This window comes from Trifolium pratense, linkage group LG5 (genome assembly GCF_020283565.1).
Source record: "Trifolium pratense cultivar HEN17-A07 linkage group LG5, ARS_RC_1.1, whole genome shotgun sequence".
NCBI lineage: Eukaryota > Viridiplantae > Streptophyta > Magnoliopsida > Fabales > Fabaceae > Trifolium > Trifolium pratense.
In genome coordinates this window covers 52700424-52842959 of record NC_060063.1, presented here as the reverse complement: position 1 = coordinate 52842959, position 142536 = coordinate 52700424, and the positions used below count along the sequence as shown (strand labels likewise).

Below are 142536 nucleotides of genomic sequence, written 5' to 3'. Positions count from 1 at the left end.
TTTATCTAAATTAATGAAAGAAGTGTTACTATTTCCTTCTTCTCCATTTCTATTCATCCAAACAAAACAAGATTTCTACTCAAGTTCTTTCTTATTTCTCTTCTCTCATATTTCTCTCTTTACTATTTCTCTTGACATCCAAACAGTGTAAGAGTAGCTGAAGGTCCCTCTTAGGTTTATCATTGCCTCTAATTGGTAGTTCATCAGTGCTGTCAAATAGTGACCATGGCAGAATGTGGTGGTGGATTTTTAGCCATTCGCTATGGCCAATTTGTGAAGGTGGTACCATGGTGTTTTATGGTGGAAATGGCGGCTTAAAATGGCAGATTTTTGGCCCTCTACCATCCGCAATTGATAATACTGCTTGGTTTATCAGAGTATGACAGAACTGGGATACTGTCAATGAATGAAAATAAAGATAACCTCATAACCAAGAGAAACATATACCAAGCACATGTTATGGTGCAAAATATTTATTTGTTTCTTATCACCTATAATTGTTTTTCTCTTCAACATAATTAAGAAACTTCTTTTTATCACGTATAGAGTGATTGTGCTAATTAAATGATTCTGAAAACCAGTTGTAACAAGCACCTTGGTTGATGTACCATTCTTCTCCGTAGGCATGTTCCACTAACAGTAGCTGAAGGGACCTTTTGAGTTTATCACAATCTGTAAGTGGTAGTGTTGTTGATATTTTCTTGGCCCAATGTAAAAGGTTGTTCGTTTGTAGTCTTAGTCTGTATTGCGTTTCTACCGAAACAAACTTGTAATGGGTTGCTGTTAATTTTGACTTCAGACAGACCCATGTAGTTTTTTTGGTGTATGTTTAAGTCTTGATTGGTAAAAGGAAAAAACCAGAACTTTATGGAAATGGAGTATTCATGATCCGAGTTTGATATTGCTTTAGTAGCTGATGCTGCCTGTGTTGTGTATTTATATTTTTGTTTAGCAGAGGCTGCAGAATTCATCATATGAATTTGAACACTGCAGTCAACTGTATGCATGATTATATTAAATAGATTCTGTTGATGATCTAAATCTGATATCTTTTGGACAGGAATACGAAGAGAAAATGCGTGAGAAGGGTGAGGTCCCTGTTATGTTCAGGTAAAAAATTTAGTGCTATCTTCAAATACAAATTTATGCTCAATTTGTTTTTGTGTAGTTTACAAATCCTTGGATGTCTTTTGAGCAGTCATTTGGGGCCTCCTCGAAGGAGAACAAGTGCAGAAGAAGAAGAGAGAGTTAATCACCCACTACCAGAGGTATGATTGTTCTTGTGTGTGCCTGTTTACGTTTTCCGTTTCTTCTAATTCTTCTAAACTTACAAAACTAGATTTGTTTAGGTGATGTAAATTGTTTAAGAGTTACTGTTTTTTTTCCAGGACTCTGTTTATTACCATCCTACCTTAAATCCTACCGGGGCTCCACCGCCAGGGAAACCTCCTATGTTCAAATCGTCTATAGGTATGCTGAGCTTCTTTTTCAATTTGAATCGTAAAATAATGTATTTGAAAATGATATTGTTTTGACATCTCCTTTATTTAATCAGTTTTCATGCTGAACTGCAGGACCTAGAATTCCCTTGGTTGGTTCGTCAAGTACTGGTGGATCATCCTTGGCAACAGTGTCCGAGGATGGTGTATTAGCTGTACCTCCACCTCCCCCACCACCACCACTGCCTGATGCCAGTTCAGCTGACGGTACTGTTTTACCCGCATCATTGCCACTGCCTCCCCCACCTCCCATGCCTCCAAAGCCCGCTGATGCAGTGCCTGCGTCATTACCACCACCTCCTTTGCCACCTCCACCTCCTGGTCCTCCACCGAAAGAGCAAGCTGTAAATCGGCCTTTACCCCCTCCTCCTCCACCCCTGCAACAGTCTCAGCCACCTCCACCTGGCACCAGTGAAGGTGAAGAGAGAAACCAGTCTGCATTGCCAGATAATCTATCTTCCAAGGGGCCTGGTCAGGTAGGCTTACTATTAGTTAAATGACTTAGTCTTATCTTTCAAGACATGATCTAATTGTACAAGTATGAATGACCGGAAATTATTATATATTGAAAGTTTAGAAGCATTGGTGCTGTTGTGGAGATATTTTTTCATCCAAAATGATTCAGTGTGGGGATGCTGATATTTTTCAAAATTTAGGATGCGAGTATGGCAGGGAATATTTAATAAATTAATACTAAATAATAGTAAATAGTATCAGTATGTTATCATTTATTTAGTAGTACTAAAGACATTTAAATGTCCTATAGGGCTGTGCTGTGGACAATTTTTAGTCTATTTCTTTATGTGTTGGTCTGTTTCAGAACCAATTTTCAGTTTTTTAAAACATTTCAAAGCATGTTCAAACTGAAAAAGGAAGGATATATATATATATGACTAGTGATGTCAGGTAGTATACCATATGCCACAGGTTTTTGTCTATTCATGCTTCATAGATGGCTACTAGACACTTGTCATGGTTGACAAATGCCCTAATGGGAACATATCTTTTTTTTTTTTTGAAACGGGGAACACATCACATTTTGATTGCTCTTCGTTTGAAACTCAGTCTTGTTATGATTGCACTTAAGAGAAACTTATTTGGAAATAATTATTTTTTTGCCTCTTTATGAAATGTAGGTGCAGCTTCCTCCGCCGCCTCCTCCACCAAGTCGCATGCCACCAAATTCTGGGACCAATCAGTCTGATGGTGCCGTGGTTTTTACTGACAATAAGAATTCTCTGTCAAACCAGGAGATCCAAAAAATGGTTCCTGGGCCTCCTCCTCCAAGGCAACAACCTCCTGGTCCAGGACCCACTTTAATCCCAAGCTTACAGCCTGATGTATTGCCTCCTGGAATATCTCGGTTCCCACCACCCCCACCCCCACCTGATATGAGACCTCCCTTACCTGTGGCTGGACTTCCTGGTCAGGCACCACCTCCTGGAATGATGGTCCCCATAATCCCAAGGCCCCCATATGGTCCTCCACCTGGTCCTCCTCCAATGATGAGACCACCACTTCCACCTGGTCCTCCTCCAAACTTTCACGAAGAGGATTATATGGCAAGTAAGCCAGCTCCTCCTCAGAAACCATCATATGTTAAATCTGCTGCTTCTACTGTTGTTAAAAGACCATTAGCTCAGCACACTCCAGAACTAACATCAATGGTGAGTCAATTCAATTTCATTTTTTTTAGCTTTGTTTTCATTTTAGCTCTTGAATTTCATTCTTTTTCATACATCTATAATTTAGTTCAACTTAGTTTTAAAGCAATAACCCCTTTTCAAGTAAAGTTTCTTGCAGTAGTATATTAATATTTTTCACGCTGCTCAATAAGCTAATGTCAACATACTGTATATTATTATGATGCTAATATTTGAGTCCAGACCAAAATAAATAATTGTTTCAATTTTGTACTTGATCTATCTAAAAGAGTCTGCTCTTGCCACAGTTAGGAGACTATTAAATTATTAATATGCTTCTATTTATAATGATGCTTTATCAATCATGAAACAACCCTATTATAAATTATAGAAACAATCACAATAATATTGAAATGTAGCTTCCACGTAAGATTTTGAGTATTTTTAACTCCAGATATGTTATCAAGCACAAATGGTTTACATGGGTAATTACTTTGTTTGCTGCTAGCGAGCGGAAGTGTTTCATTAATGGGAAAGAAAAGTGGATAAACTAAACAATGGCTTATGAACTTTACAGTTGTTAGGGTCTGTGTGAGCTAATGGACCCAAAAGAGCAGCTGGAGCATTTTGGTAATCATGTATCACGTAGGCCTAAGATTTGGAAATTTATCCTAAAAAAAAATGAGTGAGGTGCTATGTTGGCAGTGAGAGAAGAAAAGTGAGGTGGGTTGTTACATGATTTTGTGGGTTACGGGATTGAAGAGTCTGAGTGCAGAATATGAAATATGCTTTCGAGAATTGTTATTTTATTATGAACAGAGATCAGTAGCTGTCTGTAAAATGTAAAAGCTTAGCTCTATGGCAGTAGGAGTCTCATTTCTTCTTTAATTACGTTTATTGAAGCTAATTGTTTAATGCTCCGTAATGTCTCTGTGGTTCTGTTTTGTAACAGCAGTTCACAATATATATTTAGTCATGTCTCATTTTAACAAGTAAACAAACTAGGACAAAATAGTCGTTGCAAAACTGTTTTAACTACTGAAACTACATTGACACTTAGATTAATATGACAATTTATTTCTCATGATGATGCAATCATATAGTTAATTGACTTCACTGCTACTGAAGTCAATTAATTGACCATGGTCATAAGCTCAAGTAGCTAGAAAAGTTGGCTTTAAGTAGTGGTAAAAAAAATTTGGTAAAAAATAAAGTTGTGATCAATATTTGAATACCGTAGAGGGTAAATTATCGTAATGAGATGTTCTTCGAGTAATGTCTATCAATTAAATAAATTAACAGATCTCATAAATTGTTCACGACAACTTAAATTGGCAGCATTTGTTAATTATTGGTCTTCTTGTGTATGTAATTCATGTAATTCTTCTAATAGAGTCTGGATCATGGTTTTTTTTTTATTAGGTTCCTGCGTCTGTGCGGGTGAGAAGGGAGACTGCAATGACCAAAACAAAACCAAAACCACCAGTGTCAACATCAACATCCAGGACAGTCTCTGTGACACTAGGGCCAAGACCGACTATTGTAAAACCAAAGCCAGTGAGCTCGTCATCTGCTCCAAAAGCACCCAGCATTGATGACTCGTACACAGCTTTCTTAGAGGACATGAAAGCCCTTGGTGCCCTTGATGGTTGAGATTACTATGAATGGCAGAGTCATAAAATGGCGAGGATGTGCACAGTTTGTATTCAATGAACCACTCATAGTTTTTTTTTTTTTTGAACGGCTGACGATAAAGTATTTAATACCTTGAAAGCTAATGTGATTCTAATTCATATCCTCTCTCCCTTAGTTTAAATTGGTGAACCGTGTTTTTTTTTTTACAACAAATTGGTGCACTGTTGTTATTTTATAGTTTTATAATTGACATTTCATTTTAAAAAAGTACTTTGTTTTGATTATATCGGTTGTGATTGTTGAATTTTTTAATGGTTTGTTTGCCACTGTAAATGGAAACATTGTTTTTAGAATTTCTGGTTTATGGTTTTGAAGTTTTGGCTTATAAATTTTTAGGGTATTAGATGTTATTTGGACATAATTTTTAGGTCATTGATTACAATTAAAAAATAAAAGGTATTCATTCATACACAATTTATAAAGTTTTTAATATATTGGGATCTTCACTTTTCTCTCCATATATCACTATTGCTTCAACTGTCTCAAGCTTGTACTTAAAAATTGAGTGTGGCAAACTAGTCATTTGGGTATTCTGAAATAGAAAATTGTACTTAGACACTTTTTGGTAAGTCCAATAAGCTAACTTATAGCTTATTGACCTAGCTTATAAGTTTGTTTGAAAAAAAATGTGAAGTGTTTGGTAACGAGCTTCTCTAACTAGCTTATAGCATTTTTTGAGATGTTATTTCAGAGTTTATAGTTTATAGTTTATAGCTTTTTCATTTTATTCCATATTTACCCTCATTAATTTTATTTATTTATTTTTAAAAAATTATAATAACTACCCACTAACACTTACCTAAAACAAAAAAACTATCCACTAACCATATATTTTTATGTCATTTTGTACTTACAAGTTACAACAGGTAAATTTGCCAAATATTTTAATTTTATTCTACTAACTTTTCAGCTATAAGCTACCAGCCATCAGCTATCAGCTAGTTTTATTTTTACCAAACAAAGCCTTATACTTTTAAATATTAACTCATGAATTCACTTTTTTCTTTCAACAATTATACTATGGATATTTGATGAGTCTACATTAGTATAACATGTGAAACAATTTCACTTGCACTCATATTAGCATTGTATTTGTTAATCAACTTAAATGATTAAGTGCTTTTCCCAATCACTTCAATTTATAAAATGATATAGCTTGATGGAAATGCTGAGATTCTAAGTCTGGAGTGTGCTGAAGAATCAATTGGAATTTGATTATTTGTGTTGGGGGCCGTTTAGATTTGCGGCTTTCAATATTTGTAAGCATTGGCATCATTGTTTATCCACCAAAAGGAACATTGGAGAAGTGCTTATCCATTCTTCTATAATTGACAAATTAATATGGCTAAACATTTTTGACTTCCAGCATTGCCAGACCAATATCCTCTAATAATTCAATACACATGCCATTGCTAACGTAGGGCATGACCTAACACTACCCCCATAATGCAATACATAATGTTCTTAATAACTAAGAGGACATGTGACAATGAAACTGTGTTTTTTTTTATCCAAATGAAATGATGAACTCAACTTCTTATTTAAACTTACATATCACTCATCATATCTTTGTCTGTTTAGTAAAAAAAAAAAAAATCATATACTACTTGTTTGTCCTCCCTCTTTTGATATTTTATTATTTATTTGACTGATGGTAATTTGACTTTATGGCAATCTCAAGTGGATTCTATCAGTTGAATATTGAATATGAACACGAATATGCCTTTTTAGTGCTTGGTTAGAAGTTCAGCTAAAACAGTTCAATAAATACATACAGACATATATAATATTTAATTGTACCTAACTTGGCTGACAATTAATTAATCAAAACTGTTTTATGGACGCCCACTTCTTCATACACTCAAGATATCCGATTAATCACATACAAAAATATAGTTAATTCAGTAGTATAAATTTAATTTACGTTAAAAATTGTGATTAATTCATCTGGTTGAATTAACCACAATTTTAGACGAAATTAATCAACTGAATTAACCATATTTTTTCGACACGATTAATCTCGAGTGTACAAAAAGTGAGTGTCCATAGTTACTTAATGATGCTTAAAAGTCCCAAAGTTAACCAACAACCATCACATGTATTCCTCCATTCACCCACTTGATTTCTTAGAAGCTGAGTTTCTCTTACCATTGGCCATCTTATCTTATACTTAATATTTTAAGATCAACAATAAGTCAACTAGGGAAGGTAAGGACAGGCCTGTGGGGCACAGCACTCATATCATGATATCAAGAGGGTTGAATCAAAATTATAAAACTCTTAGGAATTGATAAATATAGAAATTTTCTATTTGAACAAAAGAAGAAGGAGACAAGTTGAAAGTGACTAGTACTATTTTATTACAACAACTGAAAATTGTTTTTTGGAACATGTTCTGAGATTTATGTGAAAATGAAGCATAGAACATGATGATTCTTTGTCTGTTAGCACAGTAGCCTTGTCTTTCCATTCTTTCAACTTGTTTGGCGCCAGCCATGAAGACTGTTCTTTCTATAAGTTTCTTGTTTTGTTGCTCTCTTCTGTTCCTTCTTTTGGATTCTTCAACTTCACTTCCTCTATGTATTGATTCAAGTATGTCTATATTTTCTTTTGTTTTTTGGGTTTTATTTACTTGATTTTTCAATATAGATGTGTATTTATTTGTTTGTATTAATTATTTTGTTGTAGGGGCACCCTTTACCCTTAATACTACACTCAAGTTTTGTCCTTACAATGGAAGTACATGTTGCAACTCAATACAAGATGCACAAATACAGAAGCAGTTTCAACAGATGAATGTATCTGATAGTGCATGTTCCTCACTTTTGAAATCAATACTTTGTGCGGTAAGGTCTTGTTTATCCTTAAATGTTTATTTTATCGATAATATGATGAACATGGAAATGTATTCATGGTTTTTATATGATCTATCAAGGTCTGGTAGGTTGACTAATTCTATTACTAGTCAACTTTGATCCATAATTTTTATGTGTGATGATAGACTTTATGTATGAATTGACGGTGAATTTGGCAAAATCACGGTAGCACACTGTGATTTTACCAAACTTACTATGAACATTCGCGGAGTATGATGGAAGAATTTTCTTGTCGTGCAGTAATGAGAACCAACGTGTTGGGTTAGATCTTGATATATTGAAACATATACTAGTAAGCAAGGTTTTAAGTGTTTTTTTGGTTCTGCAATGATGAAAATTGATTTTAGATAAAAGTGATTTGAAATTGAATGCGAAATGATTTATGTCTGGACACGTAAAATTGAGCTGAAAATAATTGAGTTTAAAAAACACATTTGGAGTCAAATGCTACAAATCCTAACTTCAAGCTAAAATCAATAAATTTGACTCTTTCTACCCGGAAACCAAACACACTAAATCGCAGTTGCGGTCATGGTCTTGACTCTTGAATATCCTAAACATTGTGAAGAACCGTAGTCAAATGCAATCGAAACAACTTCAATTACAGTTGTTGAGACATAAAAAACGTTGATGTCGTGACTTAGATTGCTGTCACGGACCTTTTTTTAAAAACCTGCTAATAATTGCTGTTTTTCAATTCAACCCTTAACTTCTGCCTTTCACATACTATGTTTTTTTTTGTAGAGGTGTGACCCTTATTCAGGAGAACTGTTTACAATTCAGTCCACAGCTAGATCAGTTCCTGTGCTTTGCAATTCTGCCATTCCATCAAATTCTTCTCAGTCAAAGGCATCACTACATGACTTCTGCTCTCAAGTATGGGATACATGTCGAACCGTGTCAATAATAAACTCACCATTTTCCCCTTCCTTACAAGGTGGAGGAGGATTACCAGCTAATAAAAATTCAACTAAACTGAATGAACTATGGCAGTCAAAAACCGATTTTTGTAATGCTTTTGGAGGAGCCTCCAGTAATGGATCGGTGTGCTTCGAGGGTGAACCTGTTGCATTAAATAACACTGATGCTCCAGTTATCCCTCCTCATGGCTTGTGCCTTGAGAAAATTGGGAATGGATCTTATATCAATATGGTTGCTCATCCCGATGGATCAAGCCGTGCGTTTTTCTCAAGTCAAATGGGAAAAGTTTGGTTAGCAACTATTCCGGAAGAGGGATCAGGAGGACAGTTGGAGCTTGATGAATCAAGTCCTTTTGTTGATCTAACTGATCAAGTTTATTTTGATACTCAATTCGGAATGATGGGAATGACATTTCATCCAAATTTCGCAAACAATGGTCGATTCTTTGCTTCGTTTAACTGTGATAAAGATAAATGGTCTGGATGCAATGGAATATGTTCTTGTAATTCAAACGTTAACTGTGATCCGTCAAAGATAGGTACTAGTAACGGCGCTCAACCATGTCAATATCAAACTGTTATTGCAGAATATACTGCTAATGGCACTGCATCTAATCCATCCTCGGTACGCATTTCTACGCTACACATGAAATTATAGTTTCTATAAGGAGTTCAGTTCAGTAGATAAAATAGAACTATCTAATCATTATTGATTTTTCAGGCTGAAAGTGCTAAACCAACTGAGGTGAGAAGGATATTTACTATGGGCCTCCCATTTACATCTGACCATGCCGGTCAAATACTCTTCGGACCCGATGATGGTTATTTATACTTCATGATGGGTGATGGAGGAGGTGGTTCAGGTGATCCATACAATTTTGCTCAAAACAAGAAATCATTGCTCGGAAAGATTATGCGGCTTGATGTAGACAACATTCCAAGTGAGTAATATATGTCATAATGTATAGTAACTCTATATTCGTAGTTTGATCACTTCTTTTTATAAAACATTCGATCAATTAATTGATTAAAAGCTAGCCATATCGATGAATAGAATCAGGCTGCTGTGTTTCTACTAGCATTGTAAATGGTTATCAGTATCTTACTATACATGCAAGTCGTATCATATCTCAATTTGGTAACCATATTAATTTATTGAGTACTAATGATAATATTTTGTAATTCATAACTCTTGACAATTAAATCTATCATGAATCTTCAGGTGCATCAGAAGTTAGTAAACTTGGACTTTGGGGTAGCTACTCTATTCCTAAGGATAATCCATTCAGAGAAGATAAAGATTTAGAGCCTGAAATATGGGCCTTGGGATTAAGAAATCCTTGGCGATGCAGTTTTGATTCAGAAAAGCCTTCCTACTTTTTTTGTGCTGATACTGGACAGGTTTGTGAATGGTTATCATAAATTAAATTTCAGAAATGGTATTTGTACATACGAAAATTTTGAAACCCAATTTTGAAACCTACAATGCAATGCTAGTTAATGACATTCAAAACTAGGGTTAGTAACAAATGGAGTTTTGTTAATGAGTACGCCAATATTGGATAACTCATTAATAATCCGCCGAGTTTCATTAATGCAATGCTAGTTAACAGACAAATTCGTTAACATTATTAACTAAGTTGTCTGTTAATGAAGTTCAATGAATGTATATCTGTTCGAGAGAACAAAAGAATGCATGCGTCTTTCTGCATTTAAGAGTTTACACAAAAATTATTTGCAGGATCTTTATGAAGAGGTGGATCTCATCACAAAAGGTGGAAACTATGGCTGGCGTGTTAACGAGGGACCGTATCCATTCACTGCTACAGAATCACCTGGAGGCAATACCTCCCTTAAATCCATAAATGCAATTCTCCCCATAGCAGGATACAACCATTCCCAAATAAACAAGAATGAAGGTTCAGCTTCGATTACCGGGGGATATGTTTACCGATCCACGACTGATCCTTGCATGTTTGGAAGGTACACAAGCTTTTTCTTTTCTTTTAAGGCCTTCAACTAGTTTTCATATTATGTAGTTGAAAGTCTCGCATAGGATAAGATATAGTCTAAAAAAGTGTTTACAAGTCTGAGACATCCTCCACCTTATAGGCTGCATTTGTAAGCACGAGTTAGACCTAACCCAAATTTTTATGGCTGCGGCTCAGATATTTTCTGTGAAACTTCTTTAAAAATCCTTTGGTGCTTTTCAGGTACCTGTATGCTGATCTTTACGCGGGTGCAATTTGGGCCGCCACAGAAGACCCTGAAAACAGTGGAAATTTCACAACTAGCAAAATCCCTTTCGGCTGTGCACACGATTCTCCTATACCATGTGACTCAGGACCTGGTAGCCTTCCAGCTCTAGGATACATCTTTTCATTTGGGCAGGACAACAAGAAAGATGTTTATATTCTTGCAAGTACTGGCGTTTACCGAGTTGTTCCTCCAAGTCGCTGCAATTACACTTGCTCACTGGAAAAGGCGTCAACAGCTGTTCCTCCTTCTCCCTCTCCGTCTCACGCAAGCCATTTGAGTAACTTCAATGGATATCTGTTTCTGCAGCTTTCATCTTTGTTGTTGCTTTTGATGAGTTTCATATAGTATATGCTAATTATGATCACTGTAAATTTCGGATAGATAAGAGAATGTTTTACTCACATGCTCTTTCTTGCTTTCTACTCTTTTCCTCTTCTTTTGTGTAAGTCTAATAATTATAAAAATATAAGTGATGAAGATTCTAATGCTAATTGTGATTATGTTTATAGTAAAAGAGTTTGATTGTTCATGATCACACATGAAACAAATTTACACTCTTGATAAAAGTTAACGATTGATACAACACAAAAATAAGTTAATGATTGAAGGAGTTAGGAGTGGTTTTACCTTTCTCTGAAAGAAGTATAACAAAAATGATGGACCCTCCAATTTCAGTCTCCACTATAGTTCAAAAGTCTTTCATTAAAGTAAATGAAGAGAGAACTGAAGCTGCTGCAGTAACTGAAGGATAGACTTTGTAGCTGACCACCCATTTTTGTTTTTCATCAGAGAAGATTTATCTGGTACGATACTCTTTGTCGGACAAATGCTCGATCCTCTTTTCAAAGGTCGTATATGTTCTTACTTTTAATTGTTTATGAGATTGAATTTCTTTAATTTATTTGAATATGAAAATATGACATATGTTTAAGGATGTTATAGGGGCATAGTGGGGTGGGAAGGACTTCCCTCGTTCTCCGTTCAACAACATGGAGACATTCCGTTCTTTTTTCTTTTGAAGATTGTTTATGTCATTTTATATTTTATATTAAGGACCAAAAAATTGGGATGTAGGAACTAGGAAGTATTATTTTGTGTAATTACTAAAGTTGACACCCTTTATTATTTTGTGTCAAATCTACTCATAACAATTGACACTCTACATATAAATATAACTTTAGAGTTTTCTACAAAACTAGTGTAAAGACCCGTGCATACGGGTCTATCGACTTTTATTCGATATTTAAGTTTGTCATTATATTAAGGTAAAAAATTTATTTAGAATTAAATAAGTTTGATACTAATTAACTTTATTATAGTATTATTAGTGGGTTTTTTTTTTAATGGATAGTATTATTAGTGGTTAATTAGTGGTTTTTTTTAATGGAGTAGTAAATTTGGTAGTAATTGTTTATGTCTCTTTTGTTGTTTAATTTGTTCGTATTAATATGTTTTGTTGCTATTTTAATGTATATAAAAAAAAGCAACAACATTTTTTTTATTTTTTATTTTGTAGAGAAAGCAACAACAATTTCTATTCAATAATGTAAATCTATAATTGATCATCATGCTTATCATTTAACTTGCATATAAGTGTATAATTATTTGTTCTACCAAAATAGCTATCCTAATTGAATGTGGCCTAAGCAATAATATAAAAATATAAATATATAATATTAGGGTGCGTTTGATCCCCTAAAAAATAGAGACATGACAATTTTTATTGTACCCTAATTGATTTGAAACTGGTTATGAGACTGGACAAATTAGGTAGCAAGGGAAAGGACAAAAACAAAATTTTTTGTCCATCACTGAACCACGGGACAACTTTTTGTCCACAGTACAACTATAAAAAATACGAAAATAACCATTTTATTTTCGAATATAAATATATTATCATCCTATATCTCTCCGGTACAGTTTTGTCATGTATTATCTTGTTCCGTACTATTCTGTCCAGTCATTGCTGTTTTACGGAAAAAATATCATATTAAAGTTTCTAAAAAAAATATAATAATAATAATATTAGATTTTCAACAAAAAAAAAAGAAGAAAATATTAGAGTTTCTACCAAAAAATATAATATTAGAGTTTCTGAAAAAAAAATACTATATATAATATTAAAGTTTCTACAAAAAAAAATATTATAGAAGCTCTAATTGAATGTCAACATAAGCAATTTATATTGAAAATATTTATTTATTATTCTTTACAAAATCACTATATCAAAACACATAGTATTGTTTTAGAAAACTCACTCAACTTATTTTGCATTACCCAAAAAATAATTGCATTTAAAAATTGGAGAAATATAATGAAAAGTCTCAAAAGGGAACAAAATAAAGATATTTAAAAAGTGATGATTCACAAAAACAGTCTTTGTTTAGTAGTATGTGGGCATAGCATAGCATAACATAGGAGATTGGACATGGGGTAAAAAACATTAAACTGCAAAAAAAAAAAAAAAAATTGTTTATGTAATTCAATTTTAAATAAATACACGACTCTTGTTATGAAATATAAGTAATAGTAATAATATATAAGTATAGAGGAGAGAAGAAGATAAGAGAGAAAGAATAGAGATTGTATTATTCTCATCAAGGTGTATCTTTACATGACAATACAAGTCCTATTTATAGGACAATATAATGGGCCAGTGGAATGGGTCAATGCTTAATGGACATCCACCAAATTATTCATAACACTCCCCCTTGGATGTCCATTGAGGATATGCCTCGTTAAAACCTTACTAGAGAAAACCCATTGGGAAAAAATCCTAGTGAAGGAAAAAGAGTACATCATCCTTTGTGTGTGAACTGCCTCATTAAAAACCTTACCAGGAAAAACCCAGTGGGACAAAACCATGGTTAAGGGAAAAAGAGTGCAAAACATATTTATATCTCCCCCTCATAAAGACAATTATATATGAGACGAAGAAAATCAAATAATCTTATGTAGTTGTAGTAGTTGCTCAAAAGTTTTACTTGAAGCTGACTTTATAGAAAGACATGTCTTATCTTCTTTATCATATAATCTTCTCCAAATATGTAGTTTGTGCGATTATCTTCATGTTGAATCGTTGCAAGAACCCTTTAGAAGAAAACTCACAAATTCTTGTATCTGATGAATGATACACTTCAACCAAATCACATTCTTGATTTATCTTCTATACTCCTCAACTTTCCTCGTCATTTTTTTTCTTCATGATATTGTTATTGTTGTTTGTTTCATAGATCTCCATGAGTAATTACTTCTTCATGTGAACATATAGTTTGTTTGTGATCTATACCTTTACGAGGATTAAACAAATTACCTGCATATCTAAAATAACAAAATATATACTTGATGATATATTGACAACAAATAATAGGTCCATAATGTATTTGGCCCCAATTGAACTAAAATGTGGTACTTCAGGACCAATTAGTTCTTCATCATTTACTCGAACTCTAAAATATTCTTCAAATACTTATTTTTGTAAGAAATGACAATATTTCAAGCTCTTAAGGAGTCTCTTGATGATATTTTTATCATCAACATAGATAGATAAAAAAATTCATTGCCAAATATTTTCTTAAAATGAACAAATTGTCATTTTCATATTTCTCACTTGGAAATATTCAACAAGAATATTATACAACATGCATATATATTGCTCGAGTATTTAAGGAGACTTATTCATGTTTATTAAGTCACCTTTCCAATAGTTTGATATATGTGTCTCACGAAAATTAAATCCTTTTGGGATTTTCATATAATTATCAAGTGAGATGATTTTCATGTAATCATCATTATTAAGTGAGCCATTCAAATACATATACTAAACTTAATCAATTATAAAGAAGTTCTGAATTCACTTCAGGTGAATATGCCTCTTGAAGATTAATGATAGACGTTTATCATTATTCTTTAATAATGAGTCAAACTTTAAATATTTGTATATTTTCTTTTCTCAAATAGTTTGAAATGTATGTCTCGTGGAAAATAAATTCTTCAAGGAGTTTTATATAATTCACACTAACAAGTGAGCCATACAAATATATCGTGACACATTTTTCAAATAAATTGAATTTTCCATGTGTTAATAAACTTAATCAAGTAAGACTTAATTAAGTAAGAGAAGGATTTTGATTTCACTTCAGGTGAATATTTCTCTTCACATTCAATGGCAAACTTTTACCAATATGCTTGAATAAAAAAATCAAGCTTTTAATGTTTGTATGTCAACATTTTCTATTCACACGAAAATTAATTCGTATCTATCATGTTTTACATCTTCAGGTGTATGGACTGCTGGTCCAAAAATCTCCACTTTGCAAAGTGACTTTAATTACGTAGCAATTGCGTTTTCATTTAGACAATCATTGTCTATAATTCTCAATAGAATTTATTTCATGATCCTCATTAACTCATTTCACAAATAGCGCTATATTATATATAAAATATCGTCAGCGTTGACTTCCTTTCGGTTCCATCATATTCCATTCGTGACATAATTTTCATTCATGACATAATTCGTCGAGATCTCTTTATTATTATAAATTTTAGGTACCTGAGAAGTTCTTCTGGAACTTATAACTCAATTATGTCAAATACTCTTTTGACAGTTTCATATCCTCACTTGGGTCATCTTTCTTTTTAGCTCCTTTTCTTATTTGAGGATTTTTTTTTCCATTGGAACCGACTGATCTACCACGCTTCAGGGTGGTTAAAATTCATTTGCAATATAAGACTGTCCATCAGGGACATCCATTTTGATTTGGAGCATTAACAGCTAATAGTTGATTTCATAAATTTTGCAAATGATTTATCTTTTGAACATTTGATTTAAACTATGAGGATCAATGTGAGATAATAACATTAATTTATTTCAAGCGATTCATTTGAACTTCTGGTTCATATTTTTCAGCTGCTTATTCTCCCCCCTAATATCGGGAAAATTAATTCATCACTTGAAAATCAGCCTACAGGGCTGTAAATAATTCTTCAATTTTTGGCTCAAGATGATTTATAATAGATGAAGATTCATATCAAATACATTTTCCCAATATTCTTTAAAAACCGTTTAAATGCATTCTATTAGAGCAATTGCACATACACAACACATCCAAAAATGCTTATATGGGAATCATGTTTATAAACAAAGTTCAAATTGTAAATTAGGGGAGAACTTATAATAACTAGTTGGCTTGATGCGAATTAGTATCTGAATATACATGTTTGAATGTTCCCAAAATATAAATTAGAAGTTATGATCTCATAAGTATCAGTCATGTGCTTACTTTAGACGTCTAAAGAATGGATCTTCTAGTCCATTTTTGTATGATCATATTCTATTCGATATCGATTTCAATTGACATACGATACTTATCAAATATTTTCTAAGAATTTAGAAAATGAGATCTTAGCAAAACTATTTAAGAAAACAAACTCACAAACTTCTGGTTGTGAGTAAACATGCATGTGACCAATTTAGTTGATGCATCAATTCAAGTCACAAAATATCTAAATGGTCAAAAATCTCAAATTATCAATTTCTTTTGGGAATTAGTAACCGACAAAAAATTATTAGAATGAAGGAACTTCAGGCCCTTCACTATATATTTATAGTTTTTTTTTTTCGCATCATAATAAATCCGGGATGACCCAACCGGTATTGCCAACAATAAATTTAATATGATTTGTAAACTTCTGGTTTACAATAATTTGTGCTTCAATTGCATTATTATATATAAAAGTGTAGTATAAACTTCTGGTTTATAACTTTTTCATTACACTTAGTTTATCCAAAATATGTGTAGTAAATTAGTAATATATAGAGATATTCAACATCTCTTCATTTCTTGTTTCCATATTGATATTCATATATGAATGAAAGAAGATTATACTTATGCAATCAATTGATCTGCAAATCAACATCTCCCTTATTATTGGGCTGAATTGTTACTATTGTCATTTATGTCCGTTTAAAAACGTTTCATCATATTAGCGAGTGAGTGCCTTTACCAATCATTGGTACATTTATATAAATGAGCTCCAAGCAAACTTCAGGTTGCCACTCGAATTTTTCCTTACAAATGGAGCCAATAAATTTTGATGACTTTACAAGTCATCTCAAATAGCCACAAATCAACGGCAAACCAATGTATAATAATAAAAAAACTCTTATAATAAATCAATGTAAGGATAATTTAATACTCAATTGTCTTAATAGTTCCTCAAAATAATAATTTCAATAACAATTTGCAAGTGAATATTCAAGTAACAAGACAATATAAAATTTACAAAATATTTACAAATATTCATATAAATAACATTTGGTGTAATAATTATCGGAAAAAAAAATTTGGTGTAATAATTAACAAAATTGAGCCTAAAATAAATTTCCAAATAGAACACTTTAACAAAATAATTAACATTAGTGTTACAACTTTTAAAGTAAAAAAGAGTTTATCATATAATATTTTAGGCTCAAATCGTGAGATTATATAGTTTAAAATTATATATGATTCTCAATTCTCACATTCAATCAACACCAAATATTTAAAAATTTCACAAAATAAATTCAAATTCCATAAATCAAGGATATGATATTAATATCAAACAAATATTCTTGAATTCTTGAATTGAATATATAAAAAAAAATATTTCGGGTATAAATTATAATTAAATTTATTTCCAAAAGAAAAAAGATATGATTAAGGTATGAATTATAATTTTATTTCCAAAAGAAAAAAATATCAATTAAATTGATTTATTATGGAAGAAAAATATTTTCTTTTTTTTTTTGGATACAAAAGGGGCCAAAGCCCAAAAGAAAAGTAACTATAGAGAGATGACTCTAGGGGTAGTTATCCCCATAACATCAGCTAACAACAATGAGCTCAGACTCATAGGACATTGTTCATACACACGCATCCCCGGCTCATGATCACACCCCAAATTAGCAAGAGCATCAGCACAAGCATTTGATTCACGATAAGAGTGACAAATCTTAACTTCCCAATCCATACCAAGTAACCGTCTAATTTCTTGAATAATTCTCCATCCAACAACACTTCCATTCTTGTCGCTTTGAAGAGTGTGTACCACAACATTAGAGTCGATATGTTGCGCAATCTTTTTGAAACCTCTATCATATGCAAACGTGAGACCATCAAAGACCCCCCACAACTCTGCAATGTATGCATTACACCGACCCAAATGATGAATTAAGCATTGTAGTAGCTGAATTAATAAGACACAATTCATACCTTAAGCATTGTAGTAGCTGAATTAATTCATAATAACACATAGTACAAAGTTATCGTATAAAATAAAATGAATAAAGTATTAAGTCATGCACACATTTTATTTTAGTAACATTCAAACTTAGTATATGAAAATAACAGGAAACATCACAATTGTCAAAAATAATGTAAATAAATAATCACTTAATTCATCATTTAAAAGGTCAAGTTGATTTCATCTTGCAAAAATCCCAGAAGTAATAGGTAGTATCACAATTACAAAAATTTGGCTAATAGAAATCACAAAAGAAATTAAAGGATATGATATTTCAATTGATATTTGAAAATTTGTCAAATCAACTAGTTTTATTTTTAAAACAAATCATTTAATTTCAAATAAATCAATCATAATACTTCCTTAATCGATAATGTAATAAATTGAAAACAATAAAAGAAAGAAATAAAAGGCATTCAATTGTTTTCAATGAGATTGATTGATCAAATTAACATATGAATGACATTGTTTTTTTTGACGGTACATATGAATGACATATGAATGTATTAGTATTGTACTAAATTATTGAATTCTTCTAGAATTCGCATGGAATAATCTTGAGTTCTTCATGAACTACTCTTTTGAATTCTTCAGGAATTCATAGAGAATAATATGAGTTCTTCAGGAACTATGTAATAAATCACTATCAATTTACAATCCTTCAAGGATGTAGGAATATTGAATTCATCTAGAATTCATTGAAGAGAAAAAGAAGTTGTTTTATTAGTTCTTCAGGAACTATATAACACATAAAAGTATTTTGATGTGCAAACCATTAGGGATGCATGGTGATAAATGGTGATATTTCGTAAGTTCTTCAGGAACAAAATTAATTTTTCTAAGTTCTTCGGGAACTAAGATTATGAATTCTTCGGGAATTCATGTATTAAATGTCTAAGTTCTTCGGGAACTAAGAATAGGTTCTTTAGGAACCAAGATTATGAATTCTTCGGGAATTCATGTATTAACTTTCTAGGTTCTTCAGGAACCAAGATTATGAATTCTTAAACATGTTTATGTTCTTTTGGATGATCGAAGTGTCGATGTTTCACCATACATGTGTCGGTCACGAAGCATAATGATGCTTCACCAGACTATTGTCGGTCACGAAACTCAAACAATATCAAACATCCAAAATATATATTATAAATAAATAAATAATTGATCAACATTTTATGTAATATTAATGATCAAAGTGTTATGCTTCACCATACAAATGTCGGATATCACGAAGCGTAAACAACATTGAATCAATTAAATACATAAAGAAATGATGCTTATTTATTTATTTAATTTTAATTATTATTATTTGATCTTTATAAGTATACAAGGTTCAAACGATTCATAATCATATAATAATCAAAAAATAAAAACTACTTGTGATTTCATAAAAATAGAATAAGAATTGTGTACCTCAGTTGGTAAGCTCGTGCTGATAACGTGTTATGAAATATAAGTAATAGTAATAATATATAAGTATAGAGGAGAGAAGAAGATAAGAGAGAAAGAATAGAGATTGTATTATTCTCATCAAGGTGTATCTTTACATGACAATACAAGTCCTATTTATAGGACAATATAATGGGCCAGTGGAATGGGTCAATGCTTAATGGACATCCACCAAATTATTCATAACAACTCTTTCAATATCTCAAATTAATCTTTATCTTTATTAAAAGTTTCTAGATTTGGTTTATCTATTGATATTGATTTTCTAACACTGTTAAATACGTTAATGTGAAATGTTAAATGTTACGTGGACAATGACATCACACAATTTAAATGTCACGTAATTAACAACTAACCGTAACCATTTGAGTAAACAATTGGTAAACAAAGACATAAACATAGTAGTTAATAGTAAATGAAACTCATATTCACGAAATGGTCAAATTACAAAACATTTGACAAAGATACAAACTAATTTGATATATTAAAAGATTCAAATTCAAATAATTATTTAAAAACCAGTTAGAAAAACTATATATTCAATAAAAAAAATTGTAAACCCTCTGGTTTATAAGGAAATGGATCTAGTAGTCCAAAGTTCGGCCGCGAGGTAAGTAAAGTTTGGCCAATAAATTATTTCACTCAAGAATCAAACCCGAATTATCCCAAAATTCGTCTTTTTTAGTGAAGTTCATTCAATAACTTGATTATCTATCCAATAATTTTGTTTATTCAAAAAGTACAGCTATGCGAGTCAAAAAAAAAAGTACAGCTTTTTTTTTTGGTAAACAGCTAGTATTTGTTTTTGGTCGATAAAAATAGTACGACTATTTATTGCTTCTCATTAAATGAACTTTAAATGCATGTTTATGAAGACAAATACACGGATTAGGGTAGTACTACCAAACACAAACCTTAATTATGCTTCATCTATATCAAACCCATAATAACCTCAACACACATAGCACATTCATTCCAACAAGATTACAAATGGTTGTTCTTGTTTTTGTTCTTTATTTATTTGTTTGCTTTCTCTAAATAAGTTTTGTTGCAAAGTACTAGTGAGTAGTAATGATCAACACATATGAGAATGTAGCTAGCTTATGTTGAGCTAGTAATTCAAATGATAAGTTTGTTTTAGTTTGTTTGATTAAGATAGAGTTAGTTTGTTATTCAATTGGTTAGTTAGTTACGAAGGGTTAACCAAAGTTAGTTATGGTTAACCATAGTTGCTTGAGATTCAAGTAATCATATAAATACATTGTAAATACTCACTTGTTCATAGTCAATAAAAATTTTACTTTCTTCCTTACTCTATTCTCTCTTTAGTTCATACAAAATTCAATTCATAATCTTCATCGAGTATATATATGCGCACGATGATGAGTGAAGTATGAAGTAAATGTAATGCAATGCCCCAGCCCCACATACACACAACAAAACCTAGTACTACTTGTTGTTTTATGAGGTCCCTTTTTGTATCTCTACCTCACCAATTATTAAAGCCATGTTTCTACAAAACATCTTTCTTGCGGGGAAAAACTTCCTCACATAGTCGCATGCTTAAGCTTAAAGCTCCTAGTTTTTCTTTTCTTTTCAATAATAATAAAAAAAAACACATTTAGATGAACTAACTTTATTGATCATATGTGTTCTAGCAATTATTTGCATGAATATCCACATCCACATACGTAATAGTAGGATTTTACAATTATTATGTAATATGTACTATACTTTTTTTTTTTTGAAGGAATGTAATATGTACTATACTTCGTTTCAACGAAATTATGGGACTTTAATTTATTTTCTTTCTCAACAAGATTTTAGACATATTGATTACAATAATGAATTTAAGTTTTATGACAAACCAAGTTAAATTGAAGTTAGATATTAGTACCATTAAGATCTTCATTAGTTTTATTTTTGCCTCTTCTATTTTCCTCAATCCTCCTTAGTAATAAGATGAAATGAAAATAATAAAAGAAAATAAAGAGAATCCTACTCCTTGTAATTTACTATATTATTATGCAGCCACACATTCCATCCAATATCATTTTTTTTTTACCAAAACACCAATCTTGTATATGTATATATTCACTCAAGTCTTAAATATAAGAAAAAATCAAAGTACATTTAATTTATGCTCCATCCGATCTTAAATATAAACAAAAGTTAAAATGTATTTAGTCTAAATTTGTGCCAAATACATTTTGGTCTCGTTTGGCCCTACTTATTTTCTACTTTTCTACTTCTCCTTAAAAGAAATAGAGAAGTAGAAAATTGTATTTGACCCTATTTCTCCTTAAAATAATTAGAGAAATAAAGTAAAGAAGTATAAAACAATGAGAAGTTGGGTAAAACATAATTTTTTACATATTTACTACTTTTAAGGAGAAGAAAAAAATGAAAAATAAGTAGGGTCAAACGAAGCCTTTGACTTCTGCTTATATTTAAGACCGAAGGGAGTATATAGATCAAATATATTTTGACTTTTATTTATATTTAAGATGAGATAAATTAAGTACTACAATTTTTAGACTTTTATATTATTTTTCTCCACACATTCCAATGTCAACTCATATTAGTGTCCAGATATCATGTCAATTTGTGTATCAAAATCGCATAACTTCATAATTTAGATGGCTCATTAGAGTGATATACTTTGTGTTATTCCAAGAAAGAAGTGTATTCATCTCATTATTTTCAATCCTCACAAATTTTATCATGCACTTTTTAAGTTGGATTTGATCATATTTATTTTATAAGCTTGAAGGTAAATGTTGTTAATCTTTTGAAAAGAGTTTAAAAGATCATGCATAATAATATTGTCTCTTCAAAAAAATTGATTTTGCTATTTAAAAATAATTAGCGCCGCAACTTGTTTATTTGTCTTTCACGCCAAAAAAATAAAGTATTTCATGTATTAAGACAATATCAACTAAAACATTTTTTGATCAAATATTTTGTTTAGTTTTCACGACCAATATCTGATCTACAGGACCGTCTAATCTGATTAATGGATTAGCTCTGATATCAAGTGATTTCAGCACATTTTTTATTGCATATATATATTTTTTTTTTTTTTGGTACATATTGCACATTTTTTATTGCATATTTTTTTTAATCACATATTTTTCTAACAAATATTAAGACACAAACAATACTAACCTAACAAAGGTCAATGTTCATGGTTAAAAAGAACATGGTAAAACCTAGAAAAACTCAAAGGATAAAGACATGAAAAGATTTACCGACATCAAAGGAAAAAATCTAACTCAACATCACACCAAATTTCAGGTAGCAGTAGTACTGTCTCTCTTCCTTCAACAATCATCACTCTCAATTTTCTCTCTCTATATCTTTTTTCCCCAGATTTTTTATTCTATTTTTCTCTCTGTTTCTCACTTTCATTATTATTACTAAAATTAAAATTAACATAAACAGTTTCATAGATAGGGTTTTATTTTTTCCCTTTGTATTTCACATTCAAGGGTTTGAAATTGGACCCTTTGGTCCTTTCTTTTCCAATCTTCATCTTTCTTTCTCTCTCTTTTCTCTCTCTCTCTCTAATCCAATGCTTAATCCCGTGATCCTCTACATGTAATCTCACCATAACTTCCCTAAACCCTATTTTATCTCTAATCTCTAATCATGTCTCACGGATCTTCATCTCCGCTTCCCGCCGACCGATCATCGCCGTCGCCGGAACAACTTTCTCAAAAAGTGGAACAACAACCACCACCCGCCGCCGCTGCTCCTCTTCCTCCGACCACAAGAAGCAACCGTCCTTCCCGCGCGTGCACGATTCGTGCTGCTTCACGTCTTTATACCTCCTCGCAACCGGTAATTGAACGGAAACCGAAGAAGGACCAACGAAGGGAGAGGAGGAGGGAGGAGCAGGAGCAGGAGGAGGAGGAGGAGCCGGAAGAGTCTCCGCTGACGCAATGTAGTAAGATCGTTACGCCGTTGGTTGAACCGCCGTCTGAATCGCAGTTGCCACGGTGGAATCTTCGGTCTATGTGGGAGTTAGCTTCCGTGCTCAATTTTTTGAATGTGAGCTTCAAAGATTTGATTTTTTCTATCTGGGTGGTGTTTTTTGGTACTTGTTTTGAAAAAGGTTGCTTTTTTGTTTGTTGCAGTTATTTAGGCCTTTGTTGAATATCTCACTTGAATTCTCTGCTGAAGAGTTTGAGACTGCACTTCTTAACCCCAATGACACTTTGTTTTACATTCACATGCCTTTGTTAAAGGTTGGTGTTTTTTCTTTTGTGACTCTTCATGTTTATGGCATTTCTTGTTTATTTATGAATGTTGCTTCTACACTTTGTAAATTTAGTTTGTTTACTATTACTTATTGATAATATTCTATTCTATCATGATGGTCCTTCTTTGCTTTATGGGTTGGATGTTGATGATTTTGCAATGTTTAAGGTTTCTAAATTTTGTCACATTGAATTGGAAATTGTAGTTTTTTAAGATGGTTTAGTTGTATCCTTGACTGACTAATAAGGGAAATTCAGAGTTGTTAAGTGGTTAGTTTTGTAGTTATAACTTATATGCGCGTTGGAGGTTGCTGAAATTGAAAGAGTAGAGTGAATTAGACATACATTTTGCATTGCTCTTGGTTATTCTTGTTCCAAGCATAAATGAAGCTGTATATTGTGGGATTTCTTTGTGACAAGGTCGTAAGCTTGTCTAAATTTTCTACGGGAATGAATTAAACACAAGTGATAAATCTGAGGATGCACAATGGCTGAGACTTGTAATGAAACTTGATTTGATTACTCCCTCTGGTCTCATGCTTATATATGAGACCGGAGGGAGTAATCAGATAAAGTTCATCACAAGTCTCGGTCGTTGCCCATCCCTCAAGTTTATCACCTGCGTTTAACCCACTCATGTAAAAAATTTAGACAAGCTGTCAACTTTGTCATAAAGAAATCCCAAAACATACAGTTTCATTTATGCCGGACAAGATACATTAATAATTGAATGAACCTAAAAAGTAAAAATTTGCTCATATATGAGACCGGAGGGAGTACATTACTAACTGATGATATAACGTTGAAATTGACCAATATAATATTCTGAGATGGTAATAATCGCTTGTGATTGAATTGCATGCTTTACAGAGTTTGGTAAGGAGAGAGAAGGTACTTGATTGCGAGGTTTTTATTGTTTAATTATATGTGAACCCCTTTGTTTACTTGCTAAAAGTGATAAGTATGAACTTGCACTGTTCTTTTTATCCACGCAAGTGTTAAAATGGGGACTTGTTTGTTTGTGATACTCTGATCTGAAGGCCCAATTCACCTCTGAAGAGTAGAATGCAATCATGTTTATTGTACTTTCATATCCCGCAAGTGGTGTCTGATGTTGTTTCAGCCATCTTGTGTTTGTGAAGCTGCTACTGGTTTGATTTTGATATTAACATTTTTTTATACCTTTTGATAGGCAATCCCTCCTATTACACGAATGGCACTCACACGTGATACTTGGATAACCGTATTATGCAGAAAATTGAGAGATTGGTGGCATTGGGTAATAAGATACTTATATTTAGTAAGGTATATTTTATTTAAAATTTTCTAGAGCTTATAAGAGGATGGAATTCAAATGCAGGTTGCTGAGGGGGATCTTCCAATTGTTGCTTCACATGGGTAAATATCATTGCAATATTTAAAATCCTATGATATTTATTTTTTGACAATATAAAATCCTATAATGTTAATCTGTATAATTCCCAAGTCTCAAGTGATGCTTAACTTGACAGGACGGAGATTGAAGTATATAAATCACTTGATCCAGCCGTCCGTGTTATCATTTTAAAAGCATTATGTGACATTCGTGTTGAGGTACTATTAATGTTGATTTATCTGTATATTACATATTTTTATCTTAAATGAGTCCATTCATGCCATACCCTGAATTAACTTCTTTTATTTTTGTGCATGACATTATCTCTTTTTTCTTCTCTTTTTGTTTTGTTCTATTACAGTGACTCTGTTTTGGCATATTTTCCATACCTCTTATCTTTGACATAAAGCATTTCTTTATACTTGTGTAGTTAACAAGGTTGAACAGCATCAATATATTGTCATGTCATGTATTACACAATTCACATATATTTGTGGCCATGTGGCATTTTCTTTTTCAAGGGCCAAAGACTTTTCTGTTTGATTAGCCCTTATTCTCCAAGGATCCACATATATTTGTGACCATTGATGTAATGATCAAATTTGAGTAATATCTTGCAGCAAGAAGATATCCGAAATTATATTGACAACTCAATCAAACATGGTGCTCAACTTTCAACATTTCGTAAAGAGCGTATCGGAGGTGATTCAAATGGAATCTCTTATTGGTAATATACTTTCGTTTTCCCTTCATCATGGTCAAAATTTGGAATTTTATATTAGAAAGTTATTGTACTTGTAAGTCTGTTTGTAGTTTTATTAATTTGAAATTTGATTAGTTCAGGTATGAAGATGACCCCATGATTGGCCATAGGTTGTATCGAGAAATAAGAAAAACTGAAGTGACTCAACCAAGGAAAGGGAAACCAAGAGGTTCACAGGTTCTTTCTAGTACATCATACCAGTGGGAAGCAGTTGCTACCAATTTTGATGAGTTTCAAGACGTTTCTGTAAGTTTCTGCTTTAGATGGTTGATCTATGTTCTTGGTAGTTATGGCTTTCCGTGGAAGAGTGAACATGTAGTAATTATTGGCTTGATTGCTTGGAGTTGGGGTTATAGATTGTTGAGTCCGATAATGAATCACTTAAGTTTAATGCTAAATACATAATAGTGTCATTTTATTAATAGAAATCCCAACTTACACTCAAAGCAAGTTACCTATTTTCCACGAATTGCAAAATCTTTTGATGTCTTGGGATGGATTGCTCTCAAAAACTCAAGAAATCGTTACAGCTTTGTCCTTCATGTTTCATAATGAAAACCTAACTCCGAACGAATCATAAAGTTCTTTTCATTTTGAACTTGGAAGCAATCATTATAATTGTTTGTAGCCTGACCGTTGTTGATTTAGACTGCAGTCTATAATGTAAACCACACAGGTCAAAGTTTGTTGTCATGTTCAGTTGTTTAATATTCTACTCTTGATCAGTGTTGTTCTATTTTATACATAAAACTTCATCAATGCTGATATTTGTTTACATCCAGATAATAGTTTCACCCTAACTTTTCATTTTTAGTTATCTTACGATATAAAAAACTAAAGAATAGAATTGGGTACCCTTTCCGCCGCTTTTATTTCAAATTGCATATTCTTTTTCTATATGCTTTAATCAACTCTTTCATCTGTTTACGCAGGAGAAGCTTTTCTCAAGTAAAAACAGAACAGAGACTTCTGTGGGGAAAAAGCTGAAGATAGACATGCTTCCTGAAATTGAGAAAGTTCACAAGGTACTCTACAGTTGTGAAATTTTATTAGAATTGGTACTCCAAGGATTGAACTCAAAAGTGTGTTTTTTAAGACAAGAAAAAAAATCTTGATATGTGCTCCTTTTTAAGGATCTTAGTTACATTTTTAACTGATACAAAATTATGTTGGCTCAGAAAAAGGAGCGGTTGCTGAAAAAGCAACACAGAGAAGCTCTTCTTCTTGATAATTACATGATTGCTGACGGGATTTCTGCTGGGCGTGCACTTCGTGACAGGAAACCTGTAACCTACACTTTTGGTAAGCAAAAAGTTCTATTATAACTCAAAACCAACATTTTAATGGTATTGGTAGTTGATGCCGTCCTTTTATTCTCAATGTTCTTTTTGCCAGTTTTACCATTTTATCTAATTCTTGTGTATTAGTCTGCATTCGTCCTCTTAAAATGTTATGATGTTTGTAAATATTTCATAATATCTTAATTATATCTTTGGATGTTTTAGGTTTGTTCTAGAAATGCTAGACTTTGGCCTCTCATTGTTTGGATAATAGGACCATTGAGTCATTATTTTTAATGCATTATCATAAGTCATAGAATAATAGAATAAGAGTCATGAGACCCTTTCCTCTTTTTCAAACCTAAAAGTTGGATTTTGTTGATTGTTCTTGACTCCATGTTCTTTCTATTGTTTGAAGCACCTAGGCTGGACCCATTAACCTATGCGTACATCATGTTTCTAGGGGAATGTCTGGTTTTAGTAGTACTACTCTTTAGCCAAAGTGAGGGGCTGCTAGTGCTATAGGGATAATGTACTGAAACTTTCTGATTATGCCTACATCCATGATCTGATAAATGTCATTTTTTTTTTCCTATCTAGGATAGTTAGGCCTTTTATACAATGTAGATTTTTTAAAATAAATAAAAATCGTAGTTTTTATTTCATACATAATTTTTGGTAATATAAGGTGAGACTTGGCACAATTGTAAGGTTGCTACATGATACCCTATGACATGGTGCTCACTAATTTTAGCTGTAGATATTAGAAACAACTTCTCCAATGCACTGTCCCTCATTATCACAATGGTCGTGGACTTGAGGGTTGGGCCGCCTTTTGTTTTTTAAATCAAGTTGGTTCAAGATAGATACAACAAACAAAAGTAACATTGGTTGCATCTTACCATTTGGTGTGGCGATGCAATTTGGAAATGAATAATTCAATGTCAATTTTAATTTTGGTTGGATAGGAATCATCTCAGAGTATCCACCATGTGCTTGTTTACACTAATTTTACTTTTACCTTTATTGTTGTTGCAGATGATTACGATCGATCCATCAATGAGGCAATTAAAGTAACCAAGTATGTGCTAATACCCTTTCCATCTGGATTCTTGTGTCTATGGGGAGGAAGATGAGTCAATCATACTCATTCACTGATTTTGTGTACTCATGGCATATGTATTTGTTTCTCCATTGACAGGCGGAATAAGTCATCCCCAGAACATATGCCTAGGAGAGAACCAGTAGCAAGACCTGAAGCTCTGACTAATGGTAACCATGGTCCTTCACATGCTGCAGAACAACAGAATTTTGGTATCTCATCTCCAGAATCATTCGACTCTGATGACGACGATGATGAATATGATAATACTGACAATTTGGACCGAAGGTGTGTAATATTTGTTTCTTCCAAATATGTTCATATGCTTCCTATCTAAATTTTGACTAATAATTTAGTTTTAACATCAGTGGTCGTCGGAGAAGGAAACCTAAGCGGTATTCAGGGAATGAGTTTGTTGAAGAAGTATCAGATTATGAGGCAGAATTTGACAGTGATGATGATATTGTTGGAGAAGTTGTATATGATGAAGAATATCTCAAGAAACGTAAGCAGAGAAGGAAGCATTCTAGTAGCTCCGAAGGAGATGAAGAATATCAATGGGATGATGATAATGTAGAAGAGGAAGAAGAGGAGGAGGAGGAGGAGGAGGAGGATGAAGACTCGGCAAGCATGAGTGAGGATAGTGACAAACCCCGCAAAGTCAAACGATTGCCAGGCCGAACTAGGAGGGAAACTAAACTCAGGTCTGTGGGTGATATTCAATCAAGTCCAAGACGCAGTAAGAGGGCTACTAGAAATCGTATAAATTACAAACAATATGAGATGTCGGATTCAGAAACCGAGTTTACCAAACCTGGGAAGTCTAATGCATCAGCTGATCACTCAGATGCCAGCGAGAATGAGAATGAAAAACAGAATGAGAATGAGAATGGGGAATATGTGATGGAAAGTGAGGAATCAGATAGCATTGAAGATGAAGATCAGACAATGAAAGTAGAAGAGCCCGTTAGTGTTCCTTACCCTGTAGTAGAAGAAGAGAATGAAGATCAGAAAATGAAAGTAGAAGAGCCTGTTAGTCCTCCTGGTCAAGATGAAGTCGAGGGCACAGGAAAAAGACGTTTCCTTGATTTGAATGAACTTGCTCCTAGCCCTGGTTTTGACGATGGTCCAAATACAATAGTAAAAGATGAAGACAACGATTACTGAAGCTTCTTCTGTATGAATGCAGGGATTGTAGTTTTCTATCAGTGAAGAAGCCTATGTGTGTGATAATAGAATTATAAATTTTGTTATAAGCCCCCAGAGGAAGTTATTATCAGGTCTCCTCCTATGGCATAATCTGAGCAGTTGCCCTTGGTGCATGATTTACTACCAGAAACAGGAAGCATGATGATAAGTTATGTAGATTAGTTAGTTAGTTATTTTTTTTCTCCAAAGGGTCCACCACCAAAATGAATGAGAAATTGTTATCTTAGCTCATCCAATCAATGTACAATAGTTGTTAACAGGTACTGTAACATTAAAAAGAAGTGGCTTTCAGATTATAAAACCCTGTAGCTCTCTTTCTTGAACTGTGATCAGCATGAACATTAGAGCATTTCGGTCGACATTTCTCTTTCAAGTTCCGATCTGTTTGAAAACTAGTCCTTTTAGCAGTAATGAAACTGACTGGGGAAGACCAAGTATTTTCGTAGTAAATCAAGTTAGTTTCTATTATAAACCCAACATATAGTGATATAGATTTGGTATTGTTTGGAAAAAAAAGAAAGGAAAGATTTGATTTGGTATTGTTTATAACCTCCGCTACTTAACTAGCGGATGAGTAAAAATATGGCGCCAAAATAGTGTTGGAAACTTGAGAAAAGAAAGTAGTTGGAATTTTCTTTTTCCTCCAAACTGATACCACTTGCCTCCAATAGTTTCATCAAATAAAATGAGTTGCTACATACACCTTTTTTTCCTACTCACACCCTTCTTCTTACAAGATGGGGTTTCTGGATGGGAAGAATGAGTATTTTAGGAAAGAAGCACAGTGTGTAATTCATATGTACTCTAACAAGTGTATTAATTTAATCGACCAAATCTAAATGTCATTTTAAATTCTAACAATAGAGATTATTATTTTTATTATTACTAATAAACACTTAACTTTGTTGAGTGACAATGAAAGGATATTTCATATTTGACTATGAAATAGTAAAATGTGATATCTCACTAATCATTTTAATTAAGATTGAATGGTTCAAATAATCTCAAAGTTCGATCTCTTATTAAAACAATCTATTTTACATATTTTATGATCAAATATGGAATTATGACAGTATATCAAAGGGTTGCTAAAAAAAATTATAAAGGGGCATATACTATTTTTTATTTTTATTTTTTTTTTTTTGAAACAAGGGGCATATACTACTTAATCACCTAAACACAGAAATCACTTAAACAAAAAATATGAGTTTGTTAATCCACGCATGCAACACTCACTCATGTCTATATCTAGTACACATTATACTATAAAGCCTATAGAAAGAACATTCATATATGCTCCATGACATTCTTAACATCATTTTATTTTGTTGATAAAATTAACATTTATCTGTTTTTTTGACAAGATTAACATTGCATATCTATTTATGTAACAAAAATGGAATCACTATAACCAAATGTTGTTTTAAGAAAATAAAAAATAACAAGTTACTTACTCATACCATTAACAATAAAGTTTAAAATTAGTCCCATAAATAACTAGTAGGAAATCATCAAAGATTTCAGATACTAAAACATATTATACTACTTACAATGATAAGAAATGTGCCTAACATTTTGCCATTAACTATAACAAATTAGCTATCTCTGAATTTGCTTCATTTCTTGATCAATTTCTTTGTCATCATCAGCATCATCATCAACAAACTCACCATTTTCCTTAATAGCACCAATGTGTTCAACTTCATCATCTTGTTCCTTAATTTTACTACTTTGTTTCATCTCCTCAAGAGCTTCAATCAAATTTGAAAGACACTTATCAGCATCATCCATAGGAGACTTAGGCATAAGATTCTCAGCAACATCAGCAGGTGTAATCTTAACTTCACCAATAAGCTTCTCAATACTATCAAACAATACATGATTTTCAACTCTTAAGTAATTATTAGCAAGCACTTTAAAACCATTAAAACTACAATAAGAAAGTTCAATATGTTTGTCCATTCTACCCCTCCTAATTAATGCAGGATCAAGCTTCTCCACATAATTAGTTGTGAAAACAATCAACCTTTCACCTCCACAAGCTGACCAAATTCCATCAATGAAATTCAATAGCCCTGAAAGTGTAACTTTACTATTCCCACCTCCACTTCCTTCTTCCTTCACCTCCTTCCTTAAAACATCAATATTCACCTTATTTTCATTCTCATCATCAGAAAAAAACTTACTTTCACCTTTTTTCTTTCTTTGACCTGTAAGATCAAGTGAACAATCAATATCTTCAATAACAATTATTGACTTACTAGTTGTTTCAATCAAAAGCTTCCTTAACTCAGTGTTATCTTTCACTGCTGTTAACTCCAAATCATAAACATCATAACCCAACAAATTAGCCATAGCAGCAATCATAGTTGATTTTCCAGTACCTGGAGGACCAAAAAGTAAATAACCCCTTTTCCAAGCTTTTCCAATCCTAGCATAAAAATCCTTACTTTTACTAAAAGTAACCAAATCTTCAATAATCTCTTTTTTCTTCTCTGGTTCCATAGCCATTGTTTCAAATGTTGCAGGATGTTCAAAAACAATGTGACTCCACATAGTTTGCTTATAACTTGGCCATTTATAACCAGGACTATTTGTATACAATTTTCTCTGTCTATTCCTCAAACGAATCTCTTTCCCTTCTTTCATCACATGATCCAAATATGAACCAGTTATTGTATCTCTATACTTCTTGTGAAAAGTTAACTTGTAGAATCTTTTCTCTTGTTCTTGATAATAAGGCATGGATCTTGAATTTGACATAACTTTGCTACAAACCCAATAAACTTTTACACCTTTGTAATCATCAGTTACTCTTTCATATTCATCCATTGTTAAGACTAAGTTAGTGCTATCTTTTCCAATCTCAGCTTTGAGTCTTTTTGCACTCTTTGATGTGTTAGCACTTAGATAAGCTTCAACAGCACCATAAGCATCACTTCTTTTGAGTCTATCACCTAAGAATTCATGGAATGAGATTCTTATGTAAGGGTAGAAATAGTCCATGATTCTATGACTATATTTTTCAAAGAAACGTAGAAGTTGGTATGGACAATATTGTCTTATGATAGCCCAAATGAACATTAAACTTGCTAAGGTTGATCCCATTGTTGTCCACATCTCAGTCATTTTTAGGGACAACATTGTTTTTGTGTTTTGTGTTTATGTGGCTTTTTGTGTTGATTGATATTGAAAGAAGAGCTTTTGAATAAGCTATTTGGCTATGTGAGTTAAGTTAAATTAATGAAAGGAAAAAGAAGAATTGGGTGGGGATGACAAAGAAGAGAAAAGGGCCAATGTATATAAGCAAAATGAGTCAAATGACACTAACTAACAACATAGTTTAGTATATGGTATAATGTGGATTTTTTTAATTAAATTATGGGAAAAGGACAAGTAAGGTAGAATATTAGGTTATGTTTATTTGATTTGGTGGGACTATACGTTATGTGGAGGGTGGGTTTTAAAGACCTTGAAAAATATGTGCTGATTTGCTGTATGTGATGTGTCTTACTATACAAGAAAGATAACTTTATGTGAAATGAGGTAAGATCAAATTCAGGTGCCTTTACATGTGCACATTAATTGACTAAACATAGAGAGTCTAGGATACAAGGATGGATGGGACCGGAAATTTATTAATGACATTTTTGTATTGACGGTAAGTTTGACAAATTTGCGATGACAATTATGATTTTATTCAAGTTTGTTGAAATTACGATGACACGTTGTAATTATGATAAAAACATCACAAATTTAAGCGTGCACTAAATTTATATCATGGTGGAGAACCGGAGTGTGGTGTAAGACGAGGCGTGGAGCAATTGCAAAAGAGTGGTGAGAGTGGATTTCATAAATCAAACTATGGGTTATTCATTTTGGAGAGGGATGTTGCAGGGCAGTAATGTGGCGGCGACGAGGCATGACACAAACATTTCAACAAGTGGTATCCAAGTTTGGTTCGGCTTGAGAGGTAAGCTAGAGTGGATTGTATCAACAAATGTGTCACACAATTAGTGTGTGACACAACGTAACATAAAAACGATGATGTGAGTGGAAATAAGTTGATTGCATGTAGTAGTACACTATTTCATTTTCTCATGTATACTAAGTGTCATCATAAAATGCTAAACAAATGTGGCCCCTCGATAACTTCAGAGGTTAGTCTAATAATAAAAAGACATGTCTTATATTTGTATGTTCCGAATTCGAGTCCTGTTAGTCTCTTCGAAAAAAGATAAATATAGATCTCTTCGTTGCATTTTATAAATCCTAAAATTTTCTCGATTCACTTGAAATCGAGGCATCATTCTTTTACCCTAATTTTTTTTCATAAAAAAATGTGACCCCTCCTCATTTATCAAGTGAAATGGTGTTGAAGTTGGTACATAACCGTTAATTTACATGATAGAGTTCTCAACTCAAGATGCAACACATAATGGGGTCCTTCTCATGCTCACAATACTTAATTACATGTTCTTATGTCTACTTCTCATTTTCCAATACATGACATGTCATTTTCCTCAAGTTGGTACATATATAATATATGAACAATGCAATGACAATAATAATAATTCAAGTTGATAAAGTTACTCCACTAATGTTTTTCTAAATTAGATAGATAGATCCATGTTACATGTTTTAATCTTATCCACTGTTTTGCAATTTTTCCACTAACCACTATTATAAAATTAAGTTGAATCATGTTTAACTAGAGTCTAATTTAAATGTTTGACTGGTGCTCCCTTATTATAATGATGCACAAAATCATGATAATAATTAATTATTAGGAATTATAATTAATATACATTCTGTCAAAAAAAAAAAATACATTATAGTCTTGTGTTTTTTTTTTTTACATCATTATAGTCTTTTGTTATTAAACACTTATTATTTGATTACTTTTGTTTTTGAATGGACCATAATGTGTTTGGACCATTCACTTAAGCCAATATATTAAAAGGTTTTAAGTACTCTCGACTGTTTAGCTATTTAAACGTTAAATGTGTAGTAACCGAGACAACAATGAGGGTAAGGGTAGTCATCCTCTCTTAGTTGCTCTCTATAACGCTAAAAATATGTTATCCATGATCTATATGTGGGGCACATAAGGTGGGTTCTCCATACCTAACCAAATTTTCTCCAAACACATGACACAGGAATTGAACCCCTGACCACATGCGTAAGGTGACCAAAATCCTTACCACTTGGCCCAATACATTATTAGTTTGTTGTAACTTGTATCTATGGTTTAATTAGTCTACTATTAAAATTCCTAACATGTCCTCCATGCATAGCTGCAAAAGCTAATATCTTGAGTAAGCTGAAATCATAATAGACAGTAAAACTCTCATTCAAAAAGTTTTGACACTGATGTATTATTGAGATGAAATTTGAACATAAAATTGTTACATTAATCTGGCATGCAGATCAAATTGAACATAAAGACAAGCACATGTTTATTTTGCCAAAAGAAGAAAAAGGAATCATGATCATACTATCATAGAAATTATGCAGATCACACCTGGCATGCAGCAGAAAATGAGGAACTTATTATCCACGCAATTGCAAAAGCACAGTGAGGCCCATGTGATGCCTGTTGTTACCTACACAAATTGATCATGATAGCCTATACATTGTTTGTGTGTTTCATATTCAATCCTCTATAGTATCCAATGACTTGCATCACCAATGGAGAAAATATTGAGGAGAAGGAGAATATTACACTACTTATTTATTAGTAGTAGGCAATTTTTTTAAAATAAAACTACTTAGCTTATGTTTGATTTCAAGTTTAGACCTGTTATAAATTATTGTTGAAGTGTAAAATTAATTTTGACATGTTTAGTTGTTTTCGAGTAAAATGATTTTGCTTTCATAATCGATTTTAATATGAAGTTAGAAATTGTAACTATTAAGGCTATGTTCGATAAAAAGTAGCTGATAAGCAAGCTTATAGCGGATGAACTTATATCGAATAACTTATAAGTTAGTTTTTAGCTTGTAGCGAATAAGCGAGCCAAATGAATTTGTAGTGGTTTGACATAAAAAAATATATTTAATTAATATTTTTTTTTTCAAGATGACAGGTAAAATTGGAAGAAAAATGATAAGTTATAAACTCATAAACTACTTTGAAATAGCGGTTTGAAAAATAAGCTATAAGTTACTAAAATAAATTATAAGCTCTTTTTAAAAAACATTTACCAAACAAGTCTTTTTTGATCATATGAGCTTATAAGCTATAAGCTCAAAATTTGGCCATCCCAAACATAACTTAAGTTTATACTTGATTTTTGTACTAAAATTTATTTTGTTCAATTTTTTTTTACATAAATATATTCAAATGTAAATCATTTTACATTCAACTTGTTTTTAAATAAAAAAAAAATTGTTAAATAAAAATTAATTTTACAAAATCGATTCCAAATAAATGAAATAATGGAGAAAATCAATTTAAAACACCAATGAAATAATGGGGGAAATATTATTGATTAGGACACTTTCCAAAAAGACTTTTAAATTTTAACCAAAAGATTCAAAATGATTTCTTTTAAAACAATTTTTTTAATTAAATATTTTAAAACAAATATACAATATTAAGACCGTTTGTAAATGTCATACTCCTCACATTATGTCCCTCTCAAAAGTAATTTTCACTTGCTTTCAATACATAACAGAAACTATATAGTATATGGTACTACCTACATACATACAGCTTTGTACAGTTTTCATGAGCTTGCTTGTTAAACAACTCAAGAAATAGACAAAACTACGTACAGTCACTGTCACCCATGTGGCAGCAAACTCTTTCCACTGTTGTTAGAACAACATATATAGTCTCAAACCTTTCCAATTACTCTCAAATATTTTTATTTTCTTCCCAATTTTGTATTTTTTATTATAAAAAATAATGTTTCAGAGTGAATTAAGGCTCAATCTATCAAATAACTGGATAACCTCGCTAGCTCTAAAGGACATACATATCTTGTCCATGTGATAATTTGTTTAGTAAAAATTAGAGCTCTCAACCTATGAAGCACGAATTCTGACACGGCGACACGGACATCATGGATGTAGACCACATATTCAATAAGGACGGTTGGATCTTAATATCCTCACATAATGTCCAAAGCTCTCTTAATTGAGACAATGAGTCCTAAAACCCTAATGCTCCTATTATAAAGCTTAACTTGTGTTCTAAACTCATCGGGTAAACATTTTTCTATATCCCTCCTTTAGGCGTTGCTAGCCAACATTTACAATCTACAACATTCTCTCGCTCTTTAAGGCTCTATTTCCTCCATCTCAAAACATAAGCAAAAATTGATCGACTAAAGTTGATGTATTTTGTGTAAAATTAAAACTAGAAACATTAATTTTTATTAACTAATTTTTACTTATATTTTAAAACGGATGAAGTGTATTTTAGGTCGGAAAGTATAAAAAAAATAATAAAGGAATATATAGAGTTTGTCTTGAAGGATAAAAACGAAAATGATTAAAAAGAAAGACACTAAGCAAGAAAGCTCTAGTGTACTTTCTTGCTTATTATTTAACTCTGAAAGCTGTAGTTGGATTGGATTGATGATTCATATGAACTTTTGTAAAATGTACTGATTTACTACTAAATAATTGAATTAAAAAATTCCTTCATAGAATCATATTACTAGTTGTGTGTACTTGCGTGCATGCAGCAACAAGACAAATTTGTGTAGCAAGCCAATAATAGAAGAAGCTATAGCACAAATGGTAATGCATAGCACTAACCACTATATATCACATTATTTTAAAGTGGACAATTTATTTTAAATTGTAAAGTTAATCTACAATGTGAATATATAAATCAAAGTTGATATTACATTTGCATATAGGAATATAACGAATCATAGATATGATCAAATATCAATTTTGCAATTGATTTTATCACTTTACTAACTAATTATTTGTTTTAGAATATTCAAATCTCACACAAGCAATCTCTCCAATGTAGAATGAATATGAGGAATGAGTTTTTACAAAGTAACCAAGAGAATGTGTCTATAAAGTAAAATCCATTGAAAGCTCAATGATTCATTGCAATTCATTTATAATCTTTAGCTCAAGAAACATGAGATAACATGATAATTAACCATAGGGGCTATGATAAAATATGAATGTCATTAGTCCATTATTACTAATAAATGAGCAACCATGTTAGATACTAGTACCACCTAATATACTAGATCATAAAATAAGGAAAATAATTGTGTCAAAAAATAAAAAGGGAAATAATGGAGGATCATCTTACATTGTTTAAGAATACTACAAACATCACATCATATTCATCATTGATCTCATTAAGCAAAATTGTTAACTAGAATTCGTTGTCACACCCTATTATAAGAGAATTCTTTTTTTTTTTTTTTGTCACTCTACCACCTTCTTGTGTGCGCCCTTCTAGATTCTTATTTTACTCTTACGCTACTTAAGTAGCGGGTGTATAAAATCTTGAAATTTTCATATTAGGAGGGTGTCTTTTTTTCAAATTTCTCATTTTTATAAAGTCTGTTACTTAAGTAGCGGACAGAATCCGCTACTAGTTCGCTACTTAAGTAGGTATTTTGATAATTTTGTAGGGCACATGAGAAAATTGGTAGAATGGTAAAAAAAAAAGGACCAAACTTATGTACAGTTCCATATACACAGTTTTTACTGTGCTAGATACATGGGAAAGTTATTTTTATTTAAAAACATTTTTTTTTCTTTTTTTAATTATAAAATATAAATAACTACCTTTTGTGAGATGAACAGGAAAAACAGCATCTAAAGAAATGCATATAAGTTTTGTCCAAAAAAAAATCCTATTATAAAAACACAGGTCATACCCATCTTGGTCCTATAGGATAGTTCAAAGAGATTTATTTTTGTCATCGTACCGGTTACTCACGCGCCTTATGCATTTTCCATTTTACTCTTCTGCTACTTAAGTAGCGGACGTTATAAAGGTATGGTGTTTTTGGAGTGTCTGCTACCTAAATAACGGACAGAGACAGGGGTGTTTTAGTAATTTCGTAGGGGCGCAAGAAATGGGATAGGGTGGCAAAAGGAAATTTGTTGTTCAAAATCACATAGAGGCCCAATGATTTTCCTTCCATTACATTCACAATGAGTATTGTCTTTTTTTTACCTCACAAAGGCATAAATGTGATTTTTTATTTTATTTTATAATAATGCGGAATATATATGAGATATATTTTTATACGGAGAAGATTCTCCTGAAATATGATGTTATATGGAAAATACAATAATCATAAACCTCTTCTCAATAGGTGATGGTTGTGCAGTAAGATATCTGAGTTCTTCATGAATTATTCTTGTAGGAGTCTAGAATGTAATATTTCCAATTAAGGTCCATGTGTTTCATAAATGGCATGGTAGCAAGGTAGGTCAAGTCAACATCCATTTCCTACATGTCACTTGTTTTCTATAGGTTGATGCTCAAATATGTCTCCCATACTTATGGACATGTTTCCTTAATTTCCATTCACAATTACTCCTACAATTTCTTTCTTTGAAACAAACACACAGTACTGAAATACGTAATTGAGGCAAATGTTACGGTGGAACAACTTCACAATTAATTTACTGTTGACTAGAGTTTAAGATTATCTGAAATTGTAACGGCTATCAACAATATTTTTTTAAAAAAATAAAATAAAGTCTCTTTATCTCTATAGCTAAAACAATGACATGATTAAGATTATTTCAATATAAAAATGAGAATGACTATTAACTTATTCTTTCAAACAATAATATATGTCGTCAATAAAATTTTAAATATTTTTTAAGTTAGTGATATGTGATAGACCACTTGTATAAGTGGGCCATATTAGAGTTTTCCACTAATTGAAATGTAATCAATTTTTTTTAAAGAATCACAAACCTAAGTTTATTAAAAATTAAATGTGTATCTAAAGAAACCATGGGAAAATATTCTTTGTTGAATCATTATAGCACATAGCACCTTTGGATACATAAGATTCTTCATAATATCTAAAATCTCCCATTAATCAAATTCAAGTCTATTAGGGTCAAAGTTTCTATGTAGAAACATCTCCTTCATAACAATCTATCTATAAGAACAGAGAGAATTTGAATCAACCCAATCCTCCCATGCATCTTCAAAACAGTACCTAAGGTATAACAATAAGTAATGAAATTTTCTTATCAAAAGAATATATAAATAATGGAATTTAAAAGGCCATTTATACAGTGCTAAGGTTTCTATCTGAGCTCCTGCTGTATTTACAAATATTCAAAAGCTAAGCTATGACTGCAAAACTTGTTTCCTTTGTTCCTCAATGAATACAAAGATGGAGTATAATACACCACTTTGTCATCTCATGTTGCAGCATTGAGGATTTGTATGCCGCTGCAATTTATCCCAAAGGCACATCATCTGCCTTGGAGATTGGTAATGAGCTGTGTAATAGCCTTCTATACACCCAAACTGGCAGAACTTTAAGCTATGCGAATAATGTACCGGTTTTGTGCTGTTAAATTTCTCTACCCACATTCCCATACTCACATCTTCCATTTTGAACAACTGCATTAAAAAGAAAGAAAAACAACAAATTTAATCACAATGAATGCAATATGCACCGGCACGGAGATACTTGATCAAATAAAAAAAAGACAACAGGGAAAGTGTGCAGCGATATTTTTACACTAACCCTTAATTTATGCTTCTCAAATTCAGAAACAATGTAGCTTGCAATATCATAAGACAGAATATACCCCGGCCCATTAGCATATGGTGGGTAATCCTCTTCTGGCCACTCCTGAAAACATAATGCAACCAATAAAAATCAATCTTTGCGTAACACAAAGCATCGCCAGTGTTTTATGTTTAAGTTAATGTGATAAGAAAACAGTAAGTCATAATTTTCCATCCTAGACAACTCTCGCTCCGTAACAACAAAAATAAAATGAAATTGCAACAAGTTCTGATTACCTCATATGTCACAGCCCATTTACCATGGCGCAAGGGTTTGTGGTAATAATTTATATTCCCAATATAAGAGCTCATAGAATCCGGAACATTCCTTATTTCGTTTATAACAGCGTCCACTCTCACAAATGTGTCATCATCACCTTTCATGATGTTCCCTGCAGCTACTGTATGAACCTACAAATAATGTAGCAGATATTATCTATCCTCTCGAAATTTTATTCATTTTTCAAACTGAGAATTTTAAACAAACAGCAATTTACCCCATATTCACATATAGCCACTGTTTTCAACACAACGAGGTCATAGTTATCCATGTAAGGAACGATAACAATATCTCCGAAAAATTCTGCTTCCTTCTTCAACTCTGAATTAATTTCTATTTTATGGTGCTGTAAAAAAAGATTGAAATTTTAAGAATCCTGCAGAAAATAAATAACCACGAAACCAAAAGGGTGTGTCATCCCGTCAGCATTACCAGTGCCACAAAGAAACGAGCAACCACTTCAGAAGATTTGATAAGGCTATTCTGCATCCATGACTTTCTCACAGCCATCCGCTCAGCAAAATGGTTTCCAGCTGACAGGATGCCGATGAACAGTTCCACGCCAAATTCAGGTAGTGGTGGGGCACGCCATCTGGTTGAAAAATCAAGGTGCTGCTGTGGCGAAATACTAGGATGAGTTGAAGGCAAGGAGGCAGCAAATATAGAATGGATATCAATATTTCCTTTTACAGTGAGTCCAGTAGCATCCTCAAGAGTAAAGCCCTGCTGAAATTAAAAAATCAAAACCAATAAATGATACAAATCCAACTTCAGGTCAGCAAGTTGAATGACATTCATTACTCACAGTGCGATAAGGAAAAGAGGCCACATGCCTCCCATCAACATTAAAATGATACCCCTCCAATCCAGCGCTAAGAGTAAGAACAAATAGCTTGTTCTCGTTAAATGGGAATGGCCAATCAACTGATACTTTTTTTGTCCGACCTATGAGTCTCTTCAACCACCATTCTGATTTCGACTCCACTGCTTGCCTATCATCTCCTGATTCTCCCCCAATCCACTTCTCACACTTCACCAGTCCATCAACTGTTCCGAACACAAAAGAAGCAACTCAATTTAGAGCCATCACAATGACAACAAATAAACAATACATCAAGAATGAACTGCACTGTTGCAGTCGCACGATTTCATAACAAGATAGTTTATCTATGCCATAAGCCCATAAACCTACATAGTAAAAGTACATTCATTTCATCAATTTAATACATTAATCATTCAAATCCAAAATCAAGGCACTTTTTATCCACCATATAATCTGCATTCAAGTCAACATTTGACAACAAACGTAATACTACTAAATTAACTTCATTTTCAGTGTGTTCCAAACCATGGCCGAACCTAGAATCTACGACTCAGAACTTCAATACCAATGGGCGTTTGCACTCTCATAATCCAACCAAACACACTCACTTTGCACAATTGACTTACTTGTAACTGAAGTTAAAAAGTGAAATAACATGTCTCAATGTTTTTACTCTAAAATCAAATCAATATAAAACATAATCTATGAAGCACCGATACTCCTCGGATTAAGTCTGTGTCGGACACCGACACGACACCGACACTTATAATTACATTGAATTGTGTCATTTTCTCAAATTATTATCGGTGTCGACATGTCAGTGTCGTGTCCGTGCTTCATAGAACTTAATCTAATATTTTCAAACAAACTCAAATAGACAAATACTACTTTTCATTACTTCAAGTCAAAACCAGTATTACTAACCAAACATCTAAATTTTACTATCAATCTAAACATTGAAACACGCATAAAATTATAATATAAAGTTAGAATAATCGATGATTACCGGTATCTTGATCAGCCCTAGATTTCCAACCATCACAACGCAAAGAAGTACCCCACTGCATCCTATAACAAGTATTAAGCTCAATAACAGGTTTACCATTCCAATCACCTTTCAACCTAGGATTGAAATGCAATATCCTAGGTGGCTCTTCACCTTCAACAGTTTTCAAACCCTGCAATTCCATCACAAACTGAGACTTTTCCCCATCCCTATCTCTCAACGGTTTCCCAACAACCGTTATATGTGACCCTAAAGTCAACCCACAAGGAATCACCATCAAACTACCATTCCCAACAAAATCCGACCCGGTAACCCAAACCGAACGAGGACATAACCCGGTTAAATTCTCCGGTTTCAAAACGACACCGTTTTGATTTTGAACTGGGGTTTTCGCTAATTGAAGTTCTTCCCAAACCCTTTTACCAACTTGACACGCTGATTGATAAACTTCGGAATCAAATGCGGCGTCGTTTAGTACCAATCCAGATAGAATCAAATTATGATTTTTTCGGGTGCGAGTGAGTTGAGTTATCTGACTCGGTTGAAGCTGTTGTTGTTGTTCTAAAGCGTTTCTTTCGGAACGAGTGACGGCGGTTTTGTTGAAAACGAAAGGGATTTCAAGAGTGAAAAGAAGAACATAGAAAACAGCGATGATGATGAGAATGTGAAAGGATCTTTGTCTACATAAAGAGATGAACATGTTTTGTACCTTTGTTGTTGTTCTTGCTCTCTTCGTCGTCGTCGTCATCATCATCGTTGTTGCTGTTGTTGTTTGCTCCGATTGCGTTTGGTTTGGTTTCAAAAAAGTCAAAGAGAGAGTTTTTGAGTCGGCGTTGGTAGCAAATTAATAGTAAAAGTATTATTACGTGGAAAGGTCACAAAAAGGAAACGGTTTTAAAGGAACTTCTTTTTTTTTTTTAGGAAAGTGATGAAGTTGGAAGAATTTTTTAGGAGAAAAAGGAAAATTTGATTTCAAATTTCTAAATAGAAATTGTATTTGTATTTATTATATTTGACTCAAGTTTTGTTTTGGGCCATAAACCATGATTGAATGATCTAAGGATAGACAATTCCTATGAATATAGTTTGTTTGATTTTGATTTTTGACAACCAATTCCTATTAAGATAGTTGAGGTTATAAGTTTGTTAAGTTCATATTTGGGAGAACAAATTTAAACCAATTAAAATATGAGTTTAATTGATATGCACCGACGGTGTAAAATAGTTTTACACCATCGTCCAATAAACAGCCATTATTTTGCCATGTCATATCAAGAAAGTGGAGTGATGTGGCAGAAAACATGGTTGGTATTGGTTGACAATGTAAAATTATTTTACACCGTCGGTGCATATCAATTAAATCCTTAAAATATTGAGTTGGGCTATGTTTGAAAAAAAAAAGTCAATAACCTGACTTATAATGAATATTCCCTCCGATTCTAAATACTGCGTAAGATAAAGTTTACTTTTTCGATTCATTGAGAATCTAATGTATTTGAACCAGATACATTAGATACTCAATGAATCTAAAAAATAATTTTTTTCTTATATTTAGGACTAGAGGGATTATAAGTTATCTTTTTTTTTTTGCTCGATGTTATCTTGTATTTTATTATAAGAAAATGTTTGTTTGTTAAGTACTAAGTTTATTATCTAATCTATATCTTATATTAAATATATTAATTATTGAATAAAGACTATATCTATAACACCGACAATGCATAACAATTAAACTCTTAAAATATATATTTTAGTCCATTTTAACATAAATAAATAAAATTGTGTGATAATAATTCATATATCATTTTAAGAATTAATTTCCTTTTCTTTGAAAATTTTATTATTTTAGAATATAAATTTTAATGTAAAATTGTTTTTTAATCGACTCATATAACATATGTAGCAAATCATGTTAACGTAACGTGGTATTCGAATCATTGTCCACGTAGATATAACTATGACTTGATAAATAGCATTTGGAGTATTGAGTGCATAATAAGTCATAGTTCATAGTTAAACCGTTTTAACTATAACTAATATTTTAAAATCACAAATACATGTTAGCAAATTTTTTAATATTTATTTTTAATGATTTTTTTTCAAGTAGATTAATCACTCAATAATAAAATCTCATTAATGAGGCCGGCTAAAATTTAAACCCTAATATTTATATGGTGAGGCTTACTCCACCCTTCATTATTGAGAGTAGTTACACATCAATCAATATTTACAAGTCACATAAGTAAATTTGCATGTGGTATTTACAATTATTTTTATTTTTATAATAAAAATTTTAAAAAAATCTATTTATATATTACATCTCTCTAAATTGTACTCCTAGACACGTTTTTTAAATGAAATTTATTAACCTGTGAGTTTAATTATCTATTAGTAATTAATTGTTTAGAAAATGTTGTTGATGGGAACATTTTCCGCTTTGGACGGTCTTGACCAACAACAAACACCGTCTAGAAACACATGTGTGCGGTGAGACCACAATCTAGAAACACGATATGACATGTTAATGCTTGGTTAACTTCCAACAAATTTTGAAATGGATGTTTTTTGACATCTCATGAATGCACTCTCATTTTTATAATTAGTTGTTAAATTTTGATTAATGATAGGGCACTTTTTTTTAAAAAAAAAACAATGATAGGTACTTGATTAAACATAATAAGTTACTTGATTAAATATTGGAATTAACTTTTTACAATTATAAGTTACTTTAGAGTTTTTTTTTAAAGGCTTAATTAGTTAATTGATCCCTTAAAGATATTTTTAGTTTCATATTGGTCTCTTAAAGAAAAAAGGTCGAAATTGGTCCCTTCAAGACATTTCTGTATGTCACATTGGTCCTTTCTGTCAAAATTTTTTCAAAAACCGTTAGTTGCCGTCAAAGAAGTGACGTGTCATTGTGGATGTTATACTGTATAGGTTGTCCACCAAAGACCTCATTAATTTTTTAAATTTTAACCATTTGATTTTTTAATTAAGAAGACAACCATCAGATCTTGTAGATGTAATGATAAACCACCTACACTTAATCTCATTTTACTTTTCTTTGTCTTCTATTTTCCATCGTTCTTCATCTTCAATTCAACAACATTTTCATAGACCAAACTCAAAAATTAAAAAAACCCAGAAATTAAAACGAATTCAGATCTGATAAAACAAACTCATAAATTAAAAAACATAGAAATTAAAACAAACTTGGCTCAGATCTGATACAACAAAGTAAGAGATTTAGGTTAAAAATCAAAACTTTGACTTATAATTTATGGATTCTGTTAATGTGTATTTTAGATTTAGGTTGTTTGGGTTTTAATTTATCTGTTTTTTTAATTTTAATTTTCTGGGTTGTATGTTATTCCTGGGGAAGAGAAAGTGGTGCCAGAGGAGGTAGTACGACGAGTTCGGCGTGACAGTTACTAGCGGTGAAACGGAAGAGTCATGAAAGAGGAACGAAGGTTGTTACTGGCTGAGATGAAAGCCTCGTTCTGGGTCAATTGAAATTGATAGGGTTGTGTAATAGAATGAAGGGGATTTATAGTTGATTTAACATAAGTTTTGTACAGTAGAATGAAATGGATTCAGGGTTGGCAAGGGATGAAAGAAACAGAGAACTAGTGAAGAGCATTGGATACAAAGAATCACAATTAAAAACAAAAGTCCCAAATCACAATTACGTAATTTTATTTTTGGTTAGTTTTGTTTTAACAAATATTTTTGAGTGAGTTTAAAATTTGGTTTTTTTTTTGTTTAAGGTATGAAGATGTTTATGAACATGAAGAGATGACAAGAAAGAAGATGAAGAAAAGTATAACAAAATTTGGTGTTGGTAGTTCATCATAAGATATAATATACCTACAAAATCCAATGGCTCTCTTTTAAACAAAAAAATAAATGGTTAAGATTAAAAAAATTAAAGAGGTCTTTGGCAGACCACTTATAATGTTGGTCCACCTTATAATTTTTGGGTTAAAAATTGATGGAAAGGACCGATGTCACACACAAATATGTTTTTAAGGGACCAATCCAGACCTTTTTTTTCTTTAAGGGACCATTTTGAAACCTAAAATATTTTTAAGGGACCATTTAACTAATTAAACCTTTTTTAAACCAAAGGTATCCCCGGACGCAACTGGAGAGACTAATCTGCAGAGACCAAAGGTAACTTCAACTCAACACATCTTGTTTAGTATTTTTTTTTAATGTTAATCTTAATTCTCAAGTGACCCCGTTTATATGTGATAGTAAATTTTGTTTAATTTTTAAAATATATCAAAAGAATTAAAAAAACAATATAAAATAAACATGGACAACTTAATCCGGAATCACCACCATTTTTTTTCAAAAGGGACAACACTGAAGAGAAATACACGAGCTTGTTCTTTTTTCAAAAGTTGCAGTATTTTGATGGATGGATGGATGGAGACAGTACTATTATTTGACTTTGGTTATAGAGGAGACTCATTTTCTCAAATAAATTATGCAAGTAAGATAAATACTAGTTGGTGATAGATGAAACATGAGCAAATATACCTAAGACTATGAGTGTCTCGAGGAAATAAGTATTATTTAATGACACAAGAAAGGAAAATATTGGAGCTTGTGTATAACAAATGATTAGAATGAGGGAAGTAAAGTGGTTGCAGCCTGCAATGCAAATGTACTGTCATGGGATGAGATGAGAGTCTCGTCTCTCATCTGTGTGTTGTTTTATTTCTTAACAAATAAATGTCCTTAATTATATGAATTCAATTACAAACTAGTAAGACAAATACTAGTTGGTGATAGATTGAATATGTGCAAAGATACCTAATGACACAATAAAGAAAAATATTGGAGCTTGTGTATAACAAAAGATTAGAATGAGGGAAGTAAAGTGGCTTCAGCCTGCAAATGTACTATCATGGGATGAGATGAGAGTCTCGTCACTCATCTCTGTGTTATTTTGAGAATGATTTTTCTTAATGAGCTCATTTAAGGAGAATGATTTTTAATGAGAAGTACTCTATGTACTCCCTCCATCCTAAGTTGTCCAATAATCCAATTTGAAAATTCATTTGGGAGGGACCCATAATGCTATGCTATTCAATTTCAGTATTCGTATCTCATTAAAATCTTCTTGGAGACTGTACTATTATTTGACATTTGTTATAGAGGAGACTCCTTTTCTCAAATAAATTATGCAAGTAAGACAAATACTAGTTGGTGATACTGATAGATGAAATATGAGCAAGGAATAAGTATTATTTAACGACACAAGAAAGGAAAATATTGAAGCTTATGTATAACAAATGATTATAATGAGGGAAGTAAAGTGGCTGCAGCCTGCAAATGTACTGTCATGGGATGAGAGTCTCGTCTCTCATCTCTGTGTTGTTTTGAGAATGATTTTCCTTAATGAGCTCATTTAAGGAGAATGATTTTTAATGAGAAGTACTCTATGTAGTCCCTCCATCCTAAGTTGTACAATAATTCAATTTAAAAATTGATTTGAGAGGGACTATAATGCTATGCTATTCAATTTCAGCATTCGTTTCTCATTAAAATCTTCATAGAGACTATACTATTATTTGACTTTGGTTATAGATGAGACTCATTTTCTCAAATAAATTATGCAAGTAAGACAAATACTAGTTGATGATAGATGAAATATGAGCAAATATACCTAAGACTATGAGTGTCTTGAGAGAATAAATATTATTTAATGACACAAGAAAGAAAAATATTGTAGTTTATGTATAACAAATGATTAGAATGAGAGACGTAAAGTGGCTGCAACCTACAAATATACTGTCATGGGATGAAATGAGAGTCTCGTCTCTCGTCTCAGTATTATTTTAAGAATGATTTCGCTTAATGAATTATCCGTAAGATGGAAGAAGTACATAAAGTACTTCTCATTAAAAATCATTCTCCTTAAAATCGAACCATTTTTAAGGCTAGTGAAGTTTTTCTTAACCTAGGGAAGTTAGTTTAAGCTGTAAATAAACAAACAATAATGAGATTGGTAATCCATTTTGTACCTCTCTGTCTGGCTCTCTCTATCTGAGTTCTGAGACATGACATAACCTCACCTAACAGCCTATACATCTTTCTTTGCTATCTTTCCATTCTCACACGTAAGAGCTATAGCTACTACTAGTACCAGTCAAAGGTCAACAATCTCTCTCTCTCTCTCTCTCTCACACACCCCCCTTGGCGCGTGACAAAAAACAAAAACCAAAATGAGTAATCTAATTCTAATCTCACCGCACAAGTCTCTGTCAAAATGCACAGTTTCATTTTCCCCTCTTCTTTCCCCAACACCTAGAAAACCTATCCCAACACTTTAACCACTTTCTACTTCTACAACCTCTTTTCATCTTCTTTCTTTTTCCCCAACAAAACAAAACCTTAACAAAAATATCATAAAAACAGAACACTTTTCTATTTTTTGCTATTTGCACCGTCTTTTCATTATGTCACACCGTCCTTCTCGGCGGCGAAACACAGCACCGCCGGAGCCAACTCCACCTTCAGCTTCAGCTCCGGCAAAGCACCCTAAACCCACCACCACTAAAAACACTATCTTTTCACCTTCACCTTCTCATTCTCACTACCCAAAGCCAAACCAAGATTTGATTCAAGCTACTAAATCATCTTTTTTAGTTAAACCTTTTCAAAGTCTTAACTTAGGTAGTAGAAAAACCAAACAACCTCAAACAAAACATGTTGACACACGTTTACAAACTAAATCCATGACAACTTCTGCTATATTTGATTCCTCAAAACCCAACAACACAAAAAACATAGTACAAACACCAAAAGTTGAAAAAGATAGTATTTTTTTGAATTCTAAAAGGACCCATAAAGAGAAACCACAAAAAACTAGTTCAGAATTGGAAAAATGGAAACTTCAGGGGTTGTTGAAGAATGAGAAGAAGGAATCTTATAAAGGGTGTGTGGTTGAAGATGTTAAGGTTGAAAAAACAAGGAAAGTGGAAGAAGGTGATGTTGTTAAGGAGAGAGTTTCTGTTTCTTTGGGTCAAAGTGGTGGTAGAAGAAGATCTTTATGTGGGTCAATGATTGAGTTAGGTGATTTCTTTGCAATTAATGGTGCAAAAATGGTTTCAGCGGATATGCCACCATTTATGCAGATCCATGCTGTTGATTGTGCTAGAAAGGCCTTTGATAGTATGGAGAAGTTCACTTCCAAAACCCTTGCATTATCCCTCAAAAAGGTTTAATGCTTAACATTATTACTCATTATGTTCATTATTCAATTCATTTTGTTTTTTATGATTTGATTTTGTTGGGATGAAAAATTAATTGAGTTTAGTTATAAGTGAGTTGGACATAGAATGATGTATGGTATCCCCGCACTGTGATCGGGAGTACCAGACCTGACCCCGAACTAGATTAGGCGGTCTAGTGGGCCAGATACTGGTGGTGAATATATTTAGAAGAATAGAGTTGAACAATAAATTTGAGCTAGCTATTAATCAATCATAGAGTCAAAAGTTTAAAATTACTATTTCAATTTATAATTAGTGCATGTTTGATTTTGTGGTGAGTTCGACAAAATTATTGTGATTGAGTTACCGCAATCAACAAATTCATGGTGTCATCGTAATTTTGTTGAACTCAATTTGATGGTTGATACCAACATTGAAAGCAAATCAATTATTATACTCATTATTCAAAGATATAGAAATCAAACATGAACTTGGTATGTTTTTGAATTAGGAATCATTTTAGTAGTTAGGAGTTAGGACTTTGGTGTTGTTATTCAAAAAATGAGTGAGTCTTTGAATTGTTGTGATGATTGGTCAATGAATTTGATTGTGTGGTTGAAATATTGCAGGAATTTGATGGAGTGTATGGGCCGGCATGGCACTGTATTGTGGGGACTAGTTTTGGATCATTTGTGACTCATTCAGTTGGAGGGTTTCTATATTTCTCAATGGATCAAAAATTGTACATCCTTTTATTTAAGACTGCTGTACAAAAAGCTGATTAAAGGAAGGTGGTGAATTTGGAAGCAATCAGAACAAGAATTTTGGTATAGGTTTGTCATACAAAGTAAAAAAGGCTTTAGAATAGTAACATCCTTTGTATATTGCTTATGCTTCTAAAATGGTTCACCCCCTTTGTTTATGTTATTCTGATCTTACCAGACTTAAGAGTATGTTTTGAATCACGGTGAGTTTGTTGACACCGTATGGTGTAGCTTTAGTTAAAAATATTTGATTTAACCGAATTCACCGTCGATTCAAACATGCAATGATAAGAGGGTATAAATGTGAATGCTTTGTAACTAATGGGGTTAGTAGAAAAATCAACTTTACAGCCACAGGTTGTCATAATTGTTGCTGCTGTATAATCAACATGTATCTATCCTATTGACTGAAATCAAATTTTATGTATAATTATTAGATCATGAATTAGAACTGTGAAATTTTATTGTGCAATCAAATTTAATAGAAGAAATCAACTTTACCTACTGCTAGTGACAATTGTTGTTGTAGTAATCTACATACATGTATCTTTGTGACAAATCCAATTTTATAGTATAATTATTAGATCTAGAATTAGGATTATTTTGGTAACAGATATAGAATTAGGGCCATGTCTACCATGCACAAATGCATGAAGTCTTGCACCATGCACCACTTACAAATATTATTATAACGAATACGAGTTTTACAAAATCGACCGTTGGATTGAAAGTTTATATCATATAGATCATCCATATTTTTTTCTAAAGAAATCGAAAATCATTTGATATGTTATCGAAACCAATCAAAATTAACGGTTTATGGGTTTTAATTGAATACCGTTAATCTTGATGTGTCTCAATAACATATCAAACGATTTTTAATTTTTTTTTAAAAAATTTATGGATGATCTATATAATATAAACATTCAATCCAACGATCAATTTTGTAAAATTCGTATTCGTTATAATAATTTTCTCAACTTGTGCACCATGGAAGACTTGTTGAAGTCTTCCATGTTAACCAAAGCCTAGAATTAGAATTGTGATAGTTATAAAGTTATAATGGTAGAAATTTCATATTTTTCAAATTTGTTCTGGACGGGGTCTAGGTCCAATTTGAATTGGACATGCCCGAAAATAGTACACTGACTTTGTTCGTTGGTCATGATTCACAAGTCAAGTCATTCTGTGAATTGCGGCGAGATTTGTGATTGTCCCAACAAGGATCCATAAGTGAAATTTACCCATTCTTTCTGATAATCTTACTATACTCACTATACATTGACTTGAGAATCAGAGTGTTTGCGATTGCAGGTACATTACTCCCTCTGTGGGAGTCCAAATCTATGTTCTCCATTGTATTTGTTTGTACTCCATTTGCCATTTCAGATTCAATTTGGTTTTAAACTATATTTAAAATTAGAGTTCAAAAATTTCATTTGCTTAGTTACAAATTTGAATAGGGGGAAACAAGACAACTTGCATCTAGTTGCTACTTCACCATTAGAATGGTACTCCCTACGGTCCTAAATATAAGAGACAATCTATTTTTTAGATTCATTGATAATGAATAATTCAATGTATCTAGTCTATACTATAAACTAAATACATCAGATTGTCAATGAATCTAAAAAGTGGATTTCCTCTTTTCACCACTGGTATTCGGCCCACTGGACCGTCTAATCTAGTTTGGGGTTAGTTCTGACATGAAGTGGTTTCGGCCTCTTTCCGATCGCACTTTTGTACAAGTTTTATGAAAAAAAGTCATTTAATAAAAAATAGATTATGATCTTTATATTTCAAAAAACATTGCAACATGAGCAACATTTAGTATTTAGATATGCTTTCAATTCTAAATGATCATGTTGTAATAAGTAGGAGATATATTGGCAAAAAGTTATGCGCCTAATAATCCATATTTATGTGGCTCCACCATCGTTGGACTTTTGCCCCCATCTGGGCACCACATGTAAAATGTCATTGACTCATTACTGTACACTAGGAACACTACAATGTGCATGCAAATTTGTCTAAACTTTAATTAAGTGATTAAGCTCAAATGAGGAACCATTTTTTTTTAAAATCAAATTTTGCTTATCTTTTGATGAAAAATCGGATTATTAGAGTTCCTTTCTTCTAAAAGTCGAAGGGTTAGATAAAAAATCATCCAAACTTTTTGCTGTTGGTCTAATCAACATTAAAGTATAAAATGATTTTGTTGGTATTATTGACGGATGAGTGCTAGGAACAATTCTTTGTGTAGAAATGTAGGCGTTACGTAGTGGCGTTATTTTGGTGCGGAATCGTAGATTTGTGAACATTATTTTTGAATCTGACTCTCTTTCTATCTACAATATGGTCAACAAAAAGTTTCCCCAAGCTATTGGAGAGGAATCTGCTTCTGTATCGAGAGCTTATACAATATGGTCAACACTGCTTAAGGAAGTATTTGCCATGCTCCACAATAGAGATTTGATCGGTTCTACTTGTAGTAATTAATAATGCTCATGATATACGAGTAGTAGTTCATAACTTAGATACTAAAATTAGTTAATCAAAACATTAGACTCAAGTGATTAATGAGCTTCTTTCGGGAGAATCCGAGTTTGATTCCTTACGGGAATAATTTTTTACCATACTTTCCTAACTTCGTGGCCAAACTCTGGATTATCAGATCTCCTTCCCCTGAAAACCAGAGGGCTAATGTCGAAAACAAAATACTAACATTAGTTCATACTTCATAGCATTAAGTTGTGCGGGGAGGGTAATCCAAACAAAAACTTAAAAAAATACTAAGGAGTAAGGATGAAAATCATATTTAAACTAAAATACTGAGTAGTTGTTGGAATATCTGGTCTGATAATTGGCAGTGATGAAGGGTCATAGGTTGCGTGTGGTTAGTATTCACACGTCTGTCTATCTCACTCCTTCTTGCCCGCCATAAGTTGTACAATAATTCAATCTTCAAATTCATTTGGGAGGGACCCATAATGCTAATTTCAGCCTTCATTTCTCACTATTATATTCCCTCACTTTTCTGCATGCAAGGAACGACTCAATCCTTTTGATCCACAATTTGAATTCTGTCTTTTATTGCATGTTCTATTTGAATTTCATAATTATTCCATTGACCCCAATCACCAGGAATATGTCGTTTGGTGTGGAGGGTTCACTTGATGAGTAGTAATAATCGAGGTATAATGCCATACAAGTTTCATAAATACACTATGGGGTACCGTTTATATTTATCTTATTTTTGAGTTTATGAAAATAGTTAAAGTAAATAAATAAACTTTTATGTTAATTTCTAAATTTTCACTAACAAAAATTGTATCTTTATAAGTTGTTTTCATATAAACTATCTTGAAAAACTTATAATAATAAGTAAAAATTTATTTTTTATATAAGTTGTTTCACATATGTTAAAAAATAAACCAACCCAAACATACCATATGTCTAAAATTCGATGTGTAACTTGAAGATGGTTTAAAAGTGAACCTTAATACTTTAATAAAAAATTTAATAAAATAATTATATAAATCCTCTATTTTTTACTACGGTATTAAAAATATCATTTTTAAGAGTTCTATATTAAATACACCTGTCTATAATACTTTACCTATGTGAGTCCTCCCATTGCATCTAAGACCAAAAACTTGACGAGAAATAAGCAGGTGTACTTATTCGTTGCAAGTAGTAAAAGAGATTAACATCCACAGGGATTGTCTTAATCAACAATAGCTATTCGAACTAATCTTAGTGTAAAAACAAGTAACATAATTGGGGGAAGTTTTCAAAGTTTAATTTGCATTCAATCTCAAAACCGGAAATGAAACGAGTTTTTGATAATGGAAACGACAATTAGGCATTTTTCGAATCGTTTGACTCAATGTAATCAGTAATTGAGTGGATCTTACTAATTGTATGGCAATTATGTCATGAGAGAATCAACAAAAAATGGTTAAGTCCAATTTCTGGGCACTTAACCCTCTCAATTATCCTCAATTCCCTAATCTCTTAGGTAGAATAGAGCTTAATCGAGGTTTTCTAAACAAGATTCAATAATCACAAGGATCAATTCCTTATCTCTAAGCAATAGCATCAAAGAACAACAATTCTAGGTCCAAATCCAATCTCCATTGTGTATTAACTTTGTTCACAAACAAACTTAGAATATGTTCAAATCCACAATGAATTCATCATTCTCACTTCCCAATATATACATATTTTTCTTAAGGACTTGGTGCGCATAATAGAATATAGGATAAAAAGCTGGATAAGTGTCTCGCATAACCAAAATACCTAATATTTTTATGGTATCAATCAATTTGAACTCATGTAATTATTGCACTCAAATTTATTGCCCAACTCGGTTTTACATGAACCAAATCACATTCAACTATTTTAAACTAAAATCAATTCATAAACATTTTTTGGCCACTTACTGCAGATATAAAAGCAAACATTTTCAACCACTGCACCTTTGAAATTGGAAGTAGGAACTATCACTAAACCACACTAACACAATACCTGATCATTTTCTTCTTTCAAATGAAAACACAATGATACGATCCATTAATCCATTAAAATGATTGGACAGAAATTGAATATCCTCCGTGCTTTCTTCAAACCCATGTCAATGATCATGCTTGAATGAAACTCTTGAGCTTACTTAACCACACCACATATTCTCTACTATCCTTGTTGATCATGTACTCATGCAAGAAATTTACCGCACTAGGTTTTATTCCCCTAATTTCTAAGTACTTGTGGAATTTCTTTTGCAGGCTCTCGTTCAAATCCCTACAAAAAAAAATGGCAGAATTTAAATTAAACAATGCCTTACCTTCAAAATTAAATGAAATTACATACAAGGTTTTACAAAAAATTCCAAAACTGAAATCTGAACCGCAACATTAATACCATCAATATTCTGTCTCTACGACCATATGCAGTATAGCCTGTATAGGTTAGCAACACAACTCAGTGTTGCCAATTGCAGATCGCTTAAAATGGCGATTTGTTCAAATTCCGCTATGCAAATGTGCTATAGCCCCACTATAGTCTATAGCCACTATCCGACAACATTTTGTACTAAACAACGTGTCACAGAACAATAGCAATTTGTTCAAATTCCGATATGCTATAGAGTCACTAATCACTAAAGCCTCTATTTAACAACATTGACATAACCAAGGTTTAAAACATTGCATGCATGTATTCGTAAATAAAAATCAGATAAAAGCCAAAATGACATACTGGAAACTCGGCCCTTCATAAGGAATTTGATCATCAGAAACATCAGGATTCTTAACAGATAAGCTATCAATAACAATCTCATCAGGATAAGCGACACAGCTGAACTCCAAAGACGGTCCACCCTTCTTAGAAACATTAACTACAAGTGGAATACTTGATTGATTTGCTCTCTCACTCTCATCATCCTTATCGTCATTCTCATCATCGCGATCGTGTTCTTCACCGGTAACCAAATCAGGCATGTGAACTTCAACCTTAATTTCTTCACCTTCATAAGTCCTTTCAAGTGTTACTATTTGTTGTCCTGCACTATCAATTATCTTAAATGGAAAATTACTTGGTACCTCCTCACCCTACATAAACCAAAATCAAATTTTCAACATTTCACATAATAAATAAATAATAATTATAATTATTATCATAATTATCATAAATAACAATAAAATTATAATATTACTATTTTCATTAATCTAATAGATTAGAGAAAATGAAGCTTACAGCGCCGAATTCATCGGTTTCTTTAGCTAAAGTGATTTCCGATTCGATGACACGGAGAAGATTTTCGTCGGAGGATGGTTTTTTCTTGGAAGCTACGGAAGAAAAGTGAAACCTAGGAAGAGAGGAATCCTGGAACCGGTTGACGGCGGCGGAAAGGACGGTGCGATAACCCGGTTGGGTCTTTGTTATCAATTGACTTGCAGAAGCGAAAGCCCTAATGAAAGTACTCGACTTTCTGCGAAGAATTGAGTTGAACGCCATTTTTTTGTTTCTTGGTGGAAAACAACAGAGAAGGGTTTTTCTAGGGTTTTACAGAGATTGTGAATAGAAGAGTTTTCTGATTTTCGAAAGAAATTAAATAATTGTTGTAAAAGCTTATAAAAAAAATAAAATAATAAGTTTTGTAAAAAAAAAAAAAATAACTGGTATAAATAAATAGTATAATCGGTAATAATAGGACAAATAAATAATTGGTGAAAAAGTAAAAAATAAAATACAGAGTTCTCTAAAACCTTTCATTCCAATTTGAGTTTGACACAAATAATACTCCACTATTTTTTAATTTTTTTTACAAGATGATTACTCCCCTAATTTTTTTAAATTTTTTTTTACTAATATATTATACTCTACTTTTTATTGATAGAATTTCACTCAACTTAATATTTTACTAACTACAATTAATAAAAGTGGTTTCACTAAATAATTATAATTTTACCATTAGAATCAATTCAAATAGTCATTTCTTTAAGAACCACACATAATCTAAATGTGACATTTAATCTGAGACTCAGATATTCTAAATAAAAGTCTCACTAATATTTTAGAGGAACCTTTATAAATAATATTTGAGTCCCAAGTTATTTTCTACCTTTTTTTTGGTCAAGTTATTTTCTATCATAAAATACATTAGTACCAAATCATATGACCCTAAAAACATAATGCCATAATAAGTAAAATAAAATCCACAAATTTTAACTCAATTGACAGAAATACCGAAATTGCTAATGTCGAACGTCAGGATCAGAGTTCGAACCCCGATCACTCCAATTTATGTGTGTGAGTTTTTAATGGTTTTCTATTTCGTCTATAAGAAAAATAAAATAAAAAAATGAGTACATACTTAAAAACTTACTGGGAAAACTTTGCAGGGATAATAATAAATTAATAATAATAGGATAATGCTACAGATATCTATATCATTAAAATGTTGAGCATACAAAAATAATTATGCTAATCATTCATGTCCATATATACCATGAATAAATAAATATAAACTAGTTAACCAAAAGCTTTAGCTTCCTCAGCAAAATTGATCAGAAGCCTTTGGGAAAAAATTATTCTCACCTCCCCCTCCCTATCTTTAATTAAACTCCTAATTTCCACTCCATCCAAGGATAATAATACAATATGACAAAACATCTAAGCATATTTATTACATAGGTTTAATGGCATAATTAAGGAGCTAGTCAATTTTCTTGTTTTTCTTTCTTCCTTTTACTTGTTTCTCTAAGGTTCTTAGCCTTTGACTAATAATAGCAGAAGAAGATGTCTTTTTATTTGGTCGTTTTGGTGATTCAATTGGCGATTCAACTGGCGATGAACTTTGACTATCTGCAGCTGATGCAGGTTGTTTTAGCGCTGGAAAAATAGAGAAGGGAGATTGTGGAGAACTGGTGGGTGCTGCAGGTATTTCAGGAATACCCAAAGTTTTCTTCATGCCAGGAACTTTAAGCACTGCAAAATTGGAATAAAAGAGCATATAGGGATCAGAAAAAAATCAAAATATAAGAGTTCACATCTTCAAAATATAAACCCACATCCATTTAATGCACAAATTATAAGAAATTTAGTCATACATGAAACACATCTTCAAAATTTACGTCTCACTAAGAAACCAATGATTTCCTTTCATTAAAGTATTTCCTATCATGTTTTTTAGAGTAACCCATTTCAATCCCTAGAAGATTTCATAAAGACTTGCAATACCAAGGAACGAGGAGGAACAAGCATCCTTGGAGAAGGTTATATGTCAATTTAGTCCCCCAATCATAGAACTTGACATCACTTTGGTCCTAAAAAAAATTGACAACCCTGAAGTCTCTCAATCAAAAAAAGACATCAATTGAATTCCTCCACCTCAAAGTATGAACATGTGGATAATTTCGATGTCATTATGTTATGACTGCAAGACTAAATTTAGGTTGAAATTCTGTGCCACAACAAATGACAACACTTATCTTTGGAGAAGCATAATGGAACTTCAATTCTTTTTATACATAAAACTTTAGTCCCCTAACTCAAGTCCCGCCAATGACAACGACATCAACAATATTTAGGCCGCATTTTTATATGGCCATGAGAATATCTTCCAAACAGAATATCATGCTAAAGAAATAAATATGATAAGTCCTATGGTTGAGAATAAGTAATTATACTAAAGAGACAGATATTATGCTTTTTGGATAGAATAAAATACTGATTGCAACTATGCAATCTTGGCAAAGTTGATAAAACAATTGCATTTCCAATTTAGGGGGTGATTACTTAGTAACAGTAGTCAGACAGGCAGTTAATAATTGTGAGGTGCACTGAATTTCATTTATATGTTTAAAACTAGGAGTGCAAGGCTGTAAATTTGAATGAGAGTTCGTCTCAGACAGATCTGGATTGGCACGCATATACAAGTCAACACTAAACAAGAATAGCAAGATGCAGGAGCAATGGATTCTCCAATTACTTGCATTATAAAATCTATCATACTCAAAGCGATCATGAATGGCAGAATCAGTGCCCTAGGCAATATGCATTTTATGAAAACAAATCAAAATTTCAAAATGATGAATAATGACAATGTGATATTGCAAATGAAAATTTTGAAGTTCCTTACCTGTTCCATATGCCAGAGAAAACAAATTTGATGTAATCCAGTAACAAAATATTGCCTGCAAAATTGTACATGAACACAAGTTTAAACTACATAGAACGACAAATAAAAGCAGCAGTGGTTAGACTCCTCAAATAGGAAATAGGCCAGCACTACTTTTCTTTCTCAATTAACCAAACATCATTAAATTATTTACAGTACAATTTAATTTATAATGTGTAATGAAAATAGATAATCAATAATCTATCAATATCTACAGCAATTTCCTAAGTTTCCTGACTGGAATAGAATGTTATTGTATTACAAGTCAATAGATAATATTCTCCCGGTTTCCCAACAAGTTAAAAATATTGAAGGGGATATAAAAGTTGGCTTGGTAGTTGGGGTGAAGCTGTGGAGGAGTTATGCAATGGAGTGATAAAGAGGTTGGGGGTTTTATCCCCACCAACAACATAGCACGAAGATATGTCATTAAAAAAAAAAATATCGAATAACTTCATTTCTGATTATTATGATCTATTATTTTGATATAAAAAAGGGGAATGAGGAGTGCAGAGGAGGAAAAGAAATCCTAGTAGATATTGAAAAAAAACATGTTGAAGATGAAGCAGCAAAGCCAGTAACTCAGTGACACTTCTTCCATGTCCTTTGAAGACAATATTATTTGGAGATAAGCTAACTATAGAGCATGTGCCTACCTTTGCTGAAACTATCACCGACAAAACTACTGTTTCTAAATTCACACAATAATTTTTTTTTTCTTTTTCAAACTTAATACACAGATGGTAGAAAAGGGAAGTTGTACCTTTGGAAAACCCATGGTGAGAGGAACTGAAACAAAAGCAAGAATCCTCGAGAATTTTTTCATGGTATCACCCATAGGATTTCCTTCCATTCCTTCTTGCACATTACACTGAAAAACAATATAAAATCAATTGATCTTAATTGGAAATCAAATATAACAGATATTATTAGACCACTCTTGGCATCTCAATTTTAAACTGTTTTCTTGTCGTATTAAGTGGCTGGATTTAGTGAACACTAAATAAAATAAAAAATGAAATGTAAGACCATACAAACTTTCAGACAAGAACTCAGAAGGACAAACTAAAAAAATAGTTAAAAAAAAAAGGTTTTTTCTGAAAATGAAGTGCTCACCTCTACTACTATTAAGAATGACAATGCAGTCAAAACTGGAAAAATGTATAAGGCATCTGGAGTTGAGAGATCAGTAAACCAGAAAGCTCCACCATGCTTGAATGAGGGCATTTTTTCAGCCATGTTTGATATCTGCCATCAAAGAAAATAAAATAAAATTGTGAATGGGTAGAAACAATATAAAGGCTGCTCAGAATCCTACATGTAGAGGGAATATTGAGGCAAAAGTCGGCTTACCGCAAGAAAAAAACTAATGAAGACAGGACCTTGAATAAAGAGTCCCTTCAATGGCGTGAAAGGACTCACACCATATCTGCATTAATGAAACCAGCAAAAGAAAAGGGCATCTAGTGAAACAAAAGATCCATGAAGTTTGATATTAATACTGGAAAAAAAGGTTTCTTAGAGCCACAGATCAATCCATATTTCTTATATATTAATCATAACAAATCTTCAATTGACTATAGTTATCAGAGACGTCTAGCCAAAAGGAATATTAAGTCGCCACAAAGATTACTCCGCTGATACATTGTATTACCGAATGCAGTAATTAAACCAAACTTGGAGATCAAACATGACTATTAGCAGTTATGCAATAAAGAAACTATGAAATGGCTTACTCTTTGAATAGCCTTTTCATCCGCTTCTGACCTTCAGCAACAGCCTCGGGATCAAATGTCTGAAAAATGGATCTTACTGTGATTAGAGAAAAAATGTCTTTGATATAATAACATATAACATGCATGTAAGAAAATTGAAAACCGAATACATTTTTCCAATATGTCATTATTCTTTGTGGCAGCCTCAATTTTTAATGATGGTCATTATTTTGTGATTTTATTATTTTGCAATTACAGGAATAGGAGTTATTCTTCTCTTTTGAGTTGTACAAATGATGAGATAGTTTCATATACTTTGTTGATAATTAATGGACATTTTGGGATGTCACGGAAATAGACGAGACACTGTCAAGTTTCAGTAACCCTGTCTTTTTAGAAAGGTGTATAGGTGGTGTATTAGGCTTGCTAGGCTAAATATATGATGATCCGGTGTTGCTTGTGAACCTATGTGCTGATCATGGCCTAAGATTGGGTCGTGACAGAACCAGCACCACAAGGATCGGGTTTTTATCATATTTCATGTGCTCCTCTTGCACAAGAGAACTTAGTCACACATTCACGGTGAATGGAGCAAATGTGACTACTTAGATGGAATTATTTTTGATCCCTGTACGTTTTACCAATGACATATATAGATCATCAGGTTAGACACTTAACCAATGAACTATCAAAAAAATTCCAAAAGATTTTTTGTTATCCATACTAAAATTTCAAGATATAAGACAACAGAACTTGCGAGGCTCCTGTTTCTTAACTTACATGCAAAACAATATACTAGCAAAGTATTACATCCACTATTAGTGGTATAAAGAAATGACTTGATGAACTAGAGCACCATTACCTTCCCGTCCATTTCTTCCTTTATCGCTTCCAAATGAGGCCTCATAAGCTGCAACACAAATGAAACAGTAAGCTTATGTAATAATAACATAGATAGGGATATAGAGAAAGTGCATACACACACACACACACACACACACACACACACACACACACACACACACACACACACACACACACACACACACAACTAGCATCGGGGCCTTCATACAAAAGGGATAAAATGAAGGAACGAAACAAGGTGAAATGAGGGAATAATCCTTCCCACCCATGTTAGGGATACCATACTTCAAAGTGGGAAAGCGAACCGTGGTGGAAATTTCACTCCAAATATCTAATTTGTATCCACTCAAAACAGAACAGCGACGGAGGAAGGAGCAAGCAATACTATTGCTACATTTTTAGCAAGAAACGAGTATAAAAGCAAAGCAGCACAACATACCGTAAGCTTAGAAGTGGCCTTGAGTTGATTTATTAAGAGTGGAACAGTTGCGGTTCGAATCAAGACAGTTGTTAGAACTATGGCCGCCCACCTGAGACAAAGGAGCAATGAGGTGAAAAGTTTCCTTTCAAAATTCATGTGGCATTGAACTTTTTAGGGTTAAATATGTTTTTAGTTTCCTCAAAATCCGGACAAATTATTTTAGATTTTGACTTATTTGAGCTTATCTATTTACATAAGCCCTTATGGCTTATTTCCATAAACTCTCCAGGATAGTTTATAAACACATGATAGGATTTATTTGAATTGAGGCTTGTTTAAGAGCTTTAGCTATGAATGCTTAAGTAAGTTGTTTATCCAAACAGAACCTATAGCTGATATAAAAACAGTTCAACTTTATTTTGTCATGTAGAAACAGAAATAGCACTCATATGATAAACACTTATGCTACAAACACTAGCTTATTTGAGCTTATCTACTGACATAAGTTTTGTGCGATTGTTTGGGAGAACTTAAAAAAACATCTTAAGACATTTTTCATAAGTTTTATTCAACTTATTTTCATAAGTCCTCCAAGATAGCTTAGGAAAATAGCTTACAACATATATAAAAGCAATTTGATTCAATTTTATCTTTTGCACATAAATAGCTTATGTAAGTTTATACATAAATGCACGCTTGTGGTATAGGCTGCAAATAAGTTATTTATCCAAACAAGCCCTTAATATCTATGAATCACGGACACTCCTCGGATTAGGCATATCCGACACCAATACATACTACCACATTGAATTATATTATTTAATTTGCTCAAATTATTATCGTGTGTGTATGTATGTAAGTATCCGTGTCCGTGCTTCATAGCTTAATACATGTTAACAAAATCATATAGACTCACTCACTCACCAATTTAACCCAGTAAAAGAATGAACAGCATCAATGGCATACTGCAAGACTTGTACAGGTGCATAATTATCAGCAGCAGCAATGACAACTTCGCTAACAACCGGAGCCTGAGAAGATACAGCAGCATCCACAACAGTCTCAGTGAGAATACCAGCATCCATTGCAGTATCAGTGAGAACATCAGCTACATCACTCATTACGCTAATATTATCTGAATCATCACGATTCAGTGTGGACATATTTCTGCAAAAATTATATCCAGCGAACGGAGAAAAAGCCGTTGATCCATTAAGAGAGCTTCGAAAGGAGATTGATTTGATAAAAGTGTTGTTACTGATTCCTTGTGAAGACGATGATTTGTTCTCATCTGAACGGTTGCGTTTGTCTTCGTCGGAGTGGAGAATGTAGGTGAAAGAAGGGTGACATCTTCGATCTATGAGGTTGTTTCCTCTTTGCAAGAGGCAACGTCTATAAGCCATTTTGTGATGAAGGAGAATCCGAAAGAGAGCTTAACGATTTTCTCGGTGTTTATCGGAGCTGATGAGCAACTCCGCCTGTTTATCCGGCGAGCTTGTGCTGAGATCAGTGCAACGCTAATAGTTTAGGGTTTTAAATCACGATAATTTTTTAATTTTTTAAATTTTTTTTAAACCAAAAATATATTCTCCGTGTAACTGAGATCTATTTAAGGGGTCGACATTGAGGTAACTGAGATCAATTTAAGGGGTTGATATCTTCCAACAAATGTTTCTCCATATGCACCAGCCAAGGATCGAATTCATGACCAAATGGTTAAGGGACTCAAATATCTATCACTTATGTCACACCATGTTGATGATAATTTTTAAAAATTGTTTGTAATGATTTGTTTGGGTGAAGATAAAAAGTGAGGAAAGAAAGTGGAAGAAATTAATGTTAAAAGAATGAAAATGAGTAAAGATTATCATTGCTTCCTCTCCCTGAAAAAATTTGTAGGAATTGTTGCAAAAGAGGATCCTTAGAAGATCCTTAAGTGAAATTGTTGCAAAAAATTCAAAATTTGTAGGAAATAGAGTTGCAAGAGTAAAGATTATCATTGCTTCCTCTCCCTGAAAAAATACTTGAGAGAATTTCTTTCCTTGGAGAATGAGACGTTGAGGTCGATGTCGATAATAGAAAGACATGCCACCAAAAGCATTATGATGGATCACCAGTAGACCCTCCCAGGCAAAAAAGCACCAACTAAAATAATTAGATTATGTGGCAAAAAAAAAAAATGATTAGCCAAAATAATTAGCCAATGTACCAAAAAAAAAAAAGAATGAAAATGAGTAGAAAATGAATAAAAATAAAAAATGAACGAAGGTGTGAAGATTTTTAATGGACCGAACAAATATTATACGAAATGTTTGTGAGAATTCGAGTTCGATTTCTGATGGAAATTTTTTTTGGTTAGAATATACTTATTTCATGGTCGAACTCAAAATTATCGAGAATCTAATTTTTCTATAAACCATAGGGTTAAAAAAAATTCCATTGAGATAAATCGAGACTAAAGAAAAAGTTTCACTTCTCATCTTTCATTGATATAAAATTATCCCACATATTATTTACCACGTTACAGTGAGTTAAAAGCATTTATCCGAAACAAATATTATTAGTCTATAACATACAACGATGTCTTTTATTTATTTATTTATTTTTGGCATTGGTTAACAATTTTCCTAGAGATCATTAAAAGAAGGTATGAATTTTTGGGGGGACTTACCCATTTTCACACTATGTTCAAGCTGGGGTATTCTATTTGATTCCAAAGCATGATAGGCAGATTTAATAGTAAAGAAATCATGATTGGAAGATCATCATATGTCTTTTGGAAGGTGGTTCGAGATTTGTAATTTTGTTGCAAATGTAAGTAGGAGGAATAATCTGATTGATACATGATGTTTAAAAACTAGATTGGTCATTGAATCGATAAAGTAATAGGTTTATTGGTAGAACCACCGGATCACTGGTTCAACACATGAGGTTTTTGAGGACTACCCTAAGCCTACAAGTAGGCATGACTCCGATCATGATGTCCGACCTAATAATTTTGATATTTCTTTGCCAATTGTGAAAGGACTTGTGGACATCTACAAACTAATTTATTCCCCACTTATAAATCTATTTATGGACTCCAACTTTAATCATAAGCAAACATTTACTTTTTAAAATGGAGTAGTAGCTCATTTTTAAGACGAGTCCTTCATCCACTTGCACTAGGCGTGGTCTCGAATATGAATATTTCCTTCATTGCATTCGTAACTGTGAGTTTTCTCGTAGTCTTTGGAACCACATTGGTTTTAACCATTTGGATTTTTTTTCTCAAATTTGGACGTGTATGATTGACTCAAGCTGAGTGTCACAGGTTCACATGCTCTCATTTTCTTGGATGGTGTCTAGTGGTCTTTGAGACACTGTAACCTAATGTGTCTGAACAATGAGATTTGGTCCTTAAGTCGGCTCTCATTTAACATCAGAGTTATGGTTGAAACCTTAAGAGAAATAGCTTCTCCACCGCTTCGAACGACGGATTAGTTGATAGATGTATCAAGTGGAATAATAATAATAATAATGATAACTTGAAGATATAAATGAGCTGATATTTCAAATCAATGTTTCTCTTTATTACACACGTGGAAAGAGAAATTAATGTGTGCAGATTTCCTCGCTAAAGTTGAAGCTTCCTCATACTCCCTCCGGACACAAATATAAGAAAAAGTATCTGTATACGCGGTATTTAAGAAATTTAGTTAAATGTAGTTAATTTTCTTTATTTAATGCAAAACACGAGTTAAGTTTACTATATTACCCTTGGAAGAGTGATTTATGCCTTGAAAATCACATAAACTTTTGAAAAGTGAAACGATTAAACAAGAGTATACTAGGAATAGTAATATTAATTAGTTTAAATGTAGTTGACTTTTGCTTATATTTGTGTTCAAAATTTAAAGTGTTTTTTTTCTTATATTTATGTCCGGAGGGAGTATGACGACTTATTTACTACTCGTTTGGAAGACGTTCGTTTTTTTTTTTTTTTTTGATAAGCTTTTGGAAGACATTCATGATCTCATTGAGAATGATGGATTGTGAACCTTCTTACTTCTTGAATATTTTTTTTAGGTTTTTTTTAAAAAAAAAAAAAAATGTAAAATCCAAAGCACGTTTTTTTTAGTTAAATAAACAGCGATTCTGTGGAGTGGTACGACGTCGTAGGATCGGAAGTTGTTTATAACAGTTAAAAAAGTGAGAGGGAAAAGTGGAGAAGCGATTTTCTTCATCATCTTCTCCAATCCAATGCAAGCTTATTCGTTCCAGTTTCTGATTCACAAACCCTAAATGGATGCGAAAGATATCCTTGGTTTACACAAAAACTCATTCCCATCTTCTCTTGAAAAAAAATCTCGACCTCCCAAAGAATCTCACAGAAAACCAGATGGCATTTCACGCGAGGTTTATGCTCTTACCGGTGGAATGCCACCTCTTATGCCTTCCATTCATTCATCCCAATTGAAGAAAAAACCTCCTCCTCCCGAAAAGGTTTTCTTTTTCTCTTTCAAGGTTTCCTTTGTCAGATAAGCACTTGTGAGTTGTGAGACCGTTTGAGATAACTTATTATCGAAACAATTTATGCTGACATAGTTTATATGAAATCAGTTTGACTGTATTTTACGTCTGTTTGGATTGACTTATTTGAATTGAGCTTATCTACTGACATAAGTTTTGTGACACTGTGCGAACAACTTATGAGATAAGCACTTGTGGGACTGTTCGAGATAACTTATTATATAAACAATTTATGCTGACATAGTTTATATGAAATCAATTTGACTGTATCTTGAGTCTGTTTGGATTGACATAAGTTTTGTGACATTGTGTGGGGAACTTATGAAATTAGCTCGTAGCATATATAAAAACAATTTATTTTTTGCTATAAAAATAGCTTATATAAGCTTATACATAAGCGCTTATCATTCATCATAAGAAGCGCTTGTGCTATACAGTAAGCTGCAAATAAGTTATTTATCCGAAGAACAATAGCTTATGTGTAAACACTTATATACTTGATTAAGTTGTTTATCCAAAATGGGCATTTACGTCCGTTATTGAATTTCTATGTTCTTCAGGTTACTTGGCAATGGCTTCCTTTCACCAATTCTGCTCGTAAAGATGATCTTCATCTGTACCATTGGGTAAGTTACACTATCCTTTAAATTATTATTTGTGATTACTGATTACTTATGAATGAGCATGCAAGTTATTGTTTATGTGTCTTTTCTCTTTCAGGTTCGAGTAGTCAATGGTGTTCTACCGACTGGGGACTACTCTTTTGCCAAGTATAACAAGGTGGTAGCTTAATTCATGTTACTTTTTGTCTTGATGCTTATTATGTATTGCTTACGTTTTTGTTTTTATTTTTGAATTCGGCTTTATTCTAAATATTCTATTTGCTGTTGTGCAGTCTGTTGACATTATTAAATACACAGACGAGGAGTATGAAAAGTATTTGACAGATCCTGTGGGTAATCATGTCTAATTGTACAATTTTATGGAAATTTATAGATAAGTTTGCTTAAACTACAATGTTGCAAATTTATGCTAACTGAACTGAAATTTATTTTATGCTAACCGATCCTGTAGTGTTTTCTGTAGTCAATAGTTTAACATAGATTCCATGTAAAAGTAGAGTTTAGTGTGATATAGGATTAATATACAATTTTGTCTGGATGACAACAATCGGATTCTAGAAACCTGATCAGAGTCATACAATCACAACTCTAATTTGGTTTTGGCAATGGAGTCTTAGCCAAATTTCTAAGTTACTTTTACTTAGGGTTATCTATTGTGAGGCAAACTACTAGTGACCGGCATATATATTTTTAATGGTCAGTTGTTGTTCCGTATAAGGTATTCAAAATACTGAGGAATACAGTGAGAGTAATCCAAAATTTGAATCATTGTTGCCGTGTGGGGACTTTTTAAATATTTTTTGCCCTTTGGATCGGATAGTTAATTGTATGGATGGGAATTTGGGATTATAGTTTATACTTACTTAGTATCATGATGATTGGTTTCTAGAGCAAGAAAACATTATCAGTTTAGGCAAAAAAATGGAGAAAAATTTGTGATCAATTTATATATCTATGAACCTGGCTTATTTGCAATGACCTCTTTTATACACTGCCTCCGATTGCACATTTTATCGAATAAAATTATTCACTTTTAATTGTAATTTTGAAGTTATATGCTTTTCTCAATTGAAAGTTGAAACACATGGACATTCTATCAGTGTTTTTACAGTCATCTCTTTTACTAAGTGTTAACGCATTACTCTACCTGATCATGCTTTATCTAACTAGATGTGGACCAAAGAGGAAACAAATGAACTATTCGATTTGTGTGAGAGGTTCGATCTCCGTTTTGTTGTGATAGCTGATAGGTTCCCATCATCTCGGACTGTAGAGGAGTTAAAGGATCGATATTATAGTGGTATGTCTTTGTTCAATAATTATTATATATTGCACATTGCAATCCATTTTCTTTAACTCGGACTTTTAATTTTGATGAAACGGAAACTGCATGAGCAAAAATGTGATATTTTGAACTTGATTTTTTTATTACATGTCCCTCATGTAGTGTTGCGGGCTATATTACTTGCTAGGGCTGCATCTTCTGGGGACGTTGCAACACATCCTGTCATTAAGGTGAATTCAAATTATATATATTAATGCATGATGCTTCAAAGTAGTTACTTTCTTTTGTCTCTTTGAGTATACTATTTGTTGTTAAAACAGACTGTCACCTTCCTTGATCCATTGCCATGTGGTCATAGTAACTCGTTTTTCCTTGTCAATGTAGGATCCATATAATGTTTCACAAGAAATGGAGCGAAAACGGGCACTGTCCATGGTCCTCTCTCAAACGAGACAACAAGAGAAAAGAGATGAAGAGGTTTTGTTCTTTAAAAAATAAATAATACTCTACGTTCCTGCCATCTGCTTACCTTCATTGTAAACAAAGTATGGCTACTGATATTTTTTTATGCAGGTTCTTATTGAAGCAAAAAGAATAGCTGAGTTACGGATGGCTTCTAAGGTAATTTTTTCAAGATTGATTTACCAATACACAATTCATTGAGGAGGAACTGACATCAAGATTCAATATCGAATTTCTTATTATCTAATTCTGATTTATTGATTAATCTTGGTTATAAATTCCTACCCATCACTTTGAATATTGGGGGGAGTGTTTCATAGTATGGTATGCACTTTTTGGTTTGCTAAAGTTAGAGTGTTGTGCTCATAACTTGATCACTATTAATTTTTAACTGACAATAAAACATATGTTGAAGTTGTGTTCTTGAATCACTTGTTCTCAGTTTATAATTATCAATTTGAGGCAACAAAATTTGTCGAATGTATAAAGTGTATTCACATGATATGTACATGCACTTTGTGCCTGAGATCTTGATTTTATATATTTTTCAGGTTACTGAACAGTCTCAATTGGTTGTTGCTTCAAATGCTGATGCAGAAGTTACAGAGGGGGCTGTCCCTGGTGAAACTATAACTCCATCGAATGTGCAACTTACACCATTTACAGATAATGCTTCTACTCTAGCTTCTCTTCGCATGGTAAGTTATGTAGAAGGTTTCCAGTATCCTTCACCTTGTCTCCATGTACATTTTAGCTGTCCACACCTTCAAAACTCCACTCCCTGCCCCCGGGGAAGGTTAACAAGGATTCTTCGGGAAAAAAAGCCTTTTTGCACTGTCCTCGTGAGCATAGCTCATTTGGTAGGGACATTGCATGTATTATGCAGGGACCGAGGTTCGAACACATGGTACTCCCATTTATTCACCTTAAAAAGTGAATTCTAGCCACTAGGCTACTTGACAAAAAAAAAAAAACCTTTTTGCACTAAATGGGGTGGCCTGCATTAATCAAACAATACCATAACGTTCTATTGCAAATAATGTCAAATTATAAATGATTGAAATCAAGATCATTCTTAATGATTTTGTCTAATATCGCATTACATAGCTAGTCCCTAACTCAGAGAAAAGAAGAGGAAAGTTGTGTTAGGCAGTAGACAAGCCAACTTAAAACTTCCTTTTGTGGCATTGGTAGTAACTAGGATTCTGATGTCCAAAAATTTGATCTTGCATTAATCAAACTATTTCAAATTACTTAGTTTTTTTATTGTGAGGCAATTTGCACAATTTATTAAATTCTCATACTTTATAGCATTATCTGATTGTGAAAAATATTTCAGCTTCGTGTATATTTGAGAACATATGCACTTGACCAAATGGTGCAAGCATCAAACTCATCTGCTGGAGTTCGGACTATCAAACGAGTTGAGCAAACATTGCAAGATCTTGGGGTTTGTCTAGACTACTTTAACTTTTAATGCAGTTTACATATTTCTTTCTTCTTCTTTTTTTCTTACACATTGTTACAAATTTGTTGCTATTAACTAATTAACCATCTTTCTTAATAAGGAGTATATGATGTGAATGCAACTAAGAGTAAGGGCATTATGGGTAAACAAAAAATGTGGAGGGTTTATGAAAGGAGGGTTAAGAAGACTAGTGAGGTGATAGAGAGATAAATGAATTAGTAGTAGAACTACAAGCTGAAATGTTTGTAATGAGTTGAGTTTTAGCATATATTTCAGTTCATGGTGCATTTCCTTTGAATTCGGTTCTGTGATTCCAGGTCAATTTGAAGCCAAGGGTTCCTACAAAAGCTGTTTGTGCAGAGCATCTTGAACTAAGAAAAGAAATACTAACATGGCTGAATCTCCAGAAACAGGTATATCGGTTTAAGAAAGTTGAAGAATCATATTTGCTAAATATATTTATTGATTCATATTATTCATATTATTCATATTATAAGCAAATGGCTTAACTACACATTTGGTCCCTTACGTTTATTTTAGGTTTCAATTTGGTCCCTTACGTTTAAAAAGTATCAATTTGGTCCCTTACGTTTATTTTAGGTTTCAAGTTAGTCCTTTCCGTTAGTTTTGTCACTAACACCGTTTGAACAGTACACGTGTCAGCATGTCAAAGTGCCATGTGTCAGTCCACGTATGCAATTGACTGCCACATGTGACAAAATTGACGGAAAGGACTAACTTGAAACCTAAAATAAACGTAAGGGACCAAATTGATACTTTTTAAACGTAAGGGACCAAATTGAAACCTAAAATAAACGTAAGGGACCAAATGTATAGTTAAGCCTAAGCAAATGTTGATGATTTCACTGTTAGAATTAGCGACATCTATACTGGCTTGTTTTTCCCCCACCGCCGAAATGTTTTTGATTTAATTACTTGTTATGATATATGTTGCAGGTGCAATATAAAGAGGCTGAAGGTTCATCTTTCCGTGATGGGTCCTACAGTGAACCACCAGGCACACCAAAGGTCAGAAGTTCATATTTCTTTCTCTTGGGTATTTTCCCCTCTATTATTTTAGGCTCGTGTTGGAAACTATTGACACGTGTGCTTTGTGGTGGGTATCAGGATCGAACATTTACTCTCGACTCGATCAATTTTGGAGGTAATATAATTTTGTTTGACCCTGCTATCTAATAAGGGAAATTTCATCTATTTATTATTAAACATATCAATAAAACTGCAGTTTCAAGCGAAAGGGTTGTGAAAAAGGACCAAAAACGCAAGGTACACCACAAACTATTTTGTGTAATTACCTGTTGATTAGTTCTGCATTTACTTTTGGACCATTTTAACAATTTACTATTATTGATTGGCCTCAGAAATTTTATTCTTACAGGCGCATGGAACTCCACCTACTGCGGCTCATAAAAGACCTAGAAAACAAAAGGCCTCAGATTTTTAATTCCTGTGGTAAGAGCTTAAATTTGGCACACATGACACTTGCAGGACTTGTTAAACATCATATTCATATATTATGTAATATCGGTCTATCATTTTTGTGTGTGTTTCTGCAAGATAAAACAACTTTTTAGGACTTGTTTCTTCAATTTAAAGCTTGCCGATGAATGCACTTACTGAGCGAAGCTTTCTGTGTTATCTGGCAGGTGCGATGAGGAAAGGTGTTTCAATTTGTTTAATTCATTTTTATATCTGTCTTGTGGATATTCATATGGAAAATATTTATTATATCAGAAATATAAAAATGCAATTCATGTTTTCTTTCTTAGTTTTAAGCTTAATGAGAATTGTGAATGTTGTGGAAAGCAGCACTCAAACACCTTGGAGGCTGGAAGTTTTGATTGCTGGATGGATATTAGTCTAACTGAAATTCTTGATTCACTTTGCATTGTTCTAACTTATTACTTATCCATAATATTTTTCAAAATAAAAGTTCATAGAAAGAATAATGATATCATTAGATAGGATAAAAAGTTCATGAGATTAAGATTTTTATAAGAATAGTGTATGAATTGAATTATCAAATTAACATACTAGATTTCAAAAAAATTACACATTTGGAGTAAGTAGTAGCTACCACCAACAACTTATCCTCTCTTTTAAAATGAATTTTAGCAAAGTCGTATATAACATCCACAATTATTTATTTATTTTTTAATTAAAAAAAGTGAAGTCGTGGATGACACCCACAATTGTGTAAGAAACGAACTAATGACAAAAGACTACCTTAATTTTTGTGTGTGTATCTAAATACCTTCTATGAGCAACTACTGAAACTAATAATCGAATCGGGGACAATTTCTCTCCTCACCTCCACGTTTGTTTTCTATCCCAAAATACGCAAAAAAATTCGGAAAATATTTTCCGAAATTTTCTGTGTATTTTAGGGTAAAAAAAAAAACGTGAGAATGAGAAGAAAAAAATTCCAAACTGGGTAAGGTTGTGATGGACGAAAATCAATTCAATCTCAAAGTGTTGCTTTAAATAAATTTGTTGAAATGTTAACCGTCCTAATTCAGATTTCAATCAAGAACAATAATATGAAGTATAGTTGGAATTAGGTGGTCCATAATCATTAGCACTTTTCTAATTTCTCATTTGATCTATCCAAGGAAAGTTGGAATTAAGGATTAAGTTCATGAACATCACTTCTTCTTTTTTGAAACAATGAACATCACTTTTTTAATGCATGTGCCACATATTAGAATGATCTGGAAAAATAGTGAATTATGACTTATCGAGCTTGACAAAGCAATTCAAACAACTTAATATTCCAAATTGAATTAAGTCTTTAAGACACAATGTAGAAGGAAAAAACACGAGTAAAATAAAATATATGCATAGTCTATTCTAGTATTTCTACTGGCCAAAAAAACTTTGGGGCACATGAAATTGAAAAACCTTATTTGGGCATGGCAAGCTGAAACTTTCTTGGGTTTAATTAATTTTCTTGGTTGATTATCACTTTTTGGCTAAGCAAGTTAGGCAATATTGGTGAGTGATCGTTATGTAGGTAAAATTGTTCATAATGGAATAGTTGGGCAATAATTGAAACTTCTCTTTAACTTTGTGAATGTTTGACAATTGGACAATAAAGTGTGGTAAATGAATTCATTGTGTGGTGAAAAAAATGAATGGAGATTTTAACTTGATCTTAGCTTAATAGAGAAGAGTGCCTGGCATCGAGCACGTCGTCACATATATGTTGTTGTTGAAGTTTAAGATACTTGCAAATATTTTGATGTTCAAGTCAATAAATTCGTGAAATATGAGAGGTAAAGATATAATATAACATGTATGAAAGTGCGGAGGAAATTTGGTGTGGAGTCGTTTGGTGCTATTGATAAAAGTGCGGAGGTCACGGGGTCCACATCAATGGAAATTGTTGGCATTAAAGACATTGATTCTAGCGGTGGATGTTACAAGCGTTGTCTGCTTGTGTTCATTGGGATATTGGACCGCTAACACGAGTTGATTCAATCCAAAAAATTACCATTGATAATATTATTTTCAAAATATTATTGTTGAAATTGATTCGTTAAATTTAGGATATGAGTCGTCTAATATTTTTGTTAGATCAACATATTGTATTAAGTAACCACACAAGTGACTTTGAAATCATGTTTTCACTCAAAACCTTAAGGCATTAGACATTAAATTTATAAGTTCTCTCACTTATATGTTGTTTAATCTCAACTATTCTTTAAAACTTTAACTCACACTTGATATATTAAGAAATTTTACTGCTGCTAGTTAGTGACCTGACCACATGACCACATTGAAAACATATCATGATTTTCGATGTCCTTGATACATCTCCCCAAGGAGAGAGTGACCTCATTGAAAGCATACTAAGATAGAAGAAGGATTAAGATGGATAACTACATTAAAAAAAAGGACATGTACACTAGTTTTCCACTTGTGTATTAGAAAGCTATTTTACACCAATGCATATCAATTAATCTCAACTATATTATGAACAAAGGTTTGTAACTAACAAGTTAGGCAAGTCCAACACATATGGAGATTTAACGTTGTTACATGTTTAAGATAGGGATCTAACACAAAATCTTAGTTAAGTTATAAAAGACTCGTGTCATCTCATCTAAGCACTCTCGAGTCTTTAAGGGTCCGTTTGATGCACAGGATAAGAGACAAGATAGGATAACTGTATCATATCTTGCCGCAATCCAGTGTTTGGTGATACAACAGGATATGATAAATTAATCCCGAAGCTTATCCTATCCTGTCTCTCTAGTTATAATTCTTATCCTGAATTTGAGCTGGGTTACCAGCAGGATAGGATAAGAAGAAAAAAAATTACTGATTTATTTTATAAAATATATTTTAAAATACATAAAATAAAATTAATAAAATATAAATAATAAAATAATTAATTTTTAAATATATATGTGATTTTCTCATAGGGGTAATTTTGTAATTTATATATTCTAAAAAATCAAAATTTTACTAAAATTATAATATTTTAAAGTAAAATGATTATTAAAAAATTGACAAATAGGGATATTAATTTAAATTTTATAAAAAATTAAATATAATTCTTTTGCAATAGTAGTTTTATTATTTACGTATGAGATATATCATATATTTATTTGGCATATCTAACATGTATATATTATTGAGTTATTAATTTGATCATGATTCATATAAAAAATTAAACTTGATTATTTTCTCATGATTTTTATTTTAAATTATATAAAGTTATTTGATTACTTATTTATATTTTTTATTTATAAAATTCAAAGTATTACAAAATAATTTTAAAAAAAGTAACAATTGTTTTACAAGAGTAATTTTGTCAATTAAATATGTTATATATGATATATCTTATCATATTATCATGAGCAAGTATGTATTAAAAACAAAATATAATAGTTATGATGCTTGTTATCCTGTGTGCACCAAACATAGGATATGATAACTGAGTATAACTGTTATCCTGCTGTTATCCTATCCTATCCTTATCCTGTGTTATATCCTATCATGTCACTATGCTATCCTGCGCACCAAACGGACCCTAAGTGATTGATTAGTAAAATGCTAATAAGATGGAATCTTAACATCAGCTTAATTAGTTGGGTTTTGATAAAACAGAGCAAATTTAGTTTGTTGGATTTCGATTATCTTAATTAGCTATTTAAATGATTGCAAAATCATCTGCAAAATGGAATACAACGACCAAATATAGGATAGATGAAAAAGAAATATTGTCCTAGCTAGAATCTAATTCTCTAGTAGCTAGCTACTGATTTGAGGGTACACATATTATTGTTACTATTTTTACTTTATTTTAATTTACAAAGTTTTAAATTTTTTTATATTTTATAAAAACTCTGAATAAAAATTAATCATATTTGAGGCGTATCAAATATTAAATATAAATATCTCTTAATCGTATATTTTAATTTAAGAGTCGAGCTCCTACCACTAAACCCAATTCCATTGGAAATTTTCTTGTACCATAAGTCTCTTGACTAATGAGTTAAAGTTTGATTATTGAACTGTGTCTGATGCAAATCCATGAGGAATCATTTGAATTTATTAGAGGCCCCAATTTTCCGCATCATATTCAAAATAAGACCACAAAGCAATGTTAGGTAACAGCTAAACGTTGGATATCATTGTTCTTTCATTACTTTCATATTGTGTTGAAGGAAAGGAAAGGACACAAAACATCATTTCAACTACGATAACAACCATTTTTTTGTAAACATGAACTCTTAGAATTGAGAGTTAGAGTTTGACCTAACTCAATCCTATAAAGCCGGGTTGTATGGTGAGGACGGTCCAACGAATTGTGGAAAGACTCTTATACCATTTTAGAATTGAGAGTTTGACATAACTCAACCCTAAAAGATCGGTTTGTATGATGATGATTGTCTCTACTTTATAAACACATATTCATGTCATTTCGCAGCCGATGCAAGACTTCTTAACATGAACATCTTACAAACCTTATTCTTAAAATTGGGAGTTTGACTTAACTTAACCCTACAAAACTGGCTTGTAAGGTGAAAGTCTCTACGTTATAAACACATATTCAGGTCAACTCGCAACCGAAACGAGACTTCTTAACACAACCTCTCACGCCCAACGCTACTAGGCTTGGAGCGCAGATATAAATGATGGATGACCCGATCATAAAAAAATTTGATAGCAGACGGCCCAACAAATTGTGGAGGAGACTTTGAGAGTTGAGTCTAACTTAACCCTACAAAATCGACTTGTATGACAAGAATTACCTCTATTTTATAAACACATGTTCCGCCATCTCACAGCCGCCGATGTGAGACTTCTTAACATTAACATCTTACATCTCACTAACTATCACTCATATTTTTCTCATTCATGCGCCTATTTCATTTGATCATCAACTAATTAATTCATTGAATGCATATGATAAATTGAGATGCGTGACTAAAATTGTAGCAGCACCATTCTACTACGGGGAGAGAATCCAAACCCCTTCACTAACCATTCAAAATAGGAATATGAATATAACAAGAAGAATCAACACAAGGGTCCTTTATATATATGTAAGCGATAAATAAGATAAGATTGTGAAAGTTGTTTGTTCTCTGCTATCGATTGATCAAGTACAATTATTTGGAACCTTTGGAGTATTTCTTATTTTAACTCTTACATAAATAATAAATAATGTGATGTCCCTTAGCTAAACTTGCTCATAGGGATGTTTGACAACTACTTTCGTGATATGATTTTTTGTGTTTTTGGTATTGCGAAATTTGGTGGGATATAATTTAAGGGAGAAAACTCTCCACAAATATAAGGTTATATTACTAAAGTTCTTATTTTATTCATCATGCTTATGGCTCTATATATAGAGCTACATAAAAAAACATTAATCCTATAATAAATTCTAAACAATTCTTAAATATTTTAAGCAGAAATATAAATCATAAACTGTTGTGAATTCGTCTATAAAATCACACCAATAAAATAACTTGATGTGTGGAGCAATAGAACGGCAACCAAATAATTAAGCGGAATAAGCAATAATAATAATAACCGATAAAAGATAAAGGAGAAGAAAGAACACGGTCCAATAATGACCTAGTCTGGGGGAGAGAGCAGCCCCTCCGTTCCACTATATCAAAGAGTAACTTTACAAAAAATTCTCAATTGGGTTACAAGAATTAATCATAATTCTACCCAAATCCCGAATCTCTTCCCGTGGTCAAGAGACTCAATTTGATAAGTGTTTCCCAAGGTGTACCACAAAGATAGTTCTCCCACCCTAGAGTTATACCAAGAGAAAACTTTTTTTTCTCTCTAAAACCCTAGCCCTTGTGTGGTGGCAAACCCTAATCCTTGCCTCTACATTGTTGCTCCATTTCTCTCTCTCTCAGTTTTTCTTTGAATAAAGCACTCCCTATTTATAGAAAAATATATGCCAAAAAATTAGTAACAAATCTGTTTTAAAATAAAACAAATCAAAGTCAGAGTGTCTTCCAAAAAAATATATTTTTTCCCAAAAAATCTTCAAAACATCAAAGATGCAAACAGATTCAACAAAGATTTTTCTGACTTCTTGTAACTGAGATTTCAAGGCATATCCAACAAGAAGTTGGAGAGAGCAGCACGGTGGTTGATGGGATCACCATCGATTTAAAGGCAAGGTGGAGAATTGTTGGATATGCCTTGAAATCTCAGTTACAAGAAGTTGGAAAAATCTTTGTTGAATCTTTTTGCATCTTTGATGTTTTGAAGATTTTTTGGAAAAAAAAAAAATTTTCTTGGAAGATATTCTGACTTGGATTTGTTTTATTTTAAAACAGATTTGTTACTAATTTTTTGGCATATATTTTTCTATAAATAGGGAGTGCTTTATTCATAGAAAAATTGAGAGAGAGAAAGAGAGCAACAATGTAGGGTTTTCAATTAGGATTTGCCGCGGACACAAGGCTAGGGTTTTAGAGAGAAACAAGAGGGGTTGTCTCTTGGTATAACTCTAGGGTTGGGCAAAGAGGATTGATTACACCTTGGGAAACACTTATCAAATTGAGTCTCTTGCCCACGGGAAGAGATTCGGGTTTTGGGTAGAATTAGGATTAATTCTTGTAACCCAATTGGGAATTTCTCTGTAGTGTTACTCTTTGATATAGTGGAACGGAGGGGCTGCTCTCTCCCCCAGACTAGGTCATTATTGGACCGAACTGGGTAAACAAATTATCGTGTTCTTTATTCTCCTTTATCTTTTATCGGTAATTATTATTATTGCTTATTCCGCTTAATTATTGGTTGCTGTTCTATTGCTCCACACATCAAGTTATTCATTGGTGTGATTTTAAGACGAATTCACAACATAAACCCTAATATTATTTTATTTCAAATATAAATCTAAACTATATTAAAATATAAAATCTTCCGAAAAAAATACTTAGGCATTATTCCCAACATTTTGTTCGAACCGAATGAATTATAATATAGTCCAAAAGTAAATATTACATCATTTAATAATTTGAACAATAAATATTATTTAATTATTTTCTCAAGTACTTATTTCTCTTTTTGTTAGTGCAAAATATTGTGTCTAAACTCTTGTGACACACAAGAATTATTTGAAGAGGAATGAATCGAAAGTATATGTAAAATGCTCAAATTTTAAAACTTCACTACAAATTCTAGAATTTGAACAAAATATTTTAGAAGTTCATGGGAGCATGAGAGATTTATCGAAAAAAAGAATTTCACCCAGAAAAGTATTGTTGTTTTTTAAAATATGTTATTGAAGAAATTATCGGGTCGAATCACGGATTAAATCGCTCTCTTTAAGACGTGCCGCGCCACTGCCTAACTGAACGGAGGCGTGTGCATAATGGTCAAAAGTTCTGCAATGTCTTCTGTTTACAAAATTGGGTATATCTTGACACACACCCGAAATGATCACTCTTCCTTCTTATAAACATTACTAAAGTGTGTAGTTCTCGCCAATATAAGATTTATTGAACTTTTTTCAAATTCACATAGAGGAATGATAGAGATGTAGCGAAAAGAGAGATGTAGAAAAAAGTGAAAAAGATGATCCAACTTTTATCGGTAGTAGATAAAAAGAGCAGTAAGTAGGCAATACTGTACTTTGGTTTGTTACTCTTGAGTCTAAGTCAGAGACCACTCCAGAGGCCAAAAGGGATAAAAAAAAAACTAACCTCACTACTAGTCCCCTACTACTGCTCACAAGTCACACAAACATACACAAAGAGAAAGTGTCTTTATCTATCCCACTCTCACTTACCAATCCATCCAACAAGCTCATAATTGGTTAGTAGCTCAATAAATAAATAATCAATCAATCCAGTACTACTCATTATTATCAACAAACAAACAAACACAATGGAAGCTCCTCTCATCAACGATTCCACTTTCTCTTCAACCAACCCTTCTTTGTCAGAAATTTGGCCTCATTTCCCTCCACAAAACAACAACAACAACAAGAAAAGAAAACTAGGACTCATAGCAGGTTCCTCTCAAGAAAACAACCAACCCGAACCAGACACAACTTCAGCAGTAGTAGAACCTGGTAATGGTGGTAGCAGTAACAACAATTCAGCAGAGGAACCTTCTTCTGAGCCACATCCTAAGCAAGACTATATTCATGTCAGAGCCAGAAGAGGCCAAGCCACTGATAGCCACAGTCTTGCTGAAAGAGTAATAACTAACTAACTAACTAACTAACTAACTAACTAACTAACTAACTAACTAACTAACTATTTCATTATTATTTTTATTACTTGTAGTACAAATTAATAACCAACCTGCTAATAGTAATTATCATTGATTACAGGCAAGAAGAGAAAAGATTAGTGAGAGGATGAAAATTCTACAAGATTTAGTTCCAGGATGTAACAAGGTAGTCAAAATAATGCTAATAATTTCTTCTAGTAATTACTATTTTTTATAACACTCCAATTATTAGGGAATAAAGCTGGTAATCCAAAGTTCGGTTTAGAGGTAAGTAAAATCGGACAAGAAGTTGTTCCACTCAAGAATTAAACTTAAGTTCTCCTGAACAATTTGATCCTTAAGTGTGTTCCGTCAGTCCATACAAAGCTTTTGACTTCAATTGGGTCCGCTAGTGGATGGTGTCCCTTAGATTAGTTGGTCCTTAAGTGTGTTAGGTCAATCCATACAAAGCTTTTGGCTTCAATTGGGCCTGCTAGTGGGCGGTGATGGTGAGATTGGTGTCCCTTAAATTAATCGGTCCTTAGGCCAGATACAAATTCTTTAGAAAGGAAAAAATAACGGTCCTTAAGTGGAGTTCATTAACCACTTGAATCCAATTTTTACTGTATTTTTTGTGTTTAGGTAATTGGTAAAGCACTTGTGTTGGATGAGATAATCAATTATATTCAATCACTGCAAAGCCAAGTTGAGGTGCATATATCTTTTATGTTTTATTAGACTTCTAAATTTAAGTGTATTGTACTTTATGTGCGAATTAATTTGCTTTTCTTTTTTCAGTTCCTTTCAATGAGGCTTGAATCAGTTAATTCGAGATTGAATATGAACCCCTATATTGAGTGTTTCCCTTCAAAAGATGTAAGTTTATTTACTTCAAATGTTTTTCTGTTTGGGAAATTTTAAGCAAATTTCTAAATGAGTACTTTTGCAGCATATTGTTTTTAACCAAATAAATAAGTTGTAAGTATACTGAGTGGTCCATACAATATCCTATTATTAGAAACAGAATAAAGTGATCTATTTGTAAATTAAACGCGTTTCTTATTAAATAAGAAGGTGCAATGCGATGATAAAAACCGTGTTTAATTATGTTAATGGAAGTTTACACAAGGGATGTTTTACACATGGATAAGGAAAGAATAATATGAAAGATTCATGCTGCAAAGATATAGTTATAAACTAATGTTTAAGAAGGTGTTTGTTCAAGTTTTGCAAATTCATTTCCGAGAATAACATCCTTATGAATATAAGCTGATCTGTTGGTTCAGGTTGGTGCTCAACCATTTGACCTTTCTGGCATAATATTCGGACCACAAGCAAACCGGGGATATTCTCAGGGATCACAACCAGGGTGGCTACATATGCAGATAACTGGTGGTTTCAATAAAGCATTGTAACAAAAGGAAGATTCATCGGAAATGACAAATCAATCGGTGTGGTTGGTTGGTCACCATGCTCTATTGACAATCTGGTCATCGTGCAGAATGTTTTAGGTCTGTATATCCATTGTCATAGTATGACATTATTTGTAAGAAATACATATAATTTTCATGTGCATTTGGGTATACTATGTTGTGCTTCACCATGGTACAACTGAAATAATCTTATTGTGATTTTGATTTTAAAACTATAGTAGTCTTCTGCGATAGGATTCTTCTAGCCTGATATGTATTCATATGTAACATTCAATATATGTATTTGCGTATGAAAATTACGCCTTGTTAATAACATTGAGTACTCATAGTCATTGTAACTTTGTAAGAATCAGATTGAATAAAGATAAATATGTCTCACATGTTTGTGTCTTATTGTTCATTAAAAGCTGTTTTCATTCACAAGAATATGCAGTTGTAGTAAGATCTCATCATTCAATTTATAGTTTTTTACAAAAGAGAGGTTTTGACTTGCAACTTAGTGAAACATCAGAACCAGTTGTATCAGTAGTGCTTCCATGCAAGAAAGAAGTATATACCGATAAGGAAAGAAAAATAAAATTTACACAAGTATCGAAATTATCCTAGCAAAGAATACAACAAGCCTAGCAATGGGGATGTTAACATGCCTTGAAACTTCCAAGGCATCTGATCCCAAGGGTTGCAAATATCTTACAGCAGGGAGATCAAATAATTTTACTCCCCGCTTTCGAGTCTTCAGCACAAGCTAGACTTCTTTTGGCTTCTTGAATCAATGAAATCAAACTATCTTAGTTCTAATCATGTGAGTTTGAGCATACTCAATAAGAGAGATTCCGACGGTGTTCTTGCGTTGTTCACCTTAAAGGACAACGTTACAATACTACCGTCTCAGATTTCATTCTCTGTCAAGGGAGTTCCGTTTTCCATTTTCTTTAGGCCAAGAAGATATGTTCTTTCCATTCTGAAATCTTTTAGTGTCTCCTTGATCTTTCCCCCTCCATTATCCACCTGTGGCGAAGCAGGTTGATCAAGATCAAGGTCTTTCTCCACATCATCCTCACCTTCAACGGACCTGGTTGAAACGTCGTTGCCACCATGAGCCATAATATCATCTCTTGTTAAGTATCCATATTTATTTCTGTAAATATCCAATTCAGTATCTAAAGTTTTGACTTCTTCCTCAAGTTTGATAAGCAAATCATTAGTTTCTTGCAAGACCTCTTCATCATACTCTATTTGGTCTTCCATCATTCTTTGATACTGTGAAGCATCCATCTGCAAAGTCGCTTTCTCTTCCTGTAAGCGCGTGATCATGGCCATTGCATTGTTAGCAGCAACAGCTGAAGCACTTCTCTCTTCATCCAGCTCCGTGTACAAATCCTTGAGGGACTTACGATCCAAACGAACTTGCTTCTTCAAATTGTTTACGACGGCAATGGCTACTTCATTTTGATAATCCCCGTTGATAGAGTCAGAGGAGGAAAATTGCGACTTATCTAGAGATGATATCTTGCTGTCCCCAGAAGACCATCTTGGACTGTTGTTTGGAGAATCTGTACGTGGGACTCCCACGATCCTGTTTCCCCATGGCAAAGACGGTGTTTTCGGGGACTCTACGCCGGATTCTGTCAATAGAGGCAAAGAAGTGCCTTTCGATACTTCTTCCTTTACTGCACACAAAATAAGTTGTGTTATTTGAACATCAAAATACAGACACCGTATATGCAATTTTTTCAAGAAGCTACACAAACTTTAGCTAGCATGTTCCTACTGAATTCATATTTTATATGTACTCACATTGAATATTCTGATTTTTCAGGTTGCTGTCATCCTCATTCTGTGGAAGTTCTGAGTCTTTTTTCGCATACATGATTTGAGGCGAATCCAGATCGCAGGATTCCTCATATTTTGAAGTGACGAATGGATGAGCTTGCGATGAAGCTTGTAAAAATGAACCTGAATTTTTGCATTTTGGGATAGAAGACTTGAGTTTCGATGGTGCTCCACAACATGAACACATCTGAGTATTGCCTTTCTCAACCTGCAAGACTCCTTCATACTTCAATCTCAATTGAATATTTTTGCCATCATCGACAAAGCACTCAAGATTCCTATTGAGAACCTCTACAAGAGACTTATAGGTATCATAATCCGATTCCTTCTGCGTTGCAAATGAAAGCAAACATCCTTCACACATCTTCCTTATATCAGAAATCTTCTTATGATTATGACAAAACGCCAAATACGAAACATCTTTCTTATGAGTTTCGCACATGGAATGGTTGTAATAAAAAATAGGAGTCTTGTGAGCCAAGACATGATTCATTTTGGCGCATAGCCAACACGGGATATCCAAACCAAAGAATCTTGCAAACTCGGTGGTGAAAAATGTAAGAAACCCATCAATGAAGAATGAAATTGTCATCACCCATTCAAGCACCATGCATAACACAAAATGTGGAAACTTTCCTAAGTATTGCTCAACAAAACTAATAATCGGTCGAGTCGCCATGTTGTTTTTCTGTTTTAATCTTTTAAGAACCAACAACAATTAGAATGCAAAGGATAAGGAAAAAACCAAATATTTTGCAATCTATTGTGTTGGTTAAGATTAAAGAAAAAGCTGATGCAATTATTTGAGAAGTTGTTAATAGAATATAATATAGAAGGAAAGATCATGACCTTGTTTGGAGGAGGGGGAGATCACAACCTTAACTTCTATGTATGTTTCTCTTGCTTCATGTGCAAGCTTTTGCAAAAGAAGTTAATGGAGAATGTTTTGGATGGTGGAATTCATTTGGTTATAATTAGAAGAAACAGTTGTTGACCAATTACAATAATTATCCTAAAATAAAGGTTTGTCTATCAAAATTTATAATCCCTTTTATCATGATATCGTAATATATTACGTGTCAATAATATAAACTACTACATTAACTTTTGTTGACCTATACGTATCTTATAAAAAGACATGAACCGGTAATTTATTTTACCATATCTAAATAATCCAAATATTATAATAGAATAAGGATTAACATAACAAACAGGTAAATTATAAGTAAATTATGGATAAATGATAATGAAATTTAGAACATAGGAATCAAAGCCATTTTTAGTAATTTCTATATTTAATTTGAGAAACATATATCTAACAACTAATATTTAGTTTTGTAAATCAGAAATAGCAACAAGAATATCTATATCTATAGACTATAATACTTCTGTAATGTTCTTCTCCAACTTAGGGAAACACTAATTGGCCTCAGGATAAAAGATGAATAGTGGAAGCTTTATATACAATTTATAGAAATGATGACTCCACTAGTATAGTCTACATACAAATTTGTATACACAGAGACAGAGTTATGTACATTGTGTTGCTGCTGCTGAAACCAGTATATACGGGGTAGTGTAGTTATGTATTTTTTGGTGGTTGTGTCTTGGGTGTATTTTAGAACATAAGATCTTTTGTCTGTGTTGTATGTACACTGGTTGTGGTTGAGTACCTCCTGTACTTCTACTCAGTAGTGGGTCTAGTACTACTTGTACTCCTATTTGTTCTCGCTTTGTGAATTATTTATACAAATATACTTTTGCAGTTAAAAAAAATAATACAATGTTAATGTTAATTTTATAGTCTATATACAATGTTAATTTTATTGCAACTTTCAATTGCCAATATGCATCTCTTAAATATGATGAAAGTCATGAAAATAGTCTATTTTTGTTTATATTTTCAAATGTGGTGAAGAGAAGGAGGTGCGTCAATAAAAACTATAAAAGAGATGAAAGCAAGAGAGATGTGATTACTTACTACCTCTACTAACAGGGACGTCCCTAAGCTTTTGAGTGTTCGAAACTTCGAATTATGAAATTGGTGTCTCATGTCGTAAAAAATAAATTAGTGCCCTACAAAGCTGCTCCCCCGAACACCCTATGAAATCCAATGTCCGCTAATGCATGAGCGATTTTGTTGAATTGCTTTCTTACAAAGTCAACATTAAGTTTTTATGCAAGTAAAATGGTAGCTACCAGAGACATTATTGAAGTGGTCGGGATTCGAACCCTGAATTACACATTTAAATGTGTGAGAGTCTAGCCACTATACTAGTTAACAAAAAAAAAAGGTATTCACGTTCTAGATTACGAGTTCCACAAAAATCAAGGCATGTACATAAATCCAACTAATAATACTTAGTATTTCATTATGGCATACTTGTTTGTCGGAACATACCTCTAAAAAAGCGTTCCTCATATGACAATTAAATTTGCGAGACAATCATGGTCTGGTTATGAATATGATGTTTCATTATTACCTCAATCACCACACGATCACTTATCATTAATGCTCTGGATGCGGTTTTCTTTGACCGACATTATTTTCTCATGTTTGACTATTTGTCTGAAGTAACTTTAAGGGTAGTAAAACCTACATTCTCATTCCCACAAGTGGTGAAGCTCCATTCAAATTCACATATTCATGTTTTCCTCCTATCCACCTGGACACTAGGACATATGTTGGCCATAATGTCGATCTCCCCGCTCGTGGGTCAGTCAAAAAATTCACATTGAAACTCTAATTTCGACATGTATAATACTTCCCCCGGTCCTATATATAAGAAAAAAATTGTTTTTTAGATTCATCGTAAAATCAACGTATCTAGACAAAATTATAATCTAGATAAATCAATTCTGCAATGTATCTAAAAAGTCAATATTTTCTTATATGATATTCCTATCAATTGAGTGATGTTCACGTAATCAAAAATTAGAGATTTAAACAAAACAAAAATGTAAAATTACATTTCTTATTCTTACATCAAATAAAACATCGAAAATTGAACCAAACAAACAACTGAGATAATCTCACATTTTCCATGTACTGATTTCCACAAAACTTACGAAAGTCAAAACAAAACAACATCCTAATCCTAATGTTAAATGTAATAACCAAAGGAAAAAAACAGGTGTAGCTCCTGCGTTCTCTTCCAACAAAGGATTAACTCATATTCATGGTCTGAAAGTGGGGTCCACATTTCCAACCTGTAAAACAAATGCCACGTGTCCAGATCAAACTCACACCGTGCGTTTAATCTGCTAAAAAATAAGAGATTAGACAGGACAATTTCTGTTGTACTGTGTGATTTTAAAACTGTTCCTTGTACTGGACAAACTAGGGGTCAAGGGACAAAACAAAAACTAAAATTTTTGTCCCCCACAGAACCACGAGACAACTTTTTGTCCTCAGCACAAGTTGTCAAAAATACCAAAATAACCTTTTGTCCACCAAACATCGTACAACACAAAGTTTGTTCAATACCTTAAACATTTATCTTGTGCTGTTCTATCTTGTACTGTCATATACTGTTCTGTCATGTACTATTCTGTCAAGTAAATATATATTCACAGTATATTGCTTTCACTTCACCCTATCGCTATACACAAGTAAGTTGCTGTTGTGCCAAAAAAGTGCAATCCACATTGACAACGAGTCAATCAATCCAACGACCATAAAACACTCTCTCTCTCATCACATCAATTAATCCAACGGCTAAAAAACTTTCTCTCTCTGTCATCAACATAGCTTTATCAAACCCCTCCAACCCATTTCCTCACCGGGCGCCAAAAACCCCTTTCATCGCTTTAATCAACAAACAAACAAACAAACCTTACTCTCATTTCAAACGCAACAGTGTTTTATTAAATTAAATCCAAAAGCTAAAAAGATAGAATCGCGTTTAGATTAAGCTTCGTTTTCGTTTTCGTTTTCGTTTCTTTTCACCGATTCGATTCGATTCGATTTTGTGAAGCATGGACCTTCAGAATACTGTCAAAGAAGCCCTAAATGCACTCTACCATCACCCCGATGATACCGTTCGCATGCAAGCCGATCGCTATCTTCAGGATTTTCAACGAACTTTGGATGCGTGGCAGGTTCTATATTCAATTCTTTCGATTCATGATTTGTGTTTTCATCTACGCCACGCCGATTTTCGTTTTTTTTTTCACTCAATGACTGTGTAATTTTTTTTCTTTCTGTTTCTCGATAATTTCTTTTCTGGACTTCAATTTTGATTATCGTGGTTGAATCTTGAGCTGTGAACTTCGCTACAAGTTACTTCATTCAGAATTTTTTGATGAGCGTTTCTATTTCTGTGATTTTTGGATTTTAAGGTCTCTTAGGGTTCTTATCAGTATAGAATTGCAGATTTGAAGAAGCTTGTTGTACGGTATATGTTAATTATTTTTATTTTTTGTTTTGATTACTGCAGGTGGCTGATAATTTACTTCATGATCCCAGTAGTAACCTAGAAACTTTGATATTTTGTTCTCAAACCCTAAGAAGCAAGGTGAATCCATTGTTCTTTTACTTCATATTAATTAATGTAGTTAGGGCTTATGCATGTTTAAGAATAGTTAAGGAATGCTGGTTTCTGACTGCAAAATTATTGTCAGAAGTGCTTTCTTAGTTTTTGAGTGGCTTTTTATGATCTAGGTTCAAAGAGACTTCGAGGAACTTCCTGCCACAGCATTCCGGCCGCTGCGTGACTCTTTAAATGTGAGTGACTATTTTGTGGGTGTTTATTTAAGTTCGGGATGTGTTATTTTTTCGCTTCTTTTAAAGGATTATTGATATTTGCCTGTCTTCTCATCTAGTCTCTGTAATAAAGTTTTTTTTAGCTCAGTGACTGCCGGCTATGGCTATTCAAATGATTTAGTAGATACGATATGTCATATGTTTGTGTATAGGCTTTACTTTAATCGGTTCATGTTTGTTTTGAATGCAGAACTTACTGAAAAAATTCCACAAGGGTCATCCAAAAGTCAGAACTCAGGTATCATAAAGAAGTTCCTTGTGCCCTTCTATCTTCTTTGCCGTTTCTTTTGGCATAGTTTTGTATTTTTAACGTGGAAGTGAAATTTAATGAGATGTATTGGTCAAAATTGTCCGCCCTTGTAGATTAGCATTGCAGTGGCTGCATTGGCTGTGCACGTGCCTGCGGAAGACTGGGGGGATGGTGGAATAGTGAAATGGCTCAGGGATGAGATGGATTCCAATCCAGAATATATACCAGGATTCTTGGAGTTACTTACAGTTTTACCGGAGGTATATACGCTGACGTTTCAGGATCTTGGACCGTATTTTGATCTTATTAATGACACAAATGTCTCAATTTCCAGCCACTAAATGCCAAGTAGTTATACTTTACAAAATCGCTGTATTGTCGGATAGTGTTTTATGTAGCACTTAATGTCATACAACTCATATATTCTATAAACGGTCGCAAACAAAACATTTTAATTGAAGTAAGTTTATTAGCTATTTGTTTGGTTGTGTTATGCCGTTACGTGTTATGCCGTTACATGTTATGCCGTTACATGTTATGCCGTTACATGTTATGTCGTCAAGTGTTATGTCGTTACATATTATGTCTTATACTTATTTTGTCGTTATACGCAGGAAGTATTAAACTATAAGATAGCAGCTCGTCCAGAAAGGCGCCGTCAATTTGAAAAAGAGCTTACTTCTCAAATGGAGGTTGCTCTTAATATCTTGACAGCTTGTTTGGGTATTTCTGAGCTTAAGGAGCAGGTGGCCACTCAATTGCTTTTCTATTTACTTTCCATTTTGTTGTCATTGCCAATGTCAATTATTTTGAATGTTGCTAAATTGTTATGGTCTTATGGTGGTTCTTTCATGTTAACATTTCTTTCAGGTTCTTGAGGCATTTGCTTCGTGGCTTCGCCTAAAGCACGGGTACATATTTTCTTTGTTTTGTCCTGTAACTAAATTTTGTTTACCGAATGGCTCATTACTGATAATGGTAGATTATTAGATTATTCTCCACGTTATTTTTTTAAAAGTGTTTGGGCATCTTAAATTGTGTAATGTTTGGGAGAAGCATTTTATTAATGCCACATCTGTACCCGTTTTCACGGCCTGAAGCTTTGTAGTTTTTTTTTAATGAACAATTAATAGACCTATCTTAGTCAGGTAGTCTGTCATTTTTTTTATGAGCATTTATTGTTGGCTTTCACATAAAGATTGTTAAAATAGTGAATTGTTGTCCTGAGTTCTACATATGTAGAAAACTTGTTAATGGAATGTGGTAGAAAGAGTAGGCGACAAATCTAAAAATGCTGGTTTGTTGGTTTCAGCGTGACATCTATAAAAATTAAACGAAGAGGCCTCAGTATTTTGTACCTCCGTCCCTTAATATAAGCCCTCTTTGCAATTTTTCACGCTTATTAAGAAAAGTTGGTAGTGTAATAAATGTGTACTTTTTGGGTATTACAATTACTATATTGTCCTTTGTGAACAGATGTATTTGTAGTTAACTTTACGTATTTCAATGCAAAGTAGGGTTATGTTTGGAAAAGTAATAATAAATGTGTCCAGGGAATTGAAAAGGGGCTTATATTTAGGGACAGAGGGAGTATTTTTTACCACAACTTAATGACATTTTTTTCTTTCTTTTCAGGATTCCCGGATCTGTTCTCAGTTCTCATCCATTAGTTCTCACAGCACTGTCGAGTTTGAATTCCGAGCTACTTTCAGAGGCATCTGTAAATGGTAAGGAAGCTCGGAAAATTTTATTTTTTCTTCCAAATATATGCTGTTGGAATTGAACTGGACATTATCTCAAGATATTAACCGGGCTGATGTTATTATATAAATATAATGGGATAAAAAGCTGGGCTGCATTGAATTTTAGATTTTGGTATGTGTACGAGGCATCTCTTAAGGCTTGATAGTATTTGCATGTGCCATTAGATCTTCCATGTTTGATATATTGATATGCCAAATGCAGCCTTAATAGTCGTTTTGGGCAAGGCTTGTACTAGTGTCTAGTTGTATTGCACTGGTACTTGGGCTAAAATATTATTAGAAACAAGAGGGTGAAGTTAGTGTTTGTAATTTGTATCGCTTTACTTATCATCATTGCTGCTTTCAGTATTTGTTAAGATTAGAACGTTATTTTTTTTATCACTTTGGATTCAATCATGGCGTTGCTTTTCCCATGTCCACAATTTGACAACCTTGGTATTCATTTTTCTTCGGCACCCTCTTTGCAGTGATTTCTGAGTTGATACACTACACTTCAGCAGGAAACATTGATGGTGTTTCCACAAATGGGCCCTTAATTCAAGTCATTGTTCCTCAAGTGATGAATCTTAAATCACAGCTTAGTGATTCTACGAAGGTAAACAGACTTTCCAATCTGCATCCTCTGAGGCCCAAAGGGTTGTCTATAACGTTATAGCAATTTTTTCCTTATGATAGTCATGAACAATTTAGTTCACTCTGTTGGCATTTACTTCATAGTCATGAAATTTATAATGCAATTTTTGTGATAGCGTTGATTTGATTTATAGAACTAAATTGCCCTTTTGATGTCATTGTTGATATGATGTATTAGTGTAGTAGCTATAGTTTGTGGTCACACTGTGAATACCAAATATTTATAGGGAATGAATGCCAGTCTTGCACAATTTTGTGGACGCCCAATAAAAAGCCACATCAAACATTTAGTTCTCTCGTAATTGGCAATCCTGAATAGCAATGCAGAGTGGCGGACCCCCAGAAATGCTGTAGATGGATAGCAGATAGTGAGACTGCTGTAAATTGTGATACAAAAGAAAATAGATAAAATGCGCAGATAATTTACACTACCTAATAATAATAATATATACAGAGGCTCAAAAACAAATGAGTACTCCAAGTTAAAGTCTGTCATAAACCATATTAAATACAATCAACATAATAAATCTGAGGTCTAAGTGCATAAATATTTGGGTAAATAGGTTTTTACCCCCCTGCAAAATACTTGACTTTTGCGTTACCCCCCTGTAAATTTTTTTTTTGAGATTACCCCCTGCAATGTGGAGATTCTGTGTATTACCCCCTGGTTGAACAAGTTGGCAGATGACTGGATAGAATCTTGACGTGGCGGTTATACGTGGACTTTATTTAGTTTTTATTTAATTTTTAATGCCACATCAATTATTATGTTAATTGATTAATTTAAAAAAAAAAACAGCAACAATGTTCTTCTTCGGAACCTCAAACTCATTTCCAGAAACATTCCCAAAATTCACAACATTAAAAAAAGCAAAAAACAACAACAACAAAATTCATCAAATCCAACAAAATTCATCAAATCCATTGCCATAAAACCATTCTAAAAAACACAGCATTAGAAAAAATAGATCTACAAAGAACATAGATCTTGTAGAAACTCAGATTTGAAGAACAAAGAAATCAAATGAAATGGAAATCGAACATAGGTCAGGAATCGCTCGAAACCAAACACATAAATCAAACTGAAATCGAAATCCATATATATATTTGCAGCGGAAAACCTTAAAACAGCGGCGAAACGGCAAAACTGCGGCGAAGCAGAAACGCGATACCGTTCAATTGCGAAATCAAGAGAGGAAGAGGCGTGATTCTAATATGGGTTGAAAGAAACAAACAGAAACTGCGCTGAAGAGGCGTGATTCAAGGAAGAAGATGAGTTACTGTTCATCTATGAGTTTTTGAAACAATGATGATGTTGATGATGATGTGCTGTAGTGTTACTGTGTTGTCCTTGTACTATGAGTTCCTTTCAATAAAATTTTTGCAATTCAAAGAACAAAATAAAAGATTGAGATTGGAGGAAGAAGATGAGATGTTATTGTTGTTTTTATTTTTATTTTTACGGGATGAGATGTTGTTGTTCTACATATTCTTTCATTTTTAGTTTTTAATAAAAATTAATAATTACACATACATTAATGAGTTGAATTTTAAAAATAAATATAAAATAATATAATTCCACGTGTACGTGCCACGTCATGTTAGTGATCCAGTCATCTGCCAACTTGTTCAATCAGGGGGGTAATACACAGAATCTCCATATTGCAGGGGGAATCTAAAAAAAATAAATTACAGGGGGGGTAACGCAAAAGTCACGTATTTTGCAGGGGGTAAACACCTATTTACCCTAAATATTTTAGTGAGATTCAGCAGCGGTGAGGTTTGGCTGTATAATCGGGCAAGAAGTGTAAAAAGATGTTTGACAGAGGTCTGTGGAATCACAGAGGAAGGGATTTTTTTGGAGTGTATAAGATAAAGTTGGGACATTCATAACATAGCGGGCTTGGTCGAAAAATCACTGGGTCGTTGAGATCGTTGAGGTCGAAAAATCCTGCAGTCCAAACCTACTTGCCTTTTGGCATTGAATTTGCAGCCAAAAGTAAAAAAGAAGGCAGACATGTGAGTTGAACAAAGGTTAAGGGGCTTTATTGGAAAAAATGTCACCTGCCATATATGTGTTGTAGTGAAACTATCTAGGGCATCAATTCCTTGAAGAATGGGGGTTTTGAACTTTATTTTATTCTTTGTTATACAATCTTCATTATATAACCAGTAGGGTGGTTTAGGTGTCCCAGTCACCGGTTTTGTGAGATTTTGAGAAAAACATAGTCATATCAAACATAAAACCAAGTTTTTATGCAAAATTCTTGAGCAATTCAGTTTTAGTTTGTATGTGGAAGGCCATTGACAGAAAGTGTTTGACTTTTTCTGCCCGAATATGTATATGATATTCTCATTCTTAGTTTATACACATTTGCATGCTATATTTCTTATTCAAAGGTCTGCCATGGTCATGATCTTTTTATCTTCCTTTAGGATGAGGAAGATGTGAAGGCAATTGGTAGGTTATTTGCAGACATGGGTGATTCATACGTGGAACTGATCGCAACTGGTATGTGTACATTGCTATATTCTTTGTTAGTTTGGTCACCTTGGCAAAACGAGTTGACGTAAAAGCTCGAGTTTGACAACCTTGGTTTGGTTCTTTCTTGCACAGTCTGACTGTGAATAACTTTGAAGCCATCTCAAGTTGCTTATGGATCTTTGTGGTGTTGAACCAATTGGATCTAAATCTTGATAAATTAATATTCCAGGTTCTGATGAATCAATGTTAATAGTGCGTGCATTGTTGGAAGTTGCTTCACATCCAGAATATGACATTGCTTCTATGACATTTAACTTTTGGCATAATCTTCAGTTGAACTTAACTAGAAGGTAGGTATTTTACTCTTGAAAGTATGGTTTTGCTGGATATCACTTGTATCAGATTTTAAATATAATTATTACATAATCTGCAGGGAGTCCTATGTTTCATATGGTAATGAAGCATGCATTGAAGCTGAGAGAAATAGGAGGCTGCAGGTTTTTCGTCCTGCTTACGAGTCACTTGTATCACTGGTGAGTCTTCCTGGTTGGAGACTGGAAGTTGGAATCAAAATTTTCCCCTCCATCCTTTGAACACCTTCAGTAGTTCATGGTTTCAAGCCTGTCATGTGTGCTACATTAATACCAATTTGTTATTATCTACATTCTTTATATAATAAAAACACCATTCTTTTAGATATTTATAATATTCTCAAAATTCTGTTATGACTGAATTGTGTAGTTAATACTTAATATATTTACGCTATTAGATATTTTCATGTATGTTTTGCAGGTTAGCTACCGGGTTCAGTATCCTGTAGATTATCAAGATCTTACGTATGAGGACCTTAAGGAATTTAAGCAGACTAAATATGGTAATGGGTTTGCGGAGTGTTGTTGTGATGCAATTTATGTTTTTTCCCCTCACTGTTGTACACTGATTGATTCTACTCTAGGGTACAAGTATTATACTCATTATTTATTATTATTATTATTATTATTATTATTATTATTATTTTTATTATTCAATGCTTTTGAGACAAATTATGGACCTGCTTGTTCTTGGAGATTGAGTCACAGAGACCAAAAGTCTTAAATTGCACTTGCTGGACCTATTTGGTTCTTGTAGGATCTGCCTCACAATTTTTGGTTTTGCTTCAAATATCTTATCTTCAGATATGGCATTTTTAGTAGTAGTTCCCCAAGCTTTCTAAATTACTACTGTTTTTAGCATCGACTGTACTCTAGCATTGATTTGATACTTGATAATGAGTTTTCTAATCCGTCGTGAAGTCATAATATAGCAATTTGGATGGTTAACGTGAAGTTAAGAAACTGATACCCGTGCTTATAGTTGGTGTTAGTAGGTATTGCGATATTGTTTCTCCCCTAAAACCTGAAATTGATCCTCCAATGTATAAGACACATCAAGTTGGTCCCTCGATTTTAGATTACAGTTTGCTCCATCAGCGTTAAATGTACATAAATTTCATCCACAAAATATCCTTGGACTTCTATGCTGATACTTATAATTATGATACATTATGAACGGCCAAATTGATATCCAAAATCTTTGGCGGACCAATTTCCTGGCTATTGTTGGACAATATTGTTGGATGACCAATTTCCTGGCTATTGCATGCCTTTTTTTAATAGTTTTGGCAGTACATCTTATCCTATGTACTTTTTTCTCTTTGTTAAATAGTTTGTCTTTTGTCGAGAAAATAGAAGAGTTTTGTCATATTAGGTGCCACTGGCAGATAGAACTATCTTGCAGTGCAATTGTGAAGTGTATGTGACACTGGTTTTCTCGTCCACTCAAAATTTTGTGCACCCACGCTGATGAAAGAAAATAGTTTGAGATGATTTCGTAGGTTAATTCATGAGAAATAGGTTTGACGTTGAAGGTAAATTGAATGTTTTCTTTGGCATGGAAAATAAGTAGCAGATGCTCACTGCATCTGTTTGTCACATTCTATTATTAAGAAAGTTACCATTGAGCTTTGAAGTTGATCAGTTTGAATATTTGAGCTACCATTACCAATGACATTATTTGTGTGAGGACAGGCTAGGACCTTGTAGACCTTCTCACATTCCCTTACTTGAATTTCTATGTTTTACAACATCTTTTATCATTTGCATGTAGCTAAATTTTGTTAACAGATTGCAAACTCTCTTTATCAAATTTCATTTGAATCAGAATTAGATTGTATTTCTATTCTAATTGGTTAACTGCAATTTCTTGTTTCAGCTGTTGCGGATGTATTAACAGATGCAGCATCAGTTCTTGGCGGTGACGCCGCACTTAAAATTCTGTACATGAAACTTCTTGAGGTCTGTATTACATCTGTGTGAGTTTAATTTAAATATGATTTCCTCATTAGTAATACGAGGCACTTGTATTGAGGGGACGGAGGGGGAGCGCAGTGTTAATTTTTCTCTAAACTTCTTGGTCTCTAGTGTTTCTTCTTCTTTTTCATTAAGTTTAATAATAGCACGTAGATTGTAGAAGTTGTCTGTAATTGTTCCTCTTGTTTTTGAGCCACCTTTTCCCCTTTTTTTTTGAACAAGCCTTTTCCCCTTTTTAGGCTGTATCTAGCAATGGTAATAATGAACAAAAGGAATGGCGTCCAGCAGAGGCTGCTCTGTTTTGTATTCGGGCTATATCAAGTTATGTGTCAGTTGTTGAAGCAGAAGTAATGCCTCAGGTAAGATTACATCTTTTATTTTGTGTAGTTTTATTGAACTTTCCTAAAGTATCTCCTTTAGATTATCTATGTATCTAAATAATTTTACTAAAAATATGAGAAAGCATTCCTTTCATTAAAACATGCTTTGTAGGATATTGTAGTAGTGGCACAGTAATTGATATTGGTGTGGTGCCCTTGGGCATCAATGAATGAATTTTTTAATACGGTATTACTCAGTTTATTTTAATATTGAATTACTGGGAGGGTGGTTCTTGATACTTGCCCATGCCCAGGGATTTAGGGAATTTACTGTAATCTCCCCTTTATGTCCATATTTTTTATGTCTATATTTAATCTAAAGTAGTTTGATATACTAATAATTTGCCCGATTTGCAACATTTTTTGAATTTTGAGAGAGAAGTACTTACTATTTGGTGGTCTGATATATATATATATATATCCTATGTCAGCCAGGTGGCCATTCTTTTAGTGGCCTGGCTTGTTCATTTGTTAGTTTTACATAATTTAGAGTCTCCCTGATATTTGATTTGTGTGAGGATTATGTGTGTATGTCTTTGTAGTTGCACGACATCCCTATCTGAATGTGTTTTTTTGCAAGCTCGTAGACTATTATTTTATATTTTGCATTTTTGGTGTTTGATTCATACAGATCATGGCCTTGCTTCCAAAACTTCCTCATCAACCCCAATTACTTCAGACAGGTAATGTAAAGAAAAATTATGTAATCCCCTTCCCACTCAACTTACGAATGCAGTAATTCTCTCCTTGTAATTATGTACCTAATTAAGTATGTAGCTTTTCTGTTCAAATTTGTTTGGTACCACTCGTTATAATGCTTATGTATTGTTGCCATATTTTCAGTCTGCCTAACTATTGGAGCTTATTCAAAATGGCTTGATTCAGCATCATGTGGACTGTCTATACTCCCTTCAGTTTTAGATATTCTAATGAATGGAATGGGTACATCTGAAGAATGCGCAGCTGCTGCTGCTTTGGCCTTTAGACACATCTGTGATGGTATATATAGTGAACTAGTATTTGAGTGTATTTGTGAACTTTATGTTCAGTGTTTACCCCTTAGAATGTTGACAAGTTGCCTAGGTGAGCTACAATAGTATTCAGTGCAAACAAGGTGAAGATGAGTGAGTGACTGACTACATTCAATGATTACAAATCAATTTTCTGAACTGTGGTTCTGATTGAGGCTTTGCAATAAAGTTTTACCTGAAGAATTTGGTTTGGTCATTTTCATAAACAACGGCTAAAAATCTCGTGCTTTTATTGAGGATGCAACTTGTTTAAGTAAGTTCTTCAAGAAAGTATTGCAGGAATCTAACTATAAACTAGAAAATTTTAAAAAAAGTAGATGAAGCTAATTTTACTTTTCTATCAAATGCTTTACTAAGTAACATATGTAATGATTCTTTCATTTTTTCAGAAGACGAATTAAGAAAGAAAACATTGGATGAAGAAATGGGGAATATGTTGCTTTAATTAATTACCATTACATTTTTTTACTGGCCTGAATCGGCAGAATATTTTGTATAAAGTTTGGTGTCTATGAAGTCATTAATGAGCCAACACCTTACATATCTTGGGATGGTTGGTACTTGAATGTGTATCAAAGCCTCTATGATCAAGTGGTCAATAGCACCCTCTTATCTCTAACTAAAAATTGAATTTCAGCACTAGGTAGTTGGGTTTGTGCATTGTTCATGTTTCTAACCCAAAGTGCTCTTGCATGAGGGGGCAAGTTGAAAGTTGACAATGTGTCATGTATTTGACTGTTACTTTTGACTCAAAAGGTTTGTTTCTGATTTCAGACTGCCGGAAAAAGCTCTGTGGATGCTTAGATGGTTTGTTCCATATCTACAATCGGACAGTTAGTGGGGAAGATAGTTTTAAAGTTCCTGCTGAAGACTCATTGCATCTGGTTGAAGCCTTAAGGTAATTTGGTTCCCTGAAATATTTGGGAAATGATTGTTTGCTACCGATTTTATTTTTAATGAAGTTGATTTGGTTATCTTAAATTTCAATGTAGTATGGTTGTTACTGAACTTCCTTTGGAAGATGCTCAGAGAGCTCTTGAGGCATTATGCATACCAGTTATATCTCCTTTACAGGTCAGTGTCTGTCTGCTGAGATTTGTAGTTTTACTTATTCTGTTGATGATTGTTTTTTTCCCTATACATTTTGTTCCACCAGGAAGCTATCAATCAAGGTCCTGAAAGCTTAAGTAAAAGACCCTCTCGTCAGTTAACCGTTCATATCGATCGATTTGCTTACATTTTTAGGTGTGTTCAATAATTTGTACATTTATGTCTGCACCCAACTCTTGCTCTTTTTTTTAAATAAACTAATTTTTATCACAATACTGAACATGCAACTGTATCTGCTTCTAGATATGTAAAGCATCCTCAAGTTGTGGCAGATGCTATCCAACGTCTCTGGCCAATTTTTAAAGCTATTTTTGATGTGTAAGTAGTCTCAAATTACTCATGTCTAACATTTCTATGATTTTCTTTGTTTTGTTATGTTCTTCTATTTTTTGAAGCTTATTCATCTGAGACTTTCTTTTATTGTTATTGATGCCAGTCGCGCTTGGGACATGAGAACAATGGAATCTCTTTGCCGAGCATGTAAATATGCAGTGAGTAAGCTGTACCGTTATTTCTGCTATATTTTTGCGTTGTGAAGAAAGTAGTTAACAATAACATGGCGTTTGATATTTGAGTATTGAGAAATTTTAAACTCTTACATTGGCTAGAGATAAGGCCTAAATAGAGCTTATAAAGCCTAGAAAATCCTGATTTTACTAGCTTGTTTTGTTGGGTTGAGTTATACCCAAAACATAATATGATATCAAAACCTATCCTAGATCTTTTATTCGGCCACCCATAGTATCCGCGCACCAGGCCCAATAGCCCTGGGCTTGAAGATGAGTGTTGACAAAAGTTCAAATCCCATATTGGCCAGATATCTGGCCTAAATGGAGCTTATAAAGTGTAGATAATCTTCACATTACAAGTAAGTTTTGTGGGGTTGAGATAAAGCTCAAAATATAGTACTACCTCTGTCCCTAAATATAGGACCCCCTTGAGTAAATCATGGGAACGGGAATTAAGAAAGTTGGCTGTGGTATTAAATTTGTTGACAATTGGTATTGCTCTTGCAAGTTTATTCTTCAAGTGAGAGAATTGTTTAGTGTTTTCTTTAGTGTATATATTACAGGTTGCACAAAAAGATGCAACAGAATTAGGGGTATCCGGGTATGTATGTTGCTAATGAAATAATGCGGTTGAAAATTTGAAAGGGGTCTTCTCAGATTTTATATTGGGCCTAACTCATCCCTACAAAACCGGCTTGTAAGGTGAGGATTGCCTCTAGTATATAAACACTACACAGGCCATATCTCTTAGCAATGTGGGACTAAATCCACCCCTTCACACCCAACACAATGAAGGTGTTGGAGGCTGCAATGAAGGCAACCCAAATGCCGCAATTAGGCGGACGGGGGCGGACCGCAATGAAGGCGGAATATCCAACACACCCCCTCACGCTCAGGCCCATTGGGCCTGAAGCGTGGACGATACGGGAAGCCCAACAATATAGGATAGGCTCTGATACCATCTCAGATTTTATATTGGGCCTAACTCATCCCTACAAAACCGGCTTGTAAGGTGAGGATTGCCTCTAGTATATAAACACTACACATGCCATATCTCTTATCAATGTGGGACTAAATCCACCCCTTCACACCCAACACAATGAAGGTGTTGGAGGCTGCAATGAAGGCAACCCAAATGCCGCAATTAGGCGGACGGGGGCGGACCGCAATGAAGGCGGAATATCCAACAGGTCTTGTAAAAAGGGACGGAAAAAAATTCAATTCATGCAATTGATTTGGGCACTCATCCTATACTGTTGTTGTTTCAACCCTTGTATATCAAATGTCATGTCTTCACATTCACAAGTAAATATTCAGGAGGTTGAATACTATGTTTTTGATGTCTCAGGGTCACGTTAATTCTATGCATTTTCTATGTTGAAATGATTAATTTGTATTGTTATTTATTGTCAAAAAAAAATTGTATTATTCAATTCTATGCTATCTATTGCATGTTTCTAGGTGAGAACTTCTGGAAGGTTCATGGGGCTCACAATTGGTGCCATGCTGGAAGAGATTCAGAGTCTGTATAGGCAGCACCACCAGCCATGCTTTCTTTATCTATCCAGTGAAGTTATAAAGGTATTCATATCTTACTGTTCCAAAGTGAAACCTTTATTGATCATGTAAGGAATTGTTTTATATGCATACATAAGTGAAGTTAGATGCACCTTTTGACTTTGAAGGATTTTTTTCCCTTCTTTTTGGTGAATTTGGGTGTCTTCTTAATTTCAAAGCTTTTCTTGCTGTCTAGTTTATGATTATTTTGGAATATTCTATGTCTTGTTATATTTTGGCCAGTGCTTCTGTTTTCAGCAATAGTGTGATATACCTCTTGATCTGTTATGAGATCCTTGTCAGACATGCATAAGACTTGGAGAGTGTTATGCCATTGAACTCATTATGTTATCTCTCTAACACTTTTTTGAAGAACGGGTGAAAAGTAAATGTGATTTCCTAAATTTGTACTCGCAAGTACAGTAATGTTTTGAGTGGCATTTCACACGATTTTTAGGCTGGCAATGCATTTTAACTTGTAGGATTGGATGTTTATGTTCCTACAAGTTTCATACTGCCTTCTAATGCCTTAATACTCACGAGATTATTTCATGATGGGACGAGTTATTACTGGTGTTACAAGAGTTAGCATTAGGTTGTTAAGAATATATATGGGCTTGACTCAGATGTTCCTTGTAGTATGTTGTCTTTTATGATTGCTCCCAAAATTCTGAATGACGAAAAAATAGGGTCCTCTTGTAATTTCTTCTCTTCCAAACGACTTCATCTCCACTCCTCACCTTGTGCTGCTTTCTGACAGCCCTTTCTGCAAACATTATAATTACATATCAGTAAATGTGATCGTTTACTTAATTGATCTGTGTTTCCCTTTCATGTTCTTGTTTCTTTGAAGATTTCATATCCTCTACTAATTTACACCTCTAATTCCTTTTCCTAATATTTTTTTTATTGTATGTATGAAAATTTTGATAGATTATGCACACATTATCATGTTATTGACTATAGGAATAGGAATGTCCAAAATTGTTCCCTTCAATGGTATGGCCAAAGAACTAGCTTTCTCTAACTTTGGTGGTTGTTTTCTTACATTTCAGATATTTGGATCTGATCCATCTTGTGCTGACTACTTAAAGAATTTGATTGAGGCGCTTTTCCAGCACACAACACGCCTCCTCACAAATATTCAGGTGTGATTGAAGTAACTTTGCTTTAGCACTTCCTTCCAGATCTATGGATAGTATTTGAATGTGTTATCATACTTTTTGCTGCAGGAATTCACAGCCCGCCCTGATATAGCAGATGATTGTTTTTTATTGGCTTCAAGGTGTATTCGCTACTGTCCTCAGTTGTTTATCCCTTCGCCAGTTTTTCCTTCATTAGTTGATTGCTCTATGGTTGGGATCACAGTACAGCATAGGTATGATCTCTCTCTCCCCCCCCCCCCCCCCCCCCCCCCCCCCCCACCTACACAACCTTTAAAGCATCCTCCATTGTTCTAAAATGGTAGTGTGTATTCTCACACTTTTCTTTGTTATTTATTATTTGAGATATTAGGAATACCATAATAAATATTCATGCAGCTCCATGTCTGCCCTCCTTACCTGCCTAAGAGTCTGCATTTTGCCTTTATTTTGCGCACACTGTCTTTAAGTTAAGGCGTCGTCTGCATGTAAAGTGGGCATATATGGAATTTATTGTATCTTATAAAATATATGATTAATTAAGATATAGATGCTGAATGAAATTTACAAGCGACTTATTTTCCTCATAATATACTAGTTATTTAATATCATGGGAGATTGTTGATTGAAATTCTTTTTCTACCTTCAAACCTATCTTTTTTTTATTGAACTGCAAAATATTATTAATAATAACCGGTCTCTGCACAAGACGAACAGAGGCCGGGAAAAACGGAACTACAAAACAATGGCACTGTATATATGCGGAACACCAATGAAAAAGCTAAAAACATACACCACCTAGTAGAAGCACTTCTAATCCCATTCTTAGAAGACCTTCAAACCTATCTGTTTCTCCTTTTGGTATGATTGCTGTGTGTTCTGTGATTTTGAGTGCTTCTAACTCCATACTTAACTATTGAGATGAATGGATATATCACCTCAAACTTTTTAGCACTTTGTGGCATGGTTGTTTACCTTTTTGCTGTTACCTCCTCGTGCAGGGAGGCTTCCAATTCCATATTGCATTTCTTCTCTGATATTTTTGATCTGGCAAACTCCACTATGGGAGAGCAATTTCTACCAATCAGAGATAGTATAATTATTCCTAGAGGTGCCAGTATTACCAGAATTTTGGTTGCTTCATTAACTGGAGCACTTCCAAAATCTCGAGTAGAAGTGGTAATTTCTCAAGTCAATGTTGACTGTATTTCATTTTCATAAATATATTAACATTTTTTAATAGGATGAAGTTTACCTATCTCAATTTCTATGTTCATGCACATTTCTCAGGTGTCCTACACACTACTGGCATTAACTCGATCATATGGGGTGCAAGCACTGGAATGGGCAAAAACGAGCATTATGTTAATTCCACCAACAGCTGTTACAGACTTGGAACGATCAAGGTTCTTAAAAGCACTTTCAGATGTGGCATCTGGAGGTGATACCAATGGCCTAATTGTTCCTATTGAAGAGCTCTCAGATGTTTGCCGACGCAATAGAGCAGTTCAGGAAATGGTTCAAGAAGCTTTGAGACCACTTGAGCTGAATTTGGTGAGTGTATCATAGAAGATCGGTAAATGCCTGTGATAGGGAGGGCCATTTTGTTTAGGTCCTGTCTATTGGTTAGGCTAGGCGGCTGTGTATTATTATTTGTTATATTCGTTTTATTATCCATCATTCTCCGATTTTTTGGGAGAATTTGCCCCTTCGTGTTATGTTGGCCAGGAAAAATTAAACGGGGTGTTGTATCTTTTATTTTTTAGATATGGGTTTGGTGAGTGATGTCGTTATCCTGGCTGTCATCGTTGGGGGGGGAGGTCATATGGTATACAATTGTAATTTAATGAAAACAGGAAAAGCGGGGTAAAATAGAGTACAATCGAGTACAATCATAAGTTACTGCAATTTAGTTTGAAATGAATACCGATTTGGGAATATATCAATTGTGTTTCAGTTTGTCATAGTAATCTCTCGTAAAATGATTGGGTTGATTTGTCTGTGTTCGATTTTTACTGTGCCATGAAATTCTTGTTTTAAGCACTTATTTGAGGCTTGTGGTAGTCCAAACCTCAACTTCAGAAATAGCTTGTGGCATAAGTTTGTTTACTGGCCTACCAACTTTGTTTGACTGAAGCTCAAGCTAGTTTTCGATCAAGAGTACAGAGAAAAACCCCCAATAAGCTTGATTGGCTAAAAGTATAGGCTTGGTTAGCCCCTCTAGAGGTCTATGGCGTTGCTTATTAGTAACATTCAAACACATACAAACTCTCTCCCTCTCTCTCTCTCTCTCTCTCTCTCTCTCCCTCCCTCTCTTTCTCACTCTTCATGTGTCTTATTTTGATAAGAAAACTGCACCAACAATTTTCATAGAACTATTTCCAAAATTTATTCTTTTGAAATATAAAACCGAAATATGCCTAAAACTCTAAATTTTGTCTTTAGAAATGTATAAACTAAATAAATAAAATATACCCAAAATTCTTTAAAACGACGTGCCCATGCAATCATCCATGTAACTGGGCCAAAAATGACTTACAAAAGGAGTCTACTAGAAAATGCAAAGGTGCCAATAGCAGCTGCCGAAGTAAACTTTTTAGTGACTCGCGCATGTCTAGCGATTGGGAAATATCAGCAAATATTTACCAAATGCAAATGCTTAGAGAAAACAGATTCTTTTGATCAAAAAAAGAGAAAACAGTTTCTATGTGGTAAAAAAATCCCGCATTCACGCAGTCGGCATACTCAGAGCCGTTTGATCTTGTTCTAACCATCTAGAAAAATATAGATTTTATATTTTATTACAGCTCCGAATACACCGACTGTGTAAACATGGGCTTTTCCCGGCTACAGTGAATTACAATCCGTAGATCAATGACCTATCACCTATGCAAGGTTTGGTATTTTACTATTTTATCAAAGATATCTCATGTTTAACAAAAAATCAAATATGTTAACGTGAAGTCGTAAAATTGTTTTTACAATGAATGTAGATCATAGGAGTGGCAAAGCCTGAATATAAAAGAAAAAAAAACAAAGTGAGTTTCTTTTTTTGAGCTTTAGGGTGAGAAACAAAAGCTCATGGCTAAAAATACACGAGTAAGGTTTAGTAGTTAGCTTGCTGTCAAAAAACAGGACACTGGCAGCAATTTGATAGTACAATGCTTTTGACAAACAATAAGTCAAATAAGGTACCCTCACAGGCAATAGCTAGTCAAATATGTTAATTCTGGTATAAACAAAGTTACTCATATCATGTTTACATTGTATTAGTTCAAAACAAAGAACTAAATCAAGCTGCACAAATATGAAAGCAACATCAGAGCCACTAGAAACTCTATTCATCTATCTATATATATTTATCTGTGAGATTACCCATATTACAATGCTCATTTAAAAAATAACTTTGAAATTAGAAAGGGCAGCACCTTTGTGAGAGACGATTTGTGTTGTTACGTTCAAAGAACACGAAGTTAAAATTAAAATCAGTAAGTCTTGCCTTCTTCGGGTTATTCTTTTTATCAGTCCACGTAAGCGTTTTTCCTTTGGATTGAATGCTTTCAGTTTTACCTAGAAGAAAGCCAAGGATTTGGTGCCACATAAGTATAGCCCTGGAAATGGTCACCTCCTGTAGGAGTTGATGCTGGTGAATCCTCAAGAGGCATCGTTGTCCAGCATCGATCAAAATTAGCTGTGCAATCTTTTCCTGACACATCAGCTGGTTTAAACTTGGGTTGCAATTCTCTTGCTTCCAATTTGTTCCAATTGATTGTCCTAAACCATTTATGGTTTTTTATCTGTTCATGTCCATTTGGCCCACTGCCCAACCTTGTTGACGGATCCTTTTGCAGCAACTGTAACAAGAAAACAGATATCAATTTGCAGTCTTTTAATGAATGGAACTATCCAAATAAAATGTAGATAGGGGTCACTTTTTTGGCAAAAAGAAGAGTACTACTGGTGTATGATTTCCTACAAAAAGAAAAGAATAAATTCATACAAAAATAGAATACTGCTATACAAATTCTCCCAAAAATGTCACCCCCACCAAAGGCCAATTTGGATGGGTTTGTGTAAACTTATCTATTAACAAAAACACTTGTGAGACTGTTTGGGAGAGCTTATGAAAACAACGTATAATGTATCCATAACCTATTTTTAATTTATTTCCATACGCTCTTTAGGATAGCTTATCAAAACAGCTTGTAGCTTAGCTTATACGAAAATATTTTGACTTTATTTTATCTATTTTTTTTTAATTTTTTTTTGTAGAAATAGATTAAACATAAGCACTTACTATATGATAAGCGGCTATAAGTGCTTAAAAAAGTGATTCAGAAACATACCAACTAAAAATGTCAATGTAGTGAATTCAGAAATATACAATATGAAACGAACACATTAAGCTTTGTAGAGTATATTATAACACAATAGGGCAGGGAAACAAAACCAGGAATATTGTGGCCTACTTACTCCTTTGAGCAAAGAATGAGCTTCACCGGTAAGATATGGTGGAAGTTTAATTTTCTCTTTGATAATTTTCTCCTGTAGCTTCTTCCTGTTAGTATGTGTAAATGGTGCCTGCCAAATGATACTTAACAATCAGGGGCAAGAATGAAAGTTAACACTTTGTAACATAGCAAAAACCCTTTGTATTACCGACATCCACCTCGTACACTTACACACAGACACACACACACAAAGATTCCCAATAGCAAAATAAACAGATTCATCCAGACATCAATTTACAAAACAATAAATTAATAAAAAAAACTTGATTCTCAATAAGGTCCATATCGAAACTTTCAATTACCATAAAAATTTAACCACCTAACAAGACACCTAACTAACGCTCAGCTTGATTATCAGACACCAAACAAGTTCAACTGAGGTAATTCCTTCACACACAAGACCCAACTTCTGCACAAGTAGTGCTAAAAAAATTCAAGAAGTGATACTCGCTGGTTGCATTACCTTTCCTGTAATCATTTCATACAAGAGAACACCGACACTCCACCAATCTGCGTCCTTGTTATGGCCTTTACCTAGAAGAATTTCCGGTGCCATATATTCTGTAGTCCCGCACAAAGAATTAGATCTCTCAGATTCGTCAATCTCTTTCGACATTCCAAAATCCGTTAACATCACCTACACATTAACAATCAAACAACAATTCAACCAAACTAACCCAATCATTCAAAATCATTTCGTAGTTGCCAACACTATAAAACAATTAGTATCTAGGAACATAACAACATCACATTGCCCGATATCAAAAAAGGCAATTAAACCGAAAAAACAAACAAACAAATACGACAACATAAAATTGAAAGAAACATAATGGCCAAATTATTTGTTTGTTTACATGGCCATCAGAATCCATAAGTATGTTTTCAGGTTTAAGATCTCGATGCACGATGCCTTTGGTGTGAAGATGTGAAACAGCAGATACAATCTCAGCAGTGTAAATCCTTGCCTCGTCCTCACTACTCAACACACACCAACAAAACCAAAATCCATACATCAAAATTAAATTACATTACATTAAAAAAAAAAAAGAAGAAGCAAACTTTAACACCTATGGTACATTATTCAACATAAATATAACACGAAAAACATACCTAAAAATTCCCTGTCGACATAATTGAAAGAAAAGATGGCCACCATTTATAAAGTCCAAAATCAAATATAATTTAGATTTAGTCTGCAAAATGATTAGATAAAAAAAATGAGGAAAATTTATAATAATTGAGTAGTAATTAAAAAGCAAAATAATAAAAGGAGAAAGAAAGAGACTTGGAAAGAGTAGCGAAGAGGAACAATGAAAGGATGAAGAACTTTAGTGAGAATATCTCTTTCAGCTTTCATATAATCAACATGATTTTTCTTAATTATGTTGTCTTTTCTCATAACTTTCATGGCGAATATTCCGTTATCGTTATCGGAAGAATCTTCTTCATTTGTACCTTTTCTTCTTACCATGAACACTTTGCCAAAGGCACCTTGTCCTATAACTTTGAGAATTTGGAAATCGGAGGGTCCGAATTTGCGTTGTTGTTCGATTTGGTATTCTTGTTCTTCTTCGTCGCTGTTGGAGGCGAGTTCGTCGAGGAAGAAGAGAGAGTTGTTATCGGAGGGAGGAGGGTAGCGAGGGGAAGGGCCGACGAAGGAGTGTGACCTACTGTAGATGATTTGTGGGCTGGGATCGTTGGGGGAACGAGAAGTAGAAGTAGAAGAAGATGGAATTGTGAGATTGGTGAGATTGGAAGAAGCCATTAGAGAGTGTTAGTGATGGCTTCTTTTTCGTATTCTTAGATGTGAATGTGATTTCAACATTGACACCATTTTTCTGTTACTAGTTGGTTATGTGATGTGGGAATGAATGTGAGATTGCACAATAATTGATGTGCTCAATTTAATTCATCATTATCATTCTAACTTGACCAAAAAATAATAATTATATATCAAGCTCAACAAAATACTGAAATTGTTATCGATCGTTAGTTGGTTTGATGGTGATTGACGCTGAACTTGGTAGGGAGGACTGCAGTTCGATCCCCCGCAACTGCAATCGGGAGGGGCTGGAACCACTTGATGTCATAACTGATCCTCGAACCAGATTCAACTGTTGGTGAAATCCAAAAAAAAAAAAAAACTGAAATTGTTAGATTATAAGCCGTAATGGTTTAGGGTGAAAGGAATATGATAGGCTGAGCTAGGTTTTGCCAAGTCTGAGTCTGATTTGTCAAAAAATTGAAGGTATGAGCTTGTCATGTGGCCTATCATACGTTTATTTTTTAGGCTTGAGTCTGACATTTTGAAAGTTCAATGTTGTTTGTTAGCCTGTTTAAAAGTCTATTTCACATGAACATATTTAAATGAATAATTATATTTATTTTTAAATATACTTATGAACTAATAAACAATGTTCTTTTGATATTTAACATGATGTTTTAGAGAATTTGACTATATATGTCATCATATTTCAATTCTAGTTTATAATAATACATTTTTATATATGTGAAAAAATAACGTATATTAATAAACTTAAACTATTGAAAAATTTAATAAATTTATAATTTAATAAAAATACAAATGTTAATATATAATTAATAATAATATTATTCATATTAACTTAAATATATCTGTTGGTCTAGTAGGTTAAAAGTTTTTTTTTTAATGATTTGACCTATTCCCACCTATAGGGTGAACTCAACCATCAACATTTGAAATGGCGAGTTTGTGATGCAATGACCACTCGACCAACTCAATCATTTCATAAAACTTTCATCTCTCAACTAACTCAAGCATCCTATATTACTCTCCTTTCCATCGACACTTCTATAAATATCATGTCTTCTATTTTCACTTTAATTTTTATACTAACTTTCACTTCTCACTACTTATTTTATATAAATGAAGGAATTATTATGGATGGAAGATGATTATAGATCAAAATAATCACCAAGAATAAAGGGATCCAGCTTAGCTCAAACTTCTGTTCCAAGTCTCATAAGTCATAACCACTCATATAGCATATATATATATATATATATATATATATATATATATATATATATATATATATATATATATATATATAGGATCGATCATCAGTTACTATACTCCTACACGTCATTTTGCTAATGTCATCATTTAGCTTAATTTTCACGATTTCATACATACCCTCATAGGTGTAAGTAGAATTTCTGTCTTAAACACAAACCAATTACTAATTAGGACATGTGTGCTAAATGCTAATGCACCTAAATGCTTTCTTTCACTTATCAAATTGATAACAAAAACAATTATTAAAATAAGATTCTTTCTTTTTATTATGTGGGCTCTATTCTTTGCAAAAGAATCTTCATTTAGCTCAATCAACAAGGGATCCTTCCACTAAAGTAACTCAATTAATAGATAAATTATATTATTATTATTATTTTCCAATACACACATATATATCTTATGTTATATCTTATGCTTATAAATACACCTTGCTCTCATTTTATATATCTTGCATTCAATAACCAATAACAACATGGATTATAGAAGAGTAAAGTCCAAGAGTGAGGAATCTCTTTGTGAGAAATCAATGAAAGTTGTAGTAAATGTCATAAGGCTATCTTCTTTCTCTATTGCACAAAAAACCCTTGGAGTTGGAGGAGCTACTACTAGAAAATCAGGGAAGGATAAGGATTTTTCAGGGTCTGATGATTATTCTGATAAGGAAATTAAGGAGGAAAAATTGGTTTCTAATAAGCAATTCCCTGCAAGCAGCCGGTCACAACAGCCGCAGAGCCGCGCAAACCCGACATATGTTATCAAGTCAGTTGGAAACAATGGATCAACTGAGTATATGATTCATAAAGAGAGACTTCATGATGTTAATTCAAAGAAAGAGCTTTGTGTTGATGGATTGGCTTCTGATTATATTAGTAAGATACGTAACAAGCTCGGTCGCAGTTTATAAGCGACATAAAAGTTTTTTTTTTATCTATTTATCTATGTCTATCTATTATAAGAAAAGTCATCCTCTTAATAACATGATCGATGTCCTGGTCTTTTCCGTTATTTTTATACCAAATCCGTGCAATATTGCACGAGATTTTTGTTAGTGTGTCACTATTTTTCTTCCTGATTTTTATGTGCTTTGTATGTGTAATACTCAAATACTACTCACATAAGCATCTAGCTAGTTGTTTTGGTTTTCATGAAATAGCTATTATAAGCATTTATGAGTTTTTTGTTTTTTTGTTTATAATGGAACATAGGATCGAACTCAGGATGTCATGCATACTACTCAAACGTCTCACTACTAGACGTCTAGACCAAACCTAATAACTTTAGTTTATGTATAATCAATGTGGTCATTTAATGTTCCTTGCTTAATAGACAAGTATCATATGGATGATACTTTTCAACATATGGGTTTGTATGAATTAAACAATTGTTCAATAGAAATATTGTTTCTTTAGCCATTGGCTCACCACAAAAAAGATATTGTTCTTTGATTTATTTCTTTTCTTTTTTGTAGAAAACATGGATAGCATAAAATAAAATCAATGATATGAGTATTTTGAGTTTTGCAAAATAAATTTGCAATCTTAATTAATTGTGGACCAACATACATATGCGGATATAAAGATATAAAGTGCAAGCTAGAAATCGTGACAAGTGGTTTAAGAATATGATTGTTAAGCATCCTAATCCAAAGGTGCCCTAAGTCCCCAACATAAATTGAAGCATCTCATTTTTAATTAACTTATATTTTTTATGAATTATGCTTGTTATCACGAAATTGCAATTCACGAAAACCAAGAATAACACACAACCACCCCTGTTTTCTGTAAAACACCAAATTATATACTTTTTTATTTAAATTTAAAAAACAAACAAATTGTGAAGGTTTTGCACTGTTCGTGGAATTCGCCAAATTAAGCGTCGTGATGAATAGCATCGCTGATTTTTTATATATCAAGTAGATAAGAAAGAAATAGAAAGTTCATTAATATTTTAGGCCTAGTTCGGAGGCAGCATCTGATGTGTGTGACCTAAAAATGTGAACCACGACGATAGATCAAGTTCATCATAAATGAGTCTATTTTTCACACACGTAGAGTCTTATGTATGATCAACATTCTTTGTAAGGGTTGATGCTAACGACAAAAAATTATGCAACTCATTAAATTAAATAATTAAGTATTCCATGTGTTTCTCGTTCCTAACTTCCTAAGGACCAGTTTTGTTCAAAACGAATGTTGGATTGTTGGATTCTCTAGACTTTTTTCCCAAGGAACTTATGCATTTGAAGACAATTACCGTTTGCTAATTAAACGAGAATCTAAATCTAAATTAATTTATACGTGTGTATCAAATCTTCCAGAATCCAAAAAAAAATAAAAATGAACAAGTTTTACCAAATGAATAGTTTAAGAGAATTTGAATAATATTTTGTCAGATTTTACCTTTTTTTATGAAAACTAGAAGGGAACGTAACAAAAAAATTAGTGAAATTTTATGTTTAATTATTTGAATAAGAGTAGTGTGTGAATTGAAAATAAATAAATTCTAGAGTTTTACATCAGGTAGTAGAGAATACTATATAGAGAGAGTCATACATTCATTAGATATTACACATTACACGTATTATTATTATTATTATCTTTCAACACTATATATAAAGAGTGTTAAAGTCTTTGAGAAAATCACACCAGGCTTGCGGTAATTCCAAACTTCTCTCTTTTCCCTTTTTTGTTCGATGCACTTTCGAGCCACTTCTCTCTCTTTCTTTATGTCCCTCTAGTTTAATCGATATGGATCCTCGGCTGCAAACACCGGTGCTGCAATCCTGCTGCAATAAATCAGCCGTACGATCAATATACTTTTGTTGGATGAGAAACAATTTAGATTGCCGCATGCCACTTAGTTTCTACCTAATATTCATGGTTACCACTGCAAAACTACATAGTTTTTTTTTTTCGTTCAAATTATTAGCATAGTTTTATATATATTTTTTAGTCAAGCAATATTTATGTTTAACCGTGGTTCGATTCCCTGCAACTACGATCAGGAGGGGACTGAGATCACTTGATGTTAGAACAGACCCCCAAACCAGACTCATCTGGTGGTGAAAATCCAAAAAAAAAATTATGTTTAAGTTCTCATTTGGATTAGCTTATTTTTGAGCTTATGCAAAATTTTGACATTTTCTTTACATTTTTTTAACACGACATAGATGTATATAAGTTTAACATAATATATAAGACACATTTATAAAATGGTCATAACATTGACATTAAAATAAATATAAATTGGTCATTAGGGACTAAAAAAATAAAATTGAAAATGAAAACATGTGATTTTATTTTATAGTGACAAAAACAAAAATTCACTAATTTTGTAGAACGAAAACTATATTTTTGCATAAGTTATTTGTATAAGCTCAAAAATAAGTTAATTCAAACGAGATCTTAAACATAAAATATTGCTTGACTAAAAAAATATACATAAAACTATGCTAATAATTTGAAGAAAAAAAAAACTATGCTAATAATGATATAGAGTAGTTTTGCAGAGGCAACCATGAATATTAGGTAGAAAATAATGTGGCACGCGGCATTCTAAATTGTTTCTCATCCAACAAAAGTATATTGATTGTGAGGCTATTTTATTTTTTTTTCGGCTTTGCACCACCAGTTGAATCTGGTTCGGGGGTCAGTTCTGGCATCAAGTGTTCCAGCCCCCTCCCGATCGTAGTTGTGGGGGATCGAACCGCGGTCCTCCCTACTAAGTTCAGCACCAATCACCACTGAACCAACTAACGATTGGTGATTGTGAGGCTGATTTATTGCAGCAGGATTGCAGCACCGGTGTTTGCAGCCGAGGATCCATATTCCTAGTTTAATAGTGGTCATAGAACCACAATCTTTTCGGTATAAGAGTGGTCATAATATCACTATCCCTTTGGATTAAAATTGGTCGTTTTTAAGAGTGGTCAAAGTACCAATGTCCCCCATTTGGTTTAAGAGTGGTTCTAGTACCATATTGTTGTCATAGTACCATGTTAGGGTGGTGAAACCACCTAGTGATCTTAATACCATATTAGATTGGTGTTAGCACCATATATGAGAGTGTATTTCTAAAATGGATCATACAGTCTAGTAAGACTCCTATATAGTTGTAGTTGAACTGCTTTATCCCAGAGACGTCATCATAATCTATTTGCACAATTTTGGATAGTGCCACAAAACGTCTTAAAGAGAATGACATAATCTGCGACTCATTATAATAATCTCTTTGATTGCTGGAAAAATAGTTTTAAACTGTTTTTAATGCTGGAATTTATATTACAATTTTAAACGGTTAATAAGACAAATGTGAGAGAAGTTAACTATTTATATTACAATTTTGAGATTTTGAATGGGATGGACGTCATGATAAAGTAGCAAACATAACACTCATATATCTTTATTCATATCATCATGAAAACAAACCAATTTTAATAAATTGTGATATGTATGAAAAAATTATTTAAGATCAATTTATTCACATGTTAGTGCGCGCTATATAAGTATGCTAGGGTTCAAACTCTAAATTCTTCACATCTCCAAGTAAATATAGTTAAGTGTATTTTTTTTGTCTCCACTTAAAATAATTAAAAGTTTGACCCTCATTTTAAAATTTTGTTTTCTAAGATATTATTAAAAAAAATTATCCTCATTTTTCACTCAAGGAATTTTTACATTGGACTCAATGTCTTTATACGACTTGATTTGTTATTTTTCAAAGCTAGCTATTCATCAACTCCTGCAACAAATTGAAACAAGCAATAACTAACGTTTGACTTGAAATAGTTCGATCCGGATCCTCGGCTGCCGCTACCTCTGCAGCTGTCTCTGCTGCAACATTTTCACCCTTTAGATTAATCCAACGCCAGGATATTGAGCACACAATTTTGTAAAATAAAATTATAAAAATAAACTATTCCCTTTTCTTTCGCCACTTGCACGCAAACGTTGAACACCAGAAGACGTTGCGGCGGAGTAGTTCAAGAATGACTCACAATGAAGGAAGTCGAAATACTATACAATGGCAAAAGTTTTGACAGCTCCGATTTTTAATTTTGGTTTTCTTTTGGGTTTGATATTCTTGTTCATTCTCTTGCAAAATTTATCTCTTCAATTTTTATTCAATCTGTAATTTATCCTCCATTCGTGGTGTTGAGAAAGTTACAACAAGATTGGTGGGAAGGGGGTGATGCTGGTGTGAAAATTTGTTGTGAAAATTGGGAAGCTTTATATCATTCAAATTGGGAACCTTGTTATTGTCAACAAAAAAAAATATTGGGAACGGTTAAACTTAAATACAATACAAGTGAATGATGGTGCCAAAAATTGGTGTGAAAATTGGGATAGATTCTTAACAAAGTTTAGTTCTTTGTGTTGTGCAGAAAAACCATTCTTAACAATATACAGAAAGATTCCTTCCTTAAAAAAAAAAAAAAATATACAGAAAGAAAGAAAGAAAGAAAGAAGATGTTAAGAAAAGATTTGGTGTGAAACTTATTTGTTGTGGGGTGTTATATCCCAGCTGTTGGATGAATCTAATGGTTGAGGATTGTGCAGCAGAAAGAGCAGCAGAGAACTCTGCAGCCGAGGATCCAAATTCCACTAGACTGATCCAAATAATAACGACATTGAAAGCAAACATTAAACCTTAAAACCTGCAGATCTCAATAGATGTAAAAATTAAAAAATGCTAACCACAAACTAAACCAAATGATGTTCCAAAGTTATCCATCATCTTTTGATTTTTCATGGCACACCTACATCATAAAATTCATATATGTGCACTTGTCACCATATTAGTGCACTGAATACATTGAGATCCTACAGCTCATATAATCGTGCATGAAGTTTAGGCCAGTCTTATCGGATTTAGAAAATTGAAGAATAAAAACATCGATCTATGGTTACCGGTGGTGAGGCGAATCTCTTCCAATTCCTCTGGGGTTCGATCAGCATAACTTTGAATATTGTAAGCAGACAAATTCACAGTTTTGGGCCTTGAAAGAGCTTCCTGGTGTTAGATAATAAGTTGTTGGGTTTTATGTTATTGGACCTTTAAGTTTCTAAGTACTAGTCTAGTCTAAGTCTTACTATATATACTTAAGATGTCTCTTTGTATTCAAGTTTTGCTCATTGTAATGTTATCAAATCCTAATAGCCTCCCTTTGTTATCCTCTTAGTTTGTATCTCTCTAAATCTAACACCTGGATCACAAGGAACCTGCAGTCTTTCTCATGTTCGTTTTTGTATTTTGTTCCCCACATCAAGCACCACATCTCGAAAATTTCTCGATTTGCCACGAATTAAGCACACAAGAAACAAAAACAGACAAACAAATCCTGAGTTGGTTCGATGGTTATTCGCGATGGAACTTAATAGAGAGGACCACGGTTCGATCCCGCAACTGCGATCGGGAGGGCTAGAACCACTTGATGCAAGAATTGACCATCAGATTAAACTGGTGGTGAAAGCCAAAAAATCCTTCTCATTCTCAAATGAATCGTGGTCTTTGCCGAACGCGAGGGGGCTGCAATTGGATACACAAGGCAAAATACCATAAGAGTGCCTATAGCAGTGCATATATAATTTTGAAACAACTTTTGGGAGAGAGAGAGAGAGAGAGAGAAAAAGGAAGAGAGAGAATAAGAATGTAATGTGAGCATGAGAGAGAAAGTTGTCAAATGTTGTTCAAAAATTGTTGTAAAAATATCATTTCTCTAGCTAGAAAACCAGTAAATGGAACATGAATGAAACTGGTAGATAATATCACTCCGGCTGCAAATGCTTTGATGATAAAGAATTTTTTTTTTTTCAGGGCTTAATGCAGGTATTATTTTGCTGCCAAGAAGTGGAATGAAAACACCAATTGCACTCGCAACTAGTATCGACACCAAAGCCGCTATTTTGTAAAAACAAATTGATTGATACTTGTTTTGAACCCTATATGAATATGGTTAGAAACCGGGAGGAGGTTGTGTTGTGGAGGAGAGGTAGATCGATGAGGAGAGAGGAGAGGAAGAATGGAATTATGGAATGAATGAATAATCAATATAATTTATTAGTAGAAGTGACCCCGGAGATAGATTATGCACCAAGCAAACTTTCCTGGATGAGGAGCATGGTTTTTTTATGAAGTATAAACCCTATTTTCACTTTCATATATAATCTATTTTTGTATTCATTCATCTTATTATATTCTATAATTTTTGTTGGTAAAATTACGATGAATGATATAAAATTCAAAATATTATTAAAATTGATAAGAACAAATTAGTAAATTTGGTACCGATCGATTTTATTAGAAGTAGACTATGATATGATTAAATTAGTACTCTTCAGTAAAAAAAAAGTTCATGCCTCTTTCATCTATTCATCTTGACAGCAGTATGTTTCTTTTAATTTCTATTTTTTTTTATAGAGTTTGAGCCCATTTGGATTCGACTTATTTTTTAGCTTATGAAAATAACTTATGCCAATAAATAAATTTTTATGTTAATTTATAAGTTTTCACCAACAAAAATTGTATTTTTATAAGTTTTTTTTGTCATAAACTACCTTGAAAAATTTATATTAATGCATAAAAAATTATTTGCATAAGCTCAAAAATAAATTAATTCAAGCAGACCATTATAATATCAGGGACGAATCCATAAACTTATTTTACGGGGGCCGAAAATAAGAACAATTATTTTTTGGTTTTTCACCACCAGTTTAATCTGGTTCGGTGGTCAGTTCTAACATCAAGTGGTATAATATATGAAGGAGGGGGCTTTGGCTACCGTCTGCCCCGTTTGGATCCGTCCTTCTCTTTTGTTTTTATAAATAAACAAACATTACTCTTCATATTTTGGATTATTTATATTTTGAAAAATAAAAAAAAATGTATATATAATTTTATTTTTTTACTCAGATGTAAACATAATTAAAAACTTTACTTACCCAAAAAAAATTATGAACTTTGACTCTTTCTCTTATAAAAAAAAAAAGAGACAAATCTCATAAAACAAAAATTATCTCAGTATATATTTTTGTTTGTAAATCAAAGGTATTCTCAGGACTAAATAGTTAAGAACTCAAGTATCTACCACTTGTGTCATAGTTGGTATCTCATATATAACTTTGGTTACTTAAAATTGAAAAGAAACACTAAACTCATCCATCATTACCTTGTTAATGAAACTAATAAATACGAAAAAATTCGAACCGATTTAAGGTGGTCCCTATATATCTATTATTATGATAAAAACGTGTAATAATGTATATGAAAAAATTCTAACCGGAAACATTGTTCTCAAAGAAGGCAACAAGTTGGTGTTAGACAAAGAGGATAATGCATGCATGGCTCAAAACATGATGCAAGAGACAATTATTATTTTGATGCTAATATTAATACAGCTACCGTCCATTTGTGAATTTGCCGTAAATATGTCACATTCATTTGAAAAGAGAAAAACGTGCCTATCTACTAACACCAAACAGGAATGAAAGGTTGCCAAACCTTCAAGTTTAAACTCAATGTTTTTAAAAGTCTTAGATTAGGAGATCAATTACGTGATCAAATTACTCATAGCACAAAGTCCAGTCAAAACCCTCTTCATTCTGTTTCTCTATTTTTATTTTTTCTTTTGTGTGGTAGTTTAGTGACTAAAAATTTTACTTTAAAAGTGAATAAGTGAAGTGTCGGGAATTCGCATCCTGACTGATGCATAATATATGTGATATTCCTACCAATTGAGTTAAATTCATGGGATATTTTGTCTCTATTAGTATTTATCATCTCTAGTATTATAGTACTTTTGATGAGTTATAAAATGAACATTTTTTTTTATTATACACAAAATGTCACATTATTATACTCCCTCTAGTCTTGTATGTAAGCAAAAATTCAAAAAAGTTATCCCTTTAAGTAAGTAGGTAAAGTGTAATTAATAATTGAGAAAAAGTATCAGCGATGCTATTCATCACGACGCTTAATTTGGCGAATTCCACGAACAGTGCAAAATCTTCACAATTTGTTTGTTTTTTAAATTTAAATAAAAAAGTATATAATTTGGTGTTTTACAGAAAACAGGGGTGGTTGTGTGTTATTCTTGGTTTTCGTGAATTGCAATTTCGTGATAACAAGCATAATTCAAAAAGTATTTCATTTCGAATTTTATCCTTTCTTTTGTTTTAAATTAAAGTAATTAATTGCACATACTTTGGATAAAATTGGAATTATGACATTAAACATAATAATTGCAGTAAATTTTTGCTAATATTTAATACTAACAATTTTTTTGTTTTGTTGCTTATATTCGAGACCGGATGAAGTATTTATATTTTCAAAACTTTAATAATAACAAAAATGTAGAGGATATTGACCCTACAAAGTCACACGCAATTAAACACTTTGAAGAACATGTTTTAATCTTAAAATTGGGGTTCTAATAAAAACAGTAAATTTTTTGCTTATCAAAAAAAAAAAAAACAGTAAATTTTTTAATTAGTGTAATGAACAACAGTTTAATAGTGTTATGTAAAGACTAACAAAAATCGTTCTCTATGCTTATCAAAGAGTACTGTTTTTAACATACCCTTGCCTTTGCATAATAAAATCGCAGTTAAAATATGCAACACCTACTCGCCACATTAAAAAAATTGTTTTCCCAAATTTTTTTTATCGTTTGACAACATTTTTTGTTGTCATAAACCCACAAGGCCGGTCGTAGACACACATATACTTTCTTCCAGATCTATTTACAGGAGACTTTTGGAGACGAAGATAAAAATTTAATCATAAATAATTTAGTCCCATCAATTAATATTGACTACTTCATTTTTAATTTTATTTTAATTTTGTATATGTGCCCAAATTTAAATAGTTTGTTTGTACTTATTATAGAAGTGTTTCTTGACATTTTGACAAGAGTTTAAATGGATAAAACCAGAAGAAAAAGTTATACCAAATGAAGCACTGCATTTATATTTGGTTTACCTGTAAATAGTACTTATTTTAGCCTCTCTTATAACCATTTTATTGTATTTGGTTTACCTCTAAAGTGGATTGAAATGTATTGTTGACTATTTTTCTTGTTTTGAGAGATTTAAGTTAAATGAAAAGAAGCTATTCCTAATTCAACCCGTCAAAACAAGCAGACAAGCAGTACAATCCAATACTCAAATCTTAACAACAATGCTAGAATCCAACTTGATATTATCCCCACCCCATATAAGAGCCACAGACCAACCATTCATTTTGTGTAGAGTCCACATCCAACGTTATCAGCAATGAACAGAGACTACTTTGTTATTTTCAGTTACATCAACTACAAACATAAACCACCAAAATAAACAAGAATCTAAAGTCATGACATTAATTAATTAATTAACATAAATAAAACAAGAAGAAAACTGGACAGGACTTTTCCCAGTGTCTGTACAAGGAACAGAAGGATCAAATTTAGTCACTTAAGCTTAGATTTCGTTGAATCCATCCCTCTTTCCTTCAAGATCTTTCTCTTCTCCCACCAAAATGACAGGAGTTAGAGATAAGAGACTATAGATAGTAAATACTTATATCTGTAATCATCTGTGAATCCAAGATGGTCAAGATATGGACTATAATCATCATAAGCCATATTTTTTAAGCAACACTTATGATATTGTCTCCATTGTTGAAACATGGCATTGCATGTAAAGCTGAGTGTGTTGATGATGTCTTCCTTTGATCAGATGAGAAGGACAGACCAAGGGAAAGTGTTGGAGGGTCAATTGATGAATTAGAACTTGAAGTGATGTCAGAGACAGCGGAAACTTTAGGATCTGAACCAACAAAAGGACTTGGATTGAATATTGGGAAATTGTGTTTCACATTTCCTTGTCCAAGAGTGAGTTCTTCCATTGGACTCTCATTAACACCCAACTCAAATACTGACATAAAAGGAAATCCATTGTTTTTTCTAGGTTCAGGTGCTGCAGGGCACATAGGCTGTGATTGAGAAACACTATCTTGATTCTTCACCTGTTCTTCCTCCATTGGAATTGCAGACACCTGACAACAAACACACAAAAAATTGATCAGAATCAGATCGTGAAAATTTTATTAACTTCTCTATGTCTAAAAATACTTTAACTCTTGGTAAGTCAACTCTTTCAAATGCCTAAAACAAAACATAAACCTTATAATATTATCTGAGTTTGCCGGTTGTTTATCAATTACCCTTAGTCCCAGACTTCAAAGTAATGCGAGACTTTTTGGTGTACCAGAACAGAATCTTAGATCACTCCATTCTAGTTTTATTAGATTTATCTACAAACTAACAAAGGATTTTCAACACAAAAAACCAGAAGTTTCATTTCGATTTTTCAGTTTCCTTTCACATCTTTCAAATTCCTAACATGGCAAAAGTAATTATAGTATTGAGCTTGACTATTGAATCAAACTTAGAAGACCAATAAATATCTTAACAAATTCAATGTCATAAATCATAGGAGTAATTAATAACACTAAACTCCCTCCATCCCAATTTGATCGACAAAGTTGACTGTTGTGCATTATTCATACATATAGCTTTGACCTTATTTTTCTACTAATAAACAAAAATAAATATTAGCATAAAAGATGTTTGATTCGTCTCCATGAGTATTGTCAAAATATCAAAACAATATGTGAAACAGTCAACTGTGTCAATCAAATTGCGACGGAGGGAGTAATAACTAATTGAAAACAAGTTCATACCAAAAAGCAACATGAATGGAATATGATGATGATGATGGAATTACCGTGTCGGTTGTGATATCAAAGAGGCTGGATCTACGGCGACGGCGATTGAGATTACTACGGCGGAGAAAGTACTTCTGAGCATGACTTGCAACCTGCGTCGGCGTTCGAGTTTTCACGTAGTTTCTAGAGATTCCTCTCCAATCACCTTTTCCTACTTTCTGCAATCCAACCAAAAACAGCTTGTGCTCTTCCTCCGTCCATGGAATCCCTGATCCATTCAAACACAAATCAACACTTATAATAATCTAAATGCAAGATCAATAACAATAACATTAATGAATAATCACGTTTTAAATTTCAATCAATTTAATCAAATTATTAATTACTAGATTAATTAAATAACAGAATCTATTTATTTTTTCTTTCTGAAATTGGAAATGATAACAGAAAACCGTTAACCGATCAGAGAAATTGAACGAACCTCGTTTACGCTCGCGATCGCGGTTTTTGCCGGAGTTATTCGGAACGGCGTCATCGGCGGAGGCATAACCGGCGGCGAGAACTTCTTTATTGTTATCATCCTTGATACTGATATTGTCGTGAGGTTGTTCGTACTGTGAGAGATTGTTCATACTGACACTCTTTCTCATGGAATCAACGACGACTCTAACTCCGAAGAGCATGAATTCGCCGGAGACGGCAGCGGTGGAAGGAGAAGTCATCGTTGGATAGAGCGATGATTGTAAAAATATGAGTGACTCGGTTGGAATCGGAATCCGTACGAAACGAGTGAGTGAGTAACTCGGGTAAGGGAATAGAATAGATAAAGAGAAAAAGTGAGAGAGAAGAGATATAGAGAAATGAGAATGAGTGCGTGGTGGTGAATATAAGAGTCTCAGACGGCAATGAGGTGGAGACCATGTGGGGTGACTAATTTTTACAATAAATAAATAAATCAATTTTTTTTTTCTTTTCTTTTCTTATAAACTATGAAGCACGGATACAGACATAGACACCGAACATAATACGAATATTGACACGTTGACACCGATAAAAATTTGAAAAAATGACATAATTTAGTGTAATCATAAGTGTCAGTGTTGGTGTACGGACACACTTAATCTAAGGAGTGTCGGTGCTTCCTAGCTTATAAACAATCCATAAATACTAACTCGAGTAATGATAGATATATTATTACGATAGAAACTTTAACTCGAGGTCAAAATACGAATTGATAAAGTATGAAATGTTAATCGATAATGAATTGGTTCAAGTGATGAAAGTTTTGATCGTCTTAACTATGTGCTCAGAGTTCAATTTCTTTCTCATGTCTATGGAGAAAATTTGGTTGAAAGAAAAAAATTTACCTTGTGCGTCCCATAAATCCCCCGTCGGAGACTATTCTTTGTTAACAATGATGAAAAAGTATGAATGCAAGAAAAAAAAAAACTATATGAATTGTTCGATATTGTGTTGAAGGTCGGAAGCAAGCAACTTGGACAAGAAAAATAAAAGAATATGATAAAGATTGCACATAAATACTAAAGTGTGTGTATCATTAAATTTTAGCTTTAATTTTATGCAAATCAAATGTAAATGGATAACCTAACAAATCTCATTCGAGATCATAGGGTCATTCTTATTTTCTTAATCATTAAATTGTGGATACTTTTTAACATTTTTAATATATTTAACATTATAAGCTTCTTCCTTAAAAAAAAATAAAACATTATAAGCATCTAAAAATATATTTTGAAAATTATTTTCAACATAAATTTTAACTTATCATTTTAAAAAATAGTGGATTTTGTTAATCCAGTATATTATGATGAGTTATCACCTGGCGCCAATTTAGGGATGGCAATGGGTAGGGTATGGGTAGGGTACTATAGTACCCATCCCCATACCCGCGGATTGAAAAATACCTGTACCCATCCCCATACCCGCGTGGGTAACAACTTTTGCCCCCGTCCTCATACCCTATGGGTACCTAGGTACCCATACCCATACCCGTTACCCGCATTTTTACTAAAAATAAATTGATTAATTATAAAATATCATATAATTTTAATAGAATTAAAAAAAATTAAAGATTTTAATATTGACTAATGAAAATTATAAACAAAATTATTACTAATCATATGTTAAATTTCATATTTATGTTAAATATTCACATTATTTTTATATTATGTTATAAATAAACATTTTTAATAAAAATATTTAATAGTTTAGTAGAGTTGTATCGTTTTAAATTGATTTACATATATTATAATATACTAATATAAATAAAATAAATAAATATATATTATGCAGGTATGGGGCGGGGTGGGTACTAAGGTACCTGTACCCGCACCCATACCCGTTCATTTTTGCGGGTAATTACCCATACCCGTGCCCGTACCCAAAATGCGGATTTTTACCCTACCCGTTGTGGGTAATTTTTGCGGGTACCCTCTGGAAATGAGTCAAATTGTCATCCCTACGCCAATTTTGTCATGTGTTTAATCTTGTTTTGTCCCTTTTTATTATCCAAATATAAATCCCTTACCTTCTGTCAGGACAGGAGGACTAAATAATTCCAGACGCGAATGGTAATTTTTAAAGATAGAGGGTACACAACACATAATACAGTAGTGAGTAGTACTTTCTAAAAAATAAATAAAACATTGAACATAGGTGATTATTGAGATGTATCCCCTAAGATAAATTATTTAAGAGAATCCAAATTTAATTTATAAATATAAAAAAAAATGACAATTATTGGAAGACTGATTTTTTTATTTATCAAGTAGTTTTGTGGCTAAAAATTTTACCATTAAGATTGATAAGTGGAGTGTACAGAATTTTACCATTAATTTTTTTTAATATATGCATTCGAAAAAGAGTGACCCAAATGCATAAATGTAGGTTGTCATGTGTTAAATATGTTTGGATCTCATTCTCAAAAGCTAGATCAAATATAAGCATATTTAACATGGTATCAGAGTCGGGTTAAGGATTACAATGTGGTCATTTGACTCAAACCCCCAATAGGCGTGAGGGTGGGTACGTGTTAAATATGTTGTTGTGTTGTTGGAGATTGTTTGAACTTAAAGTCTCACATTACTTAGATTTCTAAGCTCTCGAGTGTATAAATATGTGTGGTCAATTTCACTCTATGAACTAATTTTTGGGATTGAGATCCAAACATATTTAACACCATAAACCATGGTCACAAGGAATCCAATTTCTAAATTTCTAAACATGTACTATACAATGCATTAAAAAAAACCATGTACTATACAATAAATAAGTTATAACCATATCATGTAAATAAGTTAAACTTGTATCCTATTAAAATATATCTTAAAATTGAGAGTTAAGTATTCATTAACTCTATAAAATTAACTTGTAAGATAATAACTACATCTTAATCATAATACAAATTCATGTTCGGACTAACTGTATATCATTCTCTTATACACAGTGCTATTAGATTTAATGCGTGAATATAAATGATGGACAACGAATCACTATGGAATCAATTTTAAAGATAATAAAAACAATTTATATTCTAAAGACTCTAATCTAATGTAGTAGAATCAAACATAGACCAAGAATGCAAATATTATAAATTTGACAAAGTAGTAAGGGAATCAATATAATTTCCATTAAAAAATGAGAATCATATAATTTACACAAATAAAAATAAAAAGGACACTTTACAGCCAATCCTCGCCTGTTATTAAGCATCGAGATGTTAAAAAAGAAGACAGGGTACGTGTAAGCTCGATTCTCAAGTACAAATGTCGTTAAATAATTGGATTTTAAGGTTGTAAAACAAATTACAAACTCCTAGTAATATGACCAAGAATGAAAAGAAAAAAAAAAAAATCATTCGTTGACCAATAGACTCTTTCAAAGATCCATTGCTACACATAACATAACCTAGGATCAAGAACTATATTATATGGAATTCATGTGAATCGTGTTAGTACGTAGAAAGCAATGAAGCAATTTCGAAGTTATGACACATGAAGAAGTTCTTGAGGCACAAACAACCGTGTCAAATTAAATTTAACATTAGAATGAATGGGTCGGTGCAAACTATAGTACAATTTATGAAGTTTGATCAAAACTTTGAGTTGAATTTTTATTTTTGTTAGCATGTCATTTTCTTCTGAACCAAGAAAATTATCCTTTTACTTTCTTTTCCTAGGTCACACGTAAAATAATATTTTAAGTCTTAAGACATACATTTATCTTAAAAAACTAACTTCCCTTGCGTTTACAAACATTGCATTTTCCATAAAAAAAAATGACATTAGATTTGAAGTGAAAAATATAACGTTTACCCATTCAAATAAAAATAAAAATATAACGTTTACATTTTACAAACATTGCTACTACACCTACCCCAAGTAGGGATGGCAACGGGCGCCCATGGGTGCGGGTTTGACACTTACCAAACCCACACCCGAAATCATCACCCAAACCCAAACTCAAAGGCTATTCGGGTGGCAAAACAACACCCACGCCCACACCCATTGGGTTCGGGTTTTTTCCACCCAAACCCAAACCCGCATCACATTTGAAAATAATTTGCAAATTTAAGAAATTAAATTACAACATAGACTTTGAATTAAATTACAACTAAAATTAAGGTATTCCAAAGAAATTCAAACATAGACTTTCAAGAAATTACAAAATAAACTTTCAAGAAATTAAATTACAACTAAAATTTAAGGTCTTCCAAGGAAATTGAGGGAGACTATGGGGGTAATTAGGTAATTATAAAATATTTCGGGTGGGTGTATGGGTTTCGGGTGTGGGTTTGACTGATACCAAACCCACACCCATATTATCGGGTGTCACCCGAACCCAAACCCAAACTCAGTCAAATCGGGTTTCGCCCGTTGACTTGAGTTTGGGTTCGGATTGGTCTCTCGGGTTTGGGTTTTTTTGCCATCCCTACCCCCAAGGCCACCAACGTGTTTTCACAATTTAAAAGTATGTGGTTTTTTTTTTAAAAAAAAAAGAAAAAGATATATTAATCTTACTATCTTAGTTATCTTAGTCACAAAGTACTTCTAGAAGTTACCTTTTCTCCTTTCGTTCTCTTCTTTATTTAAAATTTTCACTTGGTGTTATAAATTTATAATACTTTTTTGGCTTAAATGCACTTTTGGTCCCCCTATTTTCAAAAAAATGAAGTTTTGGTCCCCCTATTTTAAAAACCAACTTTTTAGTCCCCTATTTTCATTTTTTTTTGAGTTTTGATCCCCCATCCTATTTTGGGGTTAATTTTGTTGATGTGGCCTTGTAACTAATGATGGGGCAACATTCATGTGGACAAATTTAGTATCCATGTCATTATTATATATTTTTAAATTCAATAAAACTTTATTTATAAAATATTTTAATTGTTAGAATTATATATTCAACTAAAATAATAATTGTTAAATCTTATAAAATATGAAATTTGAAACCCTAATTATCAAACCTTCAACTACTAGAATTTTATTCACTGTCGGAGAGAATCATTCCTTATGGATTTCACTAATCCTATGGTTTCCATTCAAACTCAACAATTTTTGGATTTTTAAAAACGAAAAGAAATTAGAGATGATTTTGTGTTTCAATAGAAATTACTCATACTCTTTAAACTATCTATGACTTTGGATGAGTTTGAATGAAAACCCAAAAATTGTTTTAAGTTTGAAGTTTAATTATAGATTGGTTTTATATAAAGTTGGATGATGATGAAAGTTGAAGGTTCTTGAAACACAAAACTTGCTTTCAATATGCAATTGTTTGATATGAATCAAAGAGGATCATGTCCATGTTGTGATTGTTTGTTTTTTCTTAGGTTTAATAAATTAGAGGTTGTGAATTTTTGGATTTTTTATTTTAATGAACTTTCTTAGGTTTAATTAAATTATTTTATAAAATAAGTTTTATTGAATTAAAAATAAATAATGACATGGATATTAAATTTGTCCACGTGGACGCTGATATGCATTAGTGACAATGCCACATCAACAAAATTAGCCTTAAAATGGAATGGGGGATCAAAACTCAAAAAAAATTAAAATTGGGGGACTAAAAAGTTGGTTTTTAAAATAGGGGGACCAAAACTTCATTTTTTTGAAAATAGGGGGATCAAAAGTGCATTTAAGCCTACTTTTTAAAAAAAAAAACCAATAACACTTTTTTTTCTTGGTAGGTAACATATGCTAATAATACAATTTATACTGTGACACATTTGTACCGTTGAAAAAATGTTACCTAACATGCATCATGGAATATGGCGCCTTAGTTAACATCTTTGAACTTATAAAGTTATTTAAACTCAATCTCTTCTAAACATGTTTCTTGGAGAGAAGTGATGAAGATTAATGTGTTATAGCACTCGAGTAAATGTTAGTTTTATCATATTGGTTCAAATGATCAAAACTCGATTAGGTAAAATTTTGAGTAATGAAACAACATAACTGCCCTATATATGAACATAAGAGGTTGGGACAAAAATTTGAGTTTGGATCTTTTTTTGCAAATGTGTTATTTCATCTCTCCTACCTTAACCTAATAGCTAAGATTGTAAAGAAAATAAAGTGGTATGGAAAGAGAAAAACAACAACTGAGATTTGTAATTAGTGCAGGACAGACAACAGAAAATGATCAATAGGAGATGATCGAAATCTCAAAATTTTGACATTGTCTCTCTCTTCACTCACAACATGAAACCTGAGGCGTGCAAAAAATATTTTAAAAAAAAAAGAAGAAGCAAAAAACGTATATTTGTTAGACAATTGTGTTTGAATAACATTTTTGTGGAAAAAAGATCGTATAATGCTTTGTAGGGTTTTGAGCTTAACAAGACAACAGTAAAAAAAACAAACACGCCAAAAAATATCATCAAGAAAATAGAATAGGCACACTTACTCTAATAAAACTAAGAACACCTCAATATCTTATCACGAGAAGATAGACACCAAATAATCTTCCAACCAATTAATCAGAACCACCGAGACTCAAGTTCACATCCCAACAAACTCTAACGATTTCAGCACAAAATATATTGTTTTAATTAAAGATTTATATTTAAATCATTTTTCAAAAAGTGCTTGCTTATACTTATAGACAAATCGATATAATGTTTTACTTAGTGATTTCTAATCAACTTTCATAACAATTTCGTCTGAATTGGCCAAACCATACTTAACAAGTAAGATGTTGAAAGTCCCAAATATTTGCTAAGACTAAAGAAGGAGACAAGCTCACAGTAGCACCCATTTTCTAATTTCCACTAATGAACTCACACATGGCCTCCTCAGTTATATATCTATTAATCTCAAAAGATTAGGGGCACATGCATGCATTGAAACTAAATCTTAAATCTTCATCTTCATATCTATCAAATCAATGGTCAACCTTACACTATTCCAACAACTTGCCTCTAAACTCTTATGTTTAAACATTAAATATGTCCATTAACCGGATATTAAATTGAAACCCACATGATCAACACACTAATTATTTTTTTGTTAGATTATTAGTACTGCTAACAGTTACACTTAAAATAAACAAACAACTGCCCCCTGTTTTATATTTTATATGTTGGTTGTTTAATCATATATAGAAAAGGGACAAAGAAGATATTATTTTAGTTGCAAAGATAATGATATTGAAAAGGATTACATTATATATTCTTTTTATTTTACATATACATTATTTATTTATGTGAACAAAATACAATATTTTTTAAGCCATTAGATTTAGTCTAGAGATGAAATATTTAGATAGTATGCATGAAGTTTTAGATTCGACCATCATTACCTTCATTGTAAATAAAAAAAATACAATATTTTTATCTTAACCTTTTAATTTTTAGAAAAATGACGAGATTCGGTAATTTGAAATTCACTTGAAAAATATATGAAATTTCGACAAAAATTTGTTCAATAACAAGAATTAGAATTCAAATTATTTAAAGTGATTTATTCTTAACTAAAGTGTCTGATGTCCAAACATCGGTCTCTCTATGTATAATATGATATCCCATCAATTGAATTACGCTCACAGGATATTTCTTAACAAAAACTTATTAATCATTTGAAGTAATTACTTTTTAAAAAAGGAATAGAATATGGTGGCTTAGTAAACATATTGGCTGATATTAATTGGTCATTAAGAGTATCAAGGGATTATATTTTTTGTTATCCTTTGGACCCAGGTACACCATTTTTTCCTATAAAATAAAAGATATAATTGTGTGATATTGATTCACTACTAGATCAGCACCGTTGGTGGTGGGGTGCAACTGTGAATGGAGGATAAGCCTCGGATAAGGCTTTGTGGGGTTCCACTATCTCATTTTTTGATTTTCTGTCCTTTTCTTGTAAAATCATGTCACAATTCTTGACTCTATTCACATATACATAGTTCATACTTCATAGTTGCTTTGCATTTGCATCTAAGTTAACAAAAAGGTACAATACATCTTTTGATTCCCTTCATCCAATATAAACTATTTTTTGTTATTTTTATTTACATAATTAGTAGTAAAAGCAACTAGACTTGTATTACATCTAGTCATTATTATAAGTAAAAAAAACTTTTTAGACGCGAAAATTGATACATTTGATCCATAATATAGTAAGTTACATCAGTTTTTCAATAAACAATTTTTTTTCTTCTTATAATAGTGACAGGAGGGAGTACTCACCTTATAAATGGATTGTGTAAGATTGAGTTAAATCATCTCAAATTTTAATGTTGGTGTAAATTTTTAATACCATTAATTACGGTTAAAAAATTCAGTGGGTATGAACATTACAGTATCATGGGTCAGGATTCAAATTTTATATGGTCCATTTATTCACTTTAAGGAGTAAAATTGTAATCAATAAACTACTTAACCAACAAGAAAAGTTAAACCTTAAGAAATCGAATAGTAGTCATCAAGATTTTTTAATGTGGTATTAAAGGAGTATATTCATTTTGTCCCTTGAATTTATAAGAATCGTCTTTTTGCCTCCTGAAATTTTTGAATAGACCTCAATCAGATTGACGTCAAACATTCTAGTCCTTCGATCAATTTGCTCTGTTACGCTTCTTCAAAAAAAAATTGTTCCGTTAGTGAGTCTAACGTTGATAAAGATGGCATATGAAACTTCAACCGTAAGTCACATATATGTCATGTTATAGGAACTAAATAGTTTGAAATAAATTACTATTTAAAATTTCATGATATGTTTGTGAGTAAGTGAGCAATTCCAGGATATGTTTTAACTGAAATGTGTATTGTGTTTTTTATAATTGAACGATGTCTTATATCTATTATGCAAGAAGTCATGTTAGGTGTGGCACAATAGGTATTGTGCTAGGCATTTGTGGAAGAACTTTATAAAAAATTGGAAGGATAAGGAGCTTAGAGGGATTTTTTTTCCCCAAAATATACCCCATGTCCCTTTAAAATTCTCGTAATATCTCTCTCCCAAATTTTTTTTCCCGTAATATCCCTCTGAAGGAACAAATTCTGCGATCGCAGCAGGGAAAGGAGGTAGCGACAATGGCAGTGTACTGACCAGAGCTTTTTTTTACGGTCTCTTCCTCTTCACTTTTCCATTCACGCGTACCACTCCTCACTTCCTCTCTCTCATTTTCTCCATTGTCGGCGGCGGCTCCGGCGCTTGCCACCGCCGTCGCGGTTCTCTCTCTCTTGGCCTTTCTCTTTCGATTTGCTATGTTTCTTTTGTTTCTCCATTTTCTGGCCAATAGAGGCCTCCGTTGAGGAAATTAAGTTGGGAAATACACAAAACTTCAAAAGAAAATTTATGATCAGAGAAAATTTGATAACTAACACTACAACGAAAGTTGTGTCTATTGGCTGAAATTTTTAAATGTGAACGCTTCATCTTTTTTCTCTTCATGAACGGTTAAACTGTAATGGTAATGGATACTTTATATCTAACTATAATAATATTGTATAAAAATAAATAAATTAATGGATTAGAAAAAAGAAACCACCCTCCACTTTTTTTAAGGATCGGGGTGTTTTGCTGACCTTAGCATGATATTGGAAGATCTCCTTTCTCTCATACTATGGATGATCAATCAAGTGAAATATTTGTCAACCAAAAGTGTTTTCTTAGTTGCAAAGGAAATGGAATTACGTCCCTGTTTTGACCACGGTGATAATATGCACGTACAAAACATGTGCGTGTCCCTGCTGCAAAGTGCAAACTTATGCGACTTTTTTTTGGGTCAACCTTAAAAGTAAATAAATAGAATTCGAATTCTGACTCCTACATATATAAACATATAGTAAGCCACTAGGTTTGATATAGTGGTGAGAGATTTTAGTAGTATGCAAGATGTTCTAGGTTTGATTCTCTGCTCCGTTGTAAACCAAAAACAATAAGTATATAAACATATAATATAATGTCTTAACCAACTGAGTTAAACTCACAAAAACAACACTTCTCTTTTTTTAAGAGAAGTAAAACTTTGGGAATGGATCCCCTCATATTCTCGGGTTTCAATCTGACCATTTAAACTCATCTCTCTTTAGCTTTTTCCTTTTTCTATTTTTTTGATGGTTGTGATTTCACTATCACTGTGTTTGGTTCTATGAAAAGATTAGAGGAAGGAAAGAAAGTGGATGGAAAGATCAACTTTCCACTTTTGGAAGTTTATGAAAAGGTGAAGGAAAGAAAGAATTGAATGGTCCCACCTTAAAATCTTTTCTGCTTATAAGTGGACGGAAAGATGGGGAGAGCTACTTTTTGATTGAAAAGTCACAAATACCCTCGTTTTATTGCTTTTTATTTTTTTCACTTATTTGTTACTGCATTGTTTTATTCACATGGGTATTTATGTCAATTACAAAATATACATCTTTATTTCCTTTCATTTTCTATTCTACTTTCTCTTATACCAAACAACTAAACAATCCCTTCACTTTCTACTCTCTTTCTTTCCTTATACAATCATTCCTTCCACTTTCTTTCCTCACATTCACTTTACAACCAAACAAAGCCTATATGGTCATGTCCTTCATCCCCTAAAACTTAAACTATTGATTTATTTAAGAGAAAAACTTATTCTTATGAAATCTAAAGAGAAGAATTGTAAGTATAAATCTCTAGTTTGACTCCACTATGTAGTCTCCACTATCCTGATAATTTCCACTAAACAGAACATGTTATTGTATTGTACTTTATTTTATTTTATTTTATTTGTTTCTCCTATTTGCAAGGGTCACATTTTTGCCACATAAAAATTTCCTAACTTTATTTTATGAGTTTAAAGTATTTTGCACATACTATTTGTTTGAATGAGGTCTATTATCACTTTCGAAAGTGACTTATATAATGGATGTGCCACACAAAGATAAAATAATAAATTACCTTTGTTCATAAATAATTCTATGGTCCTTATTTATGACAGCCGGAGGCGACCTAAGTGGAGGCTTAAAATATTTCTATTTTTCTTAGCTTAATCTTTTGACTACAGATCATTCATATTAAGTGGATATTGGCAGCACAATGATGGGCCTTATTTTGGAAATAAAGTAAAGCAGGTATTTTAATACTCCACTCTCAGTCTAAAAATAACTATTTTAAAATTATTCTATAATAGTACAGATTATAAAAAAACAATAAATGTTCTCGTAAGTTTAGCCCAGTTGGTAGGGATATTGCATAGATTATGCAAGAGTTAGGGTTCGAACTCCGGACACTTCACTTATCCACATTTAAGATGAAATTTTTAACCACTAGACTATTAGACAAAAAAAAATGTAACAATTTTATAAAACTTCCCTCACTAACCATTTGTTAAAGTGACACTTATTTTTAGGACGGAGGAAGTATATAAGATTTGCTAAAAATAAAAGAGAAATGGTTTAAGATTTTATGACTTGATAAAATCATATGGTAAATTGAATAACTTCAAAAATAGAAACATGGGAGAATATCATTTTAGTGGTGATATAAACATTACAAGCAACAATGAGAAAAAAGATTTTAATTTTTACTAGTTACTTGATAGAATAATCCTATAGTTAAAACTGAAGGGTAAATATGATTGATTTGCAGTTTGCACAAAAAAGCTAATATGATTGACCTTACCTAGTATGTTGTATGTATTTATGGTGTCTCTCCTGTGCAGAAACAATAAATCAAATACAATGGCAAATATTTGGAGCCAAAATAGGCACGCCAAATGAGCTGAAGATACCTTGAGAATATATTTACCAAAACTTTGTAGACCAGAAAGCTGGCCTAATTGGGAATATTAGTGTAACAAAATAGTACGTGCCCCAATCCTAATTTCAAATGAACCCAAACAGGGTGTGGGAAAGTGATGAATGTAATTTCTATATTTCTCTAATCTAAACTGCACTAGTTAGAAGCTCTGTTCTAGTACTACGGGTTCTAGAATCAACACCATTAGCTCTACCACTTTTAACATCAGATTTTGATGTTATAGTTCCTGCAGTAGTTAATGGGCTATTACTTAAAGATACTAATTTATCATTGTTGTTCATACTTGTAGATGATTCGGTGCTCGACAGAATTCGCCTCAGTTCTGACTGCTGACAAACAATGCGACCTTTGTTCCATGCGGGGTATGTAAAAGAGGATGAGGCATAATCTTGTAGGAACGAAAAGGCAGCCTTTGCAATGGGGAAGTCTTGGGCGTCTGTGATTTCCTCCATTTTACCGCGACTGGTTTAAATGGGAAAAGATATCAATGTTAGAAAGTTCTAACTAGTGATAAAAATCAGGTGCTACACAACCGTTTTACTAAAAAAAGTGATGCTGACAAATGCATTGTCCGCCTACTCATAACCTAGGTGGATCAGATGCACGTGTACTATGTTAGACCATTTTTATAACACCAATGGCGTGTGGTAAAGAAAGTAAATAAGATTAAATAAATAATAGTTTTTTAGAGATAAAAGCAACTTACGCCACAACAACGGCTGCAAGTTCAGGAAGATTTTCGCCAATCATGAACATCTCCTGCATATCGTTCAACCAAATTGATAATGCTGTTAATGCACCACCTTCAGACATCCTGCAAGACAATCAAACTTTAGTTTCACATAGGCTAAGAAATAGACTTATCAGCTTTCAATTCTAACAATGCTCTATTTGTTGTCCATTTTAATAAATAAATCTCTCTCTCTCTCTCTCTCTCTCTCTCTCTCTCTCTCTCTCTCACACACACACACACACACACACACACATAAATTGACAGCAAACGGAGCATGGATAAATGGAGGAAACCTGAACTCTTTCATGTGCACCCTACCATTCTTGCGCTTAAAATTCTTATACTACCAATTTATCCATTGATTCCTTATTTCCTTTCCTTAGATAGCGGGATTGATAAATAGGAATTTAGGACTAAAATCAACTCAAGCTTCTGGAGATTATTAGACAATATGGAAGAGGCTAATTGCCTGAACTGAAGCTTAAAAAGGTTCGAAACCCCAACATTGTAGAGGTTTTGCATATGTTTTCCTCCCTTAAAGAATAATATAAGTTTAAAACGAATTAATTCCCACCGTACCTGTGTACATCCACAGACCACACAAGTTTATTTTTACGAAAAAGTTCAGGGAAGAGCCCTCGCTTTGATGCTTCATTGAGCACTCTGGCAGCCCTTTCTCTTTGGCACATCCACCAAAGAGCTTCTAATAGTGCATTGTAGAATTTCATTCCAAATCCACATCCTTCAGAATTGAGTTTATCAAAGACATACTCTACAATCTGCCAATTAGACTCATCATCAAAATCTCCCTTGATCATTTGTCCAATCACTTGATGAATATCTGACCCCCTTGTTGTGACCATCTCATCTATTAGTTTATAGGCATCATTCGACCTGAAACCAAAAAAGTTGGAGAGGTAAGCTTAAGTATACAACATAAACAGTGCATTAGAAGTAAAATGCAGTTAATAGGTGATCAAAGATCCACAATTAATCTGGCCTTTTACCTTACACAAAAACCAGATAGCAAATTTCAAAGAGAAGTAAGTAAAACAGAAGGTTCCTCATTTACAATAAATGGTAAAGGCTCTACATATGAACTATCTAATCAGCACTCAAATGTGCCAAAAGTCGTTAAAAGTTCCATCACAACTTTCTTTATGGACATCCATACTTGATTTTCTTTATTTTGGTCACGAAGGAGGTCTATGACCTACTGCAGCGAGGGAGTTGATAGGCTAAAATGAAGGCAAAACGACTCAGCTGGGATTAAAAGCTGCAACCAAGTAATCGCCAAAAGGACTTGGTGCCAACTGAGCTATGGCTCTGTGGCAATTCTATATTTAAAATTGTCAAAACAGTCCCACACACTCAGGTTAGTGGAACAGAAATACACTCAAGTAGAGTCCATGAATACAAGCACGCCCTAACACAGACATGTATTGTGTAATTTGTTTGTGAGATTTGGACTGGAAAGAAAGTTATTGCGCAAGGAAATTTTTGCTCATCATTTGTATTGTAGCATAAATAGTTTATATCAATTTTAAACAAAGAATTAATGCATAAGCTCATGTAAGTTGTAAATAACACCCAATTACTGTTATTCAAAACTTAAAATCAAAAGTAGCATTGTAACAATTTAAGAATAGCAGAAGAACGCACAGCACTATAAATAAATAAATAAATAAATGTTTACCTGTCATTCTTTGTGTAGAGAGCTAGCATCATGCAGTAGCACATGACACTGGGCAGTACTCCAGAAGCTTTAATTTCTTCAAACTGCTCCTCACTCTCATCAACAAGACCTGCAGAGCAGTATATGCTTAACACTGTTTCAAGCGTGGATTCATCAGGATCACAGTTTTCTTTTTCCATTTCAACGTGAGCTTTTACAGCCTCTTTATATCGACCTGCTTGCCTTAAAGCTTCAATCACACCATTGAATGAATGCACATCTTGCCGTAAACCAGACTGATCCATCATGAATAAAATTGCTTCTATCTCTTTGTACAATCCCCCCTTTGCAAAGGAACAAACAAGTGAATTGTAGGTCTCAATAGTTGGGTTACTTCCCACTTCATTCATAGTGTTAAATGCAACCAGAGCCTCTTCGTACAAAGCTGCCTGCCCATATGCTTCAACCACCCCAGTATAAGCCTTGGAACTCGGAACTATTCCCTTTTCATTCATATGAAGTAAAATTTTCTTAGCTTCTTCATAAAGTCCTCCCTTCCCACAAGCAAATATCAAACCTTCATAAGTCTCCATGTTAGGCTCAATATTTTCGTCCACCATGTCTTGAAACAAAGTGACAACCTCCTTAAAGTACCCACCCTCCCCAAAGACCTGTATGAGAATATTATAAGTACCAGCATCAGGGTCAGTGTTGCTGACTTTCATTTCAAGAAAAAGATCGCGGACATCATCATACCTCCCATGTTTCCCATATAAATTCAACAGAATACTATAAGTAGCCACATTCGGCACACACCCCGCCTCCTGCATCTGCCAAAACACCCCATTCGCATCTTTAATAGACCCCAACTCTGCATAAGCCTCCAACAAAACATTATAAGAACAAACATCCGGCAAACTACCACCCGACTCCATTTCCCTAAGAAGCTCCGAAACCTTCTCGAGTTTATTCAACTTACCAAACGTATGAACAAGATAACTAAAAGTATTAATATCAGGAACAACCCCACTATCATTCATAGTTCTAAACACCATTTCAGCTTCATCACCCAACCCCCTGTGAGCACAAGCACCGAGCAATGTATTATAAGTTATAACATCGGGTTGTATCCCTTCATGTCTCATTTCAGCAAATAACCCTAACAAACCCTCCCAATCTAAACCACCCCTAGCACAAGCATTAATCACAGTATTATAAGTCAATATACTAGGAGAAACTCTCTCTTGTTTCATTCTATCTAACAACTCAAGCGAAGTTTCAAACTGACCATTACGACCATAAGCATTAATAACAGCAGTATAAGCAAAAACACTTCGAGCAACACCTTGGCTCGGCATTTCATCAAACACCTCGCGACACTTATCTAACAAACCTTCTCTACCCAAAAGAGTAATAATAATTGTGTAAATATGTTCATTAGGTTTACACCAAATCTGTCTCTGCATGTATTTAAACAACCGAAGCGAGCGTTGCCAATCACCACGCTGAGCGAATTCCTTGAAAACAACAGCGAAATCGTTGAGCGATAATTTGTTTTTGAAGGAATCAATACAACGAGCGATGCTGCCACGTGGAGGTAAGCCACTGAGTCGGTTAATTAGGGTTTCGATGTCGTAGGTGTATTTTCCAGTTTCTACTGTAACCGATGGGTTTCCGTGGATGAATTCTTTGGGCTTTGCTTGGGCTTTGAATTGGAGTTTGCGTTGGGCTTTGGGTATTGAGAATGGGAAGGAAAGTTGACGGAAAGTGTTGTTTGGATCGAGGAGTGTGGGTGGGATGAAAGGGGATGGGTTTGGTAAATGGAGAGAATGTGAAATTGAATGGCTCATTTTATTTTACTATAAGATAATAAAGTTTTCAGAAATTCAGAAAACGGTTACGCGGTAACATGTTGAATTGAATATGCAGAGAAAATGAATTGAATTGAAACTCGAAGAAGAAGAAGAAGAAGAAGAAGAAGAAAATGGAGGAGAAAAGTGAAGAAGAGTGAGCTAGCTTGACTTGAGAAAATGCCACGTGGTGTTTCTTTTTGTGGATAACGGTTGGGGTATTTATGGTGAAAATGAAAAAATGGAAAAAGTAATCGGGTTATTTGACCCGATGAAGCCTATATGGGTTTCCGCGGCATGAAGAAATGGGCTATGCATTGACGGGTTTTGAACCGGGTCTGGTTCTCAAAGGTAACGGATTTTCAAACGAGGTTGGGGCGGGAGAAAGGAGTGTCACGAATAGTAAGTTGCGGTCACAATTATATAGTTGTGGCAAATTGTGTTGATTTTATAAAGATTCTCACTTGTAATTTTACATGCTATTCAAATTTAGAAAATAAAAATTTGAAGAACTTACACCAAAAACAAATAATAACTCATAAAAGTTATGTGAACTTGAGATTTATTGACGCTCGATAACGCAAGAATAATCACACATACCTTAATAGATGCATTCAGAAGGTCGATATTTTGAGGTAGTGTATAGAAATATTACAATGTCAATTAATCAAAAGTTAAAAACTCTTTCTATTCTCTTTTGTTTTCACCATTAGTTTAATCTGGTTCGGGGGGTCAGTTCTAGTATCAAGTGGTTCTAGCACCCTCCCGATCGCAGATGCGGGGGATCGAACCGCGATCCTCCCTACCAAGTTCAACGCTAATCACCACTAAATCAACTAACGATTGGTTAAAACTCTTTTTATTTTGTATATAAGTTTCTTCTACTTATCTCTTTATTTTCAATTACCATTTTTGTGCAATACAACTTCTACAAATAAAAGTTGTAATAGAGTATGTTTTTGTATAAAAAAATAAAGCTTTTTCAATTTGTCTCTTTTATTTTCAATTACTATTTTCGTGCAATACAAATCTACATAGAGTCGGTGTGAATAATGAGGGCACTCAGCTCTAAGTCTCAAGTGATTCCATAGGGAAGAATCAACAAACAATACGTCATTTTCAAATGTAGGAATCTCCAGGAACAACAAACAATTTCATTTAACAATTTCATACTAAAGGTTGATTCTTTCTTTCATTCTATATCTCTATCTTTTCAAACACACCACACACCAACAAAGTTTCAACCTTTCTTTCTTTCTTTCTTTTTTGAGCTTGGAAAAGAAAAAACACACAAGTGAGATTCTTCCATTTTTCAAGCTTCGATCTTTCTTTCTTTCTTTCTATGAGCTAGGAAAGAAAACACACACATAAGTGAGTTTATTCCATTTTCCCCATCTTTTTAATTTAAAAGTTTTAGCCTTTTTTTTTTTTTTGAGCTAGGAAAGAAAACACACACATAAACAAGTGAGTTTCTTCTATTTTCCCCGTTTTTTTCATATTTAAAAGTTTCAAACTTTCTTTCCCTTTTCATACCAAGAAAGAGAAAAAAACACACACTTATTGGTATTTAGTGTATCTTAGTTTGATATTAATCTATGTTTATGTTTTTTTTGTTTGACAAAAAAAATATTAATCAATAAATGTTAGTGTGTAATCATGTTAAGTGAGGATTTTTGCTAGTATTTAGTGTCTCTTAGTTTGATTAATCATGTTTATGTTGGTATATTTTGATTAATCAATAATGTTAGTGTGAAAATCACGTTAAGCGGTGATTTTTGCTAGTAATTAGTGTGTCTTTGTTTGATTAATCCATGTTTATGTTAATATATTTTGATTAATCAATACTAAATTAATATTATATACTTTTCTGTGAAGATGGAAGGAAACCCTAAAGCGGCAAAAAATTTGCTAAAAGATGGAAAGAAATTAAGACATTTTGGTGATGTCATAGGGTGCATAAATTCTATGACACAAGTCATAACAATGTATTGCGAGCTACAAGTTCGGACTGACTTTAATCTTCAACACTTATGCGAGGCATATTGTCTTCGAGCATTGTCGCGCCAAGAAATTGAACCTTCTTCAAAGGTATAAATGATTTTTACTTGAGTATAAAAATTTCTTAACAATAAAATATTGACTTGATATGTTATGTAAGATTTTTACTTGGTATGTTATGTAACAAAACATACACAAGTGAGATTCTTCCATTTTTCAAGCTTCAATCTTTCATTCTTTATTTGAGCTAGGAAAGAAAACACTTACATACACAAGTTAGTTTCTTCCATTTCCCCCTTTTTTTTTTATTTAAAAGTTTCAACTTTTCTTTCTTTTTTTGAGTTAGGAAAGAAAACACACACATAAATGAGTGGGTTTCTTCCATTTTCCCCATTTTTTTTTCATATTTAAAAGTTTCAACCTTTCTTTCCCTTTTCAAACAAAGAAAGAGAACAAAAACACACTTATTGGTATTTAGTGTATCTTAGTTTGATATTAATCTATGTTTATGTTATTATTTTTGTTGACAAAAAAAAATTAATTAAAACATGTTAGTGTATAATCATGTGAAGATTTTTGCTAGTATTTAGTATCTCTTAGTTTGATTAATCATGTTTATGTTGGTATATTTTGATTAATCAATAATGTTAGTGTGAAAATCACGTTAAGCGATAATTTTTGCTAGTAATTAGTGTGTCTTTGTTTGATTAATTCATGTTTATGTTAATATATTTTGATGGGTTATGTTAACTTGTGCCCTAAGGGCACATGTTAAGCTACCTAAAAATAGAAATATAGCATTTAATGATACAAAGAATTTAATGCTTAGATAATTGAATACACCACAAGTTCAATAAATTTTTTCCACATTTATCTTCTTAACATGTGCCCTTAAGGGCACAAGTTAACATTCTCCTATTTTGATTAATCAATACTAAATTAATGTTATATACTTTTCTGTGAAGATGGAAGGAAAGCTTAAAACGGCACAAAATTTGCTAAAAGATGGAAAGAAATTAAGACATTTTGGTGATGTCATAGGGTGCATAAATTTTATGACACAAGTCATAACAATATATTGCGAGATACAAGTTCGGACTGACTTTAATCTTCAACACTTATGTGAGGCATATTGTTTTCGAGCATTGTCGCGCCAAGAAATTGAACCTTCTTCAAAGGTATAAATGATTTTTACTTGAGTATAAAAATTTCTTAACAATAAAATATTGACTTGATATGTTATGTAAGATTTTTACTTGGCTTGTTATGTAACAAAACACACACAAGTGAAGATTTTTGCTAGTATTTAGTATCTCTTAGTTTGATTAATCATGTTTATGTTGGTATATTTTGATTAATCAATAATGGTAGTGTGAAAATCACGTTAAGCGATGGTTTTTGCTAGTAATTAGTGTGTCTTTGTTTGATTAATCCATGTTTATGTTAGTATATTTTGATTAATCAATACTAAATTAATGTTATATACTTTTTTGTGAAAGATGGAAATGCAAGCTAAAAGATTTGCTAAAAGATGGAAAAAAATTAAGACATTCTGGTGATGTGAAGGGGGCATAAATTCTATGACACAAGTCATAGAAATGTATTGGCAGCTAAAATATTAGATTTCCTTTAATCTTCATCACTTATATGAGGCATATTGCCTTCGAGCAATGTCGCTCCAAAAAATTGAATCTTCTTCAAAGGTATTAATGATTTTTACTTAAAAAATTGCTTACAACATCTAAGATAGGAATATTTTATAAGTTTATTGACTTGTGCATGTCATGTAAGATTTTGAGTTTTATAGATTTAGTCAAAGTTGTTTAATTAAGTTACCTTAAAAGTGTGTACTATAAAATTTCTTTGGGGAGGTACTTCAAGAGCAATGAGGATTGATTGGGTTAAATGAAGTCTAGTGTGCAAACCTAAGGAGGTAGGAGGACTTGGAGTTAGAGATGTAAGATTGGTTAATATTAGTCTCATGACTAAATGGAAATGGAGATGGAGGTTAATACAAAGTGAAGAGGGGTTATGGAAAGATGTCCTTAGAAGTAAATATGGTGATGTAGTGACTAAGAGTGTGTTTTTGGGTACGAAATTGATTCCTTGGTATGTCTCAACTTGGTGGAAGGATGTATGCTCAATCGGTATAAATTTAAATGTTAATTGGTTTGCTCAACAAGTACGGTCCGGAATGTGGGAAATGGTGAAACTACAAGTTTTTGGATATCAAATTGGGTGTGTGAGATACCTAGTACCCTCGTCTCTTTGCGATTTCAAATAGTAAAGATTCAACTGTCAATGCGGTGTTAGGAGTGGTCGTCGGTACTTTGAGCGGAATTTGAGTTGGCGTCGCCGACTTTTTGTTTAGGAAGAGGCTCTCCGTGATGAGTTGTTTGCTTTGCTGAACAGTTCACATTTATCGACAGCGCCTGATGTGTGGGAGTAGAGACCAAGGCAGGGAGGTATATTTTCGGTGAACTCTACCCAGTGTTTTATCACGAATTTGCTTCCTATGGGTACTACTCTCTCGCATTATAAAAGAGAGGTCTTTAGTTTCATTTGGAAGAGTAATGCTCCGTCAAAAGTAACGGCCTTTGTTTTGCAACTACTCTTGACAAGATTCCGACGAGATATAATCTCCTTCGAAGGGGAATGACGTTACCGGTGTCGTCTAGTGGTTGTGTTCTTTGTGAAGCTGAGCTTGAAAATTTTGTTCACCTCTTTCTGCATTGTTCTTATGCGGAAAGAGTGTGGTATGCTACTTTCAAGTGACTAAGGGTCATTATATTATCCTACCACCAGATTTATTCATGATGTTGAACTACATAAGAGGATTGCTTTTTGGGAAAAAGATGAGGAATAATAAAATATTTGCACTTTACGTTAACTTGTTAGTAAACACCGTCGAAAGATTAGACAAACGATATACAAAAACATAATTAAAATTTGCAATAATACTGTCTATCTTGAGTGTTGTGTAAATATTTACGAGAAAACAGAAAAGACTCGTGATCTTACAACCTTGGCCGGGTTCGGTTAACGACATATTTAAATTTTCAAAACCGGACTCGACCATATTTAACCGTTTTTACCCTTTTTTTGTCACCCATAGACCCGACAACCCGTATAAACCCGCCCGATACACCCAACTTAATCCCGGTCACAAAAATTTTGCACACCCCTGCCGGTGATGTCACAAGGGGCATAAATTCTATGACACAAGCCATAACAATGTATTGCGAGCTACAAGTTCAGACTGACTTTAATCTTCAACAC

General features: G+C 33.0%; 15 protein-coding genes across 18 annotated transcripts in view; 7 read left to right on the top strand and 8 right to left on the bottom strand.

Annotated features, from left to right (window-relative positions):
- The window catches only part of LOC123883987 (protein EARLY FLOWERING 5), a 7279-nt gene extending 2328 nt beyond the window's left edge, over positions 1-4951 (top strand). The window contains exons 4-9 of one of the 2 annotated variants that reach the window (XM_045932953.1): positions 1061-1110; positions 1199-1268; positions 1389-1470; positions 1575-1975; positions 2636-3166; positions 4565-4951. In XM_045932953.1, the coding sequence (XP_045788909.1) occupies positions 1061-1110; positions 1199-1268; positions 1389-1470; positions 1575-1975; positions 2636-3166; positions 4565-4795 (1365 nt within the window). In that variant the 3' untranslated portion in view covers positions 4796-4951. Of the gene's footprint in view, positions 1-1060; positions 1111-1198; positions 1269-1388; positions 1471-1574; positions 1976-2635; positions 3167-3719; positions 4201-4564 lie in introns of those variants that run through there. The other variant, XM_045932955.1, reaches the window with a different exon arrangement.
- Positions 4952-6635: 1684 nt separating this feature from the next.
- On the top strand, positions 6636-11383 carry LOC123884074 (HIPL1 protein-like). The gene is made up of 7 exons (XM_045933075.1): positions 6636-7429; positions 7526-7683; positions 8458-9258; positions 9355-9574; positions 9856-10034; positions 10375-10616; positions 10847-11383. The coding sequence occupies exons 1-7, from the start codon at positions 7333-7335 to the stop codon at positions 11235-11237; spliced, it is 2088 nt and encodes a 695-aa protein (XP_045789031.1). The 5' UTR covers positions 6636-7332; the 3' UTR covers positions 11238-11383.
- Positions 11384-22888: 11505 nt separating this feature from the next.
- Positions 22889-29975, top strand: LOC123883131 (DDT domain-containing protein DDR4). The gene is made up of 12 exons (XM_045931854.1): positions 22889-23678; positions 23765-23875; positions 25080-25166; positions 25248-25285; positions 25399-25480; positions 25883-25989; positions 26106-26271; positions 26958-27050; positions 27204-27327; positions 28344-28386; positions 28507-28695; positions 28776-29975. The coding sequence occupies exons 1-12, from the start codon at positions 23277-23279 to the stop codon at positions 29572-29574; spliced, it is 2241 nt and encodes a 746-aa protein (XP_045787810.1). The 5' UTR covers positions 22889-23276; the 3' UTR covers positions 29575-29975.
- Positions 29976-31004: 1029 nt separating this feature from the next.
- Positions 31005-33112, bottom strand: LOC123883132 (AAA-ATPase ASD, mitochondrial-like). The gene has a single exon (XM_045931855.1). It carries the CDS (start codon positions 32758-32760, stop codon positions 31216-31218), a length of 1545 nt encoding a protein of 514 aa, XP_045787811.1. The 5' UTR covers positions 32761-33112; the 3' UTR covers positions 31005-31215.
- Positions 33113-39778: 6666 nt separating this feature from the next.
- LOC123885263 (hydroxyproline O-galactosyltransferase GALT6-like) lies at positions 39779-43603 on the bottom strand. 2 transcript variants are annotated; one of them, XM_045934538.1, is made up of 7 exons: positions 42485-43603; positions 41461-41702; positions 41088-41378; positions 40873-41001; positions 40613-40786; positions 40332-40439; positions 39779-40204 (listed from the first exon to the last, which is right to left on the bottom strand). In XM_045934538.1, the coding sequence occupies exons 1-7, from the start codon at positions 43236-43238 to the stop codon at positions 39995-39997; spliced, it is 1908 nt and encodes a 635-aa protein (XP_045790494.1). In that variant the 5' UTR covers positions 43239-43603; the 3' UTR covers positions 39779-39994. The 2 variants fall into 2 exon arrangements, with proteins under 2 accessions (XP_045790494.1, XP_045790493.1); XM_045934537.1 differs by having other exon boundaries at positions 41088-41381; positions 42485-43447.
- A 5163-nt stretch (positions 43604-48766) lies between these two features.
- On the top strand, positions 48767-50933 carry LOC123885651. The gene is made up of 2 exons (XM_045934952.1): positions 48767-49716; positions 50340-50933. The coding sequence occupies exons 1-2, from the start codon at positions 48955-48957 to the stop codon at positions 50493-50495; spliced, it is 918 nt and encodes a 305-aa protein (XP_045790908.1). The 5' UTR covers positions 48767-48954; the 3' UTR covers positions 50496-50933.
- Positions 50934-54801: 3868 nt separating this feature from the next.
- On the bottom strand, positions 54802-56581 carry LOC123887189 (uncharacterized protein At2g39795, mitochondrial-like). The gene is made up of 3 exons (XM_045936470.1): positions 56232-56581; positions 55734-56086; positions 54802-55277 (listed from the first exon to the last, which is right to left on the bottom strand). The coding sequence occupies exons 1-3, from the start codon at positions 56490-56492 to the stop codon at positions 55118-55120; spliced, it is 774 nt and encodes a 257-aa protein (XP_045792426.1). The 5' UTR covers positions 56493-56581; the 3' UTR covers positions 54802-55117.
- An 811-nt stretch (positions 56582-57392) lies between these two features.
- On the bottom strand, positions 57393-63692 carry LOC123884895 (mitochondrial inner membrane protein OXA1-like). The gene is made up of 9 exons (XM_045934120.1): positions 63082-63692; positions 62176-62266; positions 61735-61782; positions 60894-60952; positions 60511-60586; positions 60274-60405; positions 59921-60028; positions 59119-59173; positions 57393-57965 (listed from the first exon to the last, which is right to left on the bottom strand). The coding sequence occupies exons 1-9, from the start codon at positions 63558-63560 to the stop codon at positions 57694-57696; spliced, it is 1320 nt and encodes a 439-aa protein (XP_045790076.1). The 5' UTR covers positions 63561-63692; the 3' UTR covers positions 57393-57693.
- A 2482-nt stretch (positions 63693-66174) lies between these two features.
- Positions 66175-72282, top strand: LOC123884577 (SWR1-complex protein 4-like). Its single transcript, XM_045933701.1, has 16 exons — positions 66175-66642; positions 67230-67295; positions 67390-67449; positions 67565-67621; positions 68463-68592; positions 68740-68807; positions 68962-69054; positions 69151-69198; positions 69591-69737; positions 70379-70489; positions 70825-70920; positions 71465-71536; positions 71636-71672; positions 71754-71794; positions 71907-71980; positions 72175-72282. The coding sequence occupies exons 1-15, from the start codon at positions 66442-66444 to the stop codon at positions 71970-71972; spliced, it is 1293 nt and encodes a 430-aa protein (XP_045789657.1). The 5' UTR covers positions 66175-66441; the 3' UTR covers positions 71973-71980; positions 72175-72282.
- Positions 72283-79760: 7478 nt separating this feature from the next.
- On the top strand, positions 79761-83604 carry LOC123884276 (transcription factor BHLH094-like). Of its 2 annotated transcripts, XR_006800721.1 has the most exons (6): positions 79761-80218; positions 80355-80420; positions 80876-80944; positions 81032-81109; positions 81520-81744; positions 83486-83604. XR_006800721.1 is itself a non-coding variant. In XM_045933347.1 (5 exons), exons 1-5 carry the CDS (start codon positions 79904-79906, stop codon positions 81646-81648), a joined length of 657 nt encoding a protein of 218 aa, XP_045789303.1. In that variant the 5' UTR covers positions 79761-79903; the 3' UTR covers positions 81649-82044. The 2 variants fall into 2 exon arrangements, 1 of the variants encoding a protein (XP_045789303.1); XM_045933347.1 differs by lacking the exon at positions 83486-83604 and having other exon boundaries at positions 81520-82044.
- On the bottom strand, positions 81996-84403 carry LOC123884275 (probable myosin-binding protein 5). Its single transcript, XM_045933346.1, has 2 exons — positions 83464-84403; positions 81996-83336 (listed from the first exon to the last, which is right to left on the bottom strand). The coding sequence occupies exons 1-2, from the start codon at positions 84176-84178 to the stop codon at positions 82555-82557; spliced, it is 1497 nt and encodes a 498-aa protein (XP_045789302.1). The 5' UTR covers positions 84179-84403; the 3' UTR covers positions 81996-82554.
- Positions 84404-87142: 2739 nt separating this feature from the next.
- On the top strand, positions 87143-103412 carry LOC123885149 (transportin MOS14). Its single transcript, XM_045934416.1, has 27 exons — positions 87143-87600; positions 87939-88016; positions 88163-88225; positions 88455-88502; positions 88628-88774; positions 89129-89260; positions 89385-89425; positions 90150-90241; positions 90745-90872; positions 93347-93422; positions 93625-93745; positions 93829-93928; positions 94188-94269; positions 95646-95728; positions 95983-96102; positions 96755-96806; positions 96967-97122; positions 97929-98052; positions 98147-98228; positions 98311-98399; positions 98508-98582; positions 98701-98755; positions 100235-100354; positions 101386-101478; positions 101563-101708; positions 102474-102651; positions 102763-103412. The coding sequence occupies exons 1-27, from the start codon at positions 87478-87480 to the stop codon at positions 103039-103041; spliced, it is 2883 nt and encodes a 960-aa protein (XP_045790372.1). The 5' UTR covers positions 87143-87477; the 3' UTR covers positions 103042-103412.
- Positions 103413-104621: 1209 nt separating this feature from the next.
- LOC123884613 (serine/threonine-protein kinase AtPK2/AtPK19-like) lies at positions 104622-107908 on the bottom strand. Its single transcript, XM_045933748.1, has 6 exons — positions 107269-107908; positions 107094-107176; positions 106838-106958; positions 106447-106620; positions 105946-106053; positions 104622-105326 (listed from the first exon to the last, which is right to left on the bottom strand). Exons 1-6 carry the CDS (start codon positions 107746-107748, stop codon positions 105039-105041), a joined length of 1254 nt encoding a protein of 417 aa, XP_045789704.1. The 5' UTR covers positions 107749-107908; the 3' UTR covers positions 104622-105038.
- An 11280-nt stretch (positions 107909-119188) lies between these two features.
- Positions 119189-121685, bottom strand: LOC123884716 (transcription factor MYB1R1). The gene is made up of 3 exons (XM_045933878.1): positions 121229-121685; positions 120807-121015; positions 119189-120075 (listed from the first exon to the last, which is right to left on the bottom strand). The coding sequence occupies exons 1-3, from the start codon at positions 121467-121469 to the stop codon at positions 119668-119670; spliced, it is 858 nt and encodes a 285-aa protein (XP_045789834.1). The 5' UTR covers positions 121470-121685; the 3' UTR covers positions 119189-119667.
- Positions 121686-132932: 11247 nt separating this feature from the next.
- Positions 132933-137656, bottom strand: LOC123883860 (pentatricopeptide repeat-containing protein At1g74850, chloroplastic). The gene is made up of 4 exons (XM_045932799.1): positions 135431-137656; positions 134314-134628; positions 133708-133815; positions 132933-133463 (listed from the first exon to the last, which is right to left on the bottom strand). The coding sequence occupies exons 1-4, from the start codon at positions 137257-137259 to the stop codon at positions 133127-133129; spliced, it is 2589 nt and encodes an 862-aa protein (XP_045788755.1). The 5' UTR covers positions 137260-137656; the 3' UTR covers positions 132933-133126.
- Between the last annotated feature and the right edge of the window lie 4880 nt (positions 137657-142536).

What these genes read in the sequence shown, in the direction of transcription:
- LOC123884275 (XM_045933346.1), bottom strand. Translation starts at nt 84,178, where the DNA reads ATGGCGACTCGACCGATTATTAGTTTTGTTGAGCAATACTTAGGAAAG. An exon ending in GAAAAATCAGAATATTCAAT is followed by an intron (nt 83,337 to 83,463) that starts GTGAGTACATAT and finishes TTTTGTGTGCAG; the next exon opens with TAAAGGAAGAAGTATCGAAA.
- LOC123883132 (XM_045931855.1), bottom strand. Translation starts at nt 32,760, where the DNA reads ATGTTGTCCCTAAAAATGACTGAGATGTGGACAACAATGGGATCAACC.
- LOC123887189 (XM_045936470.1), bottom strand. Translation starts at nt 56,492, where the DNA reads ATGGCGTTCAACTCAATTCTTCGCAGAAAGTCGAGTACTTTCATTAGG. An exon ending in AAACCGATGAATTCGGCGCT is followed by an intron (nt 56,087 to 56,231) that starts GTAAGCTTCATT and finishes TGGTTTATGTAG; the next exon opens with GGTGAGGAGGTACCAAGTAA. An exon ending in TATGAAGGGCCGAGTTTCCA is followed by an intron (nt 55,278 to 55,733) that starts GTATGTCATTTT and finishes TTTTTTTTGTAG; the next exon opens with GGATTTGAACGAGAGCCTGC.
- LOC123883860 (XM_045932799.1), bottom strand. Translation starts at nt 137,259, where the DNA reads ATGAGCCATTCAATTTCACATTCTCTCCATTTACCAAACCCATCCCCT. An exon ending in TGGTCTGTGGATGTACACAG is followed by an intron (nt 133,816 to 134,313) that starts GTACGGTGGGAA and finishes ATTGTCTTGCAG; the next exon opens with GATGTCTGAAGGTGGTGCAT. An exon ending in CTTGCAGCCGTTGTTGTGGC is followed by an intron (nt 133,464 to 133,707) that starts GTAAGTTGCTTT and finishes CATTTAAACCAG; the next exon opens with TCGCGGTAAAATGGAGGAAA.
- LOC123883131 (XM_045931854.1), top strand. Translation starts at nt 23,277, where the DNA reads ATGTCTCACGGATCTTCATCTCCGCTTCCCGCCGACCGATCATCGCCG. An exon ending in CCAATTGTTGCTTCACATGG is followed by an intron (nt 25,286 to 25,398) that starts GTAAATATCATT and finishes TTAACTTGACAG; the next exon opens with GACGGAGATTGAAGTATATA. An exon ending in GAGGCAATTAAAGTAACCAA is followed by an intron (nt 28,387 to 28,506) that starts GTATGTGCTAAT and finishes CTCCATTGACAG; the next exon opens with GCGGAATAAGTCATCCCCAG.
- LOC123884895 (XM_045934120.1), bottom strand. Translation starts at nt 63,560, where the DNA reads ATGGCTTATAGACGTTGCCTCTTGCAAAGAGGAAACAACCTCATAGAT. An exon ending in AGGCCACTTCTAAGCTTACG is followed by an intron (nt 61,783 to 62,175) that starts GTATGTTGTGCT and finishes TTTGTGTTGCAG; the next exon opens with CTTATGAGGCCTCATTTGGA. An exon ending in TCACCATGGGTTTTCCAAAG is followed by an intron (nt 59,174 to 59,920) that starts GTACAACTTCCC and finishes ACAATTTTGCAG; the next exon opens with GCAATATTTTGTTACTGGAT.
- LOC123884613 (XM_045933748.1), bottom strand. Translation starts at nt 107,748, where the DNA reads ATGGCTTCTTCCAATCTCACCAATCTCACAATTCCATCTTCTTCTACT. An exon ending in TTATGGATTCTGATGGCCAT is followed by an intron (nt 106,621 to 106,837) that starts GTAAACAAACAA and finishes GTTAATGTGTAG; the next exon opens with GTGATGTTAACGGATTTTGG. An exon ending in CTCATTCTTTGCTCAAAGGA is followed by an intron (nt 105,327 to 105,945) that starts GTAAGTAGGCCA and finishes TTCTTGTTACAG; the next exon opens with TTGCTGCAAAAGGATCCGTC.
- LOC123885149 (XM_045934416.1), top strand. Translation starts at nt 87,478, where the DNA reads ATGGACCTTCAGAATACTGTCAAAGAAGCCCTAAATGCACTCTACCAT. An exon ending in GAACTTTGGATGCGTGGCAG is followed by an intron (nt 87,601 to 87,938) that starts GTTCTATATTCA and finishes TGATTACTGCAG; the next exon opens with GTGGCTGATAATTTACTTCA. An exon ending in TACTTACAGTTTTACCGGAG is followed by an intron (nt 88,775 to 89,128) that starts GTATATACGCTG and finishes CGTTATACGCAG; the next exon opens with GAAGTATTAAACTATAAGAT.
- LOC123884716 (XM_045933878.1), bottom strand. Translation starts at nt 121,469, where the DNA reads ATGACTTCTCCTTCCACCGCTGCCGTCTCCGGCGAATTCATGCTCTTC. An exon ending in CGATCGCGAGCGTAAACGAG is followed by an intron (nt 121,016 to 121,228) that starts GTTCGTTCAATT and finishes TGAATGGATCAG; the next exon opens with GGATTCCATGGACGGAGGAA. An exon ending in TTGATATCACAACCGACACG is followed by an intron (nt 120,076 to 120,806) that starts GTAATTCCATCA and finishes GTTTGTTGTCAG; the next exon opens with GTGTCTGCAATTCCAATGGA.
- LOC123885651 (XM_045934952.1), top strand. Translation starts at nt 48,955, where the DNA reads ATGTCACACCGTCCTTCTCGGCGGCGAAACACAGCACCGCCGGAGCCA. An exon ending in TTGCATTATCCCTCAAAAAG is followed by an intron (nt 49,717 to 50,339) that starts GTTTAATGCTTA and finishes GAAATATTGCAG; the next exon opens with GAATTTGATGGAGTGTATGG.
- LOC123885263 (XM_045934537.1), bottom strand. Translation starts at nt 43,238, where the DNA reads ATGATGATGACGACGACGACGAAGAGAGCAAGAACAACAACAAAGGTA. An exon ending in TGGCTATATGTGAATATGGG is followed by an intron (nt 40,787 to 40,872) that starts GTAAATTGCTGT and finishes CATTATTTGTAG; the next exon opens with GTTCATACAGTAGCTGCAGG. An exon ending in TTGAGAAGCATAAATTAAGG is followed by an intron (nt 40,205 to 40,331) that starts GTTAGTGTAAAA and finishes TTTTTAATGCAG; the next exon opens with TTGTTCAAAATGGAAGATGT.
- LOC123884577 (XM_045933701.1), top strand. Translation starts at nt 66,442, where the DNA reads ATGGATGCGAAAGATATCCTTGGTTTACACAAAAACTCATTCCCATCT. An exon ending in CTTTTGCCAAGTATAACAAG is followed by an intron (nt 67,450 to 67,564) that starts GTGGTAGCTTAA and finishes GCTGTTGTGCAG; the next exon opens with TCTGTTGACATTATTAAATA. An exon ending in CTCTAGCTTCTCTTCGCATG is followed by an intron (nt 69,738 to 70,378) that starts GTAAGTTATGTA and finishes AAAATATTTCAG; the next exon opens with CTTCGTGTATATTTGAGAAC.
- LOC123884074 (XM_045933075.1), top strand. Translation starts at nt 7,333, where the DNA reads ATGAAGACTGTTCTTTCTATAAGTTTCTTGTTTTGTTGCTCTCTTCTG. An exon ending in TGATGTAGACAACATTCCAA is followed by an intron (nt 9,575 to 9,855) that starts GTGAGTAATATA and finishes ATGAATCTTCAG; the next exon opens with GTGCATCAGAAGTTAGTAAA. An exon ending in GATCCTTGCATGTTTGGAAG is followed by an intron (nt 10,617 to 10,846) that starts GTACACAAGCTT and finishes GGTGCTTTTCAG; the next exon opens with GTACCTGTATGCTGATCTTT.
- LOC123884276 (XM_045933347.1), top strand. Translation starts at nt 79,904, where the DNA reads ATGGAAGCTCCTCTCATCAACGATTCCACTTTCTCTTCAACCAACCCT. An exon ending in CACTGCAAAGCCAAGTTGAG is followed by an intron (nt 80,945 to 81,031) that starts GTGCATATATCT and finishes TTCTTTTTTCAG; the next exon opens with TTCCTTTCAATGAGGCTTGA. An exon ending in AGTGTTTCCCTTCAAAAGAT is followed by an intron (nt 81,110 to 81,519) that starts GTAAGTTTATTT and finishes CTGTTGGTTCAG; the next exon opens with GTTGGTGCTCAACCATTTGA.